This window comes from Homo sapiens, chromosome 10 (assembly GCF_000001405.40).
Source record: "Homo sapiens chromosome 10, GRCh38.p14 Primary Assembly".
Taxonomy (NCBI): domain Eukaryota; kingdom Metazoa; phylum Chordata; class Mammalia; order Primates; family Hominidae; genus Homo; species Homo sapiens.
Window position 1 is genome coordinate 80,114,591 of NC_000010.11, and position 121,896 is coordinate 80,236,486.

Sequence of the window (121,896 nt, forward strand, 5' to 3'; positions counted from 1 at the left end):
ATTTCAAAAATTATCTTTTGGCTGGGTGAGGTGACTCACACCTGTAATCCCAGCACTGTGGGAGGCTGAGGCAGGTGGATCACCTGAGGTCAGGAGTTTGAGACCAGCATGACTGATATGATGAGACCCTGTCTTTACTAAAAATACTAAAATTAGCTGGGCGTGGTGGTGTGGGCCTGTAGTCCCAGCTACTCAGGAGGCTGAAACAGGAGAATTGCTTGAACCCGGGAGGCGGGGGTTGCAGTGAGCGGAGATTGCACCTCTGCACTCCAGCCTGGGTGACACAGCGAAACTCCATCTCAAAAGAAAAAAGTTATCTTTCATGGTATGTCTACTTTAGAATAATTTCAAAGATCTTTAGGTAACTCAAAACCTTGTACTCATTTAATTGATGGATATCTGCTGGGTACATAAATAATTTCTAGGAAAAATGAAAGACTAAAACATGCATTATGAAGCATAATTTAAGTGTATATACTTTTTTTTTACACTTGTGGGTTTTTCGGGGTTTTTTTTGTCTTTTTTTTTCCTTTTTGTGGAGATCAGGGTTTCACTATATTGCCCAGCCAGGTCTCAAACTCCTGGGCTCAAGCTATCCTCCTGCCTCTGCCTCCCTAAGAGTTGGGATTACAGGCCTGAGCCACCACACCCGGCCTTATTTATTTATATATATTTTTTGAGACAGAGTTTCACTCTTGGTTGCCCAGGCTGGAGTACAATGGCATGATCTCGGCTCACTGCAACCTCCACCTCCCAGGTTCAAGTGATCCTCCTGCCCCCAGCCTCCCAAATAGCTGGGATTACAAGTGCCCGCCACCATGCCTGGCTAATTTTTGTATTTTTCGTAGAGATGGGGTTTCACCATTTTGACCAGGCTGGTCTTGAACTCCTGACCTCAGGTGATCCGCTCACCTCAGCCTCCCAAAGTGTTGGATTACAGGCGTGAGCCACCGCACCCGGCCTTCTGTATTTTAAGGAAAACAAAGAACTGTAGTTTTATCTTAAAGCAGCAGTTTTGTCTTAAAGTACCCAGATTTGGTTTGGGGCAGGGGGTTTGGGAGTTTTTTGTGGTTGGTTTGTTTGGTGAAACCTCTTTACACACCTCCAACATATTGAGGACACCAAAGAGCTTTCTTTGTGGATTATAGCTATTAGTATTTACTGTTAAACATTTAAACATAACTTTCTAAAAAACATTTTTTCATTCCTCTCAGCACATACCTATAAAACATACTTTTTTTTTTTTTTTGAGATGGAATCTCGCTCTGACACCCAGGCTGGAGTGCGGTGGCATGATCTTGGCTCAGTGAACCCAAGACATCCCAGGTTCAAGTGATTCTCGTGCCTCAGCCTCCTGAGTAGCTGGAACTACAGGCACCTGCCACCACATCCACCTAATTTTTATATTTTTAGTAGAGACGGGGTTTCACCATGTTGGCCGGGCTGATCTTGAACTCCTCAGGTAATCCACTCACTTTGGCCTCCCAAAGTGCTGGGATTACAGGCGTGAGCCACCATGCCCAGCTGCTATAAAACATAACTTTTAAGAAAGCTTATTTAATGATTCATTTAAAAATAGCAACAATGAATGAAGTACAATAAATATACCTCAGCAGTATTATGAAATTAGTTCTGACCTCATGGGCCCCTTGAGATTGGTCCTAAAATAAAGGGCGAGTTTACTATAGAATGCAAAAGAGCATGCTGACATGATTTTTTTTTTTTTTAGATGGCGTCTAGCTCTCTTGCCTCGGCTGGAGTACAGTGGCACTATCTTGGCTTACTGCAACCTCTGCCTCTCGTGTTCAAACAATTCTCCTTCCTCAGCCCCCTGAGTAGCTGGAAATACAGGCATGCACCACCATGCCTGGCTAATTTTTGTATTTTTAGTAGAGACAAGGGTTTCGTCATGTTGGCCAGGCTGGTCTTGAACTCCTGATCTCAGGTGATCCACCCACCTTGACCTCCCTAAGTGCTGGGATTACAGGCATGAGCCATGCGCCTGGCCTGAAGTGAATTTTATTTGCTTTGATTTATAATACCTGAGTTTGGGGGCTGGACGCAGTGGCTCACACCTGTAATCCCAGCACTTTGGGAGGCCAAGGCCAGCGAATCATTTGAGCCCAGGAGTTCCCAGTCCAGCCTAGCCAGCATGGGAAAACCTACTAAAAAATACAAAAAGTAGCCAGGTGTGGTGGTGTGTGTCTGTAAGTTCCAAACTATTCGGGAGGCTTAGGTGGGAGGATCACCTGATCCCAAGAGGCGGAGGTTGCAGTGAACAGAGATCGCACCAGTGCACTCCAGCTTGTGCGACAGAGTGAGACCCTGTCTCGATTAAATCTATATTTATATATATAATGTGTGTGTATATATATATACACACACGTAACACATTATATATATAAATAAAATACTTGATTCTGAAATATGTTAGACACTATGAAATGTTATTAAGATCTTATAGGGCCGGGCGCGGTGACTCACGCCTGTAATCCCAACACTTTAGGAGGCGGAGGCGGGCAGATCACGAGGTCAGGAGATTGAGACCATCCTGGCTAACACGGTGAAACCCCGTCTCTACTAAAAAGTACAATAAATTAGACGGGCGTGGTGGCAGACGCCTGTAGTCCCAGCTACTCAGGAGGCTGAGGCAGGAGAATGGCGTGAACCCAGGAGGCAGAGCTTGCAGTGAAGCCGAGATCGCGCCACTGCACTCCAACCTGGGCGACAGAGGGAGACTCTGTCTCAAAAAAAAAAAAAAAAAAAAAAATCTTATAAAAGTTTGCTTTTATAAGACCATACGGTTTATCATATAATGTATAATATTTTATAATATATAATGCATATAAAACACATCATATGCATTTTAACACATGAAATTTACTAACAATCTTAAAAAATTTTGTTTAATATTCATGGCCTTGTTTCCCTAGTTTACTGTTTGTTGTCTTCACCTATACTATGAAGGGTTATTCTTTTTTTCTATGTAAATCTACCTAGATAGCAAAGATTCAGTGTTTTACCAGAATTATTTTTTGATTTTCATGTTGATTTTATTATGCCCTTGGTTATTTAAAGAAACAAGATTTGTTATTTAGGAGGGAGCTAAAGTTCTTTATGATCATGTTATTTTCTATCTTTATTTTTATTTATTTTTATTTATTTTCTTTTTTTTTTAGAGACAGAGTTTCACTCCTGTTGCTCAGGCTGGAGTGCAGTCATGTGATCTCTGCTCACTGCAATCTCAGCCTCCTGGATTCAAGTGATTCTCCTGCCTCAGCCTCCCAAGTAGCTGGGATTACAGGTGCCTGCCACCACGCCCAGCTAATTTTTTGTATTTTCAGTAGAGGTGGACTTTCACCATGTTGGTCTCAAACTCCTGACCTCAGCTGATCCATCTGCCTCGGCCTCCCAAAGTGCTGGGATTACAGGAGTGAGCCACTGCACCTGGCCTATTTTTAAATGTTGTATTGTCTCTTACAAATGGGTAGGCAAGTACTACTTCTCAGATGCCTATGATCCTACACTAAGTATTCAAATCTCCTGACAATTTTGTATTTTGCATTCCCAAAATTAGTCCTAAATGTGAAATAAAATAAAATAAAAGGAATGATAGCTGAGCTTTCCCAGACATACCATTGAAAATCACAAAAGATTTGTTACTTCCCCTTATGAAAAGAGAGGTGCCAGAAATAAATAGGTGTATTTGATATGTTACTATTGGTGAATTACACAGGAATAGATGAGATTATTTTTTATCAAAAGAGAGGGAAAGTGTAGGAAAATTTTCTTTCAATGGAAAATTAAGTATTGTCTATAGCACACCCTTTCACTTTATCTGCTTTTGATTCCATGGGAGCCATTTTACAGCTTGTAAAATGTAGATAACTGATAGAAATGAAAACTAATTCTTGGCTCTAGATCTGTACATTTAATCCTGCCAGTAGAGGTTCAATTGACTTCCCTTTCCCACCCTGGAAGAAGCTGGCTTGAGCTCTGTTGGTGAATGTGTTTCAACATTCCTTTGCTCCATATAATTGAGCTTTTCTGACTTCTCCTTTGAATTAGTTATAATCTGCCATTGGAGAGTCATGATTTTATCTTTTTTTTTTTTTTTTGAGATAGCGTCTTGCTCTGTCGCCCAGGCTTGAGTGAAGGGATGCAAGCTTGGCTCACTGAAGCCTTGACCTCCTGGGCTCAAGTGATTCTCCAAACTCAGCCCCCTGAGTAGCTAGAACTACATACATGAGCCACCATGCCTGGCTAATGACGATGATGATGATGATGATGATGATGATGATGATGATGTAGCAGGGGGTTGCACTATATTGCCCAAGCTGGTCTTGAACTCCCAGCCTTAAGCGATCTTCTCACCTCAGTTTCCCAAAATGCTGCTATTATAGGCATGAGCTGCCACTCCAGGCTGATGATTTTATCTTTTTAATAAATGAATCTTTTAACAATAAGGACAATATAAGTTAGTTCATTACAAATGATGGAAGCTTATTGCATTAGAGTTTTATTCTCCTCCTTAATCCTTGTTGCAAATACCTGGAAGGCAGTAACGGAAAGACCATTAGCTGGTATTAACCTTCAACTCTGGAATATGGCACCATCTCCTACCTTGCCCCTGGCAGTTACTTTCCTCCCCTACACTTATGCAGCCTCCTAGCTGGTTGGGGCTATACTATCTTCCCTCCCTACACCAGCAGGTGGGACTGGATCAAGAGTCCTAGGCAGAAAAGAGAGGGAGAGAGAGAGAGAGAAATCAAACTTGTGAAAAGAAGGGGGAAGCTGGGCGCGGTGGCTCACGCCTGTAATCCCAGCACTTTGGGAGGCCAAGTGGGGTGGATCATTTGAGGTTAGGAGTTCAAGACCAGCCTGGCCAACATGGTGAAACCCTGTCTTTACTAAAAATACAGAAATTAGACAGGTGTGGTGGCGCACACCTGTGATCCCAACTACTCGGGAGGCTGAGGCAGGAAAATTGCTTGAACCCAGGAGATAGAGGTGCAGTGAGCTGAGATTGCGCCATTGCACTCCAGCCTGGGCAACAGAGTGAGACTCCGTCTCAAAAAAAAAAAAGAAGAAGAGGGAATAAAAGAAAATTAAACAAGAGTCCCAGTCCTGGAAGGAAAATATCAATCCTAGTCTGGAAGGGAAGAGAAGCGGAGCAGGTTTAGAGGTTAGTCCTATTGTATTCATTTTATGGGGTCGGTGCAGCAGCTGAGTTGACATAAAGATATAAATGAGGCTTAGGGCAAGGAGATGAATATTTTAAGAAACTTTTTATTGATGGATCATGTATATACATTTTAAGAATTAAACACACCCATGAAATCAGCACCCAGACCAAATGACAGAACATTACCAGCAGCTCAGAAGCCCCCCCATTTCTCTTGCAGGAAATTGATACTGAGTTCTTGTGGCATGGATTAATTTTGCTTGGTTTGTACTTTATATCAATTGTATTATACAGCATTTTTTGAGAAAATTTCTTTCATCAATTGTATTTTCATCCATAATGTTGCATGTAGTGGTAGGTCATTCATTCTTTAGTCTGATGTCAATGGGAATTTGAGTAGTTTCCAGCTTAGGACTATTATAATAGTGCAGCTATGATCATTCTTGTTTTTCTTTTCTCTTCCTTCCTTCCTTCCTTCCTCTCTTTCTGTCTTTCTCTTTCTTTCTCTCTTTCTTTCTTTCTCTCTTTCTTTCTTTCTTTCTTTCTTTCTTTCTTTCTTTCTTTCTTTCTTTCTTTCTATCTAGGGTCTCACTCTGTTCCCCAGGTTGGAGTGCAGTGATACGATCTCGGCTCACTGCAGTCTCTGACTCCCAGGCTCAAGCCATCCTCCTACCTCAGCCTCCCGAGTAGCTGGGACTACAGGCATGCACCACCACACCCAGCTAATTTTGTATTTTTAGTGGAGATGGGGTTTCGCCATGTTGCCCAGGCTGGACTCAAGCAATCTGCCTGCCTCAGCCTCCCAAAGTGTTGGGATTACAGGCGTGAGCCACCACACCCATCTTGATCATTTTTATCCATATTTTTTATGACCATGCATTTCTGCTAGGTTTATGCCTAGGAATGGAATTGCCAGGTCATATTTATTTCTATGTCTGTCAATCTGTGTATATATTAAATACGAGGAGCTCATGCCAATGCCTCTTATTCTAATTTAACACAACAGGGTTCACTCTGCCCTTCCCTTTTCATTTGTAGTTCTTTCTTTGACAGTGAGAAGCCTACCTCCCACTAAATACAATATATTTACTTAATTGCTCAATCCCAGAATACCGATAAAATAGTTTCAGAGTTGGTAACCTATATTCCCTAGCTCTGTCTGCTGAGAGGGCCTAGAGGCAGTGACACCCCAGTAACAATGAGGACATCCAGTACCCAGATCTTAGTTTCTAAATACCATTCCCTCAAAAAAGGAAGCAGAGTTTTTTGGAGAAATGATTAAGTATAGGGCGGGGTCAGTGAAATTATAAAATAATCCTGGAACATCTTATGTCAGAAAGAAAGTGCTCAAAATACAATAAGGGCATTTCAAACAAACACAGGGGGGTGACTTGAAGACTCTCACAGTGGCTGTACCTGGGACAACTGGAGCAATGAGACAAATGATGTTGGTCATGAATTATCACTGGCAGAATAAACTAAATATCCACGAGTCTATACTGAAATAATTGCAAAAGTAATTGGGAGGCAAGGGACAGCTGTTCCTTACCAATGAATTACAATTAATAAATAGAGAAGGAATTGTGAAAGTAGAAAAATCACCTGTTGGAAAACACAGCGGTAATGATTATTGCAGACAAGAATCGCCAATGAATGCCAAAATTGCTGGGTGAAAGTATGATAATAAACAAGATATTTGCATAGTGTCCAAGATATCTCCTCATAAGATACTCATTAAGTTCAAAAGGAAAAATAGGATTTTGCAATGGAGAAATCTTTGCCACATCGTCTCTCAAAGTTATCATCTCCAGTAATGGGATGCTGCAATATTACATGTGCCTCCTGATATAATGCATGGGGAAGGGTATAACCTCACTCCTGTGGTGTTCTCACCAAAAACACATAACGTCATTCTCATTTTGAGAAAGCATTATACAAACTCAAGTTGGAGGACATTCTACAAAATAATTGGCCAGTACTCTTCAAGAGTGTCAAGTTTACGAAAAACAAAAATAACTAGCCTGGATGCTTCAAAACTGTCAAAATTATGAGAGGAGGAGAAAGACTGAGGAGCTGTCCTGAATGGAAGGATCCTACTGAGACACGGCAGCGGAATGCCACTTGCAGTCCTGGATTGCATTCTGGAGCAGAAAAAGGACGTCAGTGGCGCTACTGGCAATACTGAATAAGGCTTGTGGATTCTCACACAGTATTGCATTAATGTTTGTTTCCTGACTTTGATAATTCTGTAGCTATGTAAGATGTTAATATTTGGGGAGGGTGATGAAGGTTGTACAATAATTTGCTGTACTCTTTTTGTAAGCTCAAAATTATTTCCAAGGAAAAAGACAAAAAGAAAGAGGGAATTGGATGGGATTGTGTCATTCTTCAGCCAAAAACCCTGCTGGCACCTCTGCCTACAGCAAGAAAGTTTACTCTTTTGAGAGTGGCATTTGAGGCCCTCCCTAATCTGACCAAAACTTCCCCCAGATTTACTGCCCACTCACCTGTCACCCACCCACCTTTGTTAAACTCCATGGCATGCAGGATGCACTGCTTAGAAAACTCCTACTCATGTTCAAAGACCCCTTTGTGAGGCCTTTACTTTACACCTCCTTCAGGAAGCAGAGTTAGCTGCCAGCTCCTCCTTGGTCACCAGTCATCTCTCCTGGAAACCTTGATCCTCCTCCAGGACCACTGCAGGCCTAGCTGGCATTACTCACAACCCTTTCTGCCCTCAGGAGATTTATAACCTACAAGTACATACAGCAAAGAAAACATAGTGACAGGCCCAGGAAAGCAGGTTAGAGGCAGGTGAGCAAGAGAATTTACATTGTGTTGTGACCATAGATGTTATTATTACTCCATCTTTGTTGATGAGGCTCAGGGAGAGGAGGTGAACTGCCTGAGGCTACACCACCAATAAGGACAAAGTCACGATTTGAACTCAATTCCTCTGCCTCCTTTACTAAGAGATACTAACTCAGAAATGCTCTGAACAGTCAGCCAAGCAATGTCTTCAGACAGTTTATATTTTACTTCAACTCTCACCTCAAGGAGCCAAAATAAGATCATCTCCCTAGAGAGCATTGCAGAGAAAATTCTCAAAGAGCTTGAGGGAAATGCCAACCCACTCCTACCCGCTGAGCCCACAGGGAATTCAGGAATCATAGCTTGACAGATTCTCAGGAAATAGTCATGGATTTCACAATGAACTGAATTGACACTTAGCAATGTGAATCTGCTGCAAAAACATCTCAAAACCGAGTAAGTGGATACCAGGCACTATGGGTGGCTGAGTTCTTTTGCTGGACCCTCCATTTAGGCCAGTTTTCTCCTCTTCTAAACATGGATTTATCACTTCAAAAGACACTGGTTAGAAAACTGCTATTGCTAAGCTCTGGGATAATCACAGAACCCATCACATAGGGTAGCAGCCAAGATTAACTGAAAAATAGACTATGTAGCCATGGAATACTACTCAGCCATAAAAAGGAATAAAATAATGGCATTTGCAGCAGCGTGGATGGAGGTGGAGACCATTATTCTAAGTGAAGTAACCCAGGAATGAAAAACCAAAAATCATATGTTCTCATTTGTAAGTGGGAACTAAGCTATGAGGACGCAATGCATAAGAGTGATATAATGGACTTGGGGACTGGGGGAAGAGAGTGTGGGAGGGGGTGAGGGATAGAAGACTACACATTGAATACAGTATACACTGCTCAGGTGACAGGTGCACCAAAATCTCAGAAATTGCCACTAAATAACTTATCCATGTTGGCCAGGCACAGTGGCTCACACCTGTAATCCCAGCCACTAAATAACTTTTCTTTTTTATTTTTACTGTACCCTTTCTTTTTTCTTTTTTTTTTTTTTTGGAGACAGAGTCTCACTCTGTTGCCCAGGCTGGAGCGCAGTGGCGCGCAGTCTCTGCTCACTGCAAGCTCTGCCTCCCAGGTTCACGCCATTGTCCTGCCTCAGCCTCCCGAGTAGCTGGGACTACAGGTGCATGCCACCACGCCCAGCTAATTTTTTGTATATTTTTTAGTAGAGACGGGGTTTCACCGTGTTAGCCAGGATGGTCTCGATCTCCTGACCTCGTGATCCACCCGCCTCAGCCTCCCAAGGTGCTGGGATTACAGGTGTGAGCCACCATGCTCAGCCTACTGTACCTTTTCTATGTTCATTTAAAAGTAACTGAAAGAGTACATACAATTGGAATGTTTGTAACACAGAAAATGATAAATGCTTGAGGTGATAGATACCCCATTTACCTTGATGTAATTATTACACATTGTATGCCTGCATCAAAACATCTCATGTGCCCCATAAATATATATCTACTATGTACCCATAAAAATTAAAAAAATTTTAATCAGAAGAAAATAAATCTATAACAAAATTTTTACAAATTAAAAAAACCAGACTATGTAGTACTTCACACTGGGTTAGACGATGAATTCGAAATCATGAATGTTGGCTGTTAGGAATATAACTATTTATTATAACTGTTAATATTATGATTATTATTATTATTGAGACAGAGTCTGGCTCTGCACCCAGACTGGAGTGCAGTGGCACGATCTCGGCTCACTGCAACCTCTGCCTCCCATGTTCAAGCGATTCTCCTGCCTCAGTCTTCCTGTAGCTGGGATTACAGGTGCACACCACCACATCCAGCTAATTTTTTAAGAATATTTTTGGTAGAGATGGGGTTTCACCATGTTGACCAGGCTGGTCTCGAACTCCTGACCTAGAGTGATCCACCCACCTCGGCCTTCCAAAGTGCGAGGATTACAAGATAAGCCACTGTGCCTGGCCAATATCATTATTATTATTATTATTATTATTATTATTATTATTTTGAGACAGTCTTGCTCTGTCATACAGGCTGGAATGCAGTGATGCAATCTCAGCTCACTGCAACCTCTGCTTCCCGGGTTTAAGCAATTCTCGTGCCTCAGCCTCCCAAGTAGCTGGGATTACAGGCATGTGCCACCACCCCTGGCTAATTTTTTTTTTTTTTTTTTCTTTCTTTCTTTCTTTTTTTTTTTCTTTTTTTTTTAGTAGAGACAGGGTTTCACCATGTTGGCCAGGCTGGTCTCAAACTCCTGATTTCAGGTGATCCGCCCACCTCACCTCCTGAAGTGCTGGGATTATAGGCGTGAGCCACCACACCCGGCCATAACTGTTAATATTAAACCTCTACCCTCATTCTACACTTTGCTTCTCCCTGTACCAAGCGGATCTTCCTATCTTCCTACATCTTCTCCTACCTGGGAGGATTCAGGGCCACATGTAAGAAAGGGGGCAAAATAAAGGGGTTATGCCTATTGCAGCACAATTCATAATTCCCAAGGTACAGAACCACCTTAAGTGCCCATTGATCAATGAATGGATAAAGAAAATGTGGTATATATGCACTATGGACTACTACTCAGTCATAAAAAGGAACGAAATAATGTCTTTTTTGTTTTTTTTTTTTGAGATGAAGTCTCGCTCTGTCACCCAGGCTGGAGTGCAGTGGCGCGATCTCGGCTCACTGCAAACTCTGCCTCCCGGGTTCACGCCATTCTCCTGCCTCAGCCTCCCGAGTAGCTGGGACTACAGATGCCGGCAACCATGCCTGGCTAATTTTTTTTTTTTTTTTTTTTTTTTTTTTAGTAGAGACAGGGTTTCACCGTGTTAGCCAGGACGGTCTCGATCTCCTGACCTCATGATCCGCCTGCTTCGGCCTCCCAAAGTGCTGGGAATACAGGCGTGAGCCACTGCACCCAGCAGAAATAATGTCTTTTGAAGCAACTTGGATGGAGTTGGAGACCATTATTTTAAGTGACGTAACTCAGGAATGGAAAACCAAATACCATATGTTCTCACTTATAAGTGAGAGATAAGCTATGAGGACACAGAGACATACAGAGTGATATAATGGACTCTGGAAACTCAGAACGGGGAGGATGGGTGGGGAGTGTGGAATAAAATACGACATGTTGGGTACGATGAACACTACTTGGGTGGTGCACGCACTAAAATCTCAGAATTCACCATTATACAATTCATTCATGCAACCAAATATAACTTGTACCCCCAAAGCTACTGAAATTTTATAAAATTAATAACAATTTAAAAAGAAACAGTTCTCTTTCTGCCTCCACTGCCACCATGGCTCCCGGGAAAAAGCTTGTGGTGAAGAGGGGCAAAAAAAAGAAGCAGGTTCTGAAGTTCAGTCTTGATTGCACCCACCCCGTAGAATATGGAATCATAGACGCTGCCAATTTTGAGCAGTTTCTGCAAGAGAGGATCAAAGTGAACTGAAAAGCTGGGAAACTTGGCGGAGGGGTGGTGACCATCGAAAGGAGCAAGAGAAAGATCGCCATGATATCTGAGGTGACTTTTTCCAAAAGGTATTTGAAATATTACACCAAAAAATATTCAAAGAAGAATAATCTATGTGATTGGTTTTCGTAGCTGCTAACAGCAAAGAGAGTTATGGATTACATTATTTCTAAACTAATCAGGACGAGGAAGATGAGGATTAAATTTCATTTATCTGGAATATTTTGTATGAGTTCTTGAATAAAACTTGGGAACAAAAAAAAAAAAAAGAAAAAGAAACAAAAAACTTCTTATTTTTTTCTTTTTTTGAGATGGGTCTCACTCTGTCACCCAGGCTGGCATATGCAGTAATGTAATCATAGTTTACTGCCGCCTCGACTTCCCAAGCTCCTGCCATCCTTCCACATCAGCCCCCTGAATAGCTGGGACTACAAGTGTGTGCCACCACACCCGGCTAATTTTTAAATTTTTTTTGTAGAGACAGGGTATGGCTATGTTGTCCAGGCTGGTCTTGAACTCCTGAACTCAAGCCACCCTCCTGCCTCAGCCTCCTAAAGTGCTAGGATTACAGGAGTGAGCCACTACTTCCAACTTCAAAAAAACAAATCTCAACCCATCAAGTCGCCCCCTCCTTTTCCTTCCCCCGAGAGACATCCACATTCACACTTCACTGGCTCACTTTCTCTGGCTATAACTTCTGTGCCTTGGGTTAGTAGCCCCTCTTCATCTGTGCAGAATGGGCTAGGTTTGCCCAGTGCTCACTGAGAGCTCTCCCGGCGTGGGTCTTTCTGGTACCTCTGGAAATCTTCTCTTGTGCCAAAGGAAGAAGACAAGGAGGCTTTGTACAGCTCAGGCCCTCCCAGCCACTGACGCTCTTTTAATTGGGCTGTCCTCTCACCCCATCTCTCTCCCCAAAGAGATGACCAGCCCCTATTTCCTGTTTCCTTTGGCCCTTTGCCTTTGGGTATGGATTGGGAGAGCAAGCCCCTGCCAGATTTCCCACCACTTGTGCCCCGGCCCAGCCAGGCTGGGAGGACCTGAGCACATCCTGTAGCATTGCCTGTGGAGGCAGTACAGGTGCCTGGGAGGCAAATCCCTAACTAGTCTCTGTGTGCCCTGGGCCCACCTCCTAACTTCTCCAAGCCTTACATTCTGTATGCTCCCATGACCCTGGCAGGTAGCCTCACAGTCCACGCAGATTGTGACGGTATCTGCCAGGGTCATGGGAGCATTAAGTGAAAGAGAAACGTCTGCACATTAGGGCACTTCATTCATGCAGGTGGTTATGAGCGTTCTCCCCTAACTGCACAGGGCTTGCCACTCTGCGCCCCCCATATCCCATTCATCCCTTTCTCACCTCCACTCTTCAGATTCTCTATTTAGTGCCTTTCCTGGGACTTCAGAGTCAAGAGGCCTGATCATGCAGAGGACCATGAATTTTGGAATCGGATCCACCTAGCTTCCAAACTGGGATCTGCCACCCTCTACTCTTGAATCAGATATACTTAATAGATCTTATTTTTTTAAATGGGGATAAGGATATCTACTTGATAGGTTTACTGATGCAAGGATTAAATAGGGTAATGCATATACAGCCTTAGCACAATACCAGGTTCAGAGAAGTTTAGCAAATAATAGAATAATAATAAATAATAAGAGGTATGACTAGATCCAGCTGGCTACCCACCTTGCTTTGAGGCCTGGTATATGGTTGGCATATTTCTCTAGTTCCTGCCACTGATGCCGGTCTCCCCTATCTTTAATTTCACTGGTCACTTTCAAGAATATTGGAAGGAGGAGGTTTGTCAACTGGGTCCACTGGCTCCATACTATCATTTTGCCCAGGAGTTTCCCTTTACATGTTTGGGCCAGTTTCTGTTGGTATACAGAAATAAATTGATTTCCAAACACTTATCTTAATTTTTTTTTTTTTTTTGAGACAAATTCTCACTCTGTCGCCCAGGCTGGAGTGCAGTGGCACGATCTCGGCTCACTGAAACCTCCGCCCCCTGGGTTCAAGCAATTCTCCTGCCTGAGCCTCCCTAGTAGCTGGGATTATAGGCGTGTGCTACCACGCCTGGCTAATTTTTGTATTTTTAGTGGAGACAGGGTTTCTCCATGTTGGCCAGGCTGGTCTCGAACTCCTGACCTCAAGTGATCCACCTGCCTCTGCCTCCCAAAGTGCTGGGATTAACAGGCATGAGCCACTGCACCCAGCCAAACACTTGTTGATAGTGGCATCTTTTTTTATTTTTTAAATTTTTAATTTAATTTTAAGTTTTTAAATTATTTATTTATTTTTTAGAACAGTGTCTCACTCTGTCACCCAGGCTGGGGTGCAGTGGTGTGATTATAGCTCACTGCAGCCTCAAACTACTAGGCTTAAGCGATCTTCCTGCTTCAGCCTCCCCAGTAATAGGTGTGTGCCACAACGCCCCGCTAATGTGTGTGTGTTTTTTTTAATTTTTAGTAGAGATGGGATCATGCTGTGTTCCCAAGGTTGGTTTCAAACTCCTGGGCTCAAGTGATCCTCCCACCTTGGCCTCCCAAAGTGCTGGGATTATAGGCATGAGCCACCATGCCTGGCCAATAATGGCATCTTTACCTCATTCCTGATTTAATAAAGAATACATTTCTCCTTTCTCTGTTATGTACAGATGAACTATTTAAGATAAAAGTAGTTGGCGGGGCATGGTGGCTCATTCCTGTAATCCCAGCACTTTGGGAAGCTGAGGCGGGAGGATTACTTGAGCCCAGGTGCTCAAGACCAGCCTGGGCAACACAGCAAGACCCCTCGTCTCTATTTTTATTATTTTTTTAATTTGAAAAACTATAAATATAAAAATTAAAGGTAGTTATCTTGTTAAGGAAATGTCCCATTATTTCCTTTATTTTTATCCTAAGTTTGTTGTTATTACTGTTTTTAAGTTAGGGAGGCCTGTTTAATTTCATCAAATATGGTTTCAGTATTTATTGAAATTATATGTCTGTTTTGCATTTTTGTTTCCTTGACCTTGTGACAGACATGATGTAGAGAGATTTTCCCAGAACTCCCCTCGGAAATGAGTAGCTAGCCAACTACTTTATGTTCAAAGTAGTGGTAAAAGGATGGACTAGGCAATAAAGAGCATTAGGACATTTAGATACCCATTTAGGGAAAAATTTAAGTTTGATTCCTTCCTTGCAACCACATAAAAATTCTAGATGGATTAGACATTAGACCTTGAGAAAACCTTAAAACTGTTTGAAGGAAACATAGAAAAATATCTTTACAGCCTTGATTCGAGGAATCATAAGCAAGTTGTAAACTCTATAAGCCATAAAAGAAAATATTGGGAGGCCGAGGCGGGCGGATCACGAGGTCAGGAGATTAAGACCATCCTGGCTAACACGGTGAAACCCCGTCTCTACAAAAAATACAAAAAATACAAAAAATTAGCCGGGCGCGGTGGCGGGCGCCTGTAGTCCCAGCTACTCGGGAGGCTGAGGCAGGAGAATGGCGTGAACCCAGGAGGGCGGAAGTTGCAGTGAGCCGAGATAACGCCACTGCAGTCCGGCCTGGGCGAAAGAGAGGGACTCCGTCTCAAAAAAGAAAAAAAAAAAAAAAAAAAAAGAAAAGAAAATATTGAGAGATTTGGCTACCTAATATTTAAAACTTCTGAATGATGAAAGACACCACCAAGAAACTTAAATATAATGGAAGGCTGGAAGAAGACATTGCCAACATATATAACAGGCATTGCATTAATAATCAGAGTATATAAAGGAAAGGGAGGAAAATAGAAAAAAGTAATCGAAGAAGCAAATAAAGCTTAACCTCACTCATAACAAGTAGCATGTAAATAACAATAACAACAAGGTAACATTTTCCATCATCAAGCTGTCAAAATTTTAAATAATAAATATCCAGTGTTGGAGAATGTAGGTGACTGATAGGTTTACACTTCAGGTATCTCCAATCCAGAAGGGTTTTTTTTGTTTTTTTGTTCTGTTTTGTTTTTGAGACGGAGTCTCACTCTGTCACCCAGTGCAGTGGGTGACACTGCAGGAGTGCAGTGGCGCAATCTCGGCTCACGGCAAGCTCCGCCTCCCGGGTTCATGCCATTCTCCTGCCTCAGCCTCCCGAGTAGTTGGGACTACAGGCGCCCGCCACCACGCCCGGCTAATTTTTTGTGTTTTTAGTAGAGACGGGGTTTCACCATGTTAGCCAGGATGGTCTCAATCTCCTGACCTCGTGATCCACCCGCCTCGGCCTCCCAAAGTGCTGGGATTACAGGCGTGAGCCGCCGCGCCCAGCGCAGAAGTATTTTATGTAAATGGCGCCCCCTGCAGCCCAATTCCTACCTAGACTAACATGCTCAGGTGCACCTTGGAACAGCGCTGGAAGACCCCTTGCCCCTCCTGTGGGCTTAGTAACAATTTGGGGAACAGTTTTTGGCCTATCTGGCAAAATGTAAAAGGCCTTTGACGCAATGATTCCTCTTCCAGCCTTTCAGAAATATGTACATACAGGAATATGTACTACGTACATGAAGATATATGCAAAGGAATGTTTATTAAAGCTTATTTTATATTGGAGAGAAAAAGGAAGCAATCTACATGTCTGTCAATAGGGGACTGTTTGGATAAATAATGCTCCTTGTATCCATTCATGGGATATTTTAACTCTTAAAAGGAATGAAGTGGATTTATCTGTACCCACATAGACTGATCTCCAAGATTATTTTCTTTTATTTTAAGATGGAGTCTTGCTCTGTTGCCCAGGCTGGAGTGCAGTGGTGCAATCTTGGCTCACTGCCACTTCCGCCTCCTGGGTTCTGATTCTCCTGCCTCAGCCTCCTGAGTAGCTGGGACTACAGGCGCCCAACACCACGCCCTGCTAATTTTTTGTATTTTTAGCAGAGACGGAGTTTCACCACGTTGGCCAGGTTGGTCTCAAACTCCTGGCCTCAGGTGATCCACCCACCTCGGCCTACCAAAGTGCTGGGATTACAGGCGTGAGCCACTGCACCCAGCCAAGATTTAATGTTATGACTGAGATAAACATGAATGAAAGCAAATCTTCAAAATATCTATGACTTGATCTCATGTATATACATTTGTGTCTGAATATACATTAGGTAGATGGGGAATGCATAGACGTGGAACAGGCAGAGCCTACCAAGTTGAGGGGACTGGACCTGAATCATTGGACGGAGGGAATTCGTAACAGAAAAGACTTTCATGTTTTACTCTGTATACTTAATTACTTTATGCTCTACCGCAACAATAATGTATTGTATATGTTTTTGTGTGTGTGTGTGTTTTCTTAGTCTTAAATTCAAAATATAAGGTAGCCCACTGGCTCTAAGCTACAAGAATCCTTATGAGTTGGGCAGTTCTTTGACAACTTTTTTTCCCACCTGGCGAAACTATCAAGGAATGTCCTACCACCAAGCGTGAGAAATTTTTGGCATTCCTGAAATAAATTCTTCTTCTGAGCCAGCTCATGTGGGCATCATAATCTCCTTGAAGGCTTTTAAAAGATTTAGATCTGAGTCTGTCTCAGATTCTCGGGCTCAGAACCAGAATTTCTCCGTCTGAGGCTACTATCTTGCTCTGGAGGAGGGAGTGAGAACTGGATCACTGGTTAGCGTGGTAACTGTTTTGGACAATTGCATAGCCACAGCCAGGAACACAGAAGGCAGAGAGGCAGCCTTGATCTGCAAGAGCTCCAGGTAATCCCAACGGGGACCCTTGATGGACAAAGGCATTCTCCCAGGCTTGGTGATGAATGTGTTCCACTTACAGCCAGACGAGACACTCACTCAGGGCTCTGCAGCAGAGAAGTTAGAGCTACAGCTTTTTTGCTTTGTGTTTTTACTAAAACTTAATTTGTTGTTGCACTTGTTGGATGGGCATGTCCCATAGGGGAAGTTTCCACTACTGTGCTCTAAACTTTGGGCTGCTTGTACCATCTTACTTATCCCCTCATTAATAATGAATTGAATAAAATCTTTAGTATATGCTAATTTCATATCTTTGCGAGAGTTACGATTTTACCTTTTCTTTTTAAAATTACCTTTTCATATTTCTATCACTCCCTTACCAGAGCAGTGAGTTTCTGGGTCTCCCTCTTAGGGGCAGACACTGTTCCATGTAATTAGAATTAATTTCTTGTTCGTAGGTAGACAGAGAAAAGCTGCCAAACTCCCAGGAGACAGGGGTTCAGATCCTGTGCTATGGCTGAGAGTGATGCCGAGGAAGACACTTCCCTCCGAGTCTTAGTCTGCCCGCCTGTGAAACTGGCTCGTAACAAACCCCTGACCCCAGGCTCGGTCGCCTTGAGCCCAAGACCTCACCCAATGCCCCCCGCCCCGCCTTCCCTCCCGGGCTCCCAGGAGGTGCGGGGACTCGGGGGGCGGCCCCTTCCTCGGGAGGCGCCCAGGTGGCACGTCGGTGCCTCAGCTCCCGGGGTCTCTGGGCTCCGCGCTGCCCACGGGGTGCCGAGGGGCCTCTGGAGGGGGCGGGTTCTCTCGAGCCAGAAAGTCCGGAGCCGCCCAGGAATTTTGGCTCGAACTGAGTGCATTTCCTCTCGGGCCGGCCGGGTGCGATCCGGGAAGGGCGGCTGCGGGCAGACGCGGCGCTGCGCTCGGCCAGGCCGGCACCATGCGGCCCCTGCTCTGCGCGCTGACCGGACTGGCCCTGCTCCGCGCCGCGGGCTCTTTGGCCGGTGAGTGGGGCGCAGGGCGCGGCAGGGGACCTGGAGCCGGGGAGACCCGCAGATGGCGAGGAAGGAATGAGCGAGAGAGACGGAGAGAGAGCTGGACACAGCAGCGAGATGGACAGAGAGGCAGATGCAGGGAGGGAGGGATGGAGAGAAAGATTGAGAGGAAACAGACTCAGAAAAAGGCAGAGAAGTAGAGCAACGGAGAGATAAAGGAGATAGGGAAGAATACACAGTGAAAAGGAAAAAGGAGAGGCTGAGACAGAAAGAGGCTTCCCCTGAACAGATATGAACTAAGATAGAAAGAAAAAGGAGTTTGAGAGACAAAAGAGAAGAAGGAAAGAGAAAAAGTGATTAAAATGGCAAGGGGTGGAGGGAGAGAGGATATTGAAGAAAAGAGAAAGATTTGAGAGAGACCAAAAAGGAGAGAGAGGGAAGCTCGATGCCCGGAGTAGAGCTGGCAAGAGAGAAGGAGCCAGGATCTGGAGTGGGAGGTCACAGCTGCTGGGTGGGGCAGCCCCGGAGGCCAGCTCCATCTCAGAGGGCCTGTGGAGGCTCAGGCCTGGCTTTATAGGACATTGCATAAGAAGCCACACTCCAAAGGATGAGTGACCCAGGCTAGCCCAGCACAGCCTTAAGGAACCAGGCAGTCGGGCCCAGGAGAAAGGCCACCGATTCACCTGCCAGGTGGCCTCAGGTGGATCTGCAGTCAGTGAAGAAGTCAGCCTCCCGGTTTCCAGGGAGCTTCTCTGGGAAACTGAGCTATGTTGGGTGGAGATGGGGGACTGGGTGGAGGTGGAGAGCTGTGCGGAGGAGAGAGGCTGTCTGGGTACTCCATTAGCTGGGTTCCTTGCTTTTCACTGTCCGCTTTCTTCCCCTCACCTACCCCTCAGGCGGGCGGATCACAAGCTCAGGAGATCAAGACCAGCCTCGCTAACATGGTGAAATGCTGTCTCTATTAAAAATACAAAAAATTAATCGGGCGTGGTGGCACATGCCTGTAGTCCCAGCTACTCGGCAGGCTGAGGCAGGAGAATCACTTGAACCTGGGAGGCGGAGGTTGCAGTGAGCCGAGATCAAGCCACCGCAATCCAGCCTGGGTGACAGAGCAAGACTCAGTTTCAAAAAAAAAAAAAAAAGAAGAAGGAAAGGAGGAAAGTATTCATGTATTAGTGTAATTTCACACTGATTTCATATATTTTTGTGCATAATCTTTCAGATTTTAGATGATATATCTTAACTTTTGATTATGAAAACTTTTGGATACAAAAAAATACAAAGTAATAGTATGTGAAAGAATCATGTAATATACTTATCAACGCTGCTTCAAGAAGTATCAGTTCATGGGCAGTTTTATCTCATCTATAGCCTCCACCCTCTCTCCCCTCCCTGGATTATTTTAAAGGAAATCCAGGCATTGTATATTTTCTTTCTTTCTTTCTTTCTTTTTTTTTTTTTTTTGAGACAGGATTTCATTCTGTCACCCATGCTAGAATGCAGTGGCACAATCTCAGCTCACTGCAACCTCCGTCTCCCGGGTTCAACTGATTCTCCTGCCTCAGCCTCCTGAGTAGCTGGGACTACAGGCACGCACCACCACACCTGACTAATTTTGGTATTTTTAGTAGAGATAGGGTTTCACCATGTTGGCCAGGCTGGTCTCGAACTCCTGGGCTCAAGTGATCCACCTGCCTTGGCCTCCCAAAGTGCTGGGATTACAGGTGTGAGCCACAATGCCTGGCCTGGCATCATGTATTTTCATCTATAAATATTTCTTTGTGTACCTCTAAGAGATAAGCACTCTTAATAAACATAACTGCAATGCTATGATCATACTCCAAAAACTGTGTGTGATTGAATATCATTAAATATTCAATCACTGTTCAAATGTCCTTGATTGATTGTGTCATATCTTTTTGCAATTCATTTGTTTGATCCAAATAAGGTTACATACACTGCATTTGGTCAATATGTCTGTTAGATCTCTTTAAATATGTAAGTCTTCTCTCCCCTTTTTTTACTTAATTTTTTGTTTTTGTTGAAGAAACTAAGTTTGTCCTGTAAAGTTTTCCACATTTAGATTTTGCTAATTGCATCCCTTTTATGTCATTTAAATACCTCCACCCCTTATATTTTCTATAAATTGAGAGCTATCTCTAGCACGTCCAACTTCCAACCTTGGTTTGTTTGTTTGTTTATTTATTTATTTATTTATTTGAGATGGAGTCTCGCTCTGTCTCCCAGGCTGGAGTGCAGTGGTGCGATCTCCGCTCACTGCAAGCTCCGCCTCCCGGGTTCACACCATTCTCCTGCCTCAGCCTCCCAAGCAGCTGGGACTACGGACGGCTGCAACCATGCCCGGCTAAATTTTTTTTGTATTTTTAGTAGACATGAGGTTTCACTGTGTTAGCCAGGATGGTCTCGATCTCCTGACCTTGTGATTTGCCCGCCTCGGCCTCCCAAAGTGCTGGGATTACAGGTGTGAGCCACTGCGCCCGGCCTTTTTTTTTTTTTTTTTTTTTTGAGACAGAGTCTTGTTTTGTCATCCAGGCTGGAGTGCAGTGGTGCGATCTCAGCTCATCACAACCTCTGCCTCCTGGGTTCAAGCAATTCTCGTGCCTCAGTCTCCCAAGTAGCTGGGATTACAGGTGTGCACCACCACACCCAGCTAATTTTTGCATTTTTTAGTAGAGACGGGGGCTGCGGGGGAGTTTCACCATGTTGGCTAGGCTGGTCTCAAACTCCTGACATCAAGTGATCAGCCTGCCCCGGCCTCCCAAAGTGCTGGGATTACAGGCATGAGCCACCGCGCTGGGCCCAAGTCTTGGTTTCTTTTAGCAGCACTCAGAGAAACCTTTATCCCTGATGGCTTTTTAGACCATGAGCCACCACGCCCGGCCCATATTTTGGAGTTTTTTATAAAATCACTTGAAGAATAGTTTTCTGCTGCTTTCAAAAATGATCAAAACCCGTGGATGGTTTTGAGTGAATCATACATTTTAATACAAATATTGGATGTGGTAAATTTATTATTCTATTATGTTGAATGTGGTCAAATATAATTAACCCCCAAGTGGCCAGGGTTGCTTTTCAAAGCAGAGTGTGACTTTGACAATTCAGAAGATACAGCGGCACCTTTCAGATGCCACTGAGAAAACATTTCTCAACCCCCAGCATGCAGAAATCATCTGTGTTGTGGCCCTTTCTTACTGTTTGGGTCCAGATACAAAAGGTCTCCCCATAAGGCCTGTAAGTAGAAGCACCCGTACTTCCGCCTCAGAGGATGGGACCCAGGGGCCACGTCTCTTTAACTGGGGCAGCCAGCCCAGCCGAGCCCTCCTCTGGGGCCTCCGGGCTCCACAGCAGCGTGTTCTCACCAGCACAGGATGCCCCACCCATGGCCACCATCCAGGGTGCACATCAGGCCCCTAGCAGGAGCCGGGCCAGAGAAAACAACGCAGCATCCAAGGAGGTCCATTTCCCAACTGGCAGGGCCTGGGAGAGCGGGAGGAAAGGAAGGAAGGGAGCCCTGAGGAGCCACAGCCTTGGCTGCTCAGGGTTAATCATCATAATCCTTCAGTCTTTTCCACTCCCCTTGTCTGAGCCACTGACAGCCCTGTGGTGCATGTGCGTGTCTACTATTTTTTATTCATTTATTTATTTTCTTACAAGACACAGTCTTTCACTGTCACCCTGGCTGCAGTGCAGTGGTGCAATCGTAGCTGACTGTAGTCTCAAACTCCTGGGCTCAAGCGATTCTCCCGCCTCAGCTTTCCAAATACCTGAGACTACAAGTATATACCACCAATCCTGGCTAATTTTTTTTTAATTTTTATTTTATTTATTTATTTATTTATTTATTTATTTATTTTTGTAGAGACAGAGTCTCACTATGTTGCCCAGAGTGACCTCAAACTTCTGGCTTCAAGCGATCCTCTTGCCTCAGCCTCCTAAAGCTCTGGGATTACAGGTGTGAACCACCGAGCCCAGCTCGTCTAGCTAATTCTTGAGGCCTCTCTGCAGCCTCCAAAAGACAGAAGAATTAAGGATGCGCTACACGGGGGAGTCAGGGCCTCAGGCCTACCCTACCCCATTTTATGTAAGAGGCAGCAGAGGCTCAGGGAGCAGAAGAAACTTTCTCACAATCCCACAATCATTAGTGGCTGAACCAGGCTGAGAAAAGGGGTCTCCAGCATGTTTTCTACCATGATGCGTTCAAGTCAGCGCTGTGGTGAGGATGCTGGCAGTACAATGTCAGGCCCTGCTCCAAGCTTGCTCTCTCAGATGCACTCTGTGGAGGCCCCGATGAGCTCACGGACAGTTGCTCCAGGGTGCACAAAGCACAGTTTTGTCCAGATGTGAAGGATTAGTGCTGAGCCATGTTGGGAGCGACCTCAGCCCAGCCTTTTCCCTGGAGGGGTTTTGGAGCCAAGTTAGACCTCATCACAGACACGTAGAGAACAGGGTGGTTTAGGCCAGTGGAGGGGAGCAGGCTCTGGTTGTTCTGACTTCCAAAGCAGCCAGACTCCCATTTGGCTGGCAGGGTCACACTGCATCCCCCTGGCCTGAGCCTTACACGGGAGAGTGGCTAGGGTCTGGGAGAGGGCAGGTGAGCCTCAGAGAAAAGGCTTGGCCAAAGGCCTCTGGACAGAGCCAGCAGGGGGGTATGTGTATCCACAGACTCATGACAACAGGCCCTCCCCTAGGACGGCCACTCTGTGGGTGACAACAGAGGCCCCCTCAGAGCTTTTCCTCTCCAAGCTGAGCAGCCCAGTTTCAGCTGAGAGAATTGAGTTAAAATTTGGAGTCCCAGACTGGGTGCGGTTGTTCACTCCTATAATCCCAGCACTTTGGGAGGCCGAGACAGGCGGATCACTTAAGCCCAGGGGTTTGAGCTTAGCCTGGGCAACGTAGTGAAATCCTATCTCTACAAAAAATACAAAACGTAGCCAGGCATGGTAGTGTGTGCCTGTAGTCCCAGCTACTCTGGAGGCTGAGGTGGGAGAATTGCTTGAACCCGGGAAGAAGAGGTTGCAGTGAGCCATGATTGTGCCACTGCACTTCAGCCTGGGTGACAGAGTGAGACCCTGTCTAAAAAAAAAAAAAAAAAAGAGGAGTCCCTTCCCATAGCCTCCTCTAGACCTGCTCCTGCCTCTCAAGGGCCTTCTCAGGATGTGGGGCCAGGATGGAGCATAGCCCCCAGGGGCCTCTCTCTCTCTGAATATTTTACATGAATGCCTGCAGCCCACAATGGCTGCTGCTTTCTGCTGACAACCTCGTCAGACAGCCAGCTTTTGTTATGGAACATTTCAAATCGTGCACACAACAGTAGACAGAATCGCTGAATGCACCCCCATTTGCTCATCACCCAGCTTCAACAATCAGCAACTCTCAGCCCATCCTGTTTGCTCTAAACATCCACGCATGCCTCTCCACCATCCCCACTGAGGCCTGGATTATTTACTTTGGAAGTAAATCCAAGACAGCACAGCCTTTCATCTGTAAATATTTCAGTATAGGTCTTTAAAATACTTGCATTAAAAAAATAACCAAAGGGCCATTATAATGTCCTCCTCCCTCCCCAGATTCAGCAATAACACCATTATCTTTTGAAGAGTATTTTCTAAGTTCAGTGGAGGGAAATAATGAAAAGGATAATTTGGAAAACAGATTGTTCTCCACAAAAGATGCTCAGAGTGGAAGGACATTTTGTCTCTGGTCCTGTTCTCATCTCTGAGTGGAAGTGCTGAGAGCTAGATAGAGTTGGAATCAGAAAATCACAGGGCAGGGGGTCCCCACCTTGCTGAGATGAGAACAGGAGGTCAGGGTGCCTGAGGTCCAGGCATTTGCAGATGGTGTGACCTTGGGGAAATCACTCAGCCTCTCAGAGTTACACATCCATCATCAGCTCTGTCCTACCTCAAGACCTGCCCCACTTCTAGACAACTGCAGATGGCCCCTTGGCCAACCCATCCAATACCAAGGCCTTACAGCTACAAGCATTGCACGTAGAGAGATCAAGTTCCATAACTCCCCCTATTGAGCTTTGGATGCCCGCATCCATGGCCACAGCCTTAATATTGTCACTCTCTGAAGCTGCTCGACCTCTAAAAGTTAAATTGCAATATTCCTTTTTTTTTTTTTTTTTTGAGACGGAGTCTAGCTCTGTCACCCAGGCTGGAGTGCAGTGGCGCGATCTCCACTCACTGCAAGCTCTGCCTCCCGGGTTCACGCCATTCTCCTGCCTCAGCCTCCCTAGTAGCTGGGACTACAGGTGCCCACCGCCACGCCCGGCTAATTTTTTTGTATTTTTAGTAGAGACGGGGTTTCACCGTGTTAGCCAGGATGGTCTCGATCTCCTGACCTCATGATCTGCCCGCCTCGGCCTCCCAAAGTGCTGGGATTACAGGCGTGAGCCACCGCGCCTGGCTAAAATTGCAACATTCTTTACCTCTTGTTCCTCCTGTGATTCCTAAGACCTCCAGTCTCTTCAGCCCCCATTTCTCCCAATTCATTGGCCCTCTTCTTGGCCTCATTTCCTTCCTCATCCCAGCTGGATTCCAGGCCTCCTCTCCTAAACCTCTGGCCAAATCTCAGTTCCTTGGCCCCTTGCCTCCACCACATCCATCCTGCAGACTCCTAGGTTTCAGCTCCATCCAGCCATCTGTCTTTGCTGCCCTGCACCCAGACTGTGGAGCACTGCTGGGGGAGGACTCGTGCTTCCAGGATTCCTTGTTGATGCCGGCTCATTCTGCATAGCCCTCCTACACTGCATCCCTCATTCTGCACATCCCCTTTTGAAGCCCTCTCTTTATTCAAGTCCCTTACCTAGTGGTGCACTGATGGACTGGCTCTCAAAAAAAAGTGGGGAGGGGGGTCGTTGATTTCCGTGGTGTAAATGTTCTCATCATGGCCACCATTTTTTTTTTAACTTAAAATTTTTTTTCTTTTTAGAAATGGGGTCTCACTATGTTGATCAGGCTGGTCTTGAACTCCTGGCCTCAAGCGACCCTCCCACTCGGCCTCCCAAAGTGCTAGGATTACAGGCACGAGCTACCATTTCCAGACACCATGGTCACTATTTTAATGTCTGTGTTTAGCAACCTACTCATAGAATTCTTGTAATTTTAACATCTAGCTCTCCTCCCTACGTGATCTCCATCTTACTGCACAGAGTAAATAGAGGCCATCAGGTGGGAGCTCACTCCACTTTTTGGCCCTCTAGTTAGATGGTTTGCCTTTGCCCATTTTTGCTGCATTCCCTCTGTCTTCCTTCGAGATGTGGTCCCACCCCCTCTGGATCCAGGGCCTCCCATCAGTTCAGGAAGTTCATCCTTGGGTTCTCCTGTCTTCCTCCTGTCCCTCAGGCTGTAAGCATGATTGTGTTTTCCAATGCTTTAAAAAAAAAAATGACAACCATAAATACTCCTCTAGACCTTGCGATCCAATCTCCCTTCCTTCACAGCCAAGCTTCGTGAAATTTTCCAGAATCCAAGTTTCCACCCCCAACCTCACCTTCCCTCCTCATCTCATGGTAATCCAAACTCTGCTTTTCCACCACTCCTAAAAGTGCTGGGGTGAAATTTAGCAGGGCCTTTCTGTGCTCTCTTTCCAGTCCTTATCTTGCTAGACCTCTCCGCTGCTTTCGGCCCTGCTGACGCTTTTCATCCTCTGCAGAATCTGTAAAGCTCTTGGCTTCTCTTGACTTCTGGGGCAGCACCCTCCTTCCTGAGTGTCAGCGTTCTCCAAGGTTCCAGCCAACCCTGATGCCCCACAGGCATCTCAGGGTTACCAACTCTGAAACCCAAGCTCGGCATCAGGGCTCTGAGACTTCTGCTCTGAGGGTTGATGGTGCCTGGAAGAGCTAACTCAAGGAGAACAATGGTGAATCAAGAGTTGAGAGGGGTTTCACCATGTTAGCCAGGATGGTCTCAATCTCCTGACCTCGTGCGCCTACCTCGCCCTCCCAAAGTGCTGGGATTACAGGTGTGAGCCACCATGCCTGGCTAAAATTGCAATATTCTTTACCTCTTGTTCCTCCTGTGATTCCTAAGACCTCCAGCCTCTTCAGCCCCCATTTCTCCCAATTTATTGGCCCTCTTCTTGGCCTCATGAGTCCTCTGCTTATGAGTAGTGACTTTGGACACATCCTTTCACCCTTCTGTGCATCAGTTTTCCTACGTGTAGATTGGGCATAACAACAGGTTGTTGGAGAGGTTAAGTTAGCACCCTACATGGTGCATGGTAAGCACTCATCACATGCCAGCTGTTACTAACGGGTTCCCAGTGTCAACGCTGCTACTGAAATATCTCCTTTCATTTTCTTCCTCACTATTCCTACAGCTCCTGCCTCTGCTCATCACTTCTCCTTCACCCCTCTTATCCTGATTGCTGCAGTAACCTCCTGCCTTCAAAGGCATCTCCCTCCAATCTATTCCCTATATTTAAAAAATTCATGTTTGGCTCTGTGACTTTTCTGTTAAAATAACCCCCCTTGGCCTGGCTTGGTGGCTTACACCTGTAATCCCAGCACTTTGGAAGGCTGAGGCGGGTGGATCACCTGAGGTCAGGAGTTTGAGACCAGGCTGACCAACATGGTGAAACCCTGTCTCTGCTAAAAATACAAAAATTAGCAGGGCGTGGTGGCAGGTGCTTGTAATCCCAGCTACTCAGGAGGCTGAGGCAGGAGAATCGCTTGAACCCAGGAGGCGGAGGTTGGAGTGAGCTGAGATCGCACCATTGCACTCCAGCCTGGGCGACAGAGCGAGACTCCATCTCAAAACAAACAAACAAACACACAAAAAAACAAACAAGCATCAGAACTGGTTTATTAAAGCCCCTGGGTTAAAGCTCTGCCCCCTTGGCTTCATTTCCAGGACTTCCCTCTCCAGTCTCTCTCTCCCGCCCACCCTGTATCTCCAGCCACCGCGGGCTCCCTGCAGGTTTTGCACAGTGAGCCCTGCTCTTTCAGACCTCTCCATTGTTGCAGGTGCCATTCTGCCTGGCTGAAGCCCATCCTCCCTTCCTCCCTGGGCTTCACCTCCTTGAGGAAGTTCATCTGGGTCTGTAGGTGACTGTGGCTGTAGAGACTGGTGGGATTGAGATGGCTGACACTCGCACACTGACCCCCACCTGGGCCGTCCTCCGCTTGCTCCTGAGTTTGCTTTGAGGACTGACCTCATTTGAGCCCAGTGTTTACAGGAGTCTCTGGCATTATGGAAAACTAAGGGTCCCACAGTGACAAGACTTGTTTTCCCACAGCTGCCGAACCCTTCAGCCCTCCGCGAGGAGACTCAGCTCAGAGCACAGCGTGTGACAGACACATGGCTGTGCAACGCCGTCTAGATGTCATGGAGGAGGTAACAGGGTGGTTTGGAAGGACATGCGAGTTCAGGACCACCTTCTAGGATGGTGTTTTTATGGGCAGATGCAAGCTTGCTTTGGAATGTGAGGACATCCGGGCCGATCCTGCCCTGTGGCCACCTCGTCCAACATCACCCTCCCATCTAGGCTGCCGGGCTGCCCAGCCCCCAGTGGACCCTGCCTCCCCTAAGGCCTTGCTTACCCCCACCCGGATATTTCAACATCATTACTGGATGGGAAGGTGGAAATTCAGTCACTGTTTTGTTATATAGCCACGATTCCTAACTTGTGTGGGGAAAAGTTTACATCTTTATTGTCACAAGCCTTTAACTGAAATTGAGCATTCTCATTCATCATAAATACAAACAGCGAGCCGTGGTATTAACAGTACTATAACTTTGTCATCAATAGAAATCCAGATAATTTCATCTTCTAGTTATGAATATCTCAACATATAATTTTTATCCTTCCTTATGTCAAAATTTCAGTTGTTATTAGGCCTGATGTTAAATCATGTGATTTAGTGAGTTAATAAATACATTTTATTTTTTTTGAGGCAGGGTCTCTGTCTGTCTACCAGGCTGGAGTGCCGTGGTGCAGTCTCGGCTCACTGCAACTTCCACCTCCCAGGCTCAAGCAATCCTCCCACCTCAGTCTCCCAAGTAGCTGAGACTACAGACACATGTGCCACCATGCCTAGCTAATTTCTGTATTTATTTTGTAGAGGCAAGGTTTTGCTATGTTGCCCAGGCTGGTCTCGAACTCCTGAGCTCAAGCCATCTGCCCACCTCGGCCTCCCAAGGTGCTGGGATTACAGGCATGAGCCACTGTGCCCGGCCAATACATATATTACATCAAAAATTTAAATTTTTTTTTGACAGAGTCTTGCCCTGTCACCCAGGCTGGAGCCCATGGTACAATCTTGGCTCACTGCAACCTCTGCCTCCCAGGTTCCAGTGATTCTCATGCCTCAACCTCCCGAGTAGCTGGGACTACAGGCATGCACCACCATGCCCAGCTAATTTTTTGTACTTACCATGCCCGGCTAATTTTTTGTACCTCTGGTAGAGATGGGGTTTCACCATGTTGGCCAGGCTAGTCTCAAACTCCTGACCTCAAGTGATCTCGCCTCAACCTCCCAAAGTGCTGGGATTACAGGCGTGAGCCACCATGCTGGGCCAAAAAGTTTAATTTTAAATACTTGAATTTTTTTTTTTTTTTTTTTTTTTTTTGAGGCAGAGTCTCACTCTGTCACCCAGGCTGGAGTGCAATGGTGTGATCTCGGCTCACTGCAACCTCCACCTCCCGGTTCAAGTGATTCTCTTGCCTCAGCCTCCCGAGTAGCTGAGACTACAGACGCGCACCACCATGCCCGGCTTCTTTTTGTATTTTTAGTAGAGACAGGGTTTCGCCACGTTGGCTAGGCTGATCTTGAACTCCTGACCTCCGATGATCTGCCCCCCTTGGCCTCCCAAAGTGCTGGGATTACAGGCGTGAGCCACCACGCCCGGCCTAATACTTGAATAATATTTTAATGCAATTGGTGCCCTTAGTAATTCTATATGTTTTATTTTTTGCATTTAAGGCATTATTCTGAGAAGAGGTCTGTAGGCTTCACCACACTGCCAATGGGGTCCATGGCATACACAGGGAAAAACCATTAAGAACTCAGTAAATTTCAGAATCCCAAACCTGTCATTTGGCAGAGATACCACCAGGGGGCGGAACAACAAAAGGAATGTGAGCTCCAGGCTGCAAAGTCCAAAAGGGAGAAGGTATTCTACAGGCGCTTCATCCAAATCTGTGACTAAGTGCCAAAAAAGAAGGAGCCTTAGAGAGCAAGCCCCCTAGGATATTGTCATCTGGGGAAACTGAGGCAGGTAGGGGCAGAGCCTGAGTGAGGAAAACCCAGGTCACTTAGCGCCCAGTCCTTTCCCACTGCACCGCACTGGACCGCCAGCTGCTCTCTTAGGACCTAGCTGATGAAGCGGAACGTGGAACCACTTCTGTCCTCGACTTTACCCCACTTCCCACTCTAGATGGTAGAGAAGACCGTGGATCACCTGGGGACAGAGGTGAAAGGCCTGCTGGGCCTGCTGGAGGAGCTGGCCTGGAACCTGCCCCCGGGACCCTTCAGCCCCGCTCCCGACCTTCTCGGAGGTGAGCAGTGCAGGTGGCAGAGGACAGCCTCTGGGCGGCTGTCATCTGGCGCTGGGCAGGCGAGACAGGGACGGCTGCTCCACTGCACAGGTGTAGCCTGGCTGGCAGGGAGGGCCCCAGCGCTCCCTGGGGACGGAAGCGGGACGGCATCATCCCTGCTCCCCGCCCGCCCCGCCCCACCTGCCACACCCGGTGGCTGCCGCCCAGTGTCAAATGAGGTTCTGGAAGAGCCGGCCCTAGATGCCATCTCAGCACAACCCCTGCGCGGAGAAACTGCCTCCTTCATTAGCCTTCTCACGACTGGAGCTTCTCAGCTCCTTTAATTTTCCCCTGAGCAGCCACTCCTGTTCCACCCCAAAACTCTCGCAGGGAAGACGGGCGTCCCCACTGATCAGGCAGGGTTGGGGTTGCACTCTGCTCTCTCCTTGATCCTTGTGTCCCGCGCGCAGTAGTTCCTGGGGGCCGGGGAGGGAAGGGAAGGAACTGCTGGGCACCACGGGGGCAGGTACTCTGCGGCACCCCAGCTTGCTCACTGGGGGCCTCTGCTTTCTTTCAGATGGCTTCTGAGCCCTGGAGCTGGAGCCCAGCAGTTGGAGGTGGTGCACCTGCCAGGCAGCGCCCACAGAACCAGCCCTGTCCTCTCGACTTCCTTCCTTAGCTTCATGTGAAATAAAAGCTATTCTGGTCTCCTCTGTGTCTGCTGACAGAGTAACCCGTTTAACTACAGCCTCCTCTCACTCCACTTCCATGCCTGGAGGAAGCCTGCAACCCCCTCCAGGCTCAGACCTGGGGACACCCCCACTCCTGTCATTTATAGGGGCAGATGGAGCAGGGGTTGATTCACACAGATGGGGGCCCTTTGAGTGGCCTTGCTTCTCAAAATGTGGCCATAGGTGAAAAGCAAGGGGATCAGGGTCTCAGGACCCACCCAGACTGTTTAATCCAAATCTGCATTGCAATGAGACCCCCAGGGATTTTATGTGTCCATTAAAGTGGTTTGTTGTTGTTTTTAAAAATTTTTCCTATGAAGTGAAATTCAATGTAAAATTCATCATTTTAACCATTTTAAATTGTACAAGGCTGGGGGCGGTGGCTTACACCTATAATCCTAGCCCTTTGGGAGGCCAAGGTAGGAGGATCACTTGAGCCCAGAAGTTTGAGACCAGCCTGGGCAACATGGTGAAACCCCATCCCTACAAAAAAATACAAAAATTAGCCGGGCATAGTGGCACGTGCCTGTAGTCCCAGCTACTCAGGAGGCTGAGGTGGGAGGATCACCTGAGCCCTGGAGGTCAAGGCTGTGGTGAGCCATGATCATGCCACTGCACTCCAGCCTGGGAGACAGTGAGACCTTGTCTCAAAAAAAAAAAAAAGAAAAAGAAAAAAAATTGTACAAATGCAGTGGCTTCCAGTACATTCAGAAGTTGTGCAGTCATCACCACCAGTTCCAGAACATTGTTCTCTCTCTAGAAAGAAACTGTGTATCTATTAAGCAGTCACATCCCATTCCCGCTCCCCACACCCCACTGGAAACCACTGATCTCTGTCTTCACGAACTTGCCTATTCTGGACATTTTAAATACAGTAGTCCGGCTTTATCTGTGGTTTCACCTTCCATGGTTTCAGTTACCTGCAGTCAACCACAGTCCTAAAATATTAAACTCCAGAAATAAACAATATATGAGTTTTCAATTGCACATCATTCTAAGTGGCGTGATGAAATCTCTTGCCATCCCACTTCATCCCGCCCCGGATGTGAATGCTCCCTTTGTCCAGCATGGTCCACGCCGTCTACACTTCCTGCCTGTTAGTCACTTAGCAGCCTTCTCAGTTACCAGATCAATGGCCACAGTATCACAGTGCTTGTGTTCCAGCAACACTTCTTTCTCTTAATCAAGACCCAAAGTGCAAGAGCAGTGCTGCTGGCATATGGTTGTTGTTTTTCACACAACTCTCCCTTCACAGAAGCTGGCATATTGTTCTAATTGTTCTATTTTATTCTTAGCTATCGTTGCTAATTTCTTATGGTGCCTAATTTATAAATTAAACTTCATAGGTATGCATGCATAGGAAAAAACATAGTATAATAGGATTAGATACTATTGTGGTTTCAGGCATCTGCTAGGGGTATTGAAATTTATCCCCTGAAGGTAAGGGGGTAGTACTGTAGGTAGAATCACACAATACGTAGTCTAGCTGTATCTGGCTTCTTTCTCTGAGCATAATGTTTTCAAGGGCCATCTGTATTGTAGCATGTATCGGTACTTAATTCCTTCTTACGGATGAATAATGTTTCATTGTATGAATATACCACATTTTATTCTTTTATTTTTTTAGACAGAGTCTCGCTCTGTCACCCATGCTGTAGTGCAGTGGCATGATCTCAGCTCACTGCAACCTCTGCCTCCCGGGTTCAGGCAATTCTCCTGCCTCAGCTTCCTGGGTAGCTGGAATTACAGGTGCACACCACCACGCCTGGCTAATTTTTGTATTTTCAGTAGAGACAGGGTTTCACCATGTTGGTCAGGCTGGTCTTGAACTTCTGACTTCTTGATCCACCCGCCTCAGCCTCCCAAAGTGCTGGGATTACAGGTGTGAGCCACCACACCTGGCCCACATTTTATTCATTTATTCGACAATTGAGGGACATTTGGGTTGTTTGCATTTTTTAGCTATCATGAATAATGTTGCTATGAACATCCGTATGAGTTTTTGTGTGAATATTTGTTTTTTAATTTGTTTTGGGTCTATATGTAGGAATGAAATTGCTGAGTCACATGGTAACTCTTACGTTTAACTTTTTGAAGAACCACCAAACTCTTTTGTATTGCAGCTGTACTATTTTACATTCCCACCTGCAATATTAGCTGTGGCTTATTCATAGATGCCCTCTAGCAGGTTGAGACATTTTCCTTCTAGTCTTAGTTGAGTGTTTTTTTAATCATGAAAGGATGTTGGGTTTTTTCAAATGCTTTTTCTGCATCAATTGAGATGATCATGTGATTTTCCCCTTTCATTTTATTAATTACATGCATTACATCGATTTTTTTTTTTTTTTTTTTAAGACAGAGTCTCACTCTGTTGCTCAGGCTGGAGTGCAGTGGCACGATCTCAGCTCACTGCAACCTCTGCCTCCCAGGTTTAAGCAATTCTCCTGCCTTAGCCTCCCGAGTAGCTGGGATTACAGGCACCCACCACCATACCCGGCTAATTTTTGTATTTTTAGTAGAGACAGGGTTTCGCCATGTTGGCCAGGCTGGTCTTGAACTTCTGACCTCAGGTGATCCACCCGCCTTGGCCTCCCAAAGTGCTGGGATTACAGGCATGAGTGAGCCACTGTGCTTGGCCTGATTTTCATATATTAAATGACCTTTGCAGTCCTGGGATAAATTTCACTTGGTCATGGTGTATAATGCTTTTAATATGCTGCTGGATTTAGTCTGCCAGCATGTTGTTCAGGATTTTCGTTCCTGGGCCACAATTCTAGACACACCCTGGGCTGGAAGGGAACCCACTGCCTTGAAGGAAAGGACCCAGTCTTGGCTGCATTCATTGCCTGTTAACTGAAGAGCCCTTGGTCCCTGAATAACCAGCAGAGATACCTGGGTACTATGCTGAGGGCCTTGGGTGAGACTCGGTCTTGTCGGTTTCAGGTTCAGATTCAGCCAGCACATTCCCAGCTGTGGTGGTTACAAGGCAAGATTCCTGCTAGAGAAAAGTGGAGGGAAAAGTAAAGTGGGCTTTGTCTTACACCTTAGATACCAGCTCAACCACAGGACAGTAAAGCACCAAATGGTTCTTGGGAATGCCAATTCCAGGACTTGTCTCTTAGATGGCATTTATGGACCTACCCTGGGCCAGAGGGGCGCCCACTGCCCTGGAGGGGGGGGTCCCATGCCAGGCAGCATTCACCACCAGCTGGTTGAAGACTCCCTGGGCCTTAAGAGAACATCAGCAGTAGTCTGGCAGTACTCCCTGTGGGCCTGTGGTGGCGGTGGCCATGGAGTGAGGCACCTCTGCCTTGGGAAAGCGGAAGCAAGAGAGGGAAGGACTGCATCTTGTGGATTCAGTGCCAGCTCACCTGCAGTATAACAGAACACCAGGTAGACTTCTAAGATTTTTTACCCTAGTTGCTGGCTCCCAGATGGCACCTTTGGGCCCAGCTGGGGCCTGGAGGACCTTGCTGTTCTGAAGGGAAGGACACAAGCCTGGCTGGCTCTGCCACCAGCCGATTGTAGAGCCCCAGGGCCTTGAGCAGACACAGGCAGTAGCCAGGGAGTGGTAACTGCAGGCCTTGGGTGAGAGCCAGTGCTGTGCTGGCTTTCAGGTCTGACCCAGTGCAGTCCTAGTGGTGGTGGCCACAGGGGTGCTTGTGTCCTTTCACCCCCAGCTTCAGGTGGCTTAGAACAGAGAAAGGGACTCCCTTTGTTTGGGAGACAGTAACGGAATGAACAAGAGTCTCTGTATGGTAATACAGAGAATCCTGAATCTTGTCCAAGACCATCAAGGCAGTAACTCTATGAGGCTAAAAAAAAACCAAAGTGTTATTGGGCTTGGGGTGAATCCTTAAGCAGATACAGCTTAGAGCACAACACCCAAGCCATTCAAATATCTGGAAAGCCTTCCCAAGAAGGATAGGTACAAACAAGCACAGACTGTGAAGACTATGATAAATACCTAACTCTTCAATGCTCAGACACAGATGAACATCTACAAGTATCAAGACCACCCAAGATTTTCCTTTCAGCACACTGAATATGTCATCTCATTGCCTTCTCACTTCCATGATGTTGGATGAGAAATTGGCTATTAATCTTATCGAAGATTTCTTGTACGTGTCCAGTGGCTCTTTCTGCTTTCAGGATTTGCTTTGCTTTTGGACAGTATGATTATAATGTGTTTCAATGTCACACTGAGTGTCTCTTTGAGTTGACCCTACTTACAATTCATTGAGCTTTTTGTATGTGTAGATTAATGTCTTTCATTATGTTTTCAGCCATTGTTTCTTTAAAAATTTCTTCTACATTCACTCTTCTCTTGATTCTTATTAGGTGTATGTTGGTACACTTGATGGTGTCCTGCAGGTGTCTTAGGCTCAGTTAGCTTTTTTGTTGTTGTTGTTTTCTTTCTGCACCTCAGAATGGGTAATCTCAATTGACCTATCTTGAAGTTTGCTGATTTTTGTCTTCTTCCTTTTTAAGTCTGCTCTGGAACCCTTCCAATGAATTTTTTATTTGTGTACTTCTCAATTCCAGAACTTCTATTTGGTTCCTTTTTATAATTCCAGTCTCTTTACCAATATTGGTGAGACATCATTCTCCTGGTTTCCTTTAGTTCTTTGACCTTTCTGAAAATAATTGACTTAAAGTCTTGTCTGTTAAGTCCAATGTCTGAGCTTTCCTCAGTTTCTATTAACAGATTTTTTTTCTATGTATGAGCCATACTTTGTTTCTTCGCATACCTCATAGTTTTTGTTGAAAACTGAACATTCTGAATATTATTTATAATGTGGCAAGTTTGGAAATAAAATTATTCCTCCACTGTGTCACCTAGGCTGGAGTGCAATGGCAGGATTATGGCTCACTACAGCCTGGACCTCCCAGGGTCAGGTGATCCTCCCACCTCAGCCTCCTGGGCAGCTGGGACTATAAGTGTGTGCCACCAGGCCCTGCAAATTTTTAGTATTTTTTGCAGAGATGGGGTTTTGCCATGTTGCCCAGGCTGGTCTCAAAGTCCTGGGTTCAAGTGATCCACCTGCCTCAGCCTCCCAAAGTGCTGGGATTACCGATGTGAGCCACTGTGCCCAGCCTGTTATTTTCTTGAACTACATTTTTAGTTTTTTAGTTTGTATTCTTTGTCAGGTGTGGCCACTAAGTCTTTGGTTAGCTTAGTGGTCAGCTAGTGATTCAAAAGATTTCTTTGAACACTTGGAACAACAAAATGCCTCGTAGCATTTGCAGATGTGTTCTGTGTTGGGACACACCTTTCAACCTTCACCCATGCAGTTTATAACTATGCCTTAGCCTTCACTTCCTGCTTGCACGGAGCCTGAAGGTCAGGCAGAGGTGACAGCATAGGGCCCTCTCAAGTCTTTTTAAGCACATGCCCAGCCCTAGGCATGTGTATGGTCTTTCAGATTCCCAGGAATATGTGGAATCTCTTTAAAGTCCTTATTCTCACCCAAAGAATCTTATTTCCTAGCCTTTCCTCCTGAAGCTTTTCAATTTGTCTCCTGTTTGCTCCAAATGTTATTCCTTCCCCTAGGCATGAGCCACTAATACACTGACCTTGAAACGTCTTTCCAGGCTGCCATCTTCACTTTAGGAGAGCTCCAAATTAGGCAAAATAAAAGAAAGGCATTTGAACCAGTCCTTCAGGGAGCAACAAATCAAATCAAAATCAACATACTTCTTGAAAATAAGGTCTAATCTGCTACCTCCAGTGACAGGAACCTATACAGGGAATGAGGGATATTGTTTTTGATGCTGCTGCCATGCTGGGGAGTGGGGGATGGGGCCAGGGTAAGCTAAAACACAACAAAGCTCTCTTACTAAATCCAGCTTTTATTCTTAGGTATTCACCTGATTGCTGTAAACTTTCAATTCGTTTCCAGAGTTCCCATAAATTTGAGTTTTTGCCACCTTATTTGCTGCTTTTGTGGAAGGACAGACTTGTGGAATTTCCTATTCCATTTCGTTGACCACATTAAAGTTTTAGAAGCTCTCCTCTAGTCTACCCTTCATTTTAAAAAGTCAAAAAGACAGGAAGTGACATATCCAGGGTCACACAACAAATCAGGGGCTGAGCTGAGATCAGAATAAGGATGTTTGACTCTCAGGTCAGAGCTCTTTCTGCTTCAGGACTTCATCAGCTCTTAGTGTTGAGAAGGAGTCAGGCTCAAGCTAAACACCAATATTAGGCCAAGGGGCAGCTTTCCAAGGAGTAGGGGCTGAGGGTAAGAGTCCTTGGTATACCTGGTGGGCTTGACTGACTCCTTTACTGACAGGGGACCCTACATGAGTCCAGGTTGTGGACTGAGTAATGATGTCCCTATCCCTTAGAAAAACACAGGCAGAGAGCTTTCAGATTTGATGGGGGTGAAAATGTAAACCTTTATCTTTCTGAGGACATGTATTTAGCTTGATGTTTCTAGGTCTCATTCCACTCCATCTCGGCCAGGGCAGGAAAGAGCCTACAGCAGAAATAAGGAGCCAGGTCCTAAGGTAGGGCTGTAACTCCCTGCCAAGGCCAACAGAAAATGGGCATGGCATGGCATTAAACCACCACTTTGACCGTGGGCACCTGCAAAGGTTCATCTTTCAGCTCCCTCTTCCCAAAGCTAGGAGTGCCTCATCTCATCTCTCATCACCTGACTGAATTCCAAGCAGACTGTGCCATCTGCTCACCTGCCCTCTGGAGGAACACCTCTACTTTTGCGGTGTTCTCTGTGTGAGCACAGTAGTATTTAGATAAGCGTTAGATTACAGCAGGTTACAGATGCAGTTTCCCAGTCCCCACACCTGCTCAAAATGCATGAGGGTCTGACCGCAGGAACTGCTCTTTAGCAAGCTCCCCTGATGATCCTGATACACACTCAGGCTTGAAAACCACCACTTTAGGACCATCTACCCAGCCACAGGGTGAGCACTCCAAGGTTTCTTTCTTAAATTTTGCACCTGAGACAAATGCCACCAGGACTAGGGTGAGGCGAGTGAGGCTATCTGTCTCAGGTGCAAAACTATTTAATAGTGTTTCCTCCAGCGCCCCCACAGCTGCTGAAAATTCTCTCAGGGCTGAATTCATCTGGTGCTTCTATTTTAGAAGTCAGACTAGATGTGTAGCATGGACTGGCCTTGACTAACATATCCAGGAGGCAGGAGAAGACCCATTGTGTTCTATCCCAGAAAGATGACCTGTAAGGTTGCACATCTTTCTCCCTATCTTTTTTGTCCTAAGCATAATAAACAGTGTTGATCCCAACCTCCCACTGACCTTGGAAGGCAGTAGGTGCCTTTGCCTCTGGGAAGATCATGAGGCATTCATGCAGTCCTCCAGCCCATACTTAACATGGGTTGGATCTCTTGGGAGTGACCATGAGGGCAGCGAGAGGAACAGGAAGGCAGGGAGAAACAGGACTAGGACAAACACAGGTGTCAGGTCCACAACTATGCCAAATGTCATGCCCAGGGTCAGGTTCCAGCCCATGCTGAGGTTCGAGGGGACTGGGTGGATGGGCGATAGCTGAAAGAAAACCTGGCGGGCCATAGGCAGGTAAAATGTAGTTTTATTCAGCAGCTATCTCATCAGCAGCTCTCACACTGTCCACCTTTACCTAGGCTGTCTTCTCCAGATCTGCAGCTCCTCTCAGCAGCCAGCTCTGTGGCTCCTGCCACCCCCATGCTTGCAGGTGCACTCCCTGGCTACAGGGTCAGCGGCTTAACTCTCCCTCTGGGCACAAGCTGAGCCATGTCCTGGCTCCCCTCTATCTATCTGCCAGATGGTCACTCTCCCTTACAGGGGTCAATAGCTTCACTCTCTCTGGGTGCTAGTGCACACCACGTGGAGCCATGCCCATCCGAGCCCAAGAACATCTGTACAGCGTCAGCAGGGCAGTTATACCTTTTCCAAACAATAGTGGCTTTGAGCCAAGTATGAACTTACACAAGCAGGTTATATAACAAGTGGAGTATACGCCTGTGACCTAAACTCGCTGAGTCACTCTGGCCTGGATATCCACCTTGGTCTATTCCTTGACCAAAGCACATCCATGTACTTTACAACAGGTGGTCTCCAAGTGTGTAGACCAGGGTCTCAAACCCAAAGGCCTGCAGGAGCCAAATGGGTGACATGGGCTTAGTGTAATACAAGACGGAGCCTATAGCAAATAAGGAGTACAGGCCTAAAGGGGCAGCTGCAACTCAGCTCCAGCCATGCAGGAATGCAAGCCCCATAGTGCCAGAATTTCTGAGTTTTCAAGAGAAGCCAGAATTCCAGATTTTTAAAAATATGAAATCTCTCAATGTTTAAATGTTGGCAACAAATTCAAATGTCTAAAAACACTTTGGAAACCAAAGTAAATGTGTCTGTAGGTGCAATATTGCCTGCTGGGCACCAGGCTGGGAACTTTGGAGTAAACAGGGCAAGGTAATGTCACAGAATATGGTCACATCAGAGCACATTGGTTCTAGGCCCCATCACAATTCAGGAGGCCCCCAGGGTCACCTTGAGTTCATGGCAAGTTGTATATGCCAAGCACCCCATCCCATCAGGCAGGTCCCACCTGGCACCCAAGGGCAAGGGGCCTGCCCTAGCAGAGGAGTTCTTGGGAGAGCAGCAGGGATGGGGCTTCAGCTTGGGCTTGAGGCATGGACTCTGACGCAGAGCTGACGTGTTGACCAGGACCTGCCATCAATCTCAGGTAGACCAGGCTAGTTCTCAGCTCATGGCTGCTCCACACCCTTCGGATGTCATTCTTCCTTTATGTTTAGGGGGTAGTCCTCAAGCAAATGTCTGCAGATGAGCTACTCCCTGGGGCTCCTGCCAGGACCCAGCAGGCTTGATCTAGCCTAGTCTCTCTGGATTCTCCCATTTCTTTTTGTTTTTTTCTCATTTGAGACAAGGTCTCGCTCTGTTGTCCAGGCTGGAGTGCAGTGGTGTAATCACAGCTTACTACGGCCTCAATTTCTTGGGCTCTAAGGATCTTCCTGCCTCAGCCTCCAGAGTAGCCGACTATAGGGAATGCACTACAATGCCAGGTAAATTTTTTTTTTTTTTTGAGACAGAGTCTCACTCTGTCCACCCAGGTTGAAGTGCAATGGTGTGATCTCAGCTCACTACAACCTCTGCCTCCTGGGTTCAAGTGATTCTCCTGCCTCAGCATCCTGTGTAGCTGGGATTACAGGAATGTGCCACCATGCCTGGCTAATTTTTGTATTTTTAGTAGAGATGGGGTTTCACCATGTTGGCCAGGCTGGGTCTCGAACTCCTGACCTCAGGTGATCTGCCCGCCTCACCTCCCAAAGTGCTGGGATTACAGCCGTGAGCCACCACGCCTGGCCAAATTTTTTAGTAGAGACAGGGGTCTCGCTGTTGGCTAGGCTAGTCTTGAACTCCTGAGCTCAAGTGATCCTCTCACCTCAGCTTCCCAAAGTCCTTGGATTACAGGCGTGAGCCATAGTGCCTAGTCGATTCTCTCTTTTCTAAACCTCAACGCAGGAGGTTGGAAAAGGAGTGGGTGGAGACCCCTGATGCAAGGTAAGCTCTAGCTTCTGGACATGACACCATAATTCTCAGAAACTCTCTTATGGATTCTCTTCCCTCACACCACCAACCAACGGGCACAGGGTCCCCAGAGACCAGAGCCAGGAGCCCCTTTCAGCCTGGAGGCACCCTGAGGGGAGGCACTGGTCTTGTGACTCTCTGGGTTGTCCCCATCCTTCTCTCTGGCCCCCGCCGAGGGGCACCAGGAATTAGCACACACCCTTCTTCCCTCCTGGGACCTGGGTGAAGGACTGCATTCTTCGCACCACACCTTCAGTGGACTTCACTGCACCTGCAACCAACCAAGATCCCTTTGCCTTTCAGGTGTCTGGGCCTCCTGCCTGGATTTCGGGAACCTCCCTTCCCATGTCCTTACGAGTCCCTGCAAACTAGTGTATGCTCAGGGTTTCCTGCACACAAATCTCTACGTAAGGTTACATGAACTTTCACTGGCTGATAAGGCCAGACCTCTGAGCCACAGGGCAGAATCAAGCAGAAGAAAACAAGTTGGTACCAGGAAGACATTTCCAGACCATTCCAGAGCTGGCTGACTCTTAATGTGGAAACAAGTTTTGGCTACAGACATTCAGGTTTAAGGCACATACCACAAATTACAAGAAGCCCTGTCACTGACAGGGAACTGGCTTTGTTCTCGTGGTTTCTGCAAGGAAGATGGAAGGAATGACTTTCTGGCCCTTTTTTTTTGTTTTTTCTAAAAAGGAGTGAGTTTGGCAGTAACAAAGCTCGTGACACACTCACCAGATGCACAGGCTACCTTCTCAGGCACGCCTCCCTTTCTCTCCTCAGCGAGGACACGGTGCTTCACCCACCCAGTCGCCCTCACCAGAAATGTGTATGCAGCAAACAGACTTGTATGCCTCTGTCTGGCAATGACTGTAAGAAAAGAAAATATGCCTCCAAATAAAAATATACAATTACATGACGAAATGAAGCCAAGTCTTAGCCACAGGCAAAGGGGAATGATTGCATGAGTCAGAAAAATGAAACATCTATTTTAGCAGCAAGAGGCTGTGAGGGATGGGGTAGAAAAGGCATCCTGAGAGAGTTCTAGACCGACCCAGGTCCTGTGGCACACTATACGGGTCAGGAGGGGTGGAAGACAGGCCTAAGCTCTAGGACGGTGAATCTCGGGGCTATTTGTGGATTTGTTAGAAACAGACATTCTTTTGGCCTTTTCCTGGCACTGGTGTTGCCGGCAGGTGGGCAGAAGTGAGCCACCAGTCACTGTTCAGTCATTGCCACCACAGATCTTCAGCAGAATCTTCCGGTAATCCCCTGAAGTATCTCCCTGGCCACAGAAACAAGGAAGACATCCGTTAAGGGAGGGACAGTCACTTTCAGCCTTCTGGGTCCTGATATTCAGCCCTGAGCACCCTTATAGGGAGAAAGCCCCACCCTGGGGAATTTTCTCCCACTGCAGGTCCTGCAGCAGGCGTCACAGACCTTAAAAAATGCAGTTCAGCCTTCTCCAGGCCCCCATCAGAAGACGGAAAGCAGCACTCACCCCAGCTATCCACATCAAATGAATACCCACAAAAAAAAATTATAATCATCCTAAAAACCACTTCCCAGGGCTAACCAATATTGCTGTTTTCCCAGTGCATTTATGCTGCCTTAAATTGGGGTTACCAATGTAACGCAACACAGTGTCCTGCTCAGGAAATGCAATCTCCTCACACATGACTGTCCAGTGGAAGGCTCAGACTGCCCAGGTCCCAGGGATCTCTCCTCTGTCTGAGGCCACTACACTTACTCTAAGAGTGCAGGCTCGGCTTGGCTCATTTCTAATCATTTCCTTCCACCCTAAGCAACTTGAGGGCAAGGCATGTGGCTTCTTCCAGATGTCCATAGCTTGCTGGCATGCAGGAGATACTCTGTAATGAATTATTAACTCTCTTTTTTTTTTTGAGACGAAGTCTCACTCTGTCACCAAGACTGAAGTGGAATGGCGTGATCCCAGCTCACTGCAACCTCTGTCTCCCGGGTTCAAGCAATTCTCCTGCCGCAGCCTACCTAATTAGCTGGGATTACAGGCAAGCCCAGCTAATTTTGTATTTTTAGTAGAGACAGGGTTTTACCTTGTTGGCCAGGCTGGTCTCGAACTCCTGACCTCAAATGATCCACCTGCCTCAGCCTCCCAAAGTGCTGGGATTACAGGCGTGAGCCACTGTGCCCAGCCTAGAATCACTAATTCTCTAACAACAGCTTCATTCATACAGCCAAGGAAACACAGTGAGTTTCCTGTGATGACATGCCCACCATCATCAAATGCTACTGAGTCTAAGGTGGGAGGACGTGGTCCCCATGGTGCAATTGCAAGGCTCATGTGAGTTCAGAATTTGAGCGTTAGACCACACAGCTGAGAATGTATTTTGTCAGACTGGCTCTGCCACACAGCGATACAACTGTGGCTAGTGTTTAATAGACACTTGACCTGCACTGCCTCACTCAATACTCACAACATTCCCAGGAAGGAACGATTATTTTCTCATCTTAAAGACAATGGAGCTGGGGTTCAGGGAGATTTAAGGGAGCCATTCAAGGTCACACAGTTAGCAAGTAGAAAAGCTGGACTCCAAGTGGCGTGACCCCCAGGGCCCTCGCTCTGAACGGCCTTACTATGTGGCCTACGCCATAAAGCTGAGTGCAGGAAGTGCTTTGTCAGGGAGTGACAGCAGAGCTCCACAGAGCCTTTGGGACATGAGTTCTCACTGACAGATCAAGGAATCACACGGTGATCGGAACGCTGAAGGTCACGGTCAAGGTTGGGGAGGTCCCGAGTGTTCTCTGATGCTGCTGGGGGATGCAAGGTGGGGGCGACAGCAAGGTCATGATCCACCTGCCCTCAGAAATTTATAATCTGTTTAAGGGCAAGGGGATGAACAAGTCCGAGGTCCATAATCAAGATGCCCACACACAGCACAGAGGCCAAGCATATGGCCACTCCAAGGAGGGAGGTTCCACAGGTGACTGAGATGCCAAAAGGGAGCCCAGTTGGCCTGCAGCAGGCCCGTACCGAGATGTCGTGGTACAGCGACTTGCCGTACATCCGCTTATACTCTGATCTGATGTCCAGGAGGTCGGTCTCGCTGCGAGACACCATGATGCGAATCAGGGTCCGGTCCTTTGTTCCTGCCCCCTAAAGAGAGTCCACCCAAGAGCATGAGCACCAGGCCTCCTCACCTTCCCACCTGCCCTGGGCCCTCCAGTCCCCTCCCTACCCAGGTCCTCGGAACTCTCAGCTGAGATTTAGCTCTCCCCAGGCCTTCTGCCCTCAGCCCTTGGTCCCAGGCACAGGCGAGGCTAAGGTTCCATCGCAACCTGCACATGGAAGTTACATACCCTCATGGCCTTGTTGAGCCTCTCCGCAAAGAAGGCTGGGGTATTCTTGAGACATTTCACTAGAAGAGAGAAACTCGGCATAACCAGATCTGCAGAAAATTCTCAGCCCAAGCAGGGCATGGAGTCTACAAGTGTCCTCTTAGAGGCCCAGATGTCAAACCCATCACTGCATCCATCTTTTCTCCTCCTCCTTCTGTTCCAGGCTCAACTATCCCATGATCTTGGCTCCAGCTATTTGGAACAGAAACACGCAAAGCCTGGAAACCAACCCACCCTCTTTCCTGGCAACCACTGCGGTGAAAGGACCAAGAGTCAGAGGGGCGGGGGTCTTAGTGGGGCTAGGAGCTACACAGGGAAGCAATGTGGATGGTGATGAGGAACTGTGCTGCTGCTCAGGCAGGAGGGGCAGACTGGAGAGGCCATGACCGTCATGGAGAAACCGTGGCTGAGTGGAATGTGCATCTCCCTAGGCTTCCCAGGCCATGAGACCTACTATGGGGGACAGGCAGGGAAATGAGGATTTTCCATCTCTCCCATCCAGAAAGCTCCAAAAAAAGCATAATGAAAAAAGGGGCAGACTGATTTTCCCAAGTGAGTAGAAAGAGGGGTTGTGAGGGCCTCAGGGCAGGGACCCAACTCTGCACAGTGGGAGGGCCCTGCTAGAGGACATGGGCAATGTAAGAGGCACACCACCATCCTGGAGCCAAGCCAGCTTTCCTCAGCATGGGCCTGTTTCGCTGCTGCAAGTAAAAATCTTTCCACGTGTTTCCATCACAAACATCTGACAACTGCCTGCAGGGATGTATTTTTAGAGGAAACGTGGCAGGATATGAGTCATACTCCTCCGGGAGCGCAGTTGGATGCCCTCCCACTAATACCCACACTGCAGTTCCCTACTCCAGAGCTGCACCGCAAACACACACAAGACACCTCCAGGACAGCTAGGGGTTCAACTGCACAGGGAACCGGGAAGCAGCATGACTTCCCAGCATCTGGACACTCTGGGCTGAGCGATCTTGGATCCTGTGGTCCCTTCACGGTGTCACCCATCAGCTGGAGGACAGGCGAGCAGCCTGAACACTCACGATACACGTTAGCCCCTGGCAGGTGGGCGGCAAACCTGAGACACTTACCCACGGCCAGCATGCCCTCCTCCAGGTCCCCGGACATCTCCCGGCAGATGCTCTTCTCAATGTCCCGGCCTGTCATTCTCTGGTACTCATTGAAAACTATGGGGATGACAGAGGCTTATATTATGAACTGAAATGTGTCTCCCCAAAGTTCATATGTGGAAGTCCCAACTCCCAGGACTTCAGAATATAACCGTGTTTGGAGATAAGATCTTTAAAGAGGTAATTAAGTTAAAACATGCTGCTAGGGTGTACCCTAATCCAATTCGCCTGGTCTCCTTAGAAGAAGAGAAGATTAGGACACACACAGAGATCCCAGGGATGTGCACATGCAGAGGAAAGACCATGTGAGCACAGTGATTGTCACGAAGAGGCCACGGGAGAAACCGGCACCCCACTCTTGGATATCTGGCCTTCAAAACTGTAACAAAATGAGTATCTGCTGCTTAAGCCACCCAGTCTGTGGTATTTTGTCATGGCAGCATGAGCAGACTAACAGAGGACTCACATGAGGTGGCCTCTGCCCCAAAATCTCCCACCTGCCACTCTGCTCCCACACCCTGCACGTCCCCAGGCCTGCTAGCGCTCAAGGAAGTCAGAGTCTTCGTCACAAGTTACATGCACCACCTGATGTCCCTCCCTGTGTGGTCCCTTTCTCAGGACTGCCAATCTGCTTAACCAAATCGCACCTTAATACCCCTCCAGGGCCCACTCCCATGTACTCCAAGACAGTGTCCCCTCTTCTCAAATCCTCCACACCTCCAGTCTCTGCCATTCCTTGGCTTTATTCATGCATCCATCTGTCTTCCTCAGCCTGCCTGTGAGCTGAGGCCCAGCCTGCCCCAGCCAGCCTGGCTTCTTGCTGCTCACCTCGACCTAGGACACGCTAAGCACCCACAGGAGTGGATGGCTGGCTCCTAGAGAGACAGGTGGCATGATGGAGACCTTGGTCCTGACTCCAGTTCTGACCCAGGACATAAAACTCTCCTTCCCCAGCCTGAGTCTCAGCTACCATTTGCATTTTAAAGTTGTGATTTCTGCTCTGTGTGTATCTGTCTCAATTAATATCTTCTTCCAATCAGCTACTCTTTTCTCCTAAGTAATAATGTTTGTGAAGCCATGGGCTTGATGCACTACTTACATGTTCTGTACTCATTAAAAGAAATAATGATTAAGATGAAAATGCTTTCACTCAGGCTCCATTACAGGATAGTGCAGAGGTTAAAAAGTGTGCTCTGGGGTCGGGTGGTCTGGGTTCAAATCCCAGCTCAGCTGTTACTAGCTGTGCACCCCTACTTCCTCTACCACCCTGTGCCTGCTTTCACAGCTGCGAATGGGGAGAGCCACAGCGCCTGTCTCTGTGTGCAGCACAGAGCGGTCGCTGGGTTTTCACCCTCACTGCCCACTGGAGCAGCCCTGGCCACAGCCCACCAGTTGCTCCGTGTGGTCACCATCCTCAGTCCTTGCCTGCCACCTCACACTGGCCTCCAGGACCCCCTTCCTCTGCGTCCTCCTCCCTCCCTAGCTGCTCCTTCTTAGTCTCCTCACACCGGTGGGCTCCCCACAGTCTCCCTCCTGAGGGGACCTCCTGCAGTCCCAGAGCCTCAGATAACTTCAACTACCCATAGCTCCCTTACCTTCCACAACCAGGCCAGACCTCTCCTGACCTCCACACTCAGCAACCCAGCAGCCTCCCTGCAGCTCCACCCTACAGGCACCTAAAGCCAGCTCCACCTACAGTCCCCCTGTCTCAGTTGAGGGCCATTCTCCCACTGCTTGGCCTAAAGAAACCCTGTATAATCCTCGAACCCTCTCTCTCCCACACGTCACGTGTCCAATTCATCAGCAAACATGGCCGGAACCTGACACCTCCTCACCACAAGCCCCTATTACCACCATTCCTCCCCGGGTCCCTGCAGCAGCCTCCCGACAGGCTTCGCTGCTTGGCCTTGCACCCTTCACTCCATTCTCGGCACCACAGCCAGGGATTCTGCACAGCCTCCTCTGCTCAGGGCCCTCCACTGGCTTCCTCTTTTGCTCAGGATAAATACCCAGCTCCGGGAAGTCATCAGCAGGGCCCTCTCCCCTCTCTGCCCTCACCTCCCACTCCTCTTGCTCACTCCACCTGCTCCACATGGTCCCCCTTCACTGTTCTCAGTCGTGCTGGGAGCCCCAGGCAGGCCTCTGCCCCTGCATCTCCCTTTAGGTTTTTAAATCAAATGTCACGACCTCAGTGGGGACTGGCCCAAGCACCTCCCGGTGGACCCTACCATCACTCCCTACCTGTTTCCAGCTTGATTTTCCTCTACAGGATTTCCCATCTGATACAGATTTTATTTCATTGTTGTTTACTGTCTGTCTCCCCAAATGAGAAAGTGCAGCCCATGGAACACACTCTGCAGTGCCCTGCCCCCCACCGTGGCCCCACACCTGCTCCACCACCTGACAGACTGACCCATGCGGGAGCGCGATTTACATCTGTTGAATGAATGAGTAAATGAATGGCACCCAGTTTTATTGTTATGACTGTTTCTTATGCCAGGCTTTGGAAAACACTGGATTGGGTGCTCCCGAAGGACCCTCCCAACTCTGACGTTCCACATTCCCACGTACAAAGACACCAGGTTTCTACACCGGTAGAACCTCCAGAACTGGATGTTTGCCAGAACTCAGGAAACCCTCTGACAGTGTCTTTTAAATTCCCACCAGGGGGCTCTTTTGAGGAGGCGAAAGCCCCACGCAGGGAGGAACGACCAAGTGTTCCCATAGCTTTGTTTCCCCACAATCCCCTGACTGCCCTCATCTAACTGGCCTCTGAGGGACCCCAGCCTGCCTTACCTGCTACCAGGTGGGCCCGGCTCCGGGAGCACAGAACCGCATTGAACTTGGACTCGTCTGTTCCCAGGCGGTTCTCCCCGGCCGCATACAGCTCCTGGAGAGAGAGGAAGACGCACATGTGGCACAGGCCACACCCAGACCCCAGGCCCAGGTCACCCAGGAGAGCCTGGTAAACTTCTGAAGGTTTGAGCCTAAAGTATTTGCCAATTTGCAACCTCTGAACTAGATGGCCTCTAAAGTGCCTGCTAGGCCTCAGGTAGCAGCCCTGAAAAAGAGCAGAAAGCAGCAATCAGGGGCTGAGATCCCACAGGTCAAGATGAGGCCAAAGCAGCTCTGGACTGAGAAGGCAGAGCATGAGACAATTTTTGCCCCGCTAAAAGTGGCATGCAAAACTCTCGCTGGAGCAAAAGCCAGAGCCCTGAGCCCCAGGCGTGTCCAGCCCTGACTCCCAGAATGGGAATGGATGTTACCAGCCAGAGAGACACTGAATAAGGCAGACCCTGCAGGAGCAGCAGGTCTGAGACCAGGGCAGAGGCAAGTGCTGACTGGGCACAGAAGACCGAGCCAGGAGTATAGGCCCTTGTCCGGGCTCTGCTTCTAGCTTTCAGTTGGGAACAGTGCTCAACCTTTTTGAGCCTCAGTTTCCTCCTCCGGAAAAGGAGGACCAGCAAAAGGACCAGACCAGAGGAGTAGCTCTCCTCCAGCCCTAACAAGGGGGCATTCCTTGAGGTCTCATTCCAATCCCGCAGATGGTAGAGATAATTTAGACCACTGGCAGCTCCTGGTGAATGCCCTGCCGTGGATGACAAGAGCAGTGAAGGGAGACAGAGAGGTATGGCCAACTCCACCCCACCAGGAAGTAATGGCTCTGCCCTGCCATAATACTACGGTTGAAATTCATTAGTGGGAAACCCAAACTTTTCGAGAGAGTAGCTCAGATGCCTGGACTTTGCTTGGACTTTTCCCCTTTTGTCTGCAACTCACAAGAGGGACAACGACAGAATTCTAAGGGTGCTCAACTAATGTGGCAGCTGGTTTCTAGGCTCAAATCCTCAAAAACTTAATAAGCAAGTGCAAATTTTGCCCCTTTGCAAACATAATGCTATGTGCAACTAAACATGGGGAAAGTACGCTGTCACACAAAATCCCACGTCCAAAACCATGATCTATCAACTATCGAAATACTAATTATCTCACATGTTCCCTCCTATAGGTGGGGAAGCTGAAGCCCTGGAGGTCAGATTACCTGTTCTAGGTCATACAGTTGAACAGTTCAGCGCGTCTGAAACTCACAGCATCTGCAACCCACTGCTTATCTATTGTTCTTTCCACCCTAGGGTACCTCTCTCAGGAAGCAAGAAAGCGGGGTGCATCCCTGCTTTAGGAAGTCCAGGGGCTTGGCCATCACACTCACCTGGGCATCTCTCTGGGCGAGTGACATGTCCACGTTTGTGCTTTCATCACGGTTTCCCTGAAAGGAAGCAGGTGTATGGTCATGCCCACTCCTTCCCCATTTATTTTCCCTTTCCTCATTGCGGGGATCCCATCTCTTTGACTTCCATGGCTTGGGGGCCCCGAGCCCTGTCGTGGGAAAAGTACCTGAGAGAGAGAGATGAGGAGCCGCTGGAAGTGCCCTGATGTGTCGCTTCGAATGGCCTCTTCCAGGGTCTTTTTGAATTCTGAAAGGGAGAAGCAAGGAAGGTCCATCCTGTAGCTCTCTTTATGGAGCTGCCCATTGCAAAACACTATCAAAAGTGGGTACTGGGGAGAAAAAGGCTGGAGGTCTTGGCTCGGGCTCAAGAGAACAAATAGCCCATATGGCCCTCCAGGGATATACAAGCCTGTGACCTCCAGGCTGACCTGGCCTCTAGTCAGCCTTGGCCCAAACCACATCCAGGTTTTCCCTGCCTCTCCCTTACATTAGTCATTTGCACCATGTATAAACAGAAGGAAGGGCTGGGTCTTGGGTCAAAGCCCAAAGTATTGGGGGTGGCAGAAGATGGGTTGATAAGAAGGCCAGGAAGGAGTAAAAGGCCCTAGGAGAGAATGAGGCCACAGCCCCAAGAGCACAGGGATCTGCAGAGGGCAGAGGGCAGAGGGCAGAGGGAGCGGCCTCACCTGCTTTGTAGGCTCTGTTTAATTCTCGGATGTGCTCATTGCTGCGGGAAGCGAGGATCTCAATCAGGCAGGCTTCATCAGTGCCAACCCCCTGCAGGGGCAGAGAATACAACCAACCATGTGCTTGTTCCAGCAGCCTCACCAGCACTCGGGAAGAAGGGTGGGGGCTACGCTGCTGCCTTAATCCCAGCAACAGAGGCCCCTGACACAGAGACACACCCTCCAGCCACTCCCAGGCTCGAGGGCATCAGCTCTTCTCCACAGCCCGGGCAAGCACAATGACAGTGGCAGTGGTGATGAGTAGGGCTCACACAAAGGGGCATCCCCATGGATCAGAAAACTGAGCATCAGAGAGGGGTACTGGCTGGTCCGAGGCCACACAGTAAATGGTTGGGTTAAAATGTGGACCGAGGCCTGCTTTATTCAGAGTTCAGCCGGAAGCGAGATGACAACAACTGAAAAAAATGGGTAAAAAGCAAGAGAGATCCAAGTGGACATACGAAACCCTGGTCCTAGAGGGGATGGTGGAATGTCTGAAAACAACTAGGAAAAGGTAGGAACAACAAGGATGAATCGGACAACCACGCCAGGGACAGTAAGACCATAGAGGACAGGCTGGGCAGCCTGGCTTGTATGTTGGTTTGAATCCTGGCTCTGCAGCTTACCAGCTGTGTGACCTCGGGCACATTACTTAACCTCTCTGTGCTTCCAGTTCCTTGTCTGTAAGATGGGAGTGATACTAGGACCTACCTCACAGGAAAGTCATGAGGATTAAGTGAGTTAATGTACGTAGAGCACTTAGGGCCTGTCAGGCAGGACGTGCGACATTGTGTCAGCTGTTTCCTGCTACAGCTACTATTGGGTTACTACACGTTAGCCCCTCACCCAGTATTCCCAGCATGTCCTGAGACAGCATCCACTGTCCCCATTTCACAGGTGCTCAAGGACACACAGCTGGTGAGTGACAGCTGCCCCAAACCTGTGTGGTTTCTAACACTCCACAACCACCAGCTCATGACTCCGGCTGAAGACGGGGGCCAGGGAGATGTCTGGGTCCACTCCCTGGGGCCCCGGGCCATCGCCCTGCCTGATGGCCTCCTGACCCCCTCCCTAGAATAACACATGTAGATGTGTTTCAGCGGAGACCCCTCTCCTTTCCAGGCCACCACACTGAAGTCTCTGCTTCTCCTGAAGGAGGGAACATTCACTGTGCTTATCAGGCCTCTGAGTGACAGGCTCCTTCTGGGCTCCAGCCTGACTCATGGGATTCCCTTTCCAAGGGAGCTGCCTGCCCCTGCCTGCAGGGTGCACACAGAGCTGTGGGACTGCACAGAATGGACAGGACCCAACCCTCAGTCAAAACCCGCAGGACTGGAGGGAACAGTGAGTCCAAGCCGGGCCCGTCAGAACCTGCCCGTTTGGAGACCCTGCTGGTCTCTTCTGGAGCTGGGTCTCATAGTTATGCGGAGAGTGGTCGACAGGCCCCCTCTCCCACCCCACATGAAGCAGCCATGGTAGGAGAAGCACAGAAACTGACAGAAAAGCGGGCGCTCAGGAGAGACAGAGACCAGAGAGACGTCTGGCCTGGGCCCTCTTTACCCACATGACTGATTCTCCACTTTTGTTGTTCTTAAACCGAAGTGTGTTTCTGTCATTTGCTAGTAACAGAGTCCTAAAGAATGAGAACGATACCAACCATGGCCTCCTACCCCTCTTCTTACCACAGAATCGCAACCTTCAAACCCGAGCTCCCCCTTTTCTTTAAGATGGAGAGAGACTTAAGCCTCCCTGATGATGACTGGTGCGTCATTTGCCTCTTGGGGAAATCACAGGGAGTTCCCTTTTCTATAGCATGTGGACTCCAACCCAGGAAGGCCTGGGAGCCATACTGACAACAGCAGCTAATGAGTGGGCTAGAACACAGCACGCCATCCAGGCCTCCTTCTGGGCTGTGTGTCCACACGCATGCGCGCGTGCGCACACACGCGCGCACACACACACACACACACACACACACACACACGTACACACCTTGATGGCTTCCTTTATCTCATAAATGTCAAAGAGGACTGGGGTCTTCATCAGAGCCAAGATTGTCTTCTCAAAGTTTCCTGACAGTTCAGATTTCAGATCTTTGATCAAATCCTGATTGGATATTCAAACAAACAACCAACAAAAAAAAAAACAAGTCTATTTAAAAAATCCACAGGAAGTGACTAATAAGAGCCATATCCCAGATTTGAGGAACAGCAGCATGGACATCCCCCAGGGGCCTGAGAGAAAAGCCTGCTCTCAGCCCTGCCCCAAACCTCCCAAATCAGAGACCACATTTTACCAAGATGCCCAGGGGATCGGTGACACAATGAAGTTTGAGAAGCACTGGGCTAGAACACGAATCTAATCAATATTTACCGAATTTTTATCTTTCTAAGATTCAAAACCCCAGAAGTTCAAAATATGCTCATACACGCCCCTCGTACTTGGGCAGCACTCACAGCCTTTCCCTGCAAAGCTCTTACATCAGCTAAACCCCCCAGGGTGGTCATGAAGAGGGCAGGGGAAGGAAAATGATGTGGCCACAACCTCAGTGAGATGTGGCAGAGCAAGGGCTAGAACCCAGGGATAGATGTCTGGAGCCTCTCAGCAAACCTCAGCACCCGGTGGCATCCTTCACCTCCCAACGATGCCACCAGCTGGATGGGCAGAAGGAAATGCCCTCCTGCTCCTTACTGTCCATCCGGGAGATCCGGGCCCACCCAAGGAAAAGCAGGGGAGAGCAGGGCTGTGCTGAGCCCAGGACACGCCTCACTGTCCCGCGCCCCCACCCCGCAGCTCGCCTTGCCGTAAGCCGTCTTGAAGGAAAGTAGGATCTGCTGCCGCTGCTTGTTGGAGCGACTCCCCAGGCAGTCAATGATGGCCTGCTCATCCGTCCCTGGAGGAAGAGGCAGCAGGGGTGGGTCGGGTAGGGGTCATGAGATGCTCTGCAGCTGAGACTTCCCTGGCCTGGGCCCCTCAACTGTTCTGGGCATGCTAGCCATACCCCCACATCCACCTTCTATCACCACTGGGGCCAGGTCAGCGTCCCCCAGCTACCCCAGCCCACAGAGCCACAGTGAAACTGCCTGGGAAATAGGGGGCAGGGAGTAGGATTTGAGCCACCCAGGGTCTCTTACCGAAGCCTTTCATGGCCTTCCGCAGGACCTCGGCATCTCGCAGGGGGTCAAAGCCGGGAGCATCAGTGATGGTGCCTCGGCTTCCAAACTACTCGGACAAACAGTCTCAGGTAAGATGTCGTGCATGCCGCCTTCCCCACATTCAAGGCTGCTCCACCCCTAGACTCTGGGAACAGCCCTTTCTCTAAGAGTTGGAGTATCTAAAGGAGTCCACAGTCAACAATGCAGAGGACTTTACGCCGCGTCTACCTAACTTGACTGTTATCTGGCCTTGTGTTCTAGTACTGAAGCTTTTTCCTGGCTCCAGTGGCTGGGAGCTCACCTATAGCTGAGTCCTGATGCTGAAAATCTGCCCAGTGCCCAGGTCCTCCAGGGCTGGGGCTCAGGCTCCTGATGAAGGGCAGGTCTCGGGAGCAGGGGCTGTGGCCTCTCTCATCGATGCCTGGCCTCCACAGCACATGTGAGCACACATGGGTACTCCTAACAGGGCTGGCTAGCCCATGTGTCCCCTCCAGTGGATGCAGGTATTGAGCCTCCACAACTGTGCATGGCAGCCTGATGACCTCTTGATCTAGCACTGGTTCCCTCGCACTGTTCTCTAGACTAGCATCTGCCGGACTTCCTCCAGACCCTGATAGCTGCACAAACCCGCAAACTGGAACTTTCCAGGCTAAACTGTCTCCCAGTGGATTGTCTTCCTAGGGGCTGGTACAAACTGGTTATAACACAATTAAGAGGGCAGCTCAGGGAAAAGATAAGGGAGGGAGGCTGGAGGATGGCACAGGGTGGGGGAACGTGTGGGTATGGAAGGGAAGGAGGAAAGGAGACCCTCTGTCTAAAAATAGTCATTGAGCACATACCACTACCCCTGTGCTGGCTGGTTGGGCCACAGAACCATGACAACGAATTCTAGGCTCTGCAAACACGAACTGTTCTCCAAAATGAGCCAAGATCAACCCTGGAGGAACTGCCAACATTCTCCCTACCCAAAGGGAATTTTAATAATCCTCCAAAACCTGTCTGTGCCGGGGGGGGCGGGGGTGGTGCATATCAAGGGACCGAAGACAGCTGTTGAGCACAAAGCCTTGAGACAGGTGGCCTGGGCAGTTCTTACAAAACACACAGCCCAGGCAGTAAATGACACAGAGGAATAAGGAGTACTCGCCAGGGGTGTTCTGACCCAACTCGGATGTGGAGCGTCTCATCACACCAGGAGAAACAGGACAGCTCCCTTGGGCCTTAAGCAACACAACCCAGAGGTGGGGAGTCTGCAAGAAGGTGACGCTCTTTGTTTGTCTTTTTTTGTTTTTGTTTTTGTTTTAAAAACTGGGTCTTACTCTGTCACCTAGGCTGGAGTGAGTGCAGCGGCATGATCCCGGCTCACTGCAACCTCTGTCTCCTGGGCTGAGGTGATCCTCCCACCTCAGCCTCCCGAGTAGCTGGGCCTACAGGTATGCACCACCATGCCCAGCTAATTTTTTTTCTATTTTTAGTAGAGATAGGGTTTCACCATTTCGCCCAGGTTGGTCTTGAACTCCTGGGCTCAAGCGATCTGCCCACCTCAGCTTCCCAAAGTGCTGGGATTACAGGCATGAGTCACTGCACCCGGCCGACACTATTTGTTAAAACAAGAAGTGCAGCTGGAGGCCTGCGCCTTTCCCTGTCTCCCCATCTACTGAGCCATGTGTCTCCAGCCTTTGGGGCCCAGGCCTGGACCAAGGGAGGCAGTGGGCTGACACTCACCTGGGTTGGGGGCACAGCGGGGGTGACAGTCCCAGACCCCGGGTATCCTGGGTAGCTCGGCACTGGCTGCTGCTGCCCAGGGAGTGGCACTGGAGGCTGACCAGGGTAGGTCACTGGTGGCTGCCCAGGGTAGGCCCCTGGGGGCTGCTGTCCGGGGGGTGGCATGGGCTGGCCCGGCACAGGGGCCCCTGGGTATGGCGGATATGAGGGCATCCTGGAGGGTGGGTTTCCTCCTGGGGGTGGATACATCCCATAGGGAGGAACAGGCTGCTGGGCAGAGGGGGGCTGCCCAAAGCCGCCAGGGGGCACTGGTGGGTAGCCAGCCCCAGGGGCCCCAGGGTACAGGTTGGGCATGTTGGCTCCTCCAAATGTCCCAGACATGTTGGCCGCCTGCAAGGACACAAAGCAGAGCCTGAGGCCAATGGGCCCTGCTGCACTCCGTCCCTCCACCCTTTTTCATACCTAAGCCAAGTCAGTCCTCACAGCATCTCCGCTTGTGGAATATGAAGTACCGTTATACCCATTTCACAGACCACAGAATGAGTTTACTTGCTCAAAGTTACACAGCCAGTGAACAGTGCGACTCGATCCAAACCAGAGATCCTCATCCCCTTCTGCAGGGGAGATGCCTTCCCTCTCCACATGGTTGCTCCTCCCATCCCAGACCACCTGGGTGAAGGTTAAGAGCTCACTGCCCAAGAAGGTGCGTGGGTCCCATATGCAGGGTTGGGGGCATCCCCATCACATCAGCCTGCTACCCACAGACACCTCTGGCAGGCATGTTCAGGTGAATCTGCACTCACCAGGAATAAAAACCTAAATCCTTAGGATGGATAGCCTCCTACACCCTGCAAGAGCTAGACCCCCAGACTTCATTTCCCATCTCACCCCCTCGCCTTTCCACTTTAGCCACACTGGCCTCTCCTCCCTGTCCCTGAGCACCTCACACCCCTTGGCACCTCAGGGCACCGGCATTCCCTAGACATCCATACAGCACTTCCTTCCCCTGATGCAGGTCTTTGCTCACACATCCTCTTTTCAGCCAGACCCACCTTACTGCTAACTTAAAATCATTATCCTTACATCACCCCACCCCCACTCCTGACCCCTTTACCCTGGTCAACTTGTTCCTATGGCACCTACACTTTCAATAACATCACATCGTTGACTTAAGGTACTGCCTGTCTTTTCCCCATAGATGATAAGTGCAGCACGGCTGAGATTTTTGTTTGTTTTATTCACATATCCCCAGTGCCTAGAACTGGGCCTGGCACAAATTAGGGTGTGTATTGGTTGCATAATTTCCTCTAAGCATACGTTTGTTTTCAAATCATAAACTAAGCATACGTTTGTTTTCAAATCATAAAATGTATTATTTTAAAAGTGAAACAACAAATTTAAAAAGTAGCATGTCTGCCCAAGATACCTGCCACACACCCACCAAGGCCTAACCAGAAGAGCCCTCCATATGTACACACATGCACATGCAGGTATATGAATGTGGATACTCATACATAGCACGTGCATGCACACTCATGCAGATACCCTCGCCACCTTCCCAACCCTAACCCCTCAGGGCTGAAAGGGACCTGTGAGATCATCTGGTCCCCTTCCCCTCATTTTACAGATGGGAAAAGTGAGACCCAGAGAGGGGCAGAGAGCAGGTGGCAGAAGCCTGATGAAAACCCTGTTCTAAGGTACAGCTCAACACACTACACACCACAGCAACACACACATAGACAACTCTGGAGCCCCAGAGGCCAGCAGCTTTGATTCCTCTGGCCACGCAGGTGTGGCCCCAGGGCTGCCTCAGCAGGAGAGCTGGACTCACCATTCCCGAGAGATAGTCCTGGTTGAACTGCCCCGCATAGGTGGCCACGTTATCCAGCCCGATGGGGGGCATGCTGGGCGGAGGAGGGTAGGCAGCACCTCCCCAGGGACCACCACCTGAAAGCAACACCAAGCCCTTTAGCCCCCTGCCAGTCCCCCACCACACGGGGAAAGGCAGAGATGAGAGCTCCCAGGTGGTCAGAAAGGGAGGCCCAGTAAAGCCTCGAGCCTCGAGCCTCGGGACACCACAGACCACATGAAAACACCAGGAGGAAAGTCTCCCCCTATCCCACTGGCAGAGGAGGGGAAACCTTCCCCTCTTCCCAGGGAGGAAGGTGGAGTTCCCCAAACACTCCCAAGACCCTCTGTGGGGTATTAAGGAGGCTGGGAGAGCCCAGGCAGGCTCTGCCCTCCCAAGTTCACCATCATGGAGCAGGAGGACAGACAAGGACAGACTGTTGTGGGACACCATGCTGAGCCCATGACAGAGGTGACCATAGGGAGCTCTGAGATTTCAGTAATGCGAAGGCACTGGCGGGAGGGGGTTTGGCTGTTTGCTATTACAAGTCTGTAAAAGGCAGGGAGAAGCAGGATAAGAGGCTGGAGGGACATGGGGCTGGGTCATGGTAAACACAGATACCAGTCCACAAGAGGACAGGAAGAAACAGAGGTGAAAAGCCCGCTCTGAAACCAGCAGGACCGGTATGTGCCCTGGGGCAAGGCTTTCACCCTCCTTAGGCTTGTTTCCTCAGCTTACAAATGGGCTAATGGTGAGTGTATGCCTAGACTGCTGTGACGAAGACTGAGTTAACACCTGCAGGGCTCAGCTGGGTGCCCGATGGGCATTCGACATCATCATGGGGCCTCTGGCCTGTTAGATGCTTTCCTCTACATGGCAGCTTCGGATCGGCTCTTCATCTCCAGGGCTCCAGACCCTCCAGGAAGAACCTTCCCTAAATTTCCTGCCTCCTCCTCTCTTGCTGCTCAGAGGCTGCTCAGCTGTGCTAGCAAAGGTGGCAGTGGCAGGATCTGGATGGCAGGATTTCTACTATAGAGAGAGAACCCAGGCCAGTGCCAGCCAACCTGGGGTGGGCTCATTCAGAGGGCAGTGGCCCAGCTCAGCCCCTAACATGCCCTGGGACAGCAGCTGAGCCACCTCTAGGTCTGAGTCTGTTCTTCACCTGCTGAATGGGAGGGAAGGTAAATGGCCTGCAGGTCTGGGGTGTTCAAACCACAGGACCTCAGCTCCAAAGAAATCAATGATGCCTAGGAGTCCCCTGGGGAGAGGGGCAGCGGCTCAGGCACCCTCAGGATGACCAGCCTTGGAATGACCCTTTTCTCCCCTTGGTCTCATGAGCCCTCATATTTCCTTTCCCACAGTGGGGACCAAATCTCATTTGAGGACCAAAAGGGGCCAGGGCCAGAGAAGACGACTTCTCCATGTGACTACCCACAGCTCCTGCAGAAAACAGGGAGTGACCTTTGACCCTTAGCATCTGCCTCCACTTCCTCTCTTGGCAAGGGGGATCTTGTTGCTGCAAACCCACACACCTTGAGCAGAGGGTAGGAGAGGTGGTAAGGGGCAACCATCACCTAGCAATGCTTTGGAGGACACCGTGTCGCTCTGCCTGCCTATCTCATCAGTATCCAGGACCACCTAATGAGGGAGAAATCCTTGAAGCAATTTTGCGGAGAAGAAAACTGAGTCTCAAAGTGACAGCATTTGCCCACTGTTACTAGAGAGTAAGGCAAGAGACCCAGCCCTGGGCCTGGTCCAGGGCTTTCTGGAGGCAGTTTCAAACCTAGGCCTCCGATGGCCTTAGTGTCATGCTCTTCTCCAGCCCCTGCCTCGGCTGGCTGTCCCACTACTCCTGTTGTCCTCTCCTCCCCTGCTGGGCCGTGCTGTGAGGGGAGGAGGGGAGTGAGGAAACTACTGTTCTCCCCTCTCCACTCCCAGCCACTGTACAGAGGCAGCATTCACTCTCCTCCCCACCCCAGACCCTCTTACCTGGTGCAGCTGGTGGGTAGCCACCTGGGGGCGGGGGATAGCCAGGGTAGCTCATGGTTAGATCTGGAAGAGAAGACGAAAGCACATTCAGGCTCTGCCTGAGAGCCCCTGCTGGCCCGTGGGACCCAGCTTCTTGAAAGGGCAGCCACCACCACAACTGGGACCCTGCAGAAGAAACTGCTGCATCTGCCCTGCTTGTCGCAGACCAGTTCACTGTCTCCTGCTGGTGCCTCCAGCTAGAAACAGTACCCACCAGCATGCTGCCTGACTTCTGGGCCAGGGCCACACCCCCGGCCCCACCCACAGTGACAGGATTCACTCCCCATGAGCCAGTTTCCTTGAAAGGCCCTCTCACTGAAGCTTTGCTCCTGCCTCTGCTGGCAAGGGTGCAGTGCGCCTCTGGGCCTGTTCTCCCACCTCAGAGGTAGAGACGCACTGCCTCATTCTCAGGACTCCAGGTCTGTCTATTTATCTTCCTGTGTCCTTATTGCCATCCCTCCAGCAACAGGGGAAGTCAGAGGCCCCTGTCTCTCTTCATTCTCCAACCTCTGGTTCATCAGGCAAGGGGACCTGGTAAGGTATGGAATCATCGTTCCTAGAAGCAAAAAGGGCCCTCAGGAGGTTCATCTGATGCAGGGTGAAGAACCAGGGCAAATGAGGCAGCATCACCCTGTTTCTGCAGTAGAGGCTGCTGATTAAGAGAAGTAAGTGATTTGCAGATCTGTCAGTAAGGGAGGAAGAGCAGCCTGGACAGGTGCCAGGTGAGACACCTGCTCTCACGAAGTCCCTCTGAACACGGATCCCTTGGCAATGTCCCCTGCCAGTTAAATTGTGAGGAGGGACACAGATCTGCTGTGACACCAGCCACATTGTGCAACCTGCCTGCTCTTGCTAATAGCAGCTGCTGCTGCAGTCTGCAGAGACACCCAATGGCAGGCGGACATGTGAGGAAACCTGCAGGGTCCCTCAACAATCACACCTGCTCGTCTCGAGTATGTGGCTTCTTTTTACACACTGGGTTTCACGCTGCAATGCATATCAGAATCACCTGATGGGATTGTTAAAACACATTGCTGGGCTCCACCACCAAGAGTTTCTGAGACAGTGGAACCAGTTTTTGCATTTGGAACAAGTTTCCAGATGATGTTACTGGTCCAGGGAACTCACTTTGAAGACCACTGTTCTAGCCACGCTATCCAACTATAAGAGTCTAGCTGCCCTTCATATCTATCTTGAAGAACTGGGCATATTGGGTTTTGTTTGTTTGAGACAGGGTCTCGCTCTGTCACCCAGACTGGAGTGCACTGGCACAATCATGGCTCACTGCAGCCTGGACCTCCTGGGCTCAGGTAATCCTCCCGCCTCAGCCTCCTAAAGACATGTGCCACCACACACAGCTAATTTTTTTTTTTGAGAGTCTTACTATGTTGCCGAGGCTGGTATATGCTGTTCTTTTTAAGTTTTTTTATTATTTATTTTTATTTTTTTGAGACAGGGTCTCACTCTGTAACCCAGGCTGGAGTGCAATGGTGTGATCTCGGCTCACTGCAACCTCTGCCTCCTGGGTTCAAGTGATTCTCCTGCCTCAGCCTCCCAAGTAGCTAGGATTACAGGCGCCCGCCATCATGTCTGGCTAATTTTTGTATTTTTAGCAGAGACAGGGTTTCACCATGTTGGCCAGGCTGGTCTCGAACTCCTGACCTCAGGTGATCTGCCTGCCTCGGCTTCCCAAAGTGTTAAGATTACAGGCATGAGCCACCATGCCTGGCCTACTTTTATTTTTTAAACAGCGTCTCACTCTATCACCCAGGCTGGAGTGCAGTGGTGCGAGCTCAGCTCACTGTAACCTCCGCCTCCTGGGATCAAGGGATTCTTGTGCCTCAGCCTCCAACAGGAGGGCGCAACCATCCCTGGCTAATTTTTGTATTTTTAGTAGAGATGGAGTTTCGCCATGTTGGCCAGGCTGGTCTGAACTCCTGGCCTCAAGTGATCTGCCCGCTGCGGCCTCCCACAGTGCTGGGATTACAGGCATGAGCCACTGTGCCCAGCCTACATGCTGTTTTTAAGGAAGCTAAAGAACTTCCTTAAGGTACCACCGGTCCCCATAGGGTGGGCCTGGTTTTCAGCCCTACGGGTGTAGTCATTTGTTTGGGTCAGTGGGTCCAGAGGTGACCGTAGGCAAAGCCCTATGGCTTTGGAGAAAGCTGGAATTGGCTCCCTGTAGTGTGGACCAAGGACCTACTCCTTGCAGTTTTCGGTCTCTCTGAGCCCCTAAGCACGTGGTGGATGAGGTCCCCGGTGGCATCACCTTCAGAGAGGGTGTCCCTGAGGCTGGGTGGGCTGTCAGTACAAAGCCCTCCCCGTCCCGGCCCCAGCCTGACCCTTCTGCCCAGACTCTGCCAAACCCTCAGACTTCACTGGTGAGGAGGTAATCTGGGGGATGTAAATGACCAGTAGGCCAGGAACCTTCTAATAGAAGGAACTGCCCGACAGGTGAGCAGGAAGAGCCGGGATGGTGTCTCTGTCACCTTCCTCTCTGGAGACACCACTAGGCAGGACCTTTGAGCACCAAAGACACTCTCCACTCCTGGCCTCCTCTCAGAGAAATGAAGCCAAAAGCTCCATCCACAGCCAGGCCAGGGAAAAAACCCAAGAAACAGAAGCTGGATACCACCCTGTTCCTTATACCAAGTAAATTCCAGCCAGGCCAAATAATGCAGTGAAAGAAGTAGCCCCAAAAACCAACGACATAAATAAAATTTCAGCATAAGAGACAAATTAAAAAAAAATAAAGATGAGAAAAAAACTTAGGAAAAAAGTTTTATTAATATAATAAGAAAAAGATCAATAACCACTAGAGAAACTGTCAAATGATGTGAACAGATCTGGCAGTTACAGAAAAGGAGCTGAAGATGCTCACCTTCACCAATGTGCTGAGGAAATCACCAATTAAAAATACACAGATGTCGGCTGGGCGCAGTGGCTCATGCCTGTAATCCCAGCACTTTGGGAGGCCGAGGTGGGCAGATCACCTGAGGTCAGGAGTTCGAGACCAGCCTGGCCATGGTGAAACACTGTCTCTACTAAAAATACAAAAATTAGCCAGGCGTGGTGGTGGGTGCCTGTAATACCAGCTACTCGGGAGGCTGAGGCAGGAGAATGGCTGGAACCTGGGAGGCGGAAGTTGCAGTGAGCCAAGATTATGCCACTGCACTCCAGCCTGGGTGACAGAGCGAGACTCCGTCTCCAAAATAAATAAATAAATAAAATACAAAGATATCAAAACTTAAAATGACATACCTTTGACTCAGCAACTCCACTTCTGTAAGTCTCTTCCCCAGACACACACCTGTGTGAAATGTCATACAGACATGAATTTTACTACAGCCTTATCTGCAACAACTCCTAAACCTCCACCAATGAGGCTGGTTAAATAAACCACAACAGATCCAACAATGGATACTCTGTAGCTATTTCTGGATTTAGCCAGCTCTGTATATGGAAAGATGCAATGACCACCATTATTAATCAAGGTGCAGTACTGTGTATGTACTAAGCTAATAAAAAACCCAGAAACATACAAACTAAGTGGTTCCTGAGTGTAGACGTGCACGGACATCCTTGGAATGACACACAAGAAACTAGCTAACACTAGCTGCCTCTCGAGAGGAAAGGTGGGGCTAGAAAATGAGGCTTCCGGTTTAGATCTGTTCCCTGTGCATTTCTGCTGCATGTATGTATTGGCCATTAAACAACTTTTAAAAAGGCCCAATTCAGGTGCAGATTTCTGAGCTCACTTGAGGCTAGCCGTCTGGCCCCCAAAGTCCTGGCTGGTCTTCCAAGACTAAAAGAACACACACAGGGTCCATTCAGTTCCAGGCAGCCTTGGTAACCCTGGAGGGCCTGCAGGCCAGCCTTGATGGCGCTCGTGGAGCTCATTCTTGGGGTGGCTTTTAAGGGAGTTCCCAGCAGGAGTCAAAATCTGCCTCCTGGCTAGGAGCTCTGCCCTGCATGGCCCCACAGGGCAGGTCGACCCCACTGTGAGCTGTGGTCCTGCGACCCTGGGTCTTCCCCTCTCCCCAAGATATACCTCTAGTCCTCCGTTCTTAGAAAGAATAGCCTCATTTTTCCCTCTGTCATTCTCTGCCTGAAATAGTTTCAAGCCTGCTCCCCACTTTTTTTTTTTTTTTTGAGACGGAGTCTCACTGTGTCACCCAGGCTGCAGTGCAGTGGCGCAATCTCAGCTCACTGCAACCTCCACCTCCTCGGTGCAAGCAATTCTCCTGCCCTAGCCTCCCAAGTAGCTGGGACTACAGGCACCTGAGGCACCTGCCACCACACCAGGCTGATTTTTGTATTTTTAGTAGAGACAGAGTTTCACTATGTTGGCCAGGCTGGTCTCGAACTCCCAACCTCAGATGATCCGCCCGCCTCAGCCTCCCAAAGTTCTGGGATTACATGCCTGGCCTGACCCCACTCTTATCTTTTAGTTCTTTTCAGGACCAAACGCCCCAGGTATGGTCTGAAGAGTGCAGGGCGGGACCTTCATCTCCCTCCAGTGGATGCTACTCCCTACCTCCCCGGACTGGTACAAGTGGGTTTTCAGGCCACGGAGACCTTATGTGGGCTCCTGTGAAATTTCTCCCCTGGGTTCTGCCCATTGCTCCAGTCTCCTGAGACCTTCTGGGATTCTGCTCAACATCAAACATCTTCCCCCTCTCTCTCAGCTTTGTTTTACATCCATGGATGCAATAAGCATGGCATTTGTGTTCTGCCAAGTAACCAAGACGAAAGGGACAACGAGGGACACTACAGAACTGTCATACTCAGAACTCCCCAGTTCAACATCAAACACTAGGCATCATGTGGGTGCAGGCATTTAACCAGCTCTCCCCCAACTCACTCTGCCACCACCCAGTACACATTTCTCCACATGCCCAAGTGAGGGTTCTAGCACATTTACTCTGAAGAGAGCCTGTTTATCTGCCTAATTACCCCCAGGAGAAAAGTAAACGCAGCCCAATAGCCAGGGGTGACCTTCAGGTGGACACAGGCTCCCAGCGCTGACCAATCTCCCCCCAAGCTATCCATGTTCTAGGAGGCTAGAGGCTGCAGGATTAGCACACTGCTCTCTGACTCACAGAAGCAGCATTCTTCTCCTCCTTTTCTTTGAAAATTAAGAAATCTGCTCATGGTCCAGTCTTCTGGTAACTGTGACCTCTGCATTTTTTCAAAAGAGGCTACCGCAAGGGGCTGTCCTTGGAGAAGTCGTTCCTGGCACCCCAGGGCTGCCATATCTGGGCTCGGCAAGACTTCTAAGGCCCTCGGGTCCCCCTCCCTAGCCTGTCCAGCACCCACTCCCCAGGAGAGAGGCAACACAGTGAGCTATAATCCAGAAGATCTGCTCTCTCTCTCTCTCTCTCTCTCTGGCATCCATGAGAATCATACCTTTCACCCTGACCAATGCCTCTCTCCTCCTTTCCTTGCATGGGGCAAGAGACATGCTTCACACTGCTGGTGCAATTCTGATGGCTGGGGCATGTCCCCCGCTCTACGCCTGCTTCTAATCACGGCCCTCTGACATGGGGACTCACTGGAGAGGGCCTCCTGCACACAGCAGGCAGCTGGCCTCCTTAAGGATGGGTCCAATTCTTAGAAACCTGTCTCTGGGGACCTTCTGGCCTCTGGTCCTGCCTCTCAGGGCAGGCTGCAGCACAAATACCGCCCTTCCTTCCTCACTGCGACCATCCACCTGCAGCTGTGCACCTGATTTCATCCAGCTGGGGCCCTCTCCAGTTAAATCGGTGCTTCTGGAAAACAGTCCCCTATAGGGCTTGTTAAAACACAGATTGCTGGGCCCCACCTCCAGAGTCTTTGAATCAGTGTCTCTGGGGCAGGGCCCAAAAAGTTGCATTTCCAGTGGCTCCCAGGTGATGCTGATGCTGCCTGCCTGCAGGCCACACTGCTTCATCATGCATGATAATCACCTGGAGAGCTCACTAAACATGCTAGCGCCCTAGCCCCCATATTCTGGGCCTTCTAACCTGGGATAGGCCCAGGAATCTGAAGTGTAAACAAGCATACATACCCCCCAGTCCCCAGTAATTCTGATGTAACTGGTTCTGTGGTCCACACTCTAGGAAACACTCTTTCCCTTAAGGTATTGGACACTCTCTAGCTCATCTGATCTCACTCTTTGACATGGTTTGGATTTGTGTCCCTGCCCAAATTGTAATTTCTAATTACAATACAATCGAATTGTAATTCCCAGCATTGGAGGTGGGGCCAGGTGGGAGCTGACTGGATCATGGGGGCAGATTTCCCCCTTTGGTGCTGTTCTCATGATAGGGTTCTGGTGAGATCTGGTTGTTTAAAAGCGTGTAGCGCCTCCTCCCCACACCTCTCTTCCTCCTGCTCCAGCCAGGTTAAGATCTGCCTGCCACATGATTGTAAGTTTCCTGAGGCCTCCCCAAGCAGATGCCAGCATCATGCTTTCCCTCACTTGGAGAGCTGGCTAAAAATGCTGGTACCTTGGCTCCCATATTCTGGGCCCTTCAACCTGGCATAGGCCCAGCCTGCAGAACTGTGAGCCAATTAAACCTCTTTTCTTTATAAATTACCCAGTTTCAGATATTTCTTTATAGTCGTGTGAGAATGGACGAATATACTCTTCTTCACAATAGTAAGCTCTAGGGACACAGACTAGACCTAGGCACCCCCACAGTTGTATGACAGATGCACCTGACAGCAATCACTTAAGCATACCCAGAACGACCCTATAGTCTAAGAAGAATGTGTGTTCAGAGTTCTGAGCTGAGGAACTGTGGCCAACCTGGAGATCCATTCCTTATCTATAAGGAACATCAGAACCCCTAAGCCATTCCATGGCCATACAGGAGATCAAGGCCCTTTGTTCTGCGTTAAATGAAGGTTGCCAGGTGGAGGTGGTTAGGAAGGAGGATGCTAAATTAAAATGCTATACAAACTGCATGCTTTTTACAAATAGTAGTGGTCCTTCCATCCAGCCTGCTGCCACTGGACCGCCCCATATGTAAGTCCCCTCAATAAGCCCTATGCCTTGTTCGTTGGCTCTGGGTCTCTTCTTCGGCCTCTCAAACATGGTGCCATCCCTATTAAAGTTGACAGGAGTCTGGCATGACAGCACTGCATCAGAAGCCAGCCTCAAAGCGTCTGGTGAATGCCAAAAGCATAGAGCAGCTATCTGGGGGTGCTTCTCAGTGGCTGCAAAATGGCCTGTTCCCTAAAGCCATGTTACGTGTACGTAAGTGTACCATTCAACTCCACAGGCTCTAAAAGGGTACTAGCTGGAGTCCCCTAACACAGGAATCTAGAAATGCTACACTGGGACAGGAGGCAACTGCCAGAGCAAGAAGAGCCTCACTGCCCCGACTCAGTCATCCCCCTACCAAAAGGGAAGCCTTGCTGTGTCTCTACCCAACAATTGGAGGTGGAGATATGGGCTCCAGCCACCAGCAAGGCTAGGCCATGCACATTTGCTGGTGTCCTGCCTGACTTCAGGGATACAGAAGGGAAAGGAGGGGTGGATGGTGTCAGTGCCATGCCTGGGACTCTGGACTGTCCTCCCCAGAAAGACAACACAGGGCTCATTTGGGAACAGAGCCTACACCAGGTTAATGCTGAGAGGCAAGGGCCTAGAAACATCATCTCGGGCCAGAAGCCACACAGCAGTGACACCCCCTGCCCCTCAGGGCCTAACAGCAAACCAAGCAGACCGGGACTACAGTGGATGCTTTCATGGAGTGATTTTCCACTGGCCTTCCCCAGTCTGGTGGCTGGAATATTGATTTGTATATTAGTTTTTTTTTTTTTTAACATTAGATCCTTAACCTGTTTTTACACACACACACACAATTTATTTTTTAAAATACTTTCCCCATAAGGTTGTATCCATAAAATTTAAATATATCATTGCTATTGTTTAAATGTATCCCCCAAAGTTCATGTGCTGCAAACTTAATGGTCAATACAACAGTTCTGAGAGGCGGTACTTTTAAGAGGCTCTACCCTCACGAATGGATTAATGTGTTATGGAGGAAGTGGGCTCCTTACCACCAGTGTGTTTGTTACAAAAGTATAACATGCTCTCTCTTACCCGCATGATGTCTTCTGCCATGTTATGAAGCAGCAAGAAGGCCCTTGCCAGATGCAGCCTCACGATCTTCTCAGCCTCCAGAACTGTGAGCCAAATAAGCTACTATTGCTTATAAATTACTCAGTCTGTGATATTTTGTTAGAGCAGCACAAAATTAACTAAGACAATAGTTTAAACCAGGCAGGTCCAATAATCCCTGCTGATATATTCTTTAAAATGACAAGATGAGGCCAGGCACAGTGGCCCATGCCTATAATCCCAGCACTTTGGGAGGCTGACGCAGGCAGATCATTTGAGCTCAGAAGTTTGACACCAGCCTGGGCAACATAATGAGACCCTGTCGTTACAAAAATAAAATACAAAAAAATTAGCCGAGCACCATGGCATGCGACTGTGGTCCCAGCTACTCTACTCAGGAGGCTGAGGCAGGAGAATCATTTGAGCCTGGGAGGTGGAGGTTGCAGTGAGCCCAGATCACGCCATTGCACTCCAGCCTGGGCGATGGAAGTGAAACCCTGTCTCAAAAAAATAAAAAATAAATAAATAAAATAAAATGAAAGGAAGGAAAAACAAGCCATAGAATGGGAGAAAATAAATGCAAAAGACATATCTGATAAAGGGACTATTATCCAAAATATACAAAGAACTCTTAAATCTCAACAAGAAAACCTTACGATTTAAAAAATAGGCAAAAGACCTGAACAGACACTTCACCAAAGAGGATATAAGGTGGCAAATAAGCATATGAAAAGACGCTCAACATGTCATTAATAAATTGCAAATGAAAACAATAAGATACTACTATACACCTATTAGAATGGCCAAAATCCAAAACACTGATAACACCAAATGCTGGTGAGGATACAGAGCAACGGGAACTTTCATTCATCGCTGGTGGGGATGTAAAGCGGTATAGGCACTTTGGAAGACAGTTTGGTGGTTTCTTACAAAACTAAACATAGTTTTACCAATGATCCAGCAATCATGCTCTTGGTATTTACCCAAATAAGTTGAAAACTTCTGCCGCACACAAAACCTGCTCATGGACATTCACAGTAGTGTTATTCATAATGGCCAACAATTTGGAAGCACCCAAGGTTACACACTGTATAATTCTAACTCTACGATATTCTGGAGAAAGCAACTATGGTGACAGCAAAAAGATGAGTAGTTGCCAGAGGTCAGGGGAGGAAAGAATGAATAGGTGGATCGATGTTGCTTCCCTGATTGTAACAATATACCACTGTGGTGGGAGTGCTAATGGCGGGGGGTGCAAGTGTGGGGGCAGGGGGACAGGGAAACTCTGTGGTTTCCACTTAATTTTGCTGTAAATCTATAACCACTCTAAAAAATAAATTTTATTTAACAAATAAAAGGAATACAAGCACACTGTAGGGAAATTCAAACAGAATAGAAACACACAAAATGAAAAGCAAGCATTCTTCCCTCTATCCTTGTACACAAAGGTCACCACCAAGCAGTTTTCAACGTACAGTTTAAAACACACAGAAATGTATAATACATGTATATATATTTACATAAATATATAAATGTATATGCATATGTGTTTATACATGCTCAGATATATGTACATTTTGTTTTGGCTTTAAGTTCTGGGATACATGTGCAGAACATGCAGGTTTGTTACATAGTTATACATGTGCCATGGTGGTTTGCTGCACCTATCAACCTGTTACCTAGGTTTTGAACCCCGCATGCATTAGGTATTTGTCCTAATGCTCTCCCTCCCTTGGCCTCCCATTCCCCATATATGTACATAATTTTTTTAAAAGAGGAAAGAAACTGACGCATCTGCAAACTCTCTTCACTCCGGGAGAAGGCTCGGCTCTGGTTAAGTAATGTCTCAGGTGATAATGTGATATAAGAAATATATATCTGGCAGTCTTGTGGGACTGAGCCCTTTAACCTATAGGGTCTGCAGTGACTCCAGTTAGGGTCAGAATTGAGCTGCATTATAGGACACCCAGTTAGAGTCAGAGAATTGGTCAGTGTGGGGAAAAAAAACACACATCTGGTCGCAGGGTGAAGTGTTGAGAGTTTTGCTTGGAGTTTTCCTTCTTAGTTCACATTCCGACCTGGTGCCCCTCCTGGCATGGGCTGGGGAAATGAAGACTTACTTAGCCCTGAGCTGATGTGAGTGGCTCACGACCTCCACACAGTGCCCTGTGAGTGGCTAGGCACTCGTCCCAGGTCACTGGGCAGGAGAGAGGGAGGCACCAGGCTAGAGCAAGGTGCAGACAAGGGCCTGGAGCCCAGAACTCAAGATGGAAGGTCTAAGACGAGGCAGAAACGTCTACTACGGTAGTCCTGTTCCAAGGATCTCAGCCAGAAAAGGATCTCAGCCAGCAACCTGAGGCCAGGCCTCCTCTCCCAGACCTCACTTGACCCATGGGCAAAACCAGGGGCAACCCTTTTTGAGGTCCTTCCTTCCTCTGGGATCTCAGGATTTCTGAAGGGGGCCTCTTTCAGCTTTCACCCCAAATCCTAGACTTACAGACTCACAAAATGTCCACATTGGAAGGGATCATGTTCTAACTTCCTCAGCTTTGCAGCTAAAATACACCAGGGACATGGCTTGCTCACATCACACGGGTGTGGCGGAGAGGGTCCATGGTAGAGCTTGGCCTGCAGGCAGCTGACGACAAAACCTGACATCCCCTCACAGTGCTGCATTGCAAAACGTGTGCCACTTCTGTCCAAGCTGAGCTGGCTTCACTGGTGGTCCCAGTGGGCCCTGCCCTTGGCAACCTACTTGAAGACCCCTCCTCCAAGGGCAAAAGGAGACAGTGCAATAAGCATGCTTTAAACAAGGGTCTGCCAAGGCCACTCCTCACAGCCAGAAGGTTCCAGAAACCCTCAGTGCATCAGCTCACAGTTCCCCCATAACTATGAAGACGAGGGAAGGCAGATAGAGCCCAAGCTCTGCCCCACACACCCCTTCAGTGGCAGGAGCTGGCCCCAGGGGACCATGTACCTAACTGTGGCTGTGGAATTCCATGGAGTGAGCCACAATCCTAATTAATCCATTAATCACAGAGGCGGTGATTAATAATGGTCGACTTTTTTCACAAAGTTTTGTTATGGAGCACATATATAAAACAGAACAGTTTAATAAACCATCATCCCTCAGCTTCAACAATTATCACCTCAAGGCCCATCTTGATTCATCCCGAACCCCACCCACACCCCTGTATTGTTTTGAAGCAAATCCCAGACATCATATATTATTTCATCTGTAACTGTTCATATCTCTAAATGTTAGGAACTTTAAATATAAATACATACAGATGCTCCTTGACTTATGATAGGGTTACATCCAAATAAAGCCATCATGAGTTGAAAATGCATTTAATGCTGGCAACACAGCAGTCCCCAACTTATGATGGTTCGACTTATGATTTTTCAACTTTATGATGGTGCAAGAGTGACATGCACTCAATAAAAACCGTAGCCTCATTGTAACCCCATCAAAAGTGGAGGAGCTGGTTACATCCCTTCTGAAAGTGATGTAACCCCATCATAAAGTTGAAAAACTGTAAGTTCAACCATCTTGAGTCAGGGACCGTGTGTGTGTGTGAGAGAGAGACAGAGAGTGTGTTTATATAACTAATACGAGAGAGAGAGACAGACAGACAGACAGTGTGTTTATATAACTATAATACAGCTGGGACTCTAAGTTGAGATCAGGCTTCTACATCAGCAAAAGACTCAGGTGCTGATTCACCTTAGGAAGAGTATGAGCTTGGAATGCTTGAGGGGGCACTTGTCAATACAAGAGGGCCAGAAAACCAACCTCCCCAGGACTCTTCCAGGACCACTGAGCTCTACCTAGTGGTGATGCTGCCAACCATCTGCAAATGTTTTCCAGAGTCAAAAATGCAGTCCCACAGCCTTGTTTACCACTGTTACCCCAGCATCTGGCTGAATGTGCACCTCATAAATGCAGCTTGAGTGGAAGAATGGATGGAGTTCTGGGGACTGGCCTCTGCTTTGCCAGTTAGTCAATTTTCTCCTTTATAACCTCTTCCTTCATTGGCTCCTGAGATTATTTAAGTATCAAATAGGATGTATTTGGCCTGCAGGGCAAGGAACAGCATAATAAACACTTATAAATCCAAGGATCTCAGCAAGGACATCACACTCCCACAATATGCATTTTGGCCTTCTGTAGAGCAGAACCCACCTGGTGCATGACAGTCAACTGATGGACAGCTTGTTCATTTTCACTATAAGTCTGTTTGCTTCTGAACACCTACCATCTACTGCCCCCAGAAGTCTTGCTCAGATCTAACCGGGATGCCCAGGCCTAGCTCAGCCTCACTTAGAAGCAGATAGAGTGATGGGCAGCTCAGTGCTGCCCGGAATGTGTTCCCTGACACCAGCTTCATATCTTACAAGTTGTGAAGTTAGAAGGCACGCAGTTTAAGGAGCGAGACAGGCAGACAAGAGCAAGAGATTAGTTGCCCGAAAAGTTTAGAAAATGCTTACTACATATAGTTATGTACTATAACTACACATCCCCTTTCCAGGAAACTGCCAATTTGCAACAGCGTAATAAAAGCTCTGATAAATCCTGTAACAAAAGTGCCTGCTTAACTCTATCCTCAAATTTCCCAAACTAATTAGGCCATAATAGTAGTTACCATTTATTAAATGCTTACTATGTGCCAGGCACTGTTAAGTGCTTCACACGGAACTGAACTTTATAACAACCCTATGAGGCAAATACTAAAATTATCCTTCTCATATCAGAAATGAAGACTGAGGGACAGAGAGGCTGTGTAACTTGCTCAAGGTTATAGCTATTGAATGGCTGAGCCAGGCAGTCTGCTTCCAAAGCCCAGACTTTACCACTACACTATACTTCCTCACAGAGCCCACTGGCCCCAGGGACTAGTATTTTAAGAACAGAGCTTTAGAAACACTGGTATGATGAAATAGCATGGAATTCAGAATCAGGATACCTGGCTTCTAAGTCCGGTTTCACTGTATGAAACTTCATTACATACTTCATTAAAGGTACTTCATTAAAGTACTTCATTAAAGGCAATGGAGGATGGTGAGAAGAACACAGACTCTGAAGCCAGACTACCCAGGTTCACATCCTAGTCCTGCTCCCCACCAGCAACGCGATCTTGACAGTTTACGAGACCTTTCTGCACCTCAGTTTTCCCCATCTGTAAAATGGGGATATTAACAGTTTAATACCAAGTTTGTTCCCATTATATCATGTAACATATCATGACATCCTGTTTCTCCAAAACAAAATAAGAAAGAGAGGACCCTGGGCTATTTGATAATGCCCAGGATGAGAACTGTGGGGACTGAAGGGGGAAGGAGGGGGGTAGGAGAGAAACACGGAACTGGGGAGGGTCAGGGCAGTGTGACAGGTGGAGGATGGGAGTGGGGAGCACACTGGCATGGCTGTGTTGGATTTTCCAGCCTCCCAATAGAGAAAGCACCAACAGGAAATTGGCGCTGTTTTCTTTCCATCCCCTCCACGTGCCTGGGTGTATGGGGGCCTGCTCCACTCCAAGAGTAGAGGGGACAGCGAAGGCAAGACTGATGGTGGAGGGAGGCCACCGGGCAGGGAGATATGAAAGACCCTCGGAGAGTAAACCTGCCTGGGAGAGGGACCCGCAGAGGCAGGGCCTCAGCCTGCATGAAGCTCCAACCCTGCGGGCACCAGAGCCTGTCCTCAGAATTTTCACTGAGGTGTGGCATGGATGGGGCCATCTTCTCTCCTCCTGCCTGCCTCTCCAGACCAGGTGCTGAGAAGGGGGATGGGGGCAAGTGAGGAGGAACTCACTTTCCATACAACGCAGACCGAGAGCACACAGCGTCACACGCAGATCTCTCCGTCACGCTCCTCCATGGCAGGCTTCCCTGGAAGCCAGGCCACTCCTCTTTGTGGGCAGAGTCACCTCTGAGGCCTGCCCACACCAAACAGGCTCACATAAGAGCCAATGCTCAGTCAAATGCTGAGTCCAATTCAGAATTTCTGAGGAGTGGAAAGTGGGCAGCAGAGGAAGAAAGTGACAGAGACACAGTGCTAATATCTGGCTGCCTCGCAGGCCAGCACGTGATGGGCACTCAGGTCCTGGAGGACGCTGAGGTTCTTGCAACAGACACAGTGGCAGTGACAGAAAAAGCCCCCCACCCAAGTCCTGACTCCAAAGTGTGGCCAGGACCTGCTATAGTTTGAATACTTCTGTCTCCCCAAAATTCATTTATTGAAATCCCAACTCCCAGTGTGATGACATTTGGAGGCGGGGCCTCTGGAAGGTTATGAGGTTGGAGTCCTCATGAATGGGATTCATGGCCTTATAAAAGAGATCCCAGAGGGCCCAACCCTTTCCACCATGTGGGGACACAGGGAGAAGGTGCTATCCTATTTGTGAACCAGAAAGTGGGCCCTCACCAGACACTGAGTCTGCTGGCACCTTCATCTTCAACTTCCAGCCTCCAGAACTGTGAGCAATGTACTTCTGTTGTTTATAAGCCACCCGGTCTATGATATTTTATTACAGCAGCTTGAACGGATTTAGACGGAACCTAAGGATGCACGCGCATGTGCGCGCGTGCACACACACACACACACACACACACTCTCTCTCTCTCTCACACACTCCCAAAAAGGGAAACAGTGGGTTGTGTTTATAAGTGCAGGTGGCAGGGGCGGGGAGGAGACACAGGTCTCTGTCTTTGTTTACCCACTTCCGCAAGGGGAAGCCACCGCCAGTTACACCACCTGAGCAGAGGGAGCTTCTGCCAGGGCCCGCCTAGGAGGGACCAGCAAAACAATGGTAGTGAGCTGATGTCAATTGGGCACAAGTCCCAGGGTGGCTGAGGCTTCCCTGTCAATCCCACCCCTCTTAGCTGTCAGGTCACTCCAGTTACTGCAAAGTCCAACCCAGCTTCTCCCAGATCTCCTGGGCCCACAGGGATGTGCCACACCCCAAGTCCTGTGGTAGTTACTATCTACAAGACAACCCTTGCAGCAGCTCTGCCGGAAGGAAGCAGAAACTTCTCTAAACCCTTCCCTCATTTTGCAGTGGGAGGTAAAGGGAAGCTCTGCAGCTCCAAGACACTGGGCCTGAGCCTCACTGACATTGGCTTTCACAATGTCTACCCCTAGATTCTTGGCAGGCTTCTACCACCCCCAATTACTCTCTCTCACACACTCTAAACCAGCTCCCCCATCTTTTCACGGCCCACACTCCCCCGTCAAGGGCCCCAAACATCACAGGACAGTCACAAGGGACTTCTCAATTCTGCTGCATGAGTTTTACCGCAGCCCACACAGCTCTGATATCATCTTCTAACACTGCTGCTAGGCCACTGGGATGGTACACAGGGTTTGGAGTCCAGTGACAATGATTCCATTCTAGCTCTACCTCTTGTTAGCTGTGTGACCCTGGATATATAGATTGACCACTCTGAGCCTTTCTCCTCACCTGTGAAAAGAGGAAAAATGCATCCATCTCATTACACAGCTGTGAGAATGTAGTATTCTCACATATATATATATATATATATATATATATATAGCACTACAACAGGTATTAGCACACAGCAGGTGCTCAGTTAATTTTAACTTAGTCCCTAGGAGGCATTAGCCTGGAGCCAAGGTCTGGTTCCTAACGCAACTGCTTGCTGTGTGACCCCCCTGGGCAACTTAACCTCTCCGAACCTCCATTCTATCTGCAAAGACCTGATGTACCCCACCTACCTTGGATTACTATGAGGACTAAAAGTAAAAAGAACAGGAACGCGCTTTGTAAAGCAGGACACAGTTATCTTCACTCTGTGACCAACACGCCTAGTGGCCAAAGAAGCCAGGCTCTGACATTTCGAGAGGGAGAAAAGGGTCACAGATCCTGGGCACACACTAAACTCAGGTGTCAGGCTCCCGCCAGGGGACCAGCCCAGCCCACACAGTGAGGGGAGTGTCCAGCCAACCCTTAGGGTCCCGGGGCCTCAGGAAAATGCTGGTAAGGGGAGGGGTAGAGGGAGGGCTTTTCAGAGCCTGAAACTCAGCTACCATCAGCTTCTCTGATTAGGTCCCTCAAAGACATCCCCGGTACCTGTGAATGCGTTACTTTAGGTGGCAAAAGGGACTGTCCTGAGGTGATTAGGGTTACCCGCCATGAAATGGGGAGACTAGCCTAGATTATCCGGGTGGGCCCAATCCAGTGAGAAGCGTCCTTCAAAGCAGAGAGCCTTTGTTGCTGGGTTAAGGATGAAAAGGAAGAATAAGAAGGACAGAGTCCAAGCATGAGAGGGATTCCACCCATGGAGGAAAAGGGCCAAGTGCCACGGAACTCAAATGGCCTCTAAAGCTGGAAAGGGCAAGGAAGCATTCACCTCTAGGGCCACCAGACAAAGACACAACCCTGCCAACACCTTCATTTTAGCACCATGAGATCCAAAAGACCCTGAGATAAAACTGTAAAGATAAAAAAACCATGTGGTAAAATAGTGCAGCCACTATGGAAAACAGTATGGAGATTCCTCAAAAAATTAAACATAGAACTACCATACGATCCAGCAATCTCACTCCTGGGCATACAGGCCGAGTACCTCTCATTCAAAATGTGTGGGATCAGCAATGTTTCAGACATTGTGGTCTTCAGACCAGATGACTTCAGATTTTGGAATACTGGCATCATACTTACCATTGTGTATCCAAAATCCAAAAATCCAAAATCCAAAATGCTTCAATGAGCACTTCCTTTGAGCGTCATGTTGGAGCTCACAAAGTTTCGGACTTTGGAACATTTCAGATTTGGGATACTCAACCTATATACCTAAAGGAAATGAAAGCAGGGACTCCAACAGACATTTGTATACCCATGTTCATAGCAGCCTCATTCACAGTAGTCAAAAGGTGGAAACAACTCAAGTGCCCATTGATGGATGAATGGATAAACAAAACAAGATCTCCACATAAAAAGAGAATATCATTCAGCCTCAAAACAGAAGAAAACTGACATATGCTACAATGTGGATAAATCTTCAACACATTATGCTAAATGAAACAAGCCAGGCACAAAAGAACAAATACTTCTGATTCCACCTATATGAAGTCTCCAAAGGAGTCAAATTCCTAAGGACAGAAAGTAGACTGCTGTTGGCCAGGGCTCAGGTAAGAGGGAATGGGGAGTTTACATTTCCTGAGTACAGAGTCAGTTTGGGAAGATGAGAACCTTCTGGAGATGCATCGTAATGACTGTTGCACAACGAAGTGAATGTATTTAACACCACTGAACTGCACACCTAACAGTGGGTAAAATGGTAAATTTTACGTTGTGTATATTTTTACCACAAAAAGAGTTGCATGGTTTTAAGCCACAAGTTTGTGGTAATTTGTTACAGCAGTAATTGAAAACTAATTATTGAAAACTATTTGAGGTGATGGATATATTAACTAGTTTGCTTTATTTCACATTGTATTCATAGATTATAACATCACTTTGTACTCCATAAATTTACATAATTATAAATGTTAATTTACAATAAATTTTTTTTTTTTTTTTTTTGAGACGGAGTCTCGCTCTTTTGCCCAGGCCGGACTGCAGTAGCCCTATCTTGGCTCACTGCAAGCTCCACCTCCTGAGTTCATGCCGTTCTCCCGCCTCAGCCTCCTGAGTAGCTGGGATCACAGGCGCCCGCCACCGCGCCCAGCTAGTTTTTTGTATTTTTAGTAGAGACAGGGTTTCACCATGTCAGCCAAGATGGTCTCGATCTCCTGACCTCGTGATCCGCCTGCCTTGGCCTCCCAAAGTGCTGGGGTTACAGGCGTGAGCCACCACGCCTGGCCAAAAAATTTTTAAAGAAAACTATTGGCCAGGCACGGTGGCTCACGCCTGTAACCCCAGCACTTTGGAAGGCCAAGGTGGGCGGACTGCATGAGGCCAGGAGTTTGAGACCAGCCTGGGCAACATAGTGAGACCCTGTCTCTACTAAAAATACAAAAATTGGCCAGGCACAGAGACTCATGCCTATAATCCAAGCACTCTGGGAGGCTGAGGCAGGCGGATCACCTGAGGTCAGGAGCTTGAGACCAGCCTGGCCAACATGGCAAAACCCCATCTCTACTAAAAATACAAAATTAGCTGGGTGTGGTGGCATGCACCTGCAATCCCAGCTACTCGAGAGGCTGAGGCAGGAGAATTACTTGAACCCGGGAGGTGGAGGCTGCAGTGAGCCGAGATCATGCCATTGCACTCCAGCCTGGGCAAAAAGAGCAAACCTCTGTCTCAAAATAAAATAAAATTAAAATTCAAAAATTAGCCAGGCATGGTGGCACGTGCCTGTAGTCCCAGCTACTCAGGAATTGCTTAAACCCAGGAGCTACAGGTTGCAGTGAGCCGAGATTGTGCTACTGCACTCCGGCCTGGGTGACAGAGTGAGACTCTGTCTCAAAAAACAAAAACAAACAACAACAAAAAAAACTTTAAAGAAAACTAATATATACAGTGACCATTCCTTCTCTTTCCTTCCAGATCCTTCTATGGCATTCTCTTTCCAAAGGCCTCTGTTCTCTTTGCATAAGAGCTCTGTGAACATGTCTACCTAACTCAGCCAGCTTTCTTCAACAAGGGAAATATTAAACCACCAAGACTACAAAAAAAACCCTTTCCAACGGCACAAGGAGGAACCAGGTGCTCGCCTCTCCCATGTGTCGGGAACAGGCTCGGCACAGGTGTGCTAACTTGAATTACCAATCAACATGAGTCACCAGGGGACTTGGGCCCTCAGTGGCTTCCGTGTGGCCAGGCTACGCATGCCCAGTCAGCATTTGCCCAGTCGGATTTGCACAGGCAGGGCCATCACACCCCATCAGCCAGGACCTCACAACCGGATGCCAGAGGCCAGCTCAGCACCTCAGAGACGACTCAGTTCACTCCCACCGACCCCACCTCACCCCATTTCACAAATGGTCACACTGACAACCAGAGAGAGGGTTGTGGCATGCCAAGGTGATACAGCAAGACCCTAAGAGGGCTGGTGCTGAATCCCCCACTCCCAGGCTAGAGCTCATCGTCCCCAGGGCAGGGTGGGTAGAGAGGCTTCCTGTCCTCAGAGCTGCTGGCGGACTCAGGCCCAGTTCTCTAGGATGATTCTTTTTGTTCCATCACGGGGGCAGCCCATGGGAGTTCAAGCCTGGGTTGCTGCTTCCTGCCCGAGGCAACAGCAGGTACAGTGGGAAGACCAGCGCTGAGGAGAGATTAATTTTGCAATATTGGGGAATAACTGCCTTCCAGGAAACACACCGAAGGGGGAAGAGATGTGATAAAATCCTGCCCCTCCTGTACATTTCACCTATGCACTCTAATCAGATTTTTATGGTCTCCCTCTTCATATAGACAGCAAAGGGTCACAGGACATCTGAGAAAGTCTACACCAAGAAAGGGAGAGACCAAAACAGAAGAAAAGGAACCAAAGAAACAGACAACGATGAGAAGTAGAGGACAAAAATATAATCAATAATATCCTCAGAGATAGAAGAGAACCAAAGAAACAGACAATGATGAGAAATAGAGGACAAAAATATAATCAATAATATCCTTAGAGACGGAAGAGAAAATGTTATATCCACAAAGCAAAAAGATCAGCAAAGCAATCATTGTGAAATTTGAGAAGAGAAGAGGCAGAAGATACTAAAACTTTAGAAAAGAAAGAACAAGGGTCCTTTTCAGGGGAACTGGAAGGACACTGGACTTCAACAGCCACACTAGAAACTAGAAGATAACAGAATAATGTGTTCAGTGTTCAGAAAGGAAATTATTTTCAGCTTATAATTCTATAGCCAGCTAAATTATCCACTACTGGATAGAGATATTTGGAATGGATATTTCTATCCATTAGGGAGGAATAGAGATATTTGCAGGCACACAAGCTTCAAAAACAAAAAACAAAACAAAATCTACCTCCCATGCACTTTTCTTAGGAACTTCTGGATGATTTCAGCAAAATGAGACATAAATAAGGAAAATAAAGAAAATAAAATATATAGGATCTAGGAATAGGAGAATCTAACACAGAAGACTGTAAAAAGAAGTCCCGGGACAACAGCTGAGCAGCAGGCCTGCGGAGCAACCAGACCAGTTTGGAACAATAGATACACAGAAAATCAGGCCCCCAAGGAGGGAAAGCATCCACCTGAGGAATATTGGGACAGGAAGGATTGTACTCCTAATGTGTGACCACGGCACATTACTTGCACAGCATCGAACAATACAATTTATGGTCACAATAATGCATACATTAAATATTGATGTATGTATTGGTTCCTAATCTACCAAGCAGGAAGTCAACATATTTCAAAACTGATAAATTAAGAAACAGTCATATAAGCCTATTAATTAAAAATAGTTAAAAATGATTAACTCTGGAGAAAGGGAAAGAGGAAGGATGTGTCAGGGGACTGCTGGCTTCATTATAAGCCTTTTGGATCAACATATTTGGCTTTTTTCGTGTATTATTATAAAATATTTTTACAATATAGCAATAAATACAACATATATATGAATTATAAAGCACAATAAAATAAGCATCCTTTATCATCTAACTTTAGAAAGAGAACATTACTTCTGCCAGGCGCAATGGCTCACATCTGTAATCCCAGCACTTTGGGAGGCTGAGGCAGGCAGATCACTTGAGGCCAGGAGTTCGAGACCAGCCTGGCAAACATGTCAAAACCCCGTCTCTACTAAAAATACAGAAAGTAGTCTGGCGTGGTGGCGCATGCCTATACTCCCACCTACTCGGGAGGCTGGGGCTGCAGTGAGCCAAGATCGTGCCACTGCACTCCAGCTTGGGCAACAGAGGGAGACTCTGTCTCAAAAAAAAAAAAAAAAAGACAGAATATTACTACATTCTTCTTCTTTTTTATTTTTTTGAAGAAGTCTCTTGCTCTGTCACCCAGGCTGGAATGCAGTGGTGCAATCTCGACTCACTGCAGCCTCAGCCTCCCAAGTAGCTGGGATTATAGGCATGCGCCACCACGCCCAGCTAATTTCTGTATTTTTAGTAGAGACAGGGTTTCGCCATGTTGACCAGCCTGGTGAACTATATTCTTCAACTGCTTTCTGAAAAAACAGGCATATATTTTTTAGGGGAAAGTTAAAATAAAACACTAGCAGCCAGTCTGTGAGACTGGTACCAACATCTGCAGTAGGTCCAGGTTTTGTGGGGCCTGAAGCTTATACAATTTTAGGAACCCTCTTCAGGACAAAGAATACAAAAAATCTTAGTTTTTTGCAAATGTTATAAACCATATGACTCTGTGAACTCACTGCTAGTGCCCCTCCCACGGCCCCTCACTAGGGTGCTACAAGTCCGGGGACCTGAAGCTTCCACTTCATTAGCTTCACAGCAATCCCACCTGGGTTTATGGAGGCACCAGGGGCTGGGCTACACCCCCTAGGATAGGGAAGAAAAAAATAAAGTCCTGGCCTGCATCATGCTTTCCCTCTAGCTAGCGAGATAAACACAATAGCGCACTTCCAGGGAAACACACACTACAATATTTAAGAGCCACTCCTAGGAAGAGTCGGGGGGGGAAGACAAAGAATTCAGAAAATGTGTTCCCTGGCAGTGGAGCATAGGGGCGTCTGAGAAACTGGCTTCTCTCTGAGGGGCCTTGGCAAATCTAAGCCCTCCCAGCCTCGTCTACCTCACCTATTTTCAATGAGTGCGCCTGCAGGGCCTCAGTGGTTTGCATGCTGCCTCCCAGAACCTGGGGCTCCTGAAGGTTTTGGAGCTCAATAGCATTATTTCATTGGAGGGAGGAAAGGGCTGCAAAAGGGAGACTCTGGCTTAAATCCTTCAAAAATATTAAAACAGGAGCTCTGGCAACAAGGGCCCCATATTTCTGCATGGTGACACTCGGCTAGGGCTGGCAACAGCTGCGCACCTCCCTCCCTCCTTCAGCTGCCGGGCTGTCCTTGCAGGAATCTGCATTTGTGATCACAGGAGTAGAGGTTTACCAGGGCCCTTCCAGTTGGTGTGTTATGAGCCATCTCATCTCCTTATGAATGGCCGGCACAGACCCGTCTCTCACCACAGGCTGAGGAAGAGAGGCGAAGAAGACTGAAGAGTGTGATGGCAGCAGTGTGTCCCCCAGCCTCTCCCGGAAAGGCCCTGATGCCCATCAGCCAGTCCTCGGGGCCTGTTCAAACCACTCTGGAAGCCCAGCCCCTTCAAGCCTGGGAGACTTAACAGAGTGTATATTCCAGCTCCAAATGGCTGAGCACCCCTGCTCTACCTAGAAGCCTCAGGAAACCTTTCCAAATATCCCTTATCAAGGTCTGCTCTTCAGATGGTGACAATGTCCCCAGTCAGCCGCATGCAACTGGAAGTTCAAGGACCTGCAGCTCACTCTGGAGGAGAAAACACCTTCACTTGGGAATGGGCTGACCCTTCTGCAGCTGGCATCCTAAGCTGTGTCAAGCAGTCTGGAGCCAAGAGTCACTCACACTGGGCCACTGAGGAACAGCATGAAAACAGAAGGTACCTCAGGGACATGCATGATGGAGAGAAGCACAAAAAATGCATGTCCTTAGCCCAGCCCAGCTCAGCACTTTCCCTTTTCAGGACACCTCTGCTTAGGTGGTCCCTCTAGCTGGTCTGACCTCCTGTCTCCTGGCCTTCCCTGAGTCCAGATGAAGTTCCACCTTGTATTAGTCCATTTTCACACTGCTGATAAAGACATAACCAAGACTGGGCAATTTACAAAAGAAAGAGGTTTAATGGACTCACAGTTCCACGTGGCTGGGGAGGCCTCACAATCATGGCTGAAGGTGAAAGGCACGTCTCACATGGCAGCAGACAAGAGAAGAGAGTTTGTGCAGGGAAATTTCCCTTTATAAAAGCATCAGATCTTGTGAGACTTATTCACTATCACGAGAATAGCACAGGAAAGACCTGCCCCATTCAGTTACCTCCCACCAAGTCTCTTCTACAACACGAGGGAATTCGAGATTTGGGTGGGGACACAGCCAAACCATACCATATCTCTTTCAGGAAGCCCACCCTGATCTCCTATCCACAATGCTCACTCTTCTTGGAACTCTCACAGCACTTGTCCTAAAATGTTTTCCATGTTCTCTAATGTTCTAATAAGCTCTCCTTTTTCTAACTCCTAGGATAGATACATATATTACATCCCTATATATTACCTCATTAACCTCCACAATGCTCCTATTGGATAGGTATTATCATCCTCATTTTATAAGCAAGGGAACGAAGGCTGAGCTGACTCTTGACATGCAAAGGTCACACACCCAAGTGCCAGAGCCAGACACTTTTTTTCTAGGCCTCCCCATGAGAGCATCAGTGCTACAGGCTGTAGGACAGGCCTCTCTTCCTGTCCCCCACCACCACCTGCCACAGGGCTGGCACTGTGAGGCCCTTGACACATACTGAATACTGGCAGGAACCCCGGTGGACTCTGACTCATTTCTTTCACTCTCTGGGTGGCACCTGTTTCGGTAGCCTCTATTACGTAGGCCCCAGGAATTCTGGGGGCAGGGAGGACACATCTAGGACATTCCCCTCTCTCCCCCACCTCAAGGCAGGACCTTAAGTGATGTGAGTGGGAGTATGAACATCTCCAGCTCTACTGAGAAGGGGGTGGGGGCCCTGGGCGTGCACTCCAGAGCCCCAATGTCCTGCCCTTGCTGGTCACAGGTGCCATTAAGTCACCGAAGCCAGCCAGCCAGCCTCAGGGCAGCACTCCACCAACCCTGACCATATTTTCCCAGGCACTAAACAAAAAGCCTACACAGGTGCTGTTAAGCATTCAACTCCCCACCCACATGCCAGGAACTAAAATAGCTGTAGCGTATGTTAATCATTAGCCAGGCTGCACCTCAGACCTCCCCTCTGAGGGCTGGCACCTGGGGCAGCTCAGCCTGGAGAAACTCCAGACAAGGCAGGCTGGGAGAGTGGCAGCGTCCGGAGCCTCACCAAGGGGCTGAACTTGAGCAAGCAGGTTCTGAAAGACACTTCTTCAAGATAAAGTCAATTCCCAGTGCACTAGCATTTGGATTACATAAGAATCCTAAAATACTGGAGCTGGAAAGGGCCTTCATGAAATCATTTCATTCAACCTGTTTATTTTATTTGAGGTGGGAGCTGAGACCCAGAGAGCAGAAAGACTCTGCCTGAGGTCTCAGAGCTGGCTGGGGGCAGGACAATGACTAGAACCACATCTCTGGATTTCCAGGCCAGTGCATTATGAACCAGGCTGGTCCCCAACCACTCAACGTATTTCTGGGCTCCATCACACCTTCTCAGGCTGGAGAATGGACTTGAGAAATACAAAGGTTAAACCCCGGAAAGAGAAGAAAGTTACTACTGCCTCCCAAATAATGTCCCATATAATCAAGCCACTCAGAAAAGTACCAGCCACTCCATAGGAGCCTTATGACCCTGTTTCTCTCCAGATCCCCTCCCTATGTGTGATGACAACAGAGAATGGGGGTTGGCAACCACTGCTCTGATCTCTCAAGGATATTACCAGCCACGGAGACCGAACATCACCCCCACCTCAGTTCAGGGTTCAAATAGCCTCTGCCCTCAAACTCTCCTAGAAACAGTCACCTAGGTGTCATATTTGGGGTTGAAGAAGGGAAGTTGGGAGGAGGTAGCACAAAAAAATAACCCCTGGCCGGGCGCGGTGGCTCACACCTGTAATCCCAGCATTTTGGGAGGCCGAGGCGGGAGGATCACGAGGTCAGGAGATCGAGACCATCCTGGCTAACATGGTGAAACCCCGTCTCTACTAAAAATACAAAAAAAATTAGCAAAGCGCAGTGGCGGGCGCCTGTAGTCCCAGCTACTTGTGAGTCTGAGGCAGGAGAATGGCGTGAACCCAGGAGGCAGAGCTTGCAGTGAGCCGAGATCATGCCACTGCACTCCAGCCTGGGCGACAGAGTGAGACTCCGTCTCAAAAAAAAAAAAATAACCCCTATCCCACTGGGTCTTGGAGGGGGCCCCTCGATCCCATGGGGTCTGGAAGATCTGGTGGTGGCTGCAGCAATGGAGTATGCGGATGCCAGACCTGACGGCTGGGAGCAGCAGATGACTCTCGGGGCATCAGCAAAGCCACAGCAGCTTGCCAGCTTGTGCACCAGCCCACAGGAACAGAAGCTGCCTTGCTTGCACTGCCTGCGGGCTTGCCACTGTCATGAGAAACCATTCCCACTTCCTAACCTGAGGAACACAGGCTTAGCCAACAGCAAGACTGATAAGCATAGTAGTAGTTTCAAATTCAGGAGAGCAGTGGGTGGTGTTCCAGAAACTTCTGATTGTCCTCCTCAACCATCTGTTCTCTCTTGCTTTAGTAACAGAACACACCATAGCCTGGCACACAGCAGCCCCCACTAAGGACTGCTTTCCAGACCCCTAGCAGCTAGGAGGGCCTGCCATGGGGATGTGAAAGTGAGCTGTCTTGGGCCATGCAGTTAAGGGAGGCACCTAGACGGTGCTACCCAACATGTGGCCCGGCGGCATTATACAATATGGGAGCCTGTAAGCAATTAACGTGCTCAGGTCCCATCACAGACCTCCTAAATTAGAATGATTCAGGGTGCAGTCCAAGAATCTATGCTTTAACAAGCCTTCCAGATTGTTCTTATACATGCTCAAGTTTGAAAACCACAGCCCTTGAGAATGCTAGGGACAACAGTCCATAAGGAGCCTGGTGCCAAGACAATCTCATGGAACACACACTTAACCTCGACCCTGATTTTTCAAGAAAGAGTGAGAGAGTGAGTGAGAGAGAGAGAGAGAGAGAGACGGGGCTCCTCTCTTCATTCACAACCAAACCTGAAACGTAATACAGGTGGCGTGGGGAAGATGACGATGAGAAACTTAACCCAACAGCAAAAATCAGGAAAGGAATGCATGCAAGTATAATAAGTAATAAGCAAGATGCAAAGAATAAAATCAAGTATATCTGGTATGTCAACAGTCAGAATTCCTCTACCAAAGACAGAAACCATGCAATTAGGTTTGTTGCTGTTATCATTGCCTTCTGTCAACCTCCATCCACCCTCAACCACGTTCTGATTATAAGAGAAACAAATTTTATTTACGAAGATTCCATCTTCAAGATAAACTTTTTTTTTTTTTTTTTTTGAGACCAAGTCTTGATCTGTCGTCCAGGCTGGAGTGCAGTGGCACGATCTCGGCTCCACTGCAAGCTCCGCCTCCCGGGTTCATGCCATTCTCCTGCCTCAGCCTCCCGAGTAGCTGGGACTATAGGCGCCCGCTACCACGCCTGGATAATTTTTTATATTTTTAGTAGAGGCGGGATTTCACCGTGTTAGCCAGGATGGTCTCTATCTCCTGACCTCGTGATCTGCCCGCCTCGGCCTCCTAAAGTGCTGGGATTACAGGCGTGAGCTACCGCGCCCAGCCAAGATAAACTTTTTTAAGTGAGAAAGAAATATTTAAAACTAAGGGTTGGGCAAAGACATACCAAATAAATGCAAAGAAAAACAGAGGTGGAAATATTAATAGTAAAAATAGGCTGGGCACAGTGGTTGGCTGGGTGCAGTGGCTCATGTCCGTAATCCCAGCACTTTGGGAAGCTGAGGTGGGCAGATTACTTGAGCCCAGGAGTTTGAGACCAGCCTGGGCAACATGGCAAAACCCCATCTCTACCAAAAATACAAAAATTAGTCTGGTCTCAAAATAAATAAAAATGAAAAAATATGTAAAATTTAAAAACATATATGTTGAAGACTTTTCGATAATCCTGCCTTAGCAAGCCAAGGGGTTTTTCCAGCCATTTCTCTCTGGCATTTGCCTTTATCTGTAAACACAGTACTTGGAGAACTACTCACTAGGATCTCAGGGTACAACAAGGCATAGCCTAGTCCAGCCCGCTGAGACAGTTTATGTGGCTTAAAACACAAGCACAGAGATGAGCTTATGACTTGGGGCCCGCGTCTTTCTGACTTCTGGCCCTGAGAAGTGTTTGTACTGGCTACTCTGTCAAAAACTCATCTTGCTGTCTGGAATGAGGAAGGAAATGCGTAAATGAGAGGCAGAGCAGTCCGCTTCTTGGACCTACAGGAAGGGGCAGGAATTGCAAAGTGAGAGAAGAGGTTCCCAGGCAACGTCCCAGGAGTTTGCACGCAAATCTCATTTTATCCACCCCTCCTAAAAATCTGGCTATCATGGGAACCATTAGGACAGCCAAGGACAGGGAGCTCATGGTCATCAGTGAGACCTGATTACTAACCGCTCCATGTGAGCCTGAACAGAAGCTAAAGGGGCATGGCTTGAATGTCCTCTGATGCCTGCATTTAAATTTCTGAGCCTTTCACTTATTATCTTATAAAATGCACTTATTTATTAATTTTAAGACTGTAAAGAAAAGAGATTCTCCCAGATCCTTGGCCATGTATTCTCCTAAAACACAGACAATATGGAATTTAAGACCAAAGACCAAAGGCATTAAATAACCAGCAAATGACAGGTAGGAAGATCAGCTTGATAAGCCTATATACATGAAACACGAAAGCCAAACTCAAAAGGCTAGAACTCCCACAAATATAAGTAGAGCTGGACTTTAAAAAACTACAGTGAGAGTTTTTGTTATACCTCTCAGAATCTGACAGCCAGGCAAGCAGGGATATAAGGGTAACTGAAGTTAAGAGATCTATCTAAAGTCAGCGTCCCGCAGAGGACCTATTTTCTCCTTTCACGCCCATGAAACATGTTAATATTTATCATGCAGTTGGCCACAAAGAAAATTTAATACCAGCCAGGTGCAGTGGTTCACTCCTGTAATCCCAGCACTTTGGGAGGCTGAGGCGGGGCGGGGGGATTGCTTGAGGCCAGGGCTTTGAGACCAACCTGGGCAACATGCTTCATTCACTCATTCATTCATTCATGAGAATGAATCCACTTTGTGAAAGAAGCAAACCCTTGCAGGTACCTAGGTCTGCCTGAGCACGGAGCGCCGTGGGGAGGGATGTCAGTGGCAGGCCATCCACATGTTCCCTTCTGGGATTGGAAAGGGAGCAGGAGGGTAAATCGAGGCAACAGAATCAAACACTCCCTCAACGACGTCCTCTTCGCCTTCAAAGCCAACATTTCAGAGCCTGTCTATCATCAGATCCTCACGTCCTGCTACTCCTCACCCATTCACTCCAACCTCGCTTCTGCTCACATCATCCCACCAAAGCAGTGAAGGCAGCCACATCTCCTCCATATCACTCACCACAGCCGCGATGCCAAGCTGACCACTCCATCCCACGAAGCAGACTCACCCTGGCCCCTGGGATACAACTCTGTCCTGGCTTTCTGGGCCCCTCTCAGGTCGCTCTTTTTCTGGGTCCTTTATAGGCTCATCTTCCTTTACTCAGCTGTTCGAGGTGAGTTCTTCAATCTCGCTGTGCCCATGACTTCAAATACAAACACAACCTAGACAAATGTCTGTCTAGCCAAGACGCCTCCTGAGCCCCAGACCCACCAGCTTATTTGGTATCTCAAAGACACCTCAAACACAACATGTCCAAAACCAAATACATGATCTTCTTCATCCTCCAAACCTGGTCCTCATCCAGTGTCCCATGTCTCAGGGACACCAGGTGGATGACTCTAGGGTGAGTGGGGGCGGTCTCTCCTTTTAAGCACACCACGCAGGGCGAGGCCAACAGTGGGTTCTCAGTAATAAGCAGTTCTACAGGAACATGCCTTGTCACCTACTTCCTAAAAATAGCCGTGACCTTTTTAGTGGACACAGCAAGCTCACATCTGTTATCACCACTCCTTCCCCACTGTCACACGCACCCTTTCCCCCAGTGGTGCCACTCCCCAGGCTGGATATGCCATATGCTCCCTAGCCTCCCTGTGAGCAGCCTCCACATTTCTCTTCTCTGCCCTCACTCAGATTTCCCCCATCTCATGTCCTCCAAGTCAGCCATCCCCAAGTGTGAGGGGCAGGGGACACCTGACTTCCTTCTCAATTTCCTTTCCTTCTTTTCTGCTAAGGCGGAGCCTAAGCCCCTGGAAAGCTAGAGATCCCAGAACCAGGCTTTGACCACCGCACACTCCACCCTCTGCTTCACAGCTCCTGGCAGTCACACACCCACGGTATCAACATTGTCATCACCACCCGCTAACTGATCTCAAACCCCTTTGCAAACATCTTCTCATCTGATTCTCCATTCCAGGCAGGCATTTTATCATCCAGAACTGTTCTGTGGGGGGGAAGCGGGGGGTCTCTGTGTGGCTGGGTGGCTTGTCCTAGGATACCTAGCACAGAGAACTCTGTCCCCCAATTTCTTAGTTGCCCCCACCCATTCCTTCCTCACATCAGCATGGGCAAGGCCAGCTGTGGTTTGGGTCACTGTTCAGGCTGTACTTTTAGGATCCTCCCAAATAGCAAACAACTATGTGACTATCAGGTCTTTATTTCATGGGTTATAGGAGATAGGGTCAGTAAGCCTAATGTGTAACAGTTTCAGTGGTTATTACAGAGTTCCATTGAATTGCAACAACTCCCTTTAAAAGCACAAACTCCCACCAAGAAAATCTCAGTTTCTTCATTAATCCTAAGAGCTTTCCTATCTAGGTATCACTCAAAATTCCTACTATTCTGGGGGCAATGGGATCAGAGGGTGTTGCAGAGAAAAATCCAGAGAAAGTGAAAAGTCTACTTCCTTGGCAGTGCTGGTGAAGCATACCCTTACACAGACGCTTCCCCATGGGAACAAGTGCCAGGAACTGCTTCAGGCTTACGGGGGAAAACAGTGGCTAAGAAGAGAGAGGAGGCCGGGCACGGTGACTCATGCCTGTAATCCCAGCACTTTGGGAGACTGAGGCAGGCAGATCACCTGAGGTCAGGAGTTCAAGACCAGCCTGGCCAACATGGTGAAGCCCCGTCTCTACTAAAAATACAAAAATTAGCCGGGCATGGTGGTGCATGCCTGTAATCCCAGCTACTCGGGAGGCCAAGGGAGGAGAATCATTTAAACCCAGGGAGCGGAGGTTGCAGTGAGCCAAGATTGCATCACTGCACTCCAGCCTGGGTGACAGGGCGAAATCTGTCTCAAAAAAAAAAAAAAAAAAAAAGACAGCAGAAGAAGAGGGGTGAATCCAGGAGGAAGGAGGGGGTGCACCAGAAAGGTCCCAGGACCTCTGATGTTCCAGCATTCAGCATGCATTTTGGTTCCACATTCAGCTCCTGCCCACACCAGTTTCTTTTCTCTATTCTACAATTTCCAAGAAGAACCCACACTAACCTATTCTGTCTCAACTCCCACTCCTGTCATCCCAAGCCACACATCACCTCCCCAATCACGTGAACTAGGCATCACTAATCGATCCTGGCCTTCTAGACACATCCACCCAGGGTGGGCCCTTTCTATAGTATCATGCATAAAGGCGTCAGGTGAGGCTTCCACTCCCACCTCTTAGTCCCAATTCATCTCCATCTCACCCTCCCCACGTTTCTCTATCCAAACCCAGCCTTCAAGGTCCTATATTTTAACCACAGGGAAACCACTTCCCTGTGCTGTCTCTGTTGTTCAACTAACGACAACTAATTTTCTGAGCACCTACATTAGGCAAGGCCCATCCTGAGTGCTGCCACCAAGAGGTAAGTCAGAAACAGCCCCCACCCTCCAGAGTCAGAGGACAGGGCAGCGATAAGCCACACCGCCACACAAATACTATGCAAGGCGAGAGATGAGAACCGAGTCAGTGCCAGAAGGGCTGAGTGAGCTCAGAGCATATCCCGTCCCTCCTGCTGGGAGCAGGCACCCGGATGGCTCCCAGGAGGGTGGAGAATGCTAGGCCAGACAGGGGAGGGAGGGCATTCCAGTAAGACAGAGAGCATGAGCTTAGCATGAGCTAAGCCAGAAAGACGGTTCAGGAGAAGTGCATTTCAACTTTAGCTGAACCTTCCACTGCTACTATTTATTGACCCTTACACCTGATTATTTATGACCCAGGCCTGCCTCACACACTTTATGGCTAATGTGGGTGACACCCATCTGGGATACACAAGTGTGGTGCAGCAGTCACCACCTGTTCTGACTGGTCCGTACCTGAGCTCTGTATTGTTATTAAATAAATGAATGCACTGAATCTCACAAGCCTGTGAGGCAGGGATTACTATTACCCCCATTTTACAGATGAAAAACCAAAGCACAGACAATAGTCAAAGAAAAGATAGCAAGGTATGCAGGAGCCTGAAGTAGTGGGCACCCAATGCCAGGGCAACAAACTGCCCTGGCACCTCACCTGGCCTCTCTTATCAGGGAACACCTTGCAGCACAAAGAATGCCTTGAGGAAAGGGGCCCTGTTAATCCCCTGGAATCCCCAACAATTGACTGCCGCATAAAAGGAATGAGGAAAGCAATGAGAGCCAGTGAAGGGTGAGCATACCAGGCCCTGCCCTGCAAACCTAGTCCCTGTTGCGTGGGCAGGGCAGGGCAGGGCAGGGCAGGGGCTCGGCCTCACAGCTCCACTCCATGCCCAGCGCAGAGAACAGAGGGGAGAGCTACCACAAACGCCGAATCTCTACAGAGAGGTCAAGGATTGGAGGGCAGAGACAGAAATGCCCCGGGCTGACTGTTTCCAGCTTGGGCTAGCACTGGCTGGCTTAACTTTTCCCCTCCAAAGTCTCTAGGTAACAAACTTCGCGTGTCTCCTTTAAACCAACAGACCATTTTACCTAAGTCTTAAGGGCCTGGCCTGCACCCATGGGAGATACAAGTCCAGGAATCCCTTCCTGAAACTGGGGATCAAGGTTGGGGAAGGGGCGAAGGCACGCACAGCACCTGGGATGGCTCCCGCATTCCCTCAAACACTGGGGAGAGTTCCTTACAAATAAACTGCAATGGTAGCAGCTCCCAGGAATGTGCGTGCTCCCAGTTTCGGAGGAAAGTTCCTGAAGATAGCCTTCTCTGCTTAATCTCCCCAAGCCTCGCCTAGAAGGGCGCGCGCACCCTGGAGGGCTCCGCAGGGCTGCGGGGCCGGGCCTCCGGCACCCCTCCCGCCACCCGTTGCCTCCTGCGCCCAGGGTCACGGCCCCTGGCCCTACCCAGGCCCAGACTGAGACCCCGACCCCTGAGCCCGGGGGGACGGCGAGTGCACCCCGACCACACATGAGGGAGCAGCCCCAGACGCCGAGGCTGATCTAGGGGGCTGCCAGGCCGACACGGCCCGCCCGCGACCCGCCGACGCCCTCCCCTGCCCCCCACCCCCACGCCTGTAGTGCAACCAGGAAGCCGCAGGGCCGCGCTGGGCTGGGCGCCAGGCAGCCCCGGGCCTCACCCGCGGCGCCGCGGTGCACTGCCGCCGCCTGGTCCCAGGCCCCCAGCCGGCTCGGGACCCTCACTCACCTGGCCACGGGGACTCCGGACGCGAGGGGCGAAATGGGACGTGGGCGGGAGTGGCTCTCTCCGCGGGCGTCCCGGGCGCGGCGCCTGGGTTCTGCCTAGGGGCTGGGTCCCACTCCCGCTCGCGGGGCCCGCGGGGCACTCGGGGCACTGGGGAGCCGCGGGCGCAGCAGCCGTCAGCGCCGGGCGGAAAACTCCGCGGGCGCGGCTGCCCCAGGTGCCAGAGGCAGTGCAAGGGAGGGGCGGGGCCTGAGCGCGGCCCCGCCCCCAAGATGAGGACTGGGCACGGCGGGCCCGCGAGGAGCAGCAGCCTTCCGGCTGCGGAGCTGCTCCAGGAAGTCTCGGGCTCCGGAGGTCCCTCTGCCGCCCCTAACCCCTGCGGCGCCCAGTGCCGCGCAGAGCCGCATTCGCCCTCCTGCAGGGGTGGGCATTTCCTAAGTCCTCTCCAGCCCCGTGTGCGTCGGTTAGTGACTCTCTTTAAGGTCGAGAAAACTTTTTACACTGAAAAGGTCAAACGCATTTCCTTTATAGCAACACTCGGTGGTGGTGGAGGGGGGAAGGTCACGCACAGTATGTGAGGAAGGGAGCGGTCAGTGACTATCGTGGAGAAACCTGACAAACCACCCAGCCGTCAAGGTGACCTCGACAGGGGTAAATCATACTGATTGCATGCACCGCTTGTGGTCTTCCTCCCAAGAACACCTAACCCCACTGTAATCATGAGGAAAACATCACAAATCAATTGAGGCCCTTGCCATATACATGACCAGTACTCCTGAAAACTAGCAAGGTCATCAAAAACAAGGAAAGTCTAGGACACTGTCACAGCCAAGAGGAACCCACGGAGATATAAAAATGACTTAAGATGTTAATAATAGGAAAAGCCCGGGTTTATGAGAATTCCCTGTATTCACACTTTTTCTGTAAATCTAAAGATGTTCTAAAAATAAAGCATATTTTTAAAAGGTCACCCAGGTAATATATGCATATATGGTAGGTATACAATTTTTTTTTTTAATGAGTGGTGGCTGACGCCTGTAATCTCAGCACTTTGGAAGGCCAAGACAGGAGGATGGCTTGAAGACAGGGCTTCCAGACTAGCCTGGGCAACATAGTGAGACCCAGTCTCTAAAAAACTAAAAATAAAAAATTCAAAAAATGAGTAAAAATTGAGATTCACTCTTCCCTCCACTCCCCCAGCCCACTCTTAGGTGTGTCCTTCCAAATATCTCTCTTTAACACTGTGTGTGTGTGTTTACATAAACGTATTGTTTACAAAACGATATTGCAGTACTTTTCTGCAACATGTTTTTTTACTCACTATATCTTGGAGGGTCTTTCCATACAAGTGCTCCTGAACAGACCTGGTTCTTCCCATCCACTGCACACTGCGCGCCATCGTGCGCTTCACCATTCTTCATTACCTAGCTCCTTACTGAAGGACATTTAGGTTGTTGCCTATGTTTGGCTGTTACAAACAAGCTGCTGGTTCGATTTTCCTTTTTTTTTTTTTTTTTCTGAGACGGAGTCTCGATCTGTCGCCCAGGCTGGAGTGCAGTGGCGCGATCTCGGCTCACTGCAACTTCCGCCTCCCGGGTTCAAGCGATTCTCCTGCCTCGGCCTCCTGAGTTGCTGGATCTACAGATGCCCACCACCACGCCCGGCTAATTTTCATTTTTAGTAGAGACGGGGTTTCACTATGTTGGCCAAGCTGTTCTCGAACTCCTAGGCTCAAATGATCCGCCCGCCTCGGCCTCCCAAAGTGCTGGGATTACAGGCGTGAGCCACCGCGCCCGGCCCGATTTGCGTTTTAAAGTCGCTCTGAACAATAAAATCCGGAAGGACTGGAGGGGAGGCTCCGACCTTCTCCCTGTCTGGGCAGGTGTGCTGGTGCCGGGCAGGAACGGTGCCTTGGGACAGCCTGGCCCCGGCCTCACAACGGGCCCCGGGCGCTCAGTCATATTCCGTGGCCGCTCCAACACCCCCTACCCCCACCAGCAGGCGCGGCTCTCTTTCGGGGCTGGACTGCATTTTTTGGACATGAGTCGGCGAGTGAGGGTGAAACTCAGGCCAAAGTCTCCAGAGCCGCTCGGAGAAAACGCTGCCTGGAACAGAAGAGCAGAGGATCAGAGGCACCACCAGAGACTCTCAGAGTGGGTTATTACCCTGGTGGGGGCGCCTGCTGCGGCGTAGGAGATGGCGGGACTGGGGGCGCGGGTGTGAAGCCCCCAAGAAATCTGTGTGAATTTCCTGGGGAGGTAAGGTCTCCAGGCGCTCTCTCTGGGCCCGGGGATTGGTCCGGGAAGGTCTCCTGGCGCCTACCCAGCCCCCACTGCCTGGACGCCTGCGCCTGCTCTGCCGCCCCACAGCGACCGCGAAGGCCAGCTTCTTCGAAAGGCCCATTTTTCTCCGTGGCTGAGCGAATGCTCCTAGAATACCACGTTTATAATAAATCATGTAGGGTGGAATTCCTGCTGGATGTATACACCTTTCTGCATCAGAGCTCTTCAAACCCAGAATGGTGAATAGCTACCCCTGGGCTTACCCTTTTATAATTTTCAACAAACCTGCGTTTAGCCCCGGCTAGGTGCCAGCAAGTTGCTAGGGACTGAGGAGGCTCTGCAGAGGACCCGAGCTGAGGCCCTAATCCTCAAGGCCAATGGCAGGGGTCACCGCCCAGGCACCCCCAGAGAACGCGGTGTGAAGGAAAAGACACCAAACTCGGTGTTCAAATGTGTGGGATCTATTCTAGTTCTGATTCTGACACTTGCAAGTCATGCATCCTCCGAGCCTCGGCTTTCTCACCTATAAAATCTTCAACGTGACCTATAAAAATCCATAAAATCACCCCTGCTTCATTGTTTCCCAGGGCTCATAGAAACATCATACAAGGTAAGGGAAGGTGAGTGCACTGTAAAAAATGGTGACGTGCTATATAGCTCTGAGTAGTATGGTATATAAGCTTCCTTTTTAAAAATTTTAATTTTAGGGCCAGTGTTGGGATTACGGGTGTGAGTTACCGCACCCGGCCTCTTTTGTTGTTTTCTAATAAGTATATATGACTATCATTTCCCTCAAAAGTCTGCTTTAGCTGAATATCACAAGTTTTAATATGCTATGCTTTTGTTATCACTTAGTTATACATATTTGGATTTTGTTGTTGTTGTTGTTACAGAGTCTCGCTCTGTCGTCCAGGCTGGACTGCAGTGGCAAGATCTCAGCTCACTGCAACCTCCACTTCCCGGGTTCAAGAGATTTTCCTGCCTCAACCTCCTGAGTAGCTGGGATTACAGGTGCACGCCACCACACCCGGCTAATTTTTTAATTTTTAGTAGAGATGGGGTTTTACCATTTTGGCCAGGCTGGTCTCCAACTCCTGACCTCAAGTGATCCACCGGCCTCAGCCTCCCAAAGTGTCGGGATTACAGGCGTCAGCCACTGTGCCTGGCCAATATTTTGTTTTTTATGTTAGGATTGTATGCTTAATTCATGGATTATTTAGACGTATATTTTCCATTCTTTTTTTGTTTTCAAACTTCAGTTTTTTAAAAAATAATAATAATCATTTGGGGAGGGGCCCAGTGGCTCAGGCATGTAATCCCAGCACTCTGGGAGGCCAAGGTGGGAAGATCGCTTGAGATCAGGAGTTTAAGACCAGCCTGGGCAACACAGTGAGAGCCCCTCTACAAAAAAAAATTTAAATAAAAATAAATCAATCATTTTGTCATTGATCTCTAACTTTAATGCTTGGAGATGAGGAAATGTGTTCTTTTAGAATTTGTTAATGCCTCCTTTGTGGCCTCATATACAGACTTTTTTTGGCTGTCCCAATTTTTGTGAACGTCTCTTCACTTTTTATGTGGTTTTTTTTTCTCTATATCTCTCCATCTAGCTTGCTAATCAGGTTATTTAGATCTTTTATCTCCTGGGTTTTTTTTTTTTTTCTCTCCTGTTCAATCCATTGATTTCTGAAAGAGTAGGTTTAACATTTCCCACTTTTATTGTAGTTTGTCAATTTCTCCCTCTAATTTAGTCTGATTTTGCTTTATACTATTTTTTTTGGTTTTTTGATTTTTGTTTAAGAGGCAGTGTCTCACCATGTTTCCCAGGCTGGAGTACAGTAGCTATTCACAGGTGTGATTATAACTGCAGCCTCAAACTCCTGACCTCAAGCCATCCTCCTGCCTCAGCCTCCTAGGTGGCTGGCATTACAGCCATGTACCACCTCACCCGGCCAGCCTTATAATTTTGAGAGCAAATTATTAGGCTTATACAAATTAATATTGTTTTATCCTTTTATGACTTATTCAGTTTTATTACTTTTTGTATAAATATTGTTATCCTGAGATAGCATTTGTCTAGTATATGTTTTATTTCTCCTTTTTTACTCTTTCTGTATTGTTACTTAGGTTTATCTCTTGGAAATGACATATTGTTTTTTACAAGATTTAAAAAGTTCATCTGAGTTTCTATTTCTAATTTGTGAGTTTAACCAGTTCACATTGATAAGAATAACAGAAATATTTGGGTTTATTTCTGCCATCATTTGTGTTATACATATACCCTTGAAATGGATATTCATCTAGAACACATTGATAAAATCCTATAAATTATTACAAACTGGAATTCTTCCATGCTGCTTGGTAAATAGCTGCTCACCTGAGACCCCACAGTGCCCCCACTCCTGACCTTCTTCTGATCTGGCAAAAAAGGGTCAATGCTTCTCACAGGGAGACCCTCTAGGACCTTTTCTAAGATTCTAATTAGTCAGCAAACAGGCTACACCAGTGGCTTAATATTTCAAATATCATGTACAATATGCTTTCTTGTTGTTTCTTTTTTCTCTTTCCCTGCATTCGTTTGGATTGTTTGAATTTTCTTTAATAGGAGGGAGGTACAAGAATTACAGATGTATCAATAAATACCAGCCTACTAGTACCTTTACCAGAATATCCCTCAAAAGCTCAAATTTATCATGTCAAGAAATGAACTTTTTCTCTCTAAACCTGCTTTTTCTCCTGGGTTCTGTCCCCCGCTGGGGTACCACAGTCTGACAAGCCATTCCAGCTAGAGATCTGATAGCAGCTGGATTTCTGTCTGCCAGAATCATTTTTCAAATGCTGTCAATAGAGACGGATTCACCAGGAAACTGCAAGGCCCCTTGCTTGCATGGGCTCTTTACAAGGTCCTGGTGGGAAAGGCTTTAACAATGTTTGACATGGTAATATGTTTTTACAGACTTTGCAAAAGTAAGCGATTTTAAGTGCAAATGCAGTCATGCGTTGCTTAATGACAGGGATGTGTTCTGAGAAATGCATCCTTATGTGACTTTGTTGTTGTGCAAATGTCATCAGGTGTACTTACACAGAACTAGATGGTAGAGCCTACTATATGCCTAGGCTGCCTGGTATAGCCTATCGCTTCTAGGCTACAAGCCATTGCAGCGTGTTACAGTACAGAATATGCTAGGCAATTGTAACACAATGGCAAGTACTTGTCTATCTAAACATGCCTAACCACAGAAAAGGTACGGGAAAAATATGGTATGATAATCTGAAGGGACCATCATGGTCCAGCTCATCTGGCTTCTGTCCTGGGGAGGCAGGTGGAGGCAGAACCCCCGCTGCTAGCCAGGGAAGAGCTGCTAGTCCTTCCTGCCCCTGCCGCCTGCCTGTCATGTGCCCCTGCCTGACCATCATGGTCCCACATGGTCTGTCATTGACTGAAATGTCCTCGTGCAGCACTTGACTGTAGTTAAGATGGCTGGCTCTTTCCACTCTGATTTCCCCTCCATCTCATTGCTCCTCGTGCCCCTCATGTTGGAATGGTCATAGGCATTTTTAGGATCTGGCTTGGGATGAGACAGCTTTATGTAGTTTACAGTCACTTCTGTGTGTGGTTGCATTACCGCTAGTCTTCCAGCGTAGGAAGGGCTTCCAGGAATATTGTTCTGATTCAGCCAGCAGGGTCGGAGATGATATCTAAATAATAAACATTTCCCCAGCACCTGTTTTCAGAAATATGTCAGCAGTGGAGGAGAAACAAGTATGGAGCCAGAAACTAGTCTATGGAAAACTCTCTCCCCCATCATATGTATAGAGTTTTAAGCATGTACGGCTGTTCACATCCATGCCTATTTAAAATGGAAGTTCTCTCCTGTAGAGAACATACTCAATAGTGCAATATATACACTTATAACACACACATATAAATATGTCTTTTTTGAGCAATTTCAGTAAATGTATTTTGTTAGAGCTCCTGTGTAGTAAGGCAGAACTAGAGGAGTATTGCAAATAGAAGTATGCTTTTGTGTGAAATGAGATGTCTTATGCATCTCACTGTATCTGATTGCATCTTAGCTTGTCTGATATATTTTATTCCAATGAAGTCCACAAGTTCTAGATGTCTCGCCTCTCTTGAAACATCGCATTGCTTGTGTCCCCTCGCCCTACCCTGTGGTCTCCTGTCTGCACACCTTCGCTCGGGCCGTCTCCCCAGCCTACAATGGCATTTTCTCCTCTTTTCACTTTGGCTGCTCCTACTCATTCTCCAAGATTCTGCTTACTTCTTATCTTTTCTATACATTCTCTGACTTCCCTTTTCGCGATAGTGGACTGAGCACATGCTGCCATTTCTCCACCCAGGCCCATCCTCCAGGAATGACAGGGAAGGAAAAAAATTAGTGTTCTCAAAAAGATAACAGGAAATGTTCAGAGAATCAGAAGCACTGACACGTTTCTGAGAAGCCAAAAGCAGACAGGATCTGATTTGATACTGCAGCCCAGCTCATGAGCAGCAGCCAAGGACATACTATAGGTATACTACAGTATATACTTCAATAATGGGACCAGCAACAAGGCATTCCACACCCAGAGGTGGTGAATGCCTGGAACAAGACTCGGGACCAAAGGGCTACTGACAGAGGGTTAAACAAGTATGCCCGTGGAAGGAGCTAGATGAATTGACCCTGAATATCTCCCTCAACCCCACCCCGGCAGACAAGATGACCAGGACAGCAGTGTCTGTCTCCTGGTATGAACTGTGTTAGGAATGAAAGACAGGACAGGGCCCCATATGGCTGGCAAAGCCAAGGAAGAGTTAAGTAGCAGCCACATCCCAAAGACCAGCTGTGAGAGCACAGCTGGTCCACCTGATAGTGCCTCTGCCTGTTCTGCACTCTCCTTGAAAGCAACATGGAGCACAAGCTCATCCAGCGATTTCCAGCCCTCCCTCACAGCAAGCTAGGCCAGCAGATTTCTTGCAGAAAATTTCATGGGTAAAGATGAGTTCCCTGTCAAAAAATATCATTTGAGAAGCACCACCATGAAAGGGAGACGTCCACCTGAGGAAACATAATAATCATAGCTAATATTTACTGAGCATTTATGTGTCAGGCACTATTGCAAACATAAAGTGGGACTATTTTATGTTTGCAATAGACACATGAATACCTTACAAGAGTCCTGCCTTATAAGAGTTTAAGGTAGGACTATTTTTATTGCCATTTTACAAACGAAGAAACTAAAGTGTCAAGTGATTAAGTAACTTCGTCCAAAGTCACATAGCTTAACATGAGAAGCCACAGATTAACCTCAGCTGTCTGGCTCCAGATCTGGAGATTAAACAGAACAAATAGACAACCAGTAATGTGCTTTGAAGTAAGTATAATGAATATTCTCAAATAAGAAAGGATAGGAAAGAATCAATTAGGGATGTCAGAGATGAACAATGTGTTCATTTTGTATTACTGATCATGGGAATAAAAAACAAAAAATATATTCATAGTTTAAACAAATAAAACCACCTGAGTGGATGAGCTATGGAGTGGAATGTATGCAGCTAAAGAGCTGATTAGTGAACTGAAAGATTGGAATCCTCCCTGAAAACAGCAGACTTGGATAAATAAATAGAAAGTAGAAAAGAAAAGATAATAGACATGGAAGATAGTTCCAGAAGTGCCAACATCCACCCACTGGGTGTTACCAAAAGAGAGACTGCTAGAGAAATGGATGTCCAATGAAACATGGTTGATTTGCAACACAAATTTATTTCCTCTCCCTCCCCAAATCCTAATAAAATGGCAGTAGAGGAAGAGCACAGGTAAAATCCTTCAAGGACAGTAGGGACAAGAGAGGAGAAAACAGCAACCAAGAATTTGGACACGTATTTTGGAGATAGTATACAAAGGAGTGGTAATTTGGCAGAATGGTGCATGTTCTCACTTGGATGCCCCAGAGGGAGAAAATAAGAAGAAGCCAATAGATTCTCGCTACTTCACCCCCAGAGTCTAAGAAAGGATCCACACTTAAAGAGGTGAGGTACAGTGTGAGGCTGTAAACAGGAAAACAGAGGCATAAGTGGAAACCCTAGGCCACTTTCTCTACCCTCTTCAGCCAGGGGTCCCCTCCACCCAGGGGAGAAAGGAGAGTTATTTGTCATATAAATTGAACTGAAGAAACTGTAGAATGGGAGGTCTGAGCCACACAGGTTTGGGAGGAGGAGGTAAGGACAAGTTTAAACACAAGGATTAAGCCACAATCTACATATTGAATGATGGGACCCCAGTCCACAGAGAGTGAGTAACCTAATTTACAATCTATAGGCCAGAGTCCGGAGGATTCATTTGTGGAGAAAAGGAATGTCCCACACAAAGGGCCTCCAAGTGGCTGATGTGTGCTGGTTTCCTCAATGAGGAGCTGACCTGATGCTCAGACACTCTGTGGTGAGCTCCGTCAGTCAAAAAGCCCCGCTCCCCCACAGAGACTGCAGTCAGTGTTTTGTGCCTCACCCCCAAATGTGAATACACAGCTAGGGGTCACCACCTGGGAGGAAGGCCTCCAGCAAGGGTGACCAACCTTCCTGGCTTGCCAGGGACCGAGGGGTTTCACAGGACATGGGACAGTCAGTACTACTATGGTTTGAGTTTGTCCCCACCAAAACTCATGTTGAACTTTGATCCCCAATGTGGCATTGTTGGGAGATGTGCCTGGTGGGAGGTGTTTGGGTCACAGAGACAGATCCCTCATAAATGACTTGGTGCACTCCAGCTCTCTCATGAGAGTGGATTTAGTTCTCGTGGGAATGTTCCTGCAGGAATGGGTTGTTGTAAAGCCAGGATGCCCCTCAGGTTTTGTCTCTTCCCACGTGTCCACTCACCATTGAGATTTTCCACCATGTTATGACATAGCAGAAAAAGCCTCCACCAGAATCTGAGCAGATGCTGACACCATACTTTTTGAACTTCCCAGCCTGCAGAACTGTGAGCCAAATAAACCTCTTTTCTTTATAAATTCCCCAGCCTCAGGTATTCTTCTATAGCAACACTTAATGGACTAAGACAAGTACTAAAATAAGAAAAATCTCTGCCAAACCAGAACGAGTTAGTCGTCCTATTCTAGCATGTGCAAGCAACGTCCATTTGCATGGCTTTGCTTAATAATTTGCAAGCCTGACCTATATTCACAGCTCACAGGCTGAGAACACAGTCATCTGCTGTAATTTATATAATCTTGTGACAACACCTGCCAAAAATCATATTAAATGGCTTGTGACTTTTCTTGATCCTCTTCCAGCCTTTGACACAATATATAAGGAAAAATATGAACTATCCTGCTTGTAATTTCCAGTGGGTAAAACAAAGATGTGTCCTGGATCCTTTTATTTTTAACTTGAAACCATATTGAGATATCCCATTAGTTTGCTTTCCTACTGACCCACATAACTGTTAGGCACAGTGCAGGCTATTGACCAGTGTCAGCTACAAAGGATCAGTATCTGTGCCTGCAGGTTGTTGTATACGGTAGGGCCCCGCCACCCTGCTCTGCAGTGGAACACAGAAGGTCAGGCATTCTCTCAGATGCAAATAACCTGATGTGGGTATCATGGACTAGGAGTAGTTTTAGTAGACAATGAATACTGCTATCTAATGACCTCCAGAAACAAGGGCTACCAAATCTGGATCTGAAATAATCATTTTAATGGAAATACCCCAAATTTAGGGAGATTTATAGGAAATAATGATAAACAATAAATCATTTAGTTACTTTGGGTGCACACTTCACAACCAGTTTTAACAGGGCTTATTGCTCAAAATTAGATGGACCGCAGGTATGTGTGTGTGTGCACATGCCTATGTGTATGTGTAGCCAAACAAGATATATAGTTACATGCCTGCTTTACATTTTTCCTGGGCTATTTTTATTGCCATTGCATTTTATGATGTGGAATTGTAGGGAATCAGTTACCCATTCATTGCCCTGTTAGGGAACTCTCAAATTTCCTCCTGAAGAGAATCTTGGCTCTGCCTGCAGGGACTCCCCTGATGCACTTTGGAGGGGATGTGGGTTGGCCTTCTCTTCAGAAACACGTTGACTTTCCTCTTTCTTTCTCTTTCTTTCTTTCTTTCTTTCTTTCTTTCTTTCTTTCTTTCTTTCTTTCTTTCTCTCCTTCTTTCTCTCTCTGTCTTTTTCTTTTTTCTTTTCTTTCCATGTGTGAGGCAAAGATTTATTTCTTCATTTCTTGCATTTGAAGTACTGTTCGATGACATCCTTGGCCTGAGACTCCTTCCATAGTCCTTAACTACTGCACAACTGCAACCAACCACTTTACAGGGTTTCCCCTCTCTGTCAATTGTACAGGGGCCTTCCCATTCCCCTAGTTTCTTGTCGTCGTCACCCTTGATTAGGTTGATTTGGTGTTCAGCACAATGGGCCTTCACCAACTTGACATACATAGGCTTATCACAGTTGGATGCAAGCACACAAAGGTGGGCTTGGCGCTTGGCGGCAGCAGGGAAAGAGAGGAATGTTCTTTCTGGTGCATGAGTTTTCATACGAGGATCTATGTCAAGCCACAGCTCAGTTTGTTATTAAGGTATATGGCTCGTCTCTTAATTGGCAATGGAAAGTTCCAGCATTCCAAGTAGAATCTCAACCTCAGAGCCACACTATACTTTTCAAAAGCTTGGCTAAGAGAAATGCTACTCGTGGATAAGTGCCTGGAGAGTGCATGCTGTATTCAATCCTCTGGACAAATATTCTTAAATCTATTACCAATTTAGCCAGAGCCATGAACCTGTGAGCTTGACTGCTTCCCACTGACTCCTTGAAGAATGACTTTTAATGCTTTGTGCTTTGGTTGAGGGACATGATACACATTATACAAAGCATGGTTTTGAACACTGATCCCCAACTGTTGCAGGGATATTGTTGAGGATGTGGCTTCTCTATGAAGCCTCTCTATGAACACCTAGAGGAGAATATGCTCTTTGGTCCTCAGTATCTGGAATAGTTGTGCTTTTTCCTAGCAACCTGCAAATATTCTGGATCTCATAATGTGTCATATATCCCTCTCCCCATCAGCAGCTAGGGTCTTAGAGCCAAATCAGTGAACAACCATGAGGCCACACAAAGAGGACTAATCACAGTTGGTGAGGTAGAATCAGAGCCTGGGGTATAGGCAAGACACCGTAGTGGCTCGATCTGCCATGGGCAGATCCAGATGTTGAGTGTCAGGGAACCCCCTCCCTAGGGGAGGGTTTGCAATGAACATGGATCCTCCAAACCACCCTAATGCAGGTGCCTGTAGGCCATCACTGCCTCTGAGGGTTAGGGTTGGGGTTAGGGTTAGGTACGTTAGGGTGATGACATGGCACACCTGGTCCTATACCTATACCCTTCTCTCCAGCTCTCTATCCTTTACTAACACACATGGATGGCATTGTTGGGAGCAGCAGGAACTGCATGTGAGTCAAATGCCATGTGCTTTCCATTGTTTCAGCCATCACAGTCCCCAGGGGTAGGTACATTCACACCCCAAAGTTCACTTCTATTATGTCAGCCAGGGAAGCAGTATACTAGACATTAGCAGTGTGGGCTCTGGAGTCAGGGGGCCAGTTTCAAATCCTGCCTCCATCTCTCACTAACTGAGAGGCCTTGGTTGAGACATTTAGTCTCTTTATCTATAAAACAAGAATAAAACACTGCTTACAAACACTGCTGTGGCAGGAAACACATTACATAACCACTGTGAACCATTTAGAACAGAGCTTAACCCAGCAATAAATGCTACAAATAAATATATTGTGGTGGTGAAGACTTTGGTTTTTGGAATTGAATACACCTGGGTTCAAATTCCATCTCTTCCAGGATCAACTGTGAAAACTTGGGCAAGTTTCCAACTTCATTAATCCTCACCTTTTCCAACTGCAAAATGGGGCAAATAGTGCATACAAAACTCATGGTCCACTGCTTGAGATGAAGTGTGTGCTCCATAAGTGATAGCTTTAGCCACTTGTTATTTTACTGCTATACCAGAGAGAATGCAGCTCAAGCTAAACAGGCAAGAGGGAATGTCTAAGGTGATTCTGCAGAGCTGCCAACCCTATGCAGCAACTGACCTCCATCTCCAACACATGGTAGTAACAGCTACTTAAATGGATTGTGTTCTATGTTCTAGGCAATGACCTGAGAGTTTTTATATTTTTGTTTTACCTGGGACTAGGTATGGTGGATCTCAATATTTTGGGGGCCACAAGTACTGTATCAGACTGGTTCCAATCAAGGGATAGAAACCACAAGTGGTTCATGCAATGGAAGTTTAATATAAAGAATTATTCAGCTATGATAAAAGAGCAACTATATGATGCAAAGAGAACCTTATAGGGCTACTCTCCCTACAGGTGGAGAAGAGTACCCAAGAAGGACAAGCTTGGAATGGGGCCCCCTCCCCAGGCTGGAGATCAGACATTGTTGGAGAAGGTATCATTGCAGCCCCCTACATAGCAGAGAGATTTGCTGAGTTGCATAGTCTAGAGCTGGTTGCAATTATTGGACAAGCAGGAAACAAACCTCCACAGCCCATGCGAGCCACACTGCTGGGTTGAGTGTATGAGCATGTAGAATGATTGGGTCTCCAGTGCGGACAGAAGGCATGGATCGCGTGGTGCCTGTGTTGGGAGGATACTAAGAGGGCGATCACCATGCCAGGACAAGACTAGTTGCCTGGGATCTTCTGGGCACGTGACTGGAGCAGAGTACCACTGGATCTCCTCACACCAGCCAGACCCAGGAAGAGAAGCTCCTTTCACCTGCACTGTTCTCTCAGCACCCTCCACGGAGAAAGCTTCATGTTATGCTTAGTGTACAGGAGAAATGCTCATGGGAATCCTGTCCATTATCACAGAGCAGGTATTAGTGGGTGAATATGGAGCTGAGAAGTAATAAGTTGTAACTGGCATAGATATCATGGGGATATTTGAAGAACGCTGTGAACACATATGCATGGGTCCATGTATTCATGAGTGTGCACATATGTGTAATTATTCATACAATTCATGGTGGATACTACTTCGAGGGTGTTCACAGACCCCAGGCAGAGAGCGCCTGGAGGGAAAATTATCCAAGGCAGGCCCATTCATAGTTCCAGGACAGCCAGAAGAAAGCCTCCGTTAAGCACCAGAAGTCTCCGGGGCAGGTGGGGCCAGGCAGCATGAAAGAATTGGCCGCAAGAGTTCCAAACCCTGTCCCAATTATGGAGGGTGACTTTTCTTTGTCCTCCTTCTCCATTCCCTTCCATATTGCTCATGCATCCAAAGGGAGACCTGAAGACTCTCTAGCAGGGCAAGGCCATTTTCTTTTGGCATTTTTCTCTCCCCAGAGTCTAGCTGATTATCAGCTTAGACACACAGCAGGCTATGTGCTGTGAACAACAGGCATCCTGGGTTATTTTACAAACTCATGGATAGTCATTTTGAAACCACCTTTGCAAAATTGTGACTGAAACAGTGAAAGAGAGCTAACTTAACCAGCTCCATCTTGTTTCTAACCTCCAAGCTGTCTTTGTTCATTCCTGGGCGTAGGCTGAACTAACTTTGGGAGAAACTTAGTTTGTAGTTATAGTTTAAACAAAGACTGTGACAGCCCTTTCCCAATGCAGACCTCCTTCTTGTCTGGGGACTAGACTAACATTAGCCACAGGATTAGAAATTACGGTTTAGGAGTCACGCAGCTGGAGGCTACAAGATTCTGACCCTCCCTAAACTGCTTCTAAGATCAGTGCTTGAGACATGTTGCAGACCCCGCACTTGCTGGATCAGCTGACGCCACACAGATGGATAAACTGCCTCGTCTGATCTTGTGGCCCCCACCCGGGAACTGACGAAGCGCAAGAAGACAGCTTCGACTCCCTGTGAGTTCATCCCTGACCAACCAGCACTCCTGGCTCACTGGCTTCCCCCTACCAAGTTATGCTTAAAAATTCTGCTCCCCGAATTCTCGAGGAGACTGATTTGAGTGATAATAAAACTCCAGTCTCCCGCACAGCCGGCTCTGCGTGAATTACTCTTCTTCTATTGCAATTCCCCTGTCTTGATCAATCGGCTCTGTCGAGGCAGCAGGCAAGGTGAACCCCTTGGGTGGTTACAATTTTGCTCCTTCAACAAAACTCCAAGTTCCTCTTTGATAGTGGCAAACACCAGTTGCCGTATTTTCTACTGTTACTGGCACAAAAAGTCCCTGTTCACAGCCCTGCTGGACGTAAGGGCCCAGGTGCTAAAAAGTTACCCCCCACCTCACCCCAGCCTCATCAGCGGGGCTGGATACTGGCAGTGGGCAGAGGAATGAAATTTATTTATTTATTTTTCTTATTTATTTTTGAGATGGAGTTTTGCTCTTGTCGCCCAGGCTGAAGTACAGTGGCACCATCTCAGCTCACTGCAACCTCCGCCTCCTGGGTTCAAGCAATTCTCCTACCTCAGCCTCCTGAGTAGCTCGGATTGCAGGCTCCTGCCACCACACCCAGCTAATTTTTGTATTTTTAGTAGAGATGAAGTTTCACCATGTAGGTCAGGCTGGTCTTGAACTCCTGACCTCAGGTGACCCACCCGCCTCGGCCTCCCAAAGTGCTGGGATTACAGGCAGGAGCCACCAAGCCCGGTCTTTTTTTTTTTTTTTTAACATGTCATGTTTTTATTGTACTGTACTGTACTGTACTGTACTGTACTGTACTGTATTGTATTGTATTGTATTGTATTATATTGTATTGTATTTTGAAACAGAGTCTCACTCTGTTGCCCAGGCTGGAGTGCAGTGGAGTGATCTTGGCTCACTGAAACCCCCGCCTCCCAGAGTCAAGCAATTCTCCTGCCTCAGGCTCCCGAGTAGCTAGGACTACAGGCCATGCCCAGCTAATTTTTGTATTTTTAGTAGAGATGGGGTTTCACCATGTTGGCCAGGCTAGTCTCAAACTCCTGACCTCAGGTGACCCACCTGCCTCGGCCTCGCAAAGTGCTGGGATTACAGGCTTGAGTCACTGCACCTGGCGAAATTTATTTCGTTAGATTCTCAAAAAATGTATGACACATGAGTGGGACTTTCTGCCTCCATCCCACATCTGCCAGAGTAAGGAGAGAGTCCAGGAGCTAGGAGTATTCAGGGTAAGACTCCCCCTCCCTCGGCCACATTGTCATTGTCAGAGTGAAGAAGGCCCCTGGAACTCCATGTGTTCCTGGCAATCCCTCCTTCCTCCCCCACCATAGACACCCCCCAACATCGTTATTTTCCCTGAGAGCATCAGGACCCGTCTTCTTAGGGCCTTTATCTCGATATGCATCAGTCACTCCAAGAAGCTCAGGCCCCTAAGTCATCCCTTCCCTTATCTCCTAGGCCTGAGTCCACATATAGCTCTATGTGGCTCTCTCCACCACTCTCTAGCCTTCATTTTTCCCCTTAGCACATACATCACCTGACATACAATGCATTTGACTGACTTATTTCTTAGTCTCCCCTGATTGAGGGTGGGGTGTTCTGTCTCTCTTGTTTGACCACTATACCCCCAGGATCTACAAGGTGTCTGGCATGTAGCAGGGACTTAATAAACGTGGGTTGAGGAATGAATGAACAAACAAAAGCATCTTTAGTGTCCTCTGTTCTCTGGACCTCAGGCTCCACTGCAGCCTAGTTAGTCTTGATCTTCAGGCCTAAACAAGGCCCAAACCACAGGCCTGCTTCCATACTGGCTTATCCCACCTATCTAGCAGTTTCCCAGGCTGGGCTTTGGAGACAGGTGGGCTTGGATTTGAATCCTGGCTCTGCATTATGAGGCTTTTAACACCCCATTTTCCTTATGTGTAAAACCAGAAGGATGCCTAACTCCCAAGAATATGGTAAGTGAATTAAATGGAAGGTGTGTGTAAAGAGCTCAGCACAACTCCTCCAACACAGTAAGTGCACAATAAATGTGGCCATGAGGGAGGCAATAGGGCAGGGTGAGGAGGAGCAACAGGCTTCCTCTGGTGACATCTCCTACGAGTTGGTAGAGGAAACCTGGCGCACTGTGCACAGTGGATTCTGGTCAGGCCCTGAGCTCAAGGGGAAAGAATCCCATGATTGATTACTGATGTCTGTCATGCACGTGCGGGCCGGGTGACAGGGTAGGGTGAAAGAGAGTAGCAGCCCCAAGCCATACGTTTGCCATCCTGATCTAGAATTTCCACCATTGCTCCTTTTCTTGTGCATGTCTTGACTGTTTTTAAGGGTGAGAGCTCCCCTGTTTTCAACAGCTCAGTTCTGACTCCGTAATTTCTCACCCACCCCAGCCCTGAATGGTGCAGTCTGCTCCTCTGAGCCCCAACACTCTTTTCTCTGCTGTTCCTTTATTATTTACCATGTAGCATTTTGGTTTTTAAAAATCTTTCTGGCCTCCTTTCCACACATATAGGCAGAACATGCCTTCAGGGTAGATTTCACCTTAGAGAACTAACGCAGGAAAGTGCACAGAGTTGCAAATCAGAAAATCTGAACTTGTTGTGAATTTGAGCTCATCGCTTTGCCTTTTGGAGTCTGTTTCCCCAGCTGAAAAGCAGAGCCCTAAGATGGCTTTGCAGCCCATGGTATCCCAGGGCTGTGGTGAGAATCAGCATTTCACTGGGCTCTGTGGAGAGGAAAAGCTTTCATGTTTGGCCAGTCGCGGTGGCTCACGCCTGTAATCCCAGCACTTTGGGAGGCCAAGGTGGGCGGATCACCTGAGCGTCAGGAGTTCAAGACCAGCCTGGCCAACATGGTAAAACCTCATCTGTACTAAAAATACAAAAATTAGCCAGGCATGGTGGCGGGCGCCTGTAATCTCAGCTAAGCAGGAGGCTGAGGCAGAAGAATCGCTTGAACTCACGAGGCAGAGGTTGCAGTGAGCTGAGATTGCGCCAGTCTACTCCAGCCTGGGTGACAGAGTGAGACTCCATCTCAAAAAAAAAAAAAAAAAAAGCGTTCATATTCTCATTGCATGTCCATGTACCCCCTCCTGCCACCAGGTCTCAAACTGGAGCTTCTGCAGATGCTCAAGATGCTTTTTCAGCAAGGGGGTAGTAGGATGAGGCTTCCAATGGGAGCAGTGGGCATTTGGCAGGCATTGACAACAAGCAGAGTTCGGAGAATGGAAAAGAAAAACCAACTTTTCTCGCCTTAAACCGGCAATTGCAAAGTTGAGAGCTAGGAAAGCTAAATGCTGCCACCTGCCGGTCATTTTCTACGTTAGCAGCATCAAAGTAAACAGTTTTATAAAGCTCTTGTTTATTTTTTATTATATTTTATTTTATTATTATTATTATACTTTAAGTTTTAGGGTACATGTGCACATTGTGCAGGTTAGTTACATATGTATACATGTGCCATGTTGGTGTGCTGCACCCATTAACTCGTCATTTAGCATTAGGTATATCTCCTAATGCTATCCCTCCTCCCTCCCCCCACCCCACAACAGTCCCCAGAGTGTGATGTTCCCCTTTCTGTGTCCATGTGTTCTCATTGTTCAATTCCCACCTATGAGTGAGAACATGCGGTGTTTTGTTTTTTGTCCTTGCGATAGTTTACTAAGAATGATGATTTCCAATTTCATCCATGTCCCTACAAAGGACATGAACTCATCATTTTTTATGGCTGCATAGTATTCCATGGTGTATATGTGCCACATTTTCTTAATCCAGTCTGTCATTGTTGGACATTCGGGTTGGTTCCAAGTCTTTGCTATTGTGAATAATGCCGCAATAAACATACGTGTGCATGTGTCTTTATAGCAGCATGATTTATAGTCCTTTGGGTATATACCCAGTAATGGGATGGCTGGGTCAAATGGTATTTCTAGTTCTAGATCCCTGAGGAATCGCCACACTGACTTCCACAATGGTTGAACTAGTTTACAGTCCCACCAACAGTGTAAAAGTGTTCCTATTTCTCCACATCCTCTCCAGCACCTGTTGTTTCCTGACTTTTTAATGATCGCCATTCTAACTGGTGTGAGATGGTATCTCATTGCGGTTTTGATTTGCATTTCTCTGATGGCCAGTGATGATGAGCATTTTTTCATGTGTTTTTTGCCTGCATAAATGTCTTCTTTTGAGAAGTGTCTGTTCATATCCTTCGCCCACTTTTTGATGGGGTTGTTTGTTTTTTTCTTGTAAATTTGTTTGAATTCATTGTAGATTCTGGATATTAGCCCTTTGTCAGATGAGTAGGTTGCGAAAATTTTCTCCCATTTTGTAGGTTGTCTGTTCACTCTGATGGTAGTTTCTTTTGCTGTGCAGAAGCTCTTTAGTTTAATAAGATCCCATTTGTCAATTTTGGCTTTTGTTGCCATTGCTTTTGGTGTTTTAGACATGAAGTCCTTGCCCATGCCTATGTCCTGAATGGTAATGCCTAGGTTTTCTTCTAGGGTTTTTATGGTTTTAGGTCTAACGTTTAAGTCTTTAATCCATCTTGAATTAATTTTTGTATAAGGTCTAAGGAAGGGATCCAGTTTCAGCTTTCTACATATGGCTAGCCAGTTTTCCCAGCACCATTTATTAAATAGGGAATCCTTTCCCCATTGCTTGTTTTTCTCAGGTTTGTCAAAGATCAGATAGTTTTAGATATGTGGCATTATTTCTGAGGGCTCTGTTCTGTTCCATTGATCTATATCTCTATTTTGGTACCAGTACCATGCTGTTTTGCTTACTGTAGCCTTGTAGTATAGTTTGAAGTCAGGTGGCATGACACTTCCAGCTTTGTTCTTTTGGCTTAGGATTGACCTGGCGATGCAGGCTCTTTTTTGGTTCCATATGAACTTTAAAGTAGTTTTTTCCAATTCTGTGAAGAAAGTCATTGGTAGCTTGATGGGGATCGCATTGAATCTATAAATTACCTTGGGCAGTATGGCCATTTTCACGATATTGATTCTTCCTACCCATGAGCATGGAATGTTCTTCCATTTGTTTGTATCCTCTTTTATTTCACTGGAAGCTCTTGTTTAAATTCAGTAAAGACCCAGAGGGAGGAGGTGGCATTTACTGAGCACCTCCTGTTTATAAGGAACTGTCTTCAAGTGTGCCATGGGTACAGACATAAATTAGCACCGGATATTGCTGATAAAGAGAGCACAGATTCCAGAGAGCCAAGGCTGCCTCTCAATGACTACATGCCTTAGGTTCACCCTTCAACCTCTCTGAACTTCAGTTTTCTCAACAGGTAGATGGACCAGGGTGCCCTCTAAGGATCCCAAGGAAGGGCCTTAAAAGATGAAGAGGATGTTGACAGACAGTTACTGAGAAGGAAAAGAGGAGGGCATCCTATGCAGACAAAGAGGAGGGTTTCAAGGGAAGTCCTGACATGTGTCTCCTTCCCTCGTCCCCTTGTTTGTGAAGCCGAAGGGTAAGTTCCTGATCTTTAAGCGCCTGTCCACCTGTGACTTCTGGTCAAGGGAAGGGACAGAGGAGTTGGAAAGACTTCTTGAAGGAAGAATGAAACAAACACCTGTGTTGTAGGATCCACCAACTTTAAGAAATGGAACCATGTAATTACCTTTAAAGTATTCTATAATTTATTTACACATTATTGTATATTTTGTTTACAACATTCTACTGTTGATGGACATTTAAATTATTTCCCATTGTCTCCAGGTTTATTTGTTTTTCTGGCTTGGACATCCATATGCATACATTTTTTCTTCTTCTTCTTCTTCTTCTTCTTCTTCTTCTTCTTCTTCTTCTTCTTCTTCTTTTCTTTTCTTCTCCTTCTCCTTCTCCTTCTCCTTCTCCTTCTCCTTCTTCTTCTTCTTCTTCTTCTTTTCTTCTTTTCTTCTTCTTCTCCTTCTCCTTCTCCTTCTCCTTCTCCTTCTTCTTCTTCCTCTTTCTTTTTTGTTTTTGAGACAGAGTCTGTCTCAAAAGACCCTGAGACTGTCACCCAGGCAGGGGTGCAGTGGCATGATCACAGCTCCTTGCAGCTTTGACCTTCTGGGTTCAATCGCTCCTCCCCTCTCAGCCTCCTGAGTAGCTGAGACTGCAAGCATGTACCACCATGCCTGACTAATTTTCGTATCTTTTTGTAGAGGCGAGATTTTGCCACGTTGCCCAGGCTGGTTTTGAACTCCTGGGATCAAGCAATCCTCCCGCCTCAGCCTCCTAAAGTTCTGAGATTACAGGCATAAGCCACTATAACCAGCCATGCATGCATTTCTGTCAATTACATACCCAGGGATGAAACTCTTGGATTGTAGAGGGTGTACATTTCCAACTTTATAGATCATCACGATTTGTTATCCAAAGAGGTTGCACTAATTTAAACTCGTGTCAAAAGTATGTGAGTTCCTATTGTTACAGGTAGCTAGTCAGGCATGAGCAGGGCAGGAGAGGGCTCGACCCCCACCCCCCCACCAGTAATGTCACCAACCATCAGGCAATTGTTAAACTGTCTCTAATAATGGGTCGCAGCCTGCACCAGGGAAAGGCCGTCTCCTAATAGATAGAACAAACTTGAAACTGGTGATCAGCAGCTTCCCGATAAGATCTCAGGAGTTGGGTGAGTGGGCTCAAGCATGCACACTAAGAGGCAAAATGGTGGAGTTTAACTTCTAGGGACATTCACCTGGTAGGGGAAGAATGCCTCAAGTGAGCATGCACACAACTCCAGTAAACACACTGCGTGCTCACCGCCCAACTGCTAGCAGACCACTGCACACGTGGACAGACCACTGCACACGTGGACAGCCCACTCCCAGGGAAGAATCAGGGGAGAAGGGATGTACAACCCTGGAACTATGTCAACAGATAAAACCCCAAGTCAAAGGTCAAACAGTGCACTTGATCTCTCAAGTCGCCCCCTGGCCCTTTTCCAAGTGTACTTTACTTCCTCTTAGTCCTGCTCTAAAGTTTGTTGTTGTTGTTGTTGTTGTTGTTGTTGTTTTGAGAGGGAGTCTTGCTCTGTTGCCCAGGCTGGAGTGCAGCGGTGCAATCTCAGCTCACTGCGAACTCTGCCTCCCGTGTTCAAGTGATTCTCCTGCCTCAGCCTCATGAGCAGCTGGGATTACAGGTACCTGCCACCATGCCCAGCTAATTTTTTTTTTTTTTGTATTTTTAGTTGAGATGGGGTTTCACCATGTTGGCCAGACTGGTCTCAAACTCCTGACTTATGTGATCTGCTCGCCTCGGCCTCCCAAAGTGCTAGGATTACAGGCATGTGCCACCGAGCCTGGCCTAGTTTTTTAATAAACTTTCACTTCTGCTCTAAAACTTGCCTTGGTCTCTCATTCTGCCGTATTATGCTGTTGGTCAAATTCTTTCTGCTGAGGAGGCAAGAATTGAGGTTGCTGCAGCCCCCTAGGGATTTGCCACCAGTAACACTATGATTCACTGGAAAGGCTTGAAATTGTCAGATTTTTAAAGGTTTGCTAATACAGTGGGGTAAAATGGTGTCTTACTGAGTTTTCACTTATTTTTAATACAGATGAATTAATGTATGGGGCAGGGGAGAGTCAGTGATTTCCCAGCCTCCCAATGGGGTATAGAAGCTGACATACCATTTTTCACAGGGTAAGGAGGAGATAGGGAATGTAGACAATTCTTTTGAGGGGCAGCAAGTGATGGTTAGGGAGAATGATCAACCCAGGAGACAGAAATTAACTGTAAATGATTCGCTTTGGAATTGGAGCCTGAGAGGCAGGCATTATGTTATGGAAAAGACCATCCATCCATGTGTGGTTGCATTCTTCACTCTTCTTTTCATTTCCCAGCTTCTAGGATGTCCCAGTGTCTTCCCTGTGGATCTCCCAGTACCTGCAGGTCACAGAGTAACACAGGCTGTGGCAGAGTCACCTGGGCCTCCCAGAGCAGGGAAGACTAAGCACTGGACACCAAATTTTTCCACAATTAAAAATACACATGGCCGGGTGCGGTGGTTCACGCCTGTAATCCCAACACTTTGGGATGCTAAGATGGGCGGATCACATGAGTTCAGGAGTTTGAGACCAGCCTGGCCAACATAGTGAAACCCTGTCTCTACTAAAAATACAAAAATTAGCTTAGTGTGGTAGCATACACCTGTAATCTCAGCTACTCGGGAGGCTGAGGCAAGAGAGTCACTTGAACCCAGGAAGCGGAGATTGCAGTGAGTCGAGATCACGCCACTGCACTCTCCAGCCTGGGCCACAGAGCAAGACTCCATCTCAAAAAAATAAATAAGTAAAATAAAGAAAAAAATACACATGTATTCATACAAGTGTTGATATTTTGAGTTTTTTTTGTGAAAATATGTTTATTTCATTTGTCTCTTTTTCTATTATCTTTTTTCTTATTAATATGTAAGATTTAAAATATATATTCTTTGCCAGACGCAGTGGCTCATACCTGTAATCCCAGCACTTTGGGAGGCTGAGGCGAGAGGATCATTTGAACCCAGGAGTCCGAGACTAGCCTGGGCAACATAGTGGGACCCACGTCTCTACAAAAAATAGAAAAATTAGCTGAGCGTGTGTCATGTGCCTGTAGTCCCCGCTACTTGGGAGGCGGAGGTTGGAGGATCACTTGAGCCTAGGAGGTCAAAACCACAGTGAGCTACGATTGCACTACTACAGTCCAGCACGGGTGACAGAGTGAGACATCATCTCTAAATAAATTAATTAAATATATATCCTAGAAACAACTCCCTTATCAATTATGTGTATTGTAAATCTTACATCCCATTCTGTAGCTTGCCCTTTTACCTTCTTATAGTGTCATTTGAAGAATAGAAGTTTTTAATTATAATATAACTGTGGTAGGCAGAATTCTCACGACCCTCACCCTTTTAAGATGCCCCCCTGAAGAGTGGACAGAACCTGTGAATATAGCAGGATGTCACTTCTGTGATCATGCTGCATATATGGCAAAAGAAATTTTGCAGGTGTAACTAGGATTACTAATTGGTTGCATATGAGTTAATCAAGAGGGAGATTATCTAGGTGGGCCCAACCTCATCACATGATCCCTTCAATCTGGGGTCTAGGGACCAGAGACAGAAAACTTCAGAGAGTGTCAAATTGCAGGAAAAACTTGGCAAGCAAATCTGGCTGGTGTTTTTAGTTGTTTGTTTGTTTGTTTGTTTGTTTTTAAGACAGGGTCTCACTCTGTGGCCCAGGCTGGAGTGCACTGGTGCAATCTCCACTCACTGCAACCTCTGCCTCCCAGGTTCAAGTGATTCTCGTGCCTCAGCCTCCTGCATAGCTGGGACTATAGGCACGTACCACCACTCCCAGCTAATTTTTGTATTTTTTTGTAGAGACAGAGTTTCGCCATGTTGGCTAGGCTGGTCTCAAACTCCTGACCTCAAGTGATCCACAGGCCTTGGCCTCCCAAAGTGCTGGGATTACAGGCAGTGAGTGAGTCACTGTGCCTGGCCAAGGCTGACTTTGAAGATGGAGGAGGCTACGTGCAGATGCCCTCCAGGAACTAAGAGCAGGTCCTGCCTGATAGCCGACAAGGACCTAGACAAGGACCCCGAGACCTCCATCCTACAACTTTAGGGAGATGAACCTGTCACAAGCATGTGAGCGTGAAAGAGGACTCAGGGCTCCAGGTGAGAACACAGCCCTGCTGGCACCTTGATTGAAGCTGGCAAGACCCCAAGTGGAAAGCTCAGCCACACCACGCCTGGGCCTCTGGCCTACAGATCCACAAGCTAACAGTTGGCTTTAAGCTGCTAAATTTGAGGATTGGTTGTGTAGCACTGGCAAACAAACATAGTAGTTGTATTCATCAGCATTTTTCTGTATTTATTTCACCTTCTGAGCTTAAAAAAATCATTCTTGGAAGGCTGGGCGCAGTGGCTCATGCCTGTAATCCCAGCACTTTGGGAGGCTGAGCTGGGTGTATCACTTGAGGTCAGGAGTTCAAGACCAGCCTGGCCAACATGGTGAAACCCCATCTCCACTAAAAATACAAAAATTGGCCAGGTATGGTGGTGGGTGCCTGTAATCCCAGCTACTTGGGAGGCCTAGGCAGGAGAATCACTTGAATCCAGGAGGCAGAGGTTGCAGTGAGCCAAGATCACACCACTGCACCCCAGCCTGGGTGACGGAGGGAGATTCTGTCTCAAAAAAAAAAAATCATTCTCATAATTGATATTTTCTTCTAAAATTTTTACAGTTTAATTTTTCACATTTAAGTATTCCAAATCAAATTTTTTCTATGGTATGAGGTAGAGCTCTGGTTTCTCTTTTCCCCCATAATGATAACAATTTTTCCTGGAACTACTTATTGAAGAGCCCATCATTTCTTCACAGATCTGCAATTACAATTCAGTCATGAATCCAATTTCTATGTAAAGGAGCGTTGGTTTCTGGCCTCTTTATTTTGTGTCATTATTTAACTTGTCTATCACGGTGTAATTGTGTAAACCAGTCTGCCTTAATTACTGTAGCTTCCTAGTTATCTGCTAGATGTCTGCTAAAGTAACTTCCTCATCTTATTCTTCAAGAGTATCTTGGCTTTTGGCTTTTTCAAATAAGATTTAAAATAGATTATCAAATTTCATTACAGGCTCACTCCTGTAATCCCAGCACTTTGGGAGGCTGAGGCGGATGGATCACCTGAGGTCAGGAGTTTGAGACCAGCCTGGCCAAAATGGGGAAATCCTGTCTCTACTAAAAATGCGAAAATTAGCTGGGTGTGGTGGCGTAAGCCTGTACTGCCAGCTACTAGGGAGACTGAGGCAGGAGACAGGAGAATCACTTGAACCTGGGAGGCGGAGATTGCAGTGAGCTGAGATCACACCTTTGCATTATATCCTGGGCCACAGAGCAAGACTCCGTATCAAAAAAAAAAAAAAAAAAGCTGTTAGGATTTGTTTGAATTATAGTACATGTTGTAGCTATAAATCAGTTGGGAGACTGACATCTTCAAAAGACTGAATATCCCAATCTATAAATATGGCCCTATCCTTTTCAAACTAATGCAGGAACAGAAAACCAAACACTACATGTTCTCATGTATAAGTGAGAGACAAATAATGAGCACACATGGATGCATAGAGGGGAACAACAGACTCTGGGGCCTATGGGAAGATGGAGGGTGGGAAGAGGGAGAGGAGCAGAAAAAATAACTAGTGGGTACTGGGCTTAATACCTGGGTGATGAAATAATCTGTGCAGCAAACTCCCATGACGAGAGTTTAACTATGTAACAAACCTGCACATGTACTCCTGAACTTCAAATAAAAGCTAGAATATGACCTGCGTCTCTTTTGCCTAAGACTTCTTTAATGTTTTTCTCTTGTTCTTGTTGTTTTTGTTTTTGTTTTGTTTTTGAGACACAGTCGCATTCTGTTGCCCAGGCTAAAGTGCAATGGCACGACCTCGGCTCACTGCAACCTCTGCCTTCCGGGTTCTAAGAGGTTCTCCTGCCTCAGCCTCCCCAGTAGCTAAGATTACAGGCACATGCCACCATGCCCAGCTACTTTTGTATTTTTAGTAGATACGGGGTTTCCCCAAGTTGGCCACGCTGGACTCGAATTCCTGACCTCAGGTGATCCACCTGCCTCAGCCTCCTAAAGTGCTGGGATTATAGGCGTGAGTCACCATGCCTGGCCTCTTTAATAGCTTTCATAAAGATATATAATTTTTTCCACTTACACATCTTTTGTTAAATTTATTTTTAGGCATTTTGTATCCTTTATTGTAACCATAAATGGTATCTTTTTAAAATTTGTCTTTTCTGTTTGTGGCTGCTAGAAGTACGAATGATTTTTATATTTTGTATCCCACATTCTTGCTGAATATTCTTATCCATACTTTAAAAAAAAAAAAATTTGAGATGGTCTTTCACCACGTTGCCCAGGCTGGTCTCGAACTCCTAAGCTCAAGCAATCCTCCCACCTCGGACTCCCAAAGTGCTGGGATTACAGGCATGAGCTACTGCACCAGGCCTAAATATTCTTATCCATTCTAATAACTTAGCTGTAGATTCTCTTTGCCTTAATTTCTTTAATAGATATAGGATAATTTGGATTTTGTAATTTGTGTCTTTTGAGGAAATTTGTCAGTTTCATCTAGCTGTCAAGTTTATTGACTTGAAGTTGTTTATAATATTCTTTTATTTTTAATATCTGTAGGATTTAATTGATATCTTCTTTTTGTTCTCAAAATTGGACATTATGTCTTTTTTCCTGACGAGTCTTGCTGGAAGTCTTGTTTTGTTTCTGCTAGGATTTTATCATGTAGTTGTGTTGTATTGTCCATGAGTTTTTGGTTTTGTCATCTAGTTACTCCGTTGGTGTGTGATGATGAGGGGAGATTTAAAAGTGACGTCATCGTCATTGCTGCCATTTTCTAGAAACCTACGCTTTTATTTTTGAAGTATATTTCAGTGGGTAGAATTTTATGTTGGCAGATTTTTTTCATTTCAACATGAAAAATGTCATTCCGTGGGTTTCTGGCTTCTGTAGTTTCTGATGAAAAGTCCTTCTCCTACTTATTGTTGTTTCTTTGAAAGTAATATGTCTTTTTTTCCTCTGGCTTCTTTTGAATGTCTCCTTTTATCTTTTTTTTAGCAATTTAATCACGACTTTTTTTCTATTCACCTGCTTAGGATTTGCAGACATTCCTGTCTGTGAATTAATGTCTTTTATTTGTTTTGAGATTTGTGGGGGAACATTTTCTCTTTTTTAAAATTTCCTTTTATTTTTATTTTTATTTTTTTGTTGTTGTTGTTGTTGTTGTTGTTGTTGTTGTTGTTGTTGTTGTTGAGACAGAGTCTCACTCTGTCACCCAGGCTGGAGTGCAGTGGTGCGATCTTGGCTCACTGCAAACATCGCCTTCTGGGTTCATGCCATTCTCCTGCCTCAGCCTCCCAAATAGCTGGGACTACAGGCGCCCGCCACCACACCCAGCTAATTTTTTGTATTTATGGTAGAGACGGGGTTTCCCTGTGTTAGCCAGGAAGGGTTCGATCTTCTGACCTTGTGATCCACCTGCCTCGGCCTCCCACAGTGCTGGGATTACAGGCATGAGCCACCGTGCCCGGCCTATTTATTTATGTTTTTTGAGACAGAGTCTCACACTGTCGTCCAGACTGGAGTGCAGTGGTGCAATCTTGGCTCACTGCAACCTTCGCCTCCCAGGTTCAAGCAATTCTCCTGCCTCAGCCTCCAGAGTAGCTGGAACTACAGGCACCCACCACCATGCCCGGATAATTTTTGTATTTTTAGTAGAGGTGCTCTCTACCTCCTGTTATGGAGGAGGTAGAAACTGGTCTCAGTCTGGTCCAGTCTGGTCTCAAACTCCTGACCTCAAGTGATCTGCCCGCCTCGGCCTCCCAAAGTGCTGGGATTACAGGTGTGAACCACTGTACCCAACCCCATTTTCTCTTTAAATAGAGGTACTGTTCCACTTCCTTTCTGGTTCTGGGACTCTAATTCCTCACAAGTTAGACCTGTCTGGTATGTTCCACGTCTCTTGTTAACTTTCCTATATTTCCCATCTTTTTCTCTCTCTCTCTAACCTTCAATTTCAGTGTTTTCTACTAACCTAACTTCCACTTCTTTAATCCTCTCTTCTGTTTTGTCTAATTTGCTGATAAATCCATCTATTGGGTTTTTAATTTCTGTTATTTTCTCAATTCTATATTCTTTTTAATCCTTAAAAAATAAAGTCCAGGTATTTGGTGAAATTCTCTATATTTTCTTGTTATTTTATTTTATTTTTTTGAGACAGAGTTTCACTCTTGTAGCCCAGGATGGGGTGCAATGGTACGATCTCAGCTCATGCAACCTCTGCCTCTTGGGTTCAAGCAATTCTCCCATCTCAGCCTCCCAAGTAGCCGGGACTACAGGTGTGCACCACCACACCCGGTCAATTTTTGTATTTTTGGTAGAGATCGGGTTTTACCATGTTAGCCAAGCTTGTCTCAAACTCCTGACTTCCAGTGATCTGCCCACCTCAGCCTCCCAAAGTGCTGGGATTACAGGTGTGAGCCACTGCACCCCACCAATATTGACTTTTTAAGCTATGTAATAGATTGACACTCACCATAAGCCTCTGCCCTTGTTCTGCAGGTCGTGAAGGTGTTGATTGTCCTGACCCCACAGTTTCTGTCCCGTGACAAGGACCAGCTGACCAAGGAGCTGCAGCAGCATGTAAAGTCAGTGACAGTCTCATGCAAGTCCCCAAGGAAGGTGAGTGAGGGCAGATGGAAGGGGTCTGGTGCCCCTGAATAGCTCCCAGTGCTTCTGCCCCATGTCTCATAGGGTGGCTGTGCAGGGGAAAGCTTAGGCAGTCACAGTACTGGCTTTTTCTTCTGCAGAAGAAGGAATTTGGTTTAGGGATGGGATGGCATAGTTGATTTATTTGGATGGAAATTGCTATCTTGTGTAAGAAACGCAAAAGGAATCATTGCTGGCATGTTAACCTAAAGACAAAAATCAGTCAAGTGCCCAAGGATATTTTTAAAAAGGTTATTTATAGTCCTGTACAAATTTAAAAAAAAAATCCAAATCAGCAGCTTTCAAACTTTTTCTAACATGATTCATAGGAAGAAATATGTTCTGTTTTGCAACTCAAAATATATATACATACATATAACAAACAAAAATTAGTAGAATGATATTTATCTTTATAAATGCAATGCATTCTGATATGTTTATTTTAATTCAATGCCTTGTGCAACCTACAAAAAGTCAAACAATAGAGAAATAAGGTTTTCATAAAATTGAATATAACCCTGCAATTTAAAATAATGATTCAGTTTTTTATATATTTAACATATATCTCAACACATATTAAGAGAAAAAAGCGTACTGTGAAAAAGTATACGTGGTATTATCCTACCCGTTTGAAAATAAAGTGCAAAGAGATACATATGCCAAAAAGTTAACACTTCCTTCTTTGTAATACTTTGCTGCAGTGTCTGAGTATTTACAGTCAATACACATTATGAAGCTACATGGCTAACCTTGACTGAGTACTCACTGTGTGTGCCAGCCCCTAGGCTCAATGCTTTACATGGATTTTTATTTCATTAAATCCTCTCCTCCACCTGAGATAGCATAGCAAACCATTTTACAAAAACAAAACTGAGGCTCGGAGACTCAAAGTCAAATGCCCGAGGTTGCAGTCATTAAGAGGCAGGGCTGAAACTGAAACCTATGTGTGTCTGACAACAAGTTCATGTTCTGAGGGTAGGCTAGCCTGCTTCACAGAGCATGAAATAGATGGTGCATGCCTGCTACGATGGGCCAGATATCACTGTAGGTTCAGTGGACAGCCCCAGACAATGGAAATTTACAACACTGAAGGTTCTTATCCTGCTCATGCGGCACGTCCACCATGGCTCTGCTGGGCCTTGTGCTTCACATCCCCTCATCCACCAACAGGATAAAAGGAGCAGCCTCCACCTGTCAGCTTCTCTAAGAGATGGAGGAGAGGGTGGCCAGTCTCAGTGGCTCCCAACTCTTCTGTCTTGAAGTGACACGCTTCACTTCCACTCACAGGTCCTGAGTCACATCACACGGCTACATCCACCTTCAAAGGGTCAAGGGGAGAACCTGACACACTCGGTGGATTCCATTAAGGCCACCATATGGTGTCAGCCTGTGTGGGAGACTGTGGAGGGGCAGAGGAGGAGGGTAGGGAATTGGTAAGTCACTGTGGATTTCCCTTATACTTAACCAGATGGAGTTTGTCCCGGAGCTGCCGAAAACTGTCACTGGAAAGATTAAACAAGGTGAACTTGAGAAAAGGAGCTTGGTCAGATGTAATCAGCAGTGAACTCGGAACCAACTGGCACCTTCGGCAAATCCCTGGCCACTTCAGTCTCCCCACTAGGGCGGGGTGATGATGAGACATTGAGAGGGTTGATTTGGAAAAGCATCAGGAGGGCCACAATTCCAATGTTTTTCTTTTCTTTTTCTTTCTTTTCTTTTTTTTTTTTTTTTTTGAGACAGAACTTCATTCTTGTTGCCCAGGCTGGAGTGCAGTGGCGTGATCCTGGCTCACTGCAACCTCCGCCTCCTGGGTTCAAGCCCTTCTCCCATCTCAGCCTCCTGAGTAGCTGGGACTGCAGGTGCCCGCCACCACACCCAGCTAATTTTTGTATTTTTAGTAGAAATAGAGTTTCACCGTGTTGGCCAGGCTGGTCTTGAACTACTGTCCTCAGGTGATCCACCCACCTCAGCATTTCAAAATGCTGGGATTTCAGGCGTGAGCCACCGCACCCGGACTGTTTTTGTTATTTTAAGTTACATTCAGTTACTCTGCTTCCTCCAAGTCCTCTCTGTGTCTTTAGAATTTCCCAGGTGAGTACACAGATTGGAGTTCCAGGTAATAAAATATTAATTTCGACAATACCCTGTGTGAAGCATTTGTTCTGGGAATGAACCTATGTTAAATGCCCTCCTTCTGTAGTTCTCCCTAATCCACAACCTGAAATATGTTGAGACCAGATTCTCCCTCCTGGCACCAGTTTCTCAGGGTAGCCCTAAGCACCCTTCAATGGCCAAGACACAGGGGTCCAGGAGGTGTGCCCCATGTGGCACCGGGCACGTGCCTGTGCCCTGGAGTGAGGCCCCAGGAAGGCCGGGGCAGGGCAGATGTCCTGGGTGGTCAGCCTTGGCTTGGGGACTATATTTGCCTGCCAGACCACCGCTGCCTCCCCCACCCAATGGTCCTTTGTGTCCCCCAATAGTGCCCATGTGCACATGTGCCCCAGCCTAAACCTGGCATGTGTGAGTGAGGGCCTCAGCCTCTGGGCACCCAGCACTCCTCTAGCCCTGCCCCTAGCTATCCCCTGTAGTCACCTACACATCAGACCTTCCAAGTGGCCCAGGAGCTCTGTCCCCGAGCCCTTCCTAGAGGACCTCACTCATTCACCCTCCCAGGGC

The 121,896-nt window shown here is 47.6% G+C and overlaps 2 protein-coding genes, 2 long non-coding RNA genes and 2 pseudogenes across 16 annotated transcripts, besides 21 other annotated features; 4 read left to right on the forward strand and 2 right to left on the reverse strand.

Annotated features, from left to right (window-relative positions):
• On the forward strand, positions 11,330 to 11,784 carry RPL22P18 (ribosomal protein L22 pseudogene 18; annotated as a pseudogene).
• On the forward strand, positions 17,071 to 30,769 carry PLAC9 (placenta associated 9). 3 transcript variants are annotated; one of them, NR_138551.2, is made up of 4 exons: positions 17,071 to 17,241; positions 27,492 to 27,589; positions 29,633 to 29,753; positions 30,310 to 30,769. NR_138551.2 is itself a non-coding variant. In NM_001012973.3 (4 exons), the coding sequence occupies exons 1-4, from the start codon at positions 18,173 to 18,175 to the stop codon at positions 30,318 to 30,320; spliced, it is 294 nt and encodes a 97-aa protein (NP_001012991.1). In that variant the 5' UTR covers positions 18,140 to 18,172; the 3' UTR covers positions 30,321 to 30,769. The 3 variants fall into 3 exon arrangements, 2 of the variants coding, with proteins under 2 accessions (NP_001012991.1, NP_001318054.1); NM_001012973.3 differs by lacking the exon at positions 17,071 to 17,241 and adding an exon at positions 18,140 to 18,236; NM_001331125.2 differs by lacking the exons at positions 17,071 to 17,241; positions 29,633 to 29,753 and adding an exon at positions 18,140 to 18,236.
• A 5,529-nt stretch (positions 30,770 to 36,298) lies between these two features.
• On the reverse strand, positions 36,299 to 91,218 carry ANXA11 (annexin A11). 11 transcript variants are annotated; one of them, NM_001278407.2, is made up of 17 exons: positions 91,030 to 91,218; positions 90,753 to 90,854; positions 61,517 to 61,565; positions 58,217 to 58,279; positions 56,210 to 56,325; positions 54,379 to 54,768; positions 52,636 to 52,723; positions 52,300 to 52,394; positions 51,494 to 51,607; positions 49,463 to 49,553; positions 48,944 to 49,023; positions 48,759 to 48,815; positions 47,345 to 47,438; positions 44,510 to 44,605; positions 43,377 to 43,435; positions 43,051 to 43,173; positions 36,299 to 41,322 (listed from the first exon to the last, which is right to left on the reverse strand). In NM_001278407.2, exons 4-17 carry the CDS (start codon positions 58,269 to 58,271, stop codon positions 41,263 to 41,265), a joined length of 1,518 nt encoding a protein of 505 aa, NP_001265336.1. In that variant the 5' UTR covers positions 58,272 to 58,279; positions 61,517 to 61,565; positions 90,753 to 90,854; positions 91,030 to 91,218; the 3' UTR covers positions 36,299 to 41,262. The 11 variants fall into 11 exon arrangements, with proteins under 11 accessions (NP_001265336.1, NP_001265338.1, NP_665876.1 ...); NM_001278409.2 differs by lacking the exon at positions 91,030 to 91,218 and adding an exon at positions 57,023 to 57,291 and having other exon boundaries at positions 90,753 to 90,947; NM_145869.2 differs by lacking the exon at positions 91,030 to 91,218 and adding an exon at positions 66,351 to 66,546 and having other exon boundaries at positions 90,753 to 90,947.
• Positions 43,592 to 44,791: an enhancer, noted in NCBI's record as "CDK7 strongly-dependent group 2 enhancer chr10:81917938-81919137 (GRCh37/hg19 assembly coordinates)". NCBI's record gives its function as "activates an origin of replication core promoter dependent on BRD2, BRD4, P300/CBP, MED14 and CDK7 cofactors, with strong dependence on CDK7, by STARR-seq in HCT116 cells {active_cell/tissue: HCT116}" and the evidence as "EXISTENCE:reporter gene assay evidence [ECO:0000049][PMID:35650434]".
• Positions 43,889 to 44,430: an enhancer, noted in NCBI's record as "H3K4me1 hESC enhancer chr10:81918235-81918776 (GRCh37/hg19 assembly coordinates)". NCBI's record gives its function as "activates a minimal SCP1, AML or CMV promoter by ChIP-STARR-seq in naive H9 embryonic stem cells {active_cell/tissue: H9 hESC(naive)}" and the evidence as "EXISTENCE:reporter gene assay evidence [ECO:0000049][PMID:30033119]".
• Positions 53,988 to 54,516: an enhancer, noted in NCBI's record as "H3K4me1 hESC enhancer chr10:81928334-81928862 (GRCh37/hg19 assembly coordinates)". NCBI's record gives its function as "activates a minimal SCP1, AML or CMV promoter by ChIP-STARR-seq in naive H9 embryonic stem cells {active_cell/tissue: H9 hESC(naive)}" and the evidence as "EXISTENCE:reporter gene assay evidence [ECO:0000049][PMID:30033119]".
• Positions 54,587 to 54,706: a silencer, noted in NCBI's record as "silent region_2543". NCBI's record gives its function as "represses an Ori minimal core promoter by ATAC-STARR-seq in GM12878 lymphoblastoid cells {active_cell/tissue: GM12878}" and the evidence as "EXISTENCE:reporter gene assay evidence [ECO:0000049][PMID:35858748]".
• Positions 56,786 to 57,711: an enhancer, noted in NCBI's record as "H3K27ac-H3K4me1 hESC enhancer chr10:81931132-81932057 (GRCh37/hg19 assembly coordinates)". NCBI's record gives its function as "activates a minimal SCP1, AML or CMV promoter by ChIP-STARR-seq in primed H9 embryonic stem cells {active_cell/tissue: H9 hESC(primed)}" and the evidence as "EXISTENCE:reporter gene assay evidence [ECO:0000049][PMID:30033119]".
• Positions 61,833 to 62,334: an enhancer, noted in NCBI's record as "H3K4me1 hESC enhancer chr10:81936179-81936680 (GRCh37/hg19 assembly coordinates)". NCBI's record gives its function as "activates a minimal SCP1, AML or CMV promoter by ChIP-STARR-seq in primed H9 embryonic stem cells {active_cell/tissue: H9 hESC(primed)}" and the evidence as "EXISTENCE:reporter gene assay evidence [ECO:0000049][PMID:30033119]".
• Positions 62,335 to 62,834: an enhancer, noted in NCBI's record as "H3K4me1 hESC enhancer chr10:81936681-81937180 (GRCh37/hg19 assembly coordinates)". NCBI's record gives its function as "activates a minimal SCP1, AML or CMV promoter by ChIP-STARR-seq in primed H9 embryonic stem cells {active_cell/tissue: H9 hESC(primed)}" and the evidence as "EXISTENCE:reporter gene assay evidence [ECO:0000049][PMID:30033119]".
• Positions 63,354 to 63,854: an enhancer, noted in NCBI's record as "H3K4me1 hESC enhancer chr10:81937700-81938200 (GRCh37/hg19 assembly coordinates)". NCBI's record gives its function as "activates a minimal SCP1, AML or CMV promoter by ChIP-STARR-seq in naive H9 embryonic stem cells {active_cell/tissue: H9 hESC(naive)}" and the evidence as "EXISTENCE:reporter gene assay evidence [ECO:0000049][PMID:30033119]".
• Positions 71,554 to 72,054: an enhancer, noted in NCBI's record as "H3K27ac-H3K4me1 hESC enhancer chr10:81945900-81946400 (GRCh37/hg19 assembly coordinates)". NCBI's record gives its function as "activates a minimal SCP1, AML or CMV promoter by ChIP-STARR-seq in naive H9 embryonic stem cells {active_cell/tissue: H9 hESC(naive)}" and the evidence as "EXISTENCE:reporter gene assay evidence [ECO:0000049][PMID:30033119]".
• Positions 73,695 to 73,794: an enhancer, noted in NCBI's record as "active region_3649". NCBI's record gives its function as "activates an Ori minimal core promoter by ATAC-STARR-seq in GM12878 lymphoblastoid cells {active_cell/tissue: GM12878}" and the evidence as "EXISTENCE:reporter gene assay evidence [ECO:0000049][PMID:35858748]".
• Positions 79,770 to 80,446: an enhancer, noted in NCBI's record as "H3K4me1 hESC enhancer chr10:81954116-81954792 (GRCh37/hg19 assembly coordinates)". NCBI's record gives its function as "activates a minimal SCP1, AML or CMV promoter by ChIP-STARR-seq in naive H9 embryonic stem cells {active_cell/tissue: H9 hESC(naive)}" and the evidence as "EXISTENCE:reporter gene assay evidence [ECO:0000049][PMID:30033119]".
• Positions 80,447 to 81,122: an enhancer, noted in NCBI's record as "H3K4me1 hESC enhancer chr10:81954793-81955468 (GRCh37/hg19 assembly coordinates)". NCBI's record gives its function as "activates a minimal SCP1, AML or CMV promoter by ChIP-STARR-seq in naive H9 embryonic stem cells {active_cell/tissue: H9 hESC(naive)}" and the evidence as "EXISTENCE:reporter gene assay evidence [ECO:0000049][PMID:30033119]".
• Positions 81,171 to 82,370: an enhancer, noted in NCBI's record as "P300/CBP strongly-dependent group 1 enhancer chr10:81955517-81956716 (GRCh37/hg19 assembly coordinates)". NCBI's record gives its function as "activates an origin of replication core promoter dependent on BRD2, BRD4, P300/CBP, MED14 and CDK7 cofactors, with strong dependence on P300/CBP, by STARR-seq in HCT116 cells {active_cell/tissue: HCT116}" and the evidence as "EXISTENCE:reporter gene assay evidence [ECO:0000049][PMID:35650434]".
• Positions 88,636 to 88,725: an enhancer, noted in NCBI's record as "active region_3650". NCBI's record gives its function as "activates an Ori minimal core promoter by ATAC-STARR-seq in GM12878 lymphoblastoid cells {active_cell/tissue: GM12878}" and the evidence as "EXISTENCE:reporter gene assay evidence [ECO:0000049][PMID:35858748]".
• Positions 89,226 to 89,305: an enhancer, noted in NCBI's record as "active region_3651". NCBI's record gives its function as "activates an Ori minimal core promoter by ATAC-STARR-seq in GM12878 lymphoblastoid cells {active_cell/tissue: GM12878}" and the evidence as "EXISTENCE:reporter gene assay evidence [ECO:0000049][PMID:35858748]".
• Positions 90,291 to 91,170: a silencer, noted in NCBI's record as "silent region_2544". NCBI's record gives its function as "represses an Ori minimal core promoter by ATAC-STARR-seq in GM12878 lymphoblastoid cells {active_cell/tissue: GM12878}" and the evidence as "EXISTENCE:reporter gene assay evidence [ECO:0000049][PMID:35858748]".
• Positions 91,945 to 92,586: an enhancer, noted in NCBI's record as "H3K27ac-H3K4me1 hESC enhancer chr10:81966291-81966932 (GRCh37/hg19 assembly coordinates)". NCBI's record gives its function as "activates a minimal SCP1, AML or CMV promoter by ChIP-STARR-seq in naive H9 embryonic stem cells {active_cell/tissue: H9 hESC(naive)}" and the evidence as "EXISTENCE:reporter gene assay evidence [ECO:0000049][PMID:30033119]".
• Positions 91,945 to 93,556: a biological region, named in NCBI's record as "MED14-independent group 3 enhancer GRCh37_chr10:81966703-81967902".
• Positions 92,357 to 93,556: an enhancer, noted in NCBI's record as "MED14-independent group 3 enhancer chr10:81966703-81967902 (GRCh37/hg19 assembly coordinates)". NCBI's record gives its function as "activates an origin of replication core promoter dependent on BRD2, BRD4, P300/CBP and CDK7 cofactors, and independent of MED14, by STARR-seq in HCT116 cells {active_cell/tissue: HCT116}" and the evidence as "EXISTENCE:reporter gene assay evidence [ECO:0000049][PMID:35650434]".
• Positions 92,587 to 93,228: an enhancer, noted in NCBI's record as "H3K27ac-H3K4me1 hESC enhancer chr10:81966933-81967574 (GRCh37/hg19 assembly coordinates)". NCBI's record gives its function as "activates a minimal SCP1, AML or CMV promoter by ChIP-STARR-seq in naive H9 embryonic stem cells {active_cell/tissue: H9 hESC(naive)}" and the evidence as "EXISTENCE:reporter gene assay evidence [ECO:0000049][PMID:30033119]".
• On the forward strand, positions 93,120 to 105,067 carry LINC00857 (long intergenic non-protein coding RNA 857). The gene is made up of 2 exons (NR_038464.1): positions 93,120 to 93,641; positions 103,429 to 105,067. It is a non-coding gene; the product is annotated as a long intergenic non-protein coding RNA 857 (long non-coding RNA).
• On the reverse strand, positions 101,239 to 101,532 carry RPS12P2 (ribosomal protein S12 pseudogene 2; annotated as a pseudogene).
• Positions 105,068 to 114,304: 9,237 nt separating the features above from the next.
• Positions 114,305 to 121,362, forward strand: LOC124902470 (uncharacterized). Its single transcript, XR_007062217.1, has 3 exons — positions 114,305 to 114,601; positions 119,074 to 119,193; positions 120,689 to 121,362. It is a non-coding gene; the product is annotated as an uncharacterized LOC124902470 (long non-coding RNA).
• Positions 120,129 to 120,518: an enhancer, noted in NCBI's record as "active region_3652". NCBI's record gives its function as "activates an Ori minimal core promoter by ATAC-STARR-seq in GM12878 lymphoblastoid cells {active_cell/tissue: GM12878}" and the evidence as "EXISTENCE:reporter gene assay evidence [ECO:0000049][PMID:35858748]".
• Positions 121,363 to 121,896: the final 534 nt, after the last annotated feature.

Bases quoted from the DNA above. Each gene is read 5' to 3' on its own strand.
- ANXA11 (XM_005269741.5), bottom strand. From the start codon at position 56,680: ATGGTGTCCCACAACAGTCTGTCCTTGTCTGTCCTCCTGCTCCATGAT. The intron at 54,769-56,209 runs GTGAGTCCAGCT...GTGTCCTTGCAG, and splicing joins AGGACTATCTCTCGGGAATG to GCGGCCAACATGTCTGGGAC. The intron at 41,323-43,050 runs GTACGGGCCTGC...TTCTGTGGCCAG, and splicing joins CGCTGTACCACGACATCTCG to GGAGATACTTCAGGGGATTA.
- PLAC9 (NM_001012973.3), top strand. From the start codon at position 18,173: ATGCGGCCCCTGCTCTGCGCGCTGACCGGACTGGCCCTGCTCCGCGCC. The intron at 18,237-27,491 runs GTGAGTGGGGCG...GTTTTCCCACAG, and splicing joins CGCCGCGGGCTCTTTGGCCG to CTGCCGAACCCTTCAGCCCT. The intron at 27,590-29,632 runs GTAACAGGGTGG...TTCCCACTCTAG, and splicing joins GTCTAGATGTCATGGAGGAG to ATGGTAGAGAAGACCGTGGA.